The sequence below is a fragment of the Coregonus clupeaformis genome, chromosome 11, assembly GCF_020615455.1.
Source record: "Coregonus clupeaformis isolate EN_2021a chromosome 11, ASM2061545v1, whole genome shotgun sequence".
Classification (NCBI taxonomy): Eukaryota; Metazoa; Chordata; class Actinopteri; order Salmoniformes; family Salmonidae; genus Coregonus; species Coregonus clupeaformis.
The window spans coordinates 20,294,863-20,411,274 of record NC_059202.1 but is presented as its reverse complement, the minus strand read 5'-3'; the positions used below and the strand labels follow the sequence as shown (position 1 = coordinate 20,411,274).

The following is a 116,412-nucleotide window of genomic DNA, read 5'->3' as shown; positions in this document are numbered from 1 at the left end:
TTACTTTTGTCCTTAAGAATATTTTAGCAATTACATTTACTTTTGATATTTAAGTATATTTTAAACCAAATACTTTTAGACTTTTACTCAAGTAGTATTTTACTGGGTGACTTCCACTTTTACTTGAGTCATTTTCTATTAAGGTATCTTTACTTTTACTCAAGTGTGACAATTGGGTACTTTTTCCACCACTGCATGTATATACATTGTCTGGTGTTGCTGTTTGTCTGAGATAAAACTGTTATCACAGCATGTGTATAGATCTAGATACTGTATGACTGTGTCTACACTTCAGAGCAGGTGACTACATTGGCTATGAAACACATCATTTAGATTATTCACATGATTCACATGATTCACTCACACACACCTCGAGGAAGGTCCATAACAAAGTCACACCCATTAGATATCTCCATTCGTACAAACCAGATCACACCACACACCACAGTGCAACATAGATACACCACCCTTGTGGGACTGCTTAAAGTCCAGTTGCGTGCTATAGATGGGATAGCTGACAACGTCACGAAAACAATGTGCACGCTGAAATGGGGCAGATGTCCATGAGTTGTTGTGCTTTGTGGAAATTCATTCGTTTTTTGGGGGGAACAATTCGCTACTTTGGAGGTGACTGTAACTATTTGAATACAGATCCCCCCCCAAAAAAGTACTACTTTTTAAAACTATTTGAATACAGATCTCAGAAAGTACCTACTTTTTAAAAACTATTCCAATACAGATCTGAGAAAGCAATTACTTAAAAATAATATTTGAATACAGATCTCAGGAAGTGACAACTTTTCACAAACTATTGGATTGGCTGCCTTCAACTAATGGTAGGGCTGTATCTGGAACTGCATATTGCAGATATAAATAGAATGAATAAATAAAGCACACATAATGTCCTATACGAATCAATCTAACTGACAGTTGATCATATTTGATCTATACAACAGATTTCTTTTTGAACATTCTGTAAATGTCTATTCTCCTGAACAGGCCCCCCCCAGGTGCAGATCATCAAGTCAAAACAACCAACCAATGATATTTTGTACAGATAAGTAGAAATAAGTTGTGACACTCAACTACTGTAGGATTCCAACATGCCATTGAAAAGGTTAAAAGCTGCAATTCATTTATTCAGAATACAAATTAATGTGATTTTCCACCTACCTTGCCTGTCGTTGACTTAAGAAGGCAGTTGTTCCCTTAGAACCTTAATAGTCATATTTTGTTACTGTTAGCATTCTCAGTAACTTAACATTGAACTGTAATTGTGCTTGTGTAATGGAACCACATTTTATTATCATGTTGTTAAATAATACTTTGGTAATTACATTGCAATTAGAGCTTTTGTAACTACTGTCCACGAGGGTTATGGACTGTTCCTTATTCCACTTGTGTAATAACTCCAATATAATGCAATTATAAAGCCATTTCTGAAGTCCTATGTAACAACAATGTTGCTATTGTAGTAATCACAAAGTTACTACATGTAAAAAAATATAATAAATACAGATGTTTTATTGTCACATACACCGGATAGGTTCAGTGAAATGTGTTATTTTACAGGGTCAGCCATAGCAGCACGGTGCCCCTGGAGCAAATTAGGGTTAAGTGCCTTGCTCAAGAGCAAATCGACAGATTTTTCACCCTGTCGGCTCGCGTATTCGAACCAGTGTCCTTTCAGTTACTGGCCCAACGCTCTAACCGCTAGGCTCCCTGCCGCCCATATGTATTCAAAACTTGATGTCAAGTGTTACTGTATTACCTTACGTCTCACTCAGTATGAAAATGTATTTCTTAGTCATTTTGAAACTACAAAAGGGTTCTATCTACTCTAATGTTGAGATGAGTCCATGTCCCTAACAAACTGTAGCTTATATCTAGCTAAATGCCTGAAAGTGACAGTTTATTTGTCAGATGTTTTCAGGTCTAAAAATGTGTCCTATCATTTGGTGGTAATCGTCATCTAAAGTGATTATCCACCGTTTAAAATTATGAATCACCATTTAATGTGATTATCCACCATTAAGAAATTATGAATCACTATCATCTAAAATGATTGTAAAGAAATTCTGAGAAATACATTTACAACAATAAAACAAATCAGTTTGGTTTACATTTGTATTACTCTTTTAAAAAATCTTCAATCATTAAGTATTTAATTCTACACTACATAATTAAGATTCATATCTGAAAGCCCTCAAAACCATGTGCTAATTATCATATATTTAGACTATAACTGTTTTGTCTATAAATATTTGGCAGCCATCAAATAAATCTGTTTCTGTTTTCAAATAATGTGCATATATTCAAATAGCCTACCTTCAAACATTATTTGTTTTTCTGAGAGGTATTCAAAATAGTTAAAATATTATCTGTTTTTTTTAGACCTGTATTTGAATATCAAAGGAAATAATTGCCTTTAGTTGATTGGCTATATTCGACTACCACTAGTATTTGAAAAGTTGGTATTTTCAAATAAACTATAAATACAACTATTTTCTGCCCAGGTCTGCTTTATTTCTGTGCACATTGTATTATCAAATGAGCTTCTTGTAAGCATTTAGTTAGACGCAGCATCCTCTTATTCAGGTAAACTCTCTTTCTTGAAGTAGCAATGAGTTAAAGAAGCCAAATGAGGATTTTTATGGTGGTGGGAGAAACTGTGGTGCTCTATTTAGAGGTCATCTGGATGAGTTGTGTTTGGTTCCTATGGCAACATACAGCAAATAGAACAATGATTAGAGATGAGTTTTTTTTCAGTTCACAAGATTCGATAGTGAACATGGGGAGAAAAGTTGGGTACACAAAATAATGAATGGTCTGTCTACAACTGGGCTCCAGTCTAGGTTGGCTTTCATGATAGAACAGTGTGTCTGTTTCACTAAAGCGAAGTAAAACCCCTAGACAAATAACTGTAAAGAGACTTACAGAAAACATTTACATCATTCAATGGTAGAACAACCCAAAGCCACTTTTCATGTAATAAAAGTAATAACGATCATTAGTTAACAAACAATAACTGTTATTTTGGGGGACTCCAATAAGTCATTTTGTTAAGGCCAATGAAGATAATAAGTACACCAACACTGATCATCTCCATGACATTCAGAAAATTTGCAATACAGTATGCTGCCTAACTGAGAGATGTGTTGCTGCCTAACTGAGAGATGTGTTGCTGCCTAACTCAGAGATGTGTTGCTGCCTAACTGAGAGATGTGTTGCTGCCTAACTGAGAGATGTGTTGCTGCCTAACTGAAAGATACTGTATGTTGCTGCCTAACTGAGAGATGTTTTGCTGCGTAACTGAAAGATACTGTATGTTGCAGCCTAACTGAAAGATGTGTTGCTGCCTAACTGAAAGATGTGTTGCTGCCTAACTGAAAGATGTGTTGCTGCCTAACTGAAAGATACTGTATGTTGCTGCCAACTGAAAGATGTGTTGCTGCCTAACTGAAAGATACTGTATGTTGCTGCCAACTGAAAGATGTGTTGCTGCCTAACTGAAAGATACTGTATGTTGCTGCCTAACTGAAAGATACTGTATGTTGCTGCCTAACTGAAAGATGTGTTGCTGCCTAACTGAAAGATGTGTTGCTGCCTAACTGAAAGATGTGTTGCTGCCTAACTGAAAGATGTGTTGCTGCCTAACTGAAAGATGTGTTGCTGCCTAACTGAAAGATGTGTTGCTGCCTAACTGAAAGATACTGTATGTTGCTGCCTAACTGAAAGATACTGTATGTTGCTGCCTAACTGAAAGATGTGTTGCTGCCTAACTGAAAGATGTGTTGCTGCCTAACTGAAAGATGTGTTGCTGCCTAACTGAAAGATACTGTATGTTGCTGCCTAACTGAAAGATGTGTTGTTGCCTAACTGAAAGATGTGTTGCTGCCTAACTGAAAGATACTGTATGTTGCTGCCTAACTGAGAGATGTGTTGCTTGCCAAAGGAATTTCCGTTACCGTCACCATGATTGTTTGGTAGACTTTTACAATTGTGTTATAAACTTTTACAGAGGACTCAACTAATTTACATGTGACCTTTTTAAATAGCCATCTGTCCATGAGCCCTGAGAGCTGTGCTGGATTCTATCACAAAAAGGCAAAACAGTTGTCACTGTTTGTGGGGGGTATACAGAAGACCGCAACACAGGAAAGGAAGTCCCAGAGTTATCTCTGCTGCAGAGGATAACTTCATTAGAGTTACCAGCCTCAGAAATTGCAGCCCAAATAAATGCTTCACAGAGTTCAAGTAACAGACACATCTCAACATCAACTGTTCAGAGGAGACTGTGTGAATCAGGCTTTCATGGTCGAATTGCTGCAAAAAAACACTACTAAAGGACACCAATAATAAGAAGAGACTTGCTTGGGCCAAGAAACATGAGCAATGGACATTAGACCGGTGGAAATGTGTCCTTTGATCTGGAGTCCAAATTGGAGATTTTTGGTTCCAACCACCGTATCTTTGTGAGACGCGGTGTGGGTGAACGGATGATCGCTGCATGTGTATTTCCCACCCTAAAGCATGGAGGAGGAGGTGTTATGGTGTGGGGGTGTCGGGGTGCTTTGCTGGTGACACTGTCTGGGATTTATTTAGAATTCAAGGCACACTTAACCAGCATGGCTACCACAGCATTCTGCAGCGATAAGCCATCCCATCTGGTTTAGGCTTAGTGGGACTATCATTTGTTTTTCAACAGGACAATAACACAACACACCTCCAGGCTGTGTAAGAGCTATTTTACCAAGAAGGAGAGTGATGGAGTGCTGCATCAGATGACCTGGCCTCCACAATCCCCCGACCTCAACCAAATTGAGATGGTTTGGGATGAGTCGGACCGCAGAGTGAAGGAAAAGCAGCCAACAAGTGCTCAGCATATGTGGGAACTCCATCAAGACTGTTGGAAAAGCATTCCAGATTAAGCTGGTTCAATCAATCAATCAATTTTATTTTATATAGCCCTTCTTACATCAGTTAATATCTCGAAGTGCTGTACAGAAACCCAGCCTAAAACCCCAAACAGCTAGTAATGCAGGTGTAGAAGCACGGTGGCTAGGAAAAACTCCCTAGAAAGGCCAAAACCTAGGAAGAAACCTAGAGAGGAACCAGGCTATGAGGGGTGGCCAGTCCTCTTCTGGCTGTGCCGGGTGGAGATTATAACAGAACCATGCCAAGATGTTCAAAAATGTTCATAAGTGACAAGCATGGTCAAATAATAATCAGGAATAAATCTCAGTTGGCTTTTCATAGCCGATCATTAAGAGTTGAAAACAGCAGGTCTGGGACAGGTAGGGGTTCCATAACCGCAGGCAGAACAGTTGAAACTGGAATAGCAGCAAGGCCAGGCGGACTGGGGACAGCAAGGAGTCACCACGGCCGGTAGTCCCGACGTATGGTCCTAGGGCTCAGGTCTCTCAGTTGGCTTTTCATAGCCGATCATTAAGAGTTGAAAACAGCAGGTCTGGGACAGGTAGGGGTTTCGTAACCGCAGGCAGAACAGTTGAAACTGGAATAGCAGCAAGGCCAGGCGGACTGGGGACAGCAAGGTGTCAGCATGCCCGGTAGTCCTGACGTATGGTCCTAGGGCTCAGGTTCTCAGAGAGAAAGAGAGAACGAGAGAATTAGAGAGAGCATACTTAAATTCACACAGGACACTGGATAAGACAGGAGAAGTACTCCAGGTATAACCAACTAACCCCAGCCCCCCGACACATAAACTACTGCAGCATAAATACTGGAGGCTGAGACAGGAGCGGTCCGGAGACACTGTGGCCCCATCCGAAGAAACCCCCGGACAGGGCCAAACAGGAAGGATATAACCCCACCCACTCTGCCAAAGCACAGCCCCCGCACCACTAGAGGGATATCCTCAACCACCAACTTACAATCCTGAGACAAGGCCGAGTATATGGTTGAGAGAATGCCAAGAGTGTGCAAAGCTGTCATCAAGGCAAAGGGTGGCTATTTTAAGAATCTCAAATATAAAATATATTTTGATTTTTTTAACCTTTTAAGGATCAGACCCTTTTTTTTTTTTAAATTTTCACCTAAAACGACATACCCAAATCTAACTGCCAGTAGCTCAGGACCTGAATGTCACGCCCTGGCTCTGGGGACTATTAAATGTTGAGCCAGGGTGTGGATTTTCTATGTTATAGTTGTCTATGTTTTGTTCTAGATCGTTTAGATCTATGTTGGCCAGGGTGGTTCCCAATCAGAGGCAGCTGTAGCTCGTTGTCTCTGATTGGGGACCATACTTAGGCAGCCTGTTGGCACCAGTTAATTTGTGGGTTCTTGATCCGTAAAGGTTTGTGTTGTGTTAACCTCAGGACTTCACGTATCGTTTGTTTGTTGTTTTGGTTCGTGTTAAGTACTAAATAAATAATGTACGCTTACCACGCTGCGCCTTGGTCCGTATCTTCAGTCAACGATCGTGACACTGAAGCAAGGATATGCATATTATTGATACCTTTTGAAAGGAAACACTTCGAGGTTTGTGGAAAGTTGAAATTAATGTAGGAGAATATAACACATTAGATCTGGTCAAAGATAATACAAACAAAAAAACATGTTTTTAATTTTTTTTTAATCATATTTGAAATGCAAGAGAAAGGCCACAATATAATATTGCAGTTTAGGCGCAATTTTGGCCACTACATGGCAGCATTGTGTATGCAAAGTTTCAGATTGATTCAGTGAAGCGTTACAATACTGGACTATTTTGTATTAAGTCTGCCCAAATGTGCCGAATTGGTCAATTGATACATTTTCAAGTACATAACTATAGAGAACATACAAAAATGATATGCTAATACAAAATGTAAGTTTACACACTCCCAGGAATGTCATACATGATAGATCATTAGCTTATACACTAACTTTCACACATCTAGATGGCCGGGCGGGGTGGGTGGGAGCCAGAAACAGCAGGGGTTCAAACGGTAGAACCCAGTTCCTACATTTGAATATAAAAATGGATTTTATCAAACAAAACTATGCCACATTTTATCTCTGGGACCCTCAGGATGACAAATCAGAGCAAGATTACTGAATATAAGTACATTATTTACCTTCAGAGGTGAATGTATCAAACCAGTTGCCGTGATACGTTTTTTGTTGTTGTGCACTCTCCTCAAACAATAGCATGGTCTTTTTTTAACTGTAATAGCTACTGTAATTTGGACAGTGCAGTTAGATTAACAAGAATTTAAGCTTTCTGCCCATATAAGACATGTCGTTGTCCTGGAAAGTTTGCTGTTATTTACAACAGTCATGCTAATCACATTAGCGCATGTTAGCTCAACCGTCCCGTATATGGGACACCGATCCCGTAGAGGTTAACACTTTTTTGGTTACTACATGATTACATATGTGTTATTTCATAGTTTTGATGTCTTCATTATTATTCTACAATGAAGAAAATATTAAAAATGAAGAAAAACCCTTGAATGAGTAGGTGTTCTAAAACTTTTGACCGGTAGTGTACATCGTTACAGTTGTTGGTTAATCTACTTCTACCTGATGCCTTTCGTGTAGCCTAGGCAACCGATAGTGGGTGCTAGATCCAGTAGGGGTGCGTGGGTAAAATCACTGGGGAATCCACACCTTTGTTTTATCACAAAACCGCATAGCAACCTCTGTCCAGTGAAGTCCATAAAGCATATTGCATGTACAGTAACAGATAGTTACATCACCTACAGCATTGTCTAGCAAGTTAATGTTCCCGACAATTTCGGACCACTAAACAACTATTGATTTAGAACCACAGAGAGTTAGAGCAAGTCGCAAAGAAAACAGGAGCTGCCTCCACTATTCCAGCACCATTTCAACATAATCAAATCTCCTCTGCTTAGTCTAATACAGTGACAACTAAAAGATACCAAAAACGATTTAGTTGTCCTTGGGTCTGATTTCTGTCTGCGTGTGTGTGCGTGCGTGTTCGTGCAAGTAGAAAAACATGTTGACTCACTCTACTTGTAGAGAAACGCCAATGCCATCCTCCTCTTTTTCATGTTGACGAAACGCTCTATCACTCTGTCATACAGTACACTCTTTTCTTTTTTGTTGTCCTAGGCTACCTGGCTAAAATGCTTGCTCGCTAGCCTAACTTCCATTCATGGGCAATGTTAGTTCGTTAACATTAGCCTTCTACATGTAGCTACATTTTGAACTCCCAGGCACTACAGAGGGTAGTGCGTACGGCCCAGTACATCACTGGGGCAAAGCTCCCTGCCATCCAGGACCTCTATACCAGGCGGTGTCAGAGGAAGGCCCTCAAAATTGTCAAAGACTCCAGCCACCCTAGTCATAGACTGTTCTCTCTGCTACTGCACGGCAAGCGGTACCGGAGTGCCAAGTCTAGGTCCAAAAGACTTCTCAACAGCTTCTACCCCCAAGCCATAAGACTCCTAAACAGCTAATCATGGCTACCCGGAATATTTGCACTGCCCCCCACCCCATCCTTTTTACGCTGCTGCTACTCTGTTAAGTATTTATGCATAGTCACTTTAACTCTACCCACATGTACATATTACCTCAACTACCTCAACTAGCCGGGTGCCCCCGCACATTGACTCTGCTACGGTACCCCCCTGTATATATAGCCTCCCTACTGTCACTTTATTTTACTGTATATATAGCCTCCCCTACTGTCACTTTATTTTACTTCTGCTCTTTTTTTTCTCAACACTTTTTTGTTGTTGTTTTATTCTTACTTTTTTTGTTTAAAATAAATGCACTGTTGGTTAAGGGCTGTAAGTAAGCATTTCACTGTAATGTCTGCACCTGTTGTATTCGGCGCATGTGACCAATAAAATTTGATTTGATTTGATTTGATCTCAGGCCAGCGGCACAACAATGTATGAATGAATGGTTGGATCAGAATCGCCGTTATACTCATTGGCCAGTACAGAGAATTATGTAAAACCACAAGTTCAAATCCCTATCTCCATCCATGGCTAATTTAGGAAAGGGCCAATTTGAGTTAGCTAGTTAGCCACCGGAGGACAACACAACGAGATGCAACAATTAATGTTTTTCTGTCAATTTATGCTCTCAATGGGATTTGATAGGAGTGACGCCAAAATTCAAGCTGGCTTCCTTTGACACTTTCTTTTGGTGCGCCAGGACCGTTTACAGTTGAGCTGTGTCATGTAGGCGTACCCTGGCGTAACGTTTTGATAACCATGTAAATCTCTCTTGGACAAGGTGACTTTTATCAATATATTCAGCTCTATTTACTCTCAGGTTCGAAAATGCGAATTAGCGTCAAAGTAGACATTATGCAAAACTACAAATCCCTGCAAGCTCCTGCACGTCATCTCTAGCTGACACCTTTGCTAACAGGTATTGTGTCAATTTAAAACTTGAACAAGAGTTCACAGAATTGTCCATTTAAAGAAATGTAGCCAATTTATTCATTACCACATTTAGCTAAAATTAGATAGTTAATCCAGAGATTCTTACCTTTGCCTCGATTCGGCAGTCTCGTCCAGATCATCATGGCATTTGTAGTTCTTTATGATAGCCACATTAGCAGCTAAGTAGTATTTATTTTTTTATTTTTTTATTTTTTTGGGGGGGGGTTAAATACAGGCGAATATATTGATAAAAGTCACCTTGTCATAGAGAGATTTACACGGTTATCAAAACGTCACGGCAGGGTAAGCCTACACGAAACACAGACCTTATTTTAAGTGTTTCTAATATTGCCTATGGGAAAAATGAATGGTGGAAAAATGATTGGAACCATTTCCCTGTTTGACAGCCAGGTTTTATGGGTATTATGACTCATACTGTGGTACTCTTATTGTTACACAAAACACCAGTGTACATACAGGAAGTATACAACCCTTCCGTCTTCAAGAGAGCGAGAGTTGCACCCCTTCTCAAAAAACCAACACTCGATCCCTCTGATGTCAACAACTACAGACCAGTATCCCTTCTTTCTTTTCTCTCCAAAACTATTGAGCGTGCCGTCTTTAGCCAACTCTCTTGCTATCTCTCTCAGAATGACCTTCTTGATCCAAACCAGTCAGGTTTCAAGACTGGTCATTCAACTGAGACTGCTCTTCTCTGTGTCACGGAGGCTCTCCGCACTGCTAAAGCTAACTCTCTCTCCTCTGCTCTTGTCCTTCTAGACCTGTCTGCTGCCTTTGATACTGTGAACCATCAGATCCTCCTCTCCACCCTCTCCGAGCTGGGCATCTCCGGCGCGGCTCACTCTTGGATTGCGTCCTACCTGACCGGTCGCTCCTACCAAGTGGCGTGGCGAGAAGCTGTCTCCGCACCACGTGCTCTCACCACTGGTGTCCCCCAGGGCTCAGTTCTAGGCCCTCTCCTATTCTCGCTATACACCAAGTCACTTGGCTCTGTCATATCCTCACATGGCCTCTCCTATCATTGCTACGCTGACGACACACAACTAATCTTCTCCTTTCCCCCTTCTGATAACCAGGTGGCGAATCGCATCTCTGCATGTCTGGCAGACATATCAGTATGGATGACGGATCACCACCTCAAGCTGAACCTTGGCAAGACGGAGCTGCTCTTCCTCCCGGGGAAGGACTGCCTGTTCCATGATCTCGCCATCACGGTTGACAACTCCGTTGTGTCCTCCTCCCAGAGTGCGAAGAGCCTTGGCGTGACCCTGGACAACACCCTGTCGTTCTCCGCTAACATCAAGGCGGTGACCCGATCCTGTAGGTTCATGCTCTACAACATTCGGAGAGTACGACCCTGCCTTACACAGGAAGCGGCACAGGTCCTAATCCAGGCACTTGTCATCTCCCGTCTGGATTACTGCAACTCGCTGTTGGCTGGGCTCCCTGCCTGTGCCATTAAACCCCTACAACTCATCCAGAATGCCGCAGCCCGTCTGGTGTTCAACCTTCCCAAGTTCTCTCACGTCACCCCCCTCCTCCGCACGCTCCACTGGCTTCCAGTTGAAGCTCGCATCTGTTACAAGACCATGGTGCTTGCCTATGGAGCTGTGAGGGGAACGGCACCTCCGTACCTTCAGGCTCTGATCAGCCCCTACACCCAAACGAGGGCATTGCGTTCATCCACCTCTGGCCTGCTGGCTCCCCTTCCTCTGCGGAAGCATAGTTCCCGCTCAATCCAGTCAAAACTGTTCGCTGCTCTGGCACCCCAATGGTGGAACAAGCTCCCTCACGACGCCAGGACAGCGGAGTCACTCGCCACCTTCCGGAGACATTTGAAACCCCACCTCTTTAAGGAATACCTGGGATAGGATAAAGTAATCCTTCTACCCCTCCCTTACCCCAACCCCCCCAAAAAAAAGATAAACATATTGTAAAGTGGTTATCCCACTGGCTATAAGGTGAATGCACCAATTTGTAAGTCGCTCTGGATAAGAGCGTCTGCTAAATGACGTAAATGTAAATGTAAAAACAAACAACCAATTACAGATTATTCACAGGCCTTTAAAAGACACCGGTATTGACTGCTTTTACAGCTTTCTTATTCGAAGAATGTAGAATGATCTAGAACTCCTTATAGAAAACAAGGAAGAGTGGGTCTTTATTAGTGAATTTACATTTATGAATGCCATTTTTCCATTTAGCACAATTACATTGAAGAGTTGTATTTATTTATTGTTATTATAGTTAAGGAAACCAACCAGCATATTACCCAATAATAAACAAAAGTTATCAAGACTATTATCAATTAAAAATCTATAAATATATTGCAATAATTTCTTGTAGACAATGCGAAAATAAATGCAGAACTGTTTCTGGATGCTTATCCCAAAAAGTACAGTTAATGTTAATTTATTTTCTGAGTTTCTTCAGGTAATGATTCGCAGGGTAATACTTATGGATAATTCTGAAAGAGACCTCTTTGACCTTGTTAACAAGCAGGTATTTGTGTGGTAATAACACAACCTTTTTCCAAAATATATTATTAACAATGTATTCCAGGCAAGCAACACGTGTTCCTTTCCCTGCCCCGCCATTCGCTTCGCTATTATTCTCCCACATCTTCCGCTCGAATTCATAGTCAAACTGTCAGCCACCCAATTTAAACCTTTGCATACATGGTCACACACCCCACACATACAACGCCCACATATTTCAGATAATTGTTCTACTGTAAATACATGATGCATCACGTGGACATGTTTACCTCAGGAAACTGTTTCGGAAAGGGAATGATTGATTGTCATTCTGTCCAATCAGCAGCAATGATTTGCTCGGGGGTGTGTTCAGATAGAGGAAGCTCTGCACAGCACTCACTTGAAGGAGCTGGCTAGCTAGGGATTACTGTTGATGTTCTGTTGTACTGACATGTTTAAGTAAAGGAATAAAGTTATTGCGATCATACGTATAGATAGCAATTTATTGTAATGTCCATATTATTCGCATCAGAAACTTCGGTCTGATTCAAAGGTAAGGATCCACGATCTAACGTTAGTTATCTAGCTAGCTAACTTCCATTTGTAGCTAGCGCTGATATAGCTAGCTAGCTGTTAGCAACGTCAACTACGCTGGTGGCTAGACTCGAGTCATGTCATGATGTTGCTATCAAGCTTGGAAGTTGCAAAGCTGGCCTAATAATGGTGTTTAGCTTGCTCCGTCGGGTATATTTAGAAGACTTGCAATAGCTTGCTAAACAGGTTTGGCACCTCGTCAACAGTCCTATATTGTGGGTATAATAAAACCCGATTTTCCACTTTTGCAGTTGTGGTCATGACGCTCAGTTCCATAACATTACACATAAGAGTCATTGGGCGAAGGCGTATTCTGTAGGGGGGAGGTTATCCGCGACGCTAGGTCTGAACGTTAACACGCATCGCTTGCGGTACGGTTTTAAAAAACAAAAGGTTATATTGATACACACCTTTTTATAGGATTATGGTTCCCACATGGCCATAGTTCCATGTTACAGCGCTTGTTAACAGGAAAACAGACGGGAGACAGAGTGGACTACCTGTGCTAATTAGCTATCTGCGTTTCCAAACACCTACTGTATGTGGAAACGGAAGACGGATGCCAACAAACGTGTTGTTTTGTCGCTGAAAAATACTGTCGGCTGCTGTGTTAAAACCGGTTAAAACAGTGTACAGTAAGTGTGTGTATTTTGCATTTGTGAAATTATTGATGTGATGTGAAAGTAGAGGAATTGATGTTTCTAGAACTGTACCGCAATTGAGGATCGATTCATGTTTAGATGGAGTATTTGGCTGTTTTGGCTTCCAGAGCCAATTGGACCTTTTAACAGAACATGTAAGGTCCTTGGACTAAGGAGTAACGTTAGGCTCCTTTAGTCCAATATTGGGCTATGTTTAAGTTAGCTAGCTAGCTAGCTAGATAGAAGATTTGTGACAAGGATAATATTAGTGAGCAAGTTCTCACTTTGCCAAATGAAGATCGCCAAAGGCAAATGTATAGATAGCTTGGCTAACTGAATAGGTTGTCATCCAAGTAGGCCATGTGGTGAAAGTAGCTATCTGTCATACTGCTGGGAAGCCACATTACATGGGACTACATGCCATATGACTTTGACATCATCCTTCTTTTGCAACAAATCGAATGACTGTTTTACTTTTAGGCCTTACTTTCCAGAGATCATGACACCTGTAGAAAATATCTCACAGCAAACGTCCCCCGTGCTTTTGAAAGGACCTAGCTTCTTGAAATTGTTTATTTGTGGCTTCACACACCTGTGCCACCTTGAAACATGCAACAGATCATGTTTAAATGCGTATTCCGTATTTGGGGAGATATTTAGTGTTATTATTAGCTCTTGGTGATGCTGTAGGGCTATCTGATGTAGGCTAATGCATGTTATTTCCTCTCTGTCTGCAATCTGTCATCACACAGGGACGTAGTAATAGGTCTACTCTTGACAAGCATTTTATATATTTTCCTGATGACTCGCTCAGAATTTCAATTCCACTGCTCTATCGATCGTAGCATACGTTGTCTGAATCTGGAATCCTTGAAGTCGTTTGTCTGACTTCAAAATTAGGGGCGTTGTACAAAACAAATTCATCTGCGATAGGATCATCTCTAAGAAATCTAACCAATCAGAATATCAAAGTTGATAACGTCATCATGTAAACTGGCTCTGGCCCAACCATCGCTTTCTGGGACCAATCAGAACAGTCAGAATGTGTTCGGCCAGAGTGATGTGGCTGGTTAGCCAGGGGCACAACTTTCACTGGGGGGGTGGGGGGGTCATGTCCGTTCCTGACATTCTCATTATCATTGGAATGTGATACAAAAAGCAGCAACGGTGTGCTTTAGGACCATGCGGACGCCTCCAAGCGGTCGGGTAGGCTGTTCTTTAGTTGACTGATGTAGCTGGCAAGGTAACTGCTGTTTAATTTAACAGAAAAAATTTACTAAACTAGAGTTTATTCGCAGTGCTGAGCTAGTATTGTAACATACATGTAACGTTAGCTAATGTCTCTTCCCCTCTCAACTGAGGTGAATGAATTAGCTACGCTATCTAGTAGCTAACATAGCCAGGTCAGCACTTCGCCAGTTGATGTACCGTTAGAGAGAGAGAGCTGGCCAAAAGTTGGCTAACGTTAGATATTGTTTTTCCCTCGATCACATTTAACCTGAATCAAACGATTAAACCATCAGCCAAACGATTGAAGATTTAGTTTTTCAGTGCAATGTGAGTTTTTATTAGTCAGTGTGGCAATGTAACGTTATTGATCTGTCAGTTTCCCAAGCTAAATTCCCTACTTTTCACACTGACACAGTAATAAACAGCTCTAACGTTACAGGCTTCACCGTCATACTGCACTGTAGAGGCCTGCACTGATTTCTTCATCCCGCTCCTGCACCCGCTGGCTTTCTGTCCGACTCCCACCCGCTACCGCAAGAACTGGTCCCAAACCCACCCGCAGTCCCGCAATGTTATTTTAGGCGTATGTCATGCAGCTCACGTGCCAGCCATGGTCCCAGCAATTTAGCGCCCTAAAGGCAATATCAAATGCACAAAAATAACTTCAGAAATAGTTTAAATTACCAGAGATTCTCACATGGCCCTTACATTGTATTACTGGGCTATATCAGCCAATATGCTAGATGAAGTTTGAAGAGAGCAGAGTTGGAGAGACTTGCACTTTTTCTAGAGCTATTTTTATAGCCTACCTTTTAGGAGTGGGAAGATTTTCAGACTGAGAAATATGGGTGATCAATATTTAGGCCTATTTCTAGGCAATGTAGTAAACTATTTAGGAAGTATATTTCCTTGGAAAGATAACTGCCCCGTGCTTATCCGCATAGGCTATGGCCTACTCTATTTAATGGAGACCACACACGCACTTGATCTCGCAAGTATGGCTACTGAACTGGAGGCAGAAAGAATGACGACAGCGATACTTGCTACGTTTTGCATAGTCCTATAGGATATAGCCTACCTTTTTTAGGAGGAGGATTTGCAGGCAGAGACAAATAAATGGGCAATCAATACTTATTGAAAATGAAAAAGCGCACCGCTGGCTCACCATAGTAGCCTGACCTATGTGCGCGTTGTGCCTTTTCCTTTTCAATGATCACATTTTTTGATTGCACTTCGACTCACGTTGGATGAGCGCCCTCGACTTCTTTACATTATCATTAGCCTATTTATTTACAGACACTGTAGTAAACTACAGTCTAATCATATTTAAGTTAATTTCATATTTAAGTTAACTGCCACGTGATTCTCCGCCCACTCTATTTCGATGAGACCACACATACTAGGCGCACTTGAACTCTCACTCCCAGCTAGGAGAGGTAGGCTACTGAAGTTGAAGCAGCGAATTCTGAGTGTGTGAATAATGCAAAAAATATGTGCTTTTAATACAATAGGTCGACTAACGCATGCAAACCAGAAAGACGACCGTTTCCAAATAATCTGTGGGACAACACAAATATTTTAATCCCAAAGTCGTCTGTCTGACCGCCCGCAGCATGAAAAATGCTGACAGCGCCGCAATGACCTCTGTCTGGACCCACAGGCATCCCTAGGGAATGCAGCCCTCCAGTGCACAGTCAGTACACAACACTATGCTCATCTTGTCTTAGCAGGATCAGATGGTGACAGGGGTCCCAGCAGGGTCAGACAGACAGGGAAGACCAGTCTACAGAGGTGAATTTTGCAGCATATTAACAATATCAGTGAATGATACAAAGTTCCATCTTGAGTTGATGGGTAGACCTACAGTAGCCACAGGACAGCAGTTTAAGCTTAAAGCTATAGTCTGGGATCTGGGAATAATGGTCATTTCAATTATTGAACCATTGATTCTATTCTTGGATAATATAATATATATATAAACCAAGTAATTCTTTGTCATGCCTCATCTTAGGAGGATCAGATGGTGACAGGAGTCTCGGCAGGGTCAGGCAGCCAGGGAAGACCAGTCTGTGACAGAGCAGAGGTTTTATTTTTGCAGATACAACACTTTATTCTCTCTGTGCAGAAAACACTGGACAAGCCAGATGCTATTTTTAAGGCAGTCTGACAAACCTCCAAAGTTGATTTCCAAACCGTATCAAGGGTTGATAGAGGCTTTTCCCGATGACGTAAAACAAAAATATGAGGAAGACCTGGTAGAAGCTATTGATGATGATGATGATGATGATGATGAATGGATGCAGATATGTTGGAATGCCCAGTCATGGTCATATAATTTCAGACATAAATTACTGCAGTTTAAGACCATCCATAGAACATACTATATGCCAGTTAAACTGAATTACATGCACTCAGAAATGTCATTCCTCTGCTGGAGGTGTAAAACACAAAAAGGGGACATATTTGCAAATGTTATGGTCTTGTGAAGGCTGGCTGAATTCTGGCATAGAGTATGTTCTTTTATCTCAGCATGTCTACAGATTCTCCCTTCTCCCTGTTTTTGTTTGCTCGGAAATGTTGATACTGAAGACTGTTATCTGAAGAAACTGTGTAACCAAGCATTTATAGTGGCTAAGAAAGGCATTGCCATTATTTGGAAGGTTGGTTATCCTCCCATAATGTCAAGTTATGTATCGCTAGATTTGATTTATTACAAGATTAAGGGTATACTGGGAAACTTTCATAAGGTCTGGATGCCTTATATGGAATACAGTATGACTAAAGGAGTCTGGCCTTGGCCTAACACACCCGAAACCAATAATGAATGTTTCACTAAGATCCTAAAGCTGAGTGTGGTGTGTTGGGTTGGCGTGCTGCAGGGTGGTGGACCCCTAAGGGCAGGACGGGGCGACCCAGTTATATTGTGTGCAAGTAGAAAGAGCTCTACAGTACTATTAGGCCTGTGAGATTAATTATATGGAGGAATTGCTGTTTCTGTGTGTTAACCTCTACGGCATCGGTGTCCCGTATACGGGACGGTTGAGCTAACGTACGCTAATGTGATTAGCATGACTGTTGTATGTAACAGCAAACTTTCCAGGACAACGACATGTCTTATATGGGCAGAAAGCTTAAATTCTTGTTAATCTAACTGTGCTGTCCAATTTACAGTAGCTATTACAGTGAAAAAATACCATGCTATTGTTTGAGGAGAGTGCACAACAACAAAAAACGTATCACGGCAACTGGTTTGATACATTCACCTCTGAAGGTAAATAATGTACTTACATTCAGTAATCTTGCTCTGATTTGTCATCCTGAGGGTCCCAGAGATAAAATGTAGCATAGTTTTGTTTGATAAAATTCATTTTTATATTCAAATGTAGGAACTGGGTTCTACTGTTTGAACCGTTGCTGTCTCTGGCTCCACACCCACCACGCCCGGCCATCTAGATGTGTGAAAGTTAGTGTATAAGCTAATGATCCATCATGTATGACATTCCTGGGAGTGTGTAAACTTACATTTTGTATTACCATATCATTTTTGTATGTTCTCTATAGTTATGTACTTGAAAATGTATCAATTGACCAATTCGGCACATTTGGGCAGACTTGATACAAAATAGTCCAGTATTACAATGTTTCACTGAATCAATCTGAAAAGTTGCGCTCACTGCTGCCATCTAGTGGCCAAAATCTAAATTGCACCTAAACGGTAATATTATAAAACTGCAATAAAGAGGTTAATGTACAGTCGTGGTCAAACGTTTTAAGACTGACACAAGTATTGGTCTTCACAAAGTTTGCTGCTTCAGTGTTTTTAGATATTTTTGTCAGATGTTACTATGGTATACTGAAATATAATTACAAGCAAGTGTCAAAGGCTTTTATTGACAATTACATTAAGTTTATGCAAAGAGTCAATATTTGCAGTGTTGACCCTTCTTTTTCAAGACCTCTGCAATCCGCCCTGGCATGCTGTCAATTAACTTCTGGGCCACATCCTGACTGATGGCAGCCCATTCTTGCATAATCAATGCTTGGAGTTTGTCAGAATTTGTGGGTTTTTGTTTGTCCACCCGCCTCTTGAGGATTGACCACAAGTTCTCAATGGGATTAAGGTCTGGGGAGTTTCCTGGCCATGGACCCAAAATTTCGATGTTTTGTTCCCAGAGCCACTTTTGCTTTATGGCAAGGTGCTCCATCATGCTGGAAAAGGCATTGTTCGTCACCAAACTGTTCTTGGATGGTTGGGAGAAGTTGCTCTTGGAGGATGTGTTGGTACCATTCTTTATTCATGGCTGTGTTCTTAGGCAAAATTGTGAGTGAGCCCGCTCCCTTGGCTGAGAAGCAACCCCACACATTAATGGTCTCAGGATGCTTTACTGTTGGCGTGACACAGGACTGATGGTAGCGCTCACCTTGTCTTCTCCGGACAAGCTTTTTTCCAGATTCCCCAAACAATCGGAAACGGGATTCATCAGAGAAAATGACTTTACCCCAGTCCTCAGCATTCCAATCCCTGTATCTTTTGCAGAATATCAGTCTGTGTCTGATGTTTTTCCTGGAGAGAAGTGGCTTCCTCGCTGCCCTTCTTGACACCAGGCCATCCTCCAAAATATTTTTTTCACTGTGCGTGCAGATGCAATCACACCTGCCTGCTGCCATTCCTGAGCAAGCTCTGCACTGGTGGTGCCCCGATCTTGCAGCTGAATCAACTTTAGGAGACGGTCCTGGCGCTTGCTGGACTTTCTTCGGCGCCCTGAAGCTGCCTTCACAACAATTGAACCTCTCTCCTTGAAGTTCTTGATGATCCGATAAATGGTTGATTTAGGTGCAATCTTACTAGCAGCAATGTCCTTGCCTGTGAAGCCCTTTTTGTGCAAAGCAATGATGACAGGTAACCATGGTTAAATCAAATCAAATCAAATCAAATTGTATTGGTCACATGCGCCGAATACAACAGGTGCAGACATTACAGTGAAATGCTTACTTACAGCCCTTAACCAACAGTGCATTTATTTTAAACAAAAAAAGTAAGAGTAAAACAACAACAAAAAAAGTGTTGAGAAAAAAAGAGCAGAAGTAAAATAAAGTGACAGTAGGGAGGCTATATATACAGGGGGGTACCGTTGCAGAGTCAATGTGCGGGGGCACCGGCTAGTTGAGGTAGTTGAGGTAATATGTACATGTGGGTAGAGTTAAAGTGACTATGCATAAATACTTAACAGAGTAGCAGCAGCGTAAAAAGGATGGGGTGGGGGGGCAGTGCAAATAGTCCGGGTAGCCATGATTAGCTGTTCAGGAGTCTTATGGCTTGGGGGTAGAAGCTGTTGAGAAGTCTTTTGGACCTAGACTTGGCACTCCGGTACCGCTTGCCGTGCGGTAGCAGAGAGAACAGTCTATGACTAGGGTGGCTGGAGTCTTTGACAATTTTGAGGGCCTTCCTCTGACACCGCCTGGTATAGAGGTCCTGGATGGCAGGAAGCTTTGCCCCAGTGATGTACTGGGCCGTACGCACTACCCTCTGTAGTGCCTTGCGGTCAGAGGCCAAGCAGTTGCCATACCAGGCGGTGATGCAACCAGTCAGGATGCTCTCGATGGTGCAGCTGTAGAATTTTTTTGAGGATCTGAGGACCCATGCCAAATCTTTTTAGTCTCCTGAGGGGGAATAGGCTTTGTCGTGCCCTCTTCACGACTGTCTTGGTGTGTTTGGACCATGATAGTTCGTTGGTGATGTGGACACCAAGGAACTTGAAGCTCTCAACCTGTTCCACTACAGCCCCGTCGATGAGAATGGGGGCATGCTCAGTCCTCTTTTTTTTCCTGTAGTCCACAATCATCTCCTTTGTCTTGGTCACGTTGAGGGAGAGGTTGTTGTCCTGGCACCACACGGCCAGATCTCTGACCTCCTCCCTATAGGCTGTCTCATCGTTGTCGGTGATCAGGCCTACCACTGTTGTGTCGTCGGCAAACTTAATGATGGTGTTGGAGTCGTGCCTGGCCATGCAGTCATGGGTGAACAGAGAGTACAGGAGGGGACTGAGCACGCACCCCTGAGGGGCCCCCCATGTTGAGGATCAGTGTGGCAGATGTGTTGTTACCTACCCTTACCACCTGGGGGCGGCCCGTCAGGAAGTCCAGGATCCAGTTGCAGAGGGAGGTGTTTAGTCCCAGGATCCTTAGCTTAGTGATGAGCTTAGAGGGCACTATGGTGTTGAATGCTGAGCTGTAGTCAATGAATAGCATTCTCACGTAGGTGTTCCTCTTGTCCAGGTGGGAAAGGGCAGTGTGGAGTGCGATAGAGATTGCATCATCTGTGGATCTGTTGGGGCGGTATGCAAATTGGAGTGGGTCTAGGGTTTCTGGGATTATGCTGTTGATGTGAGCCATGACCAGTCTTTCAAAGCACTTCATGGCTACAGACGTCAGTGCTACGGGTCGGTAGTCATTTAGGCAGGTTATCTTAGAGTTCTTGGGCACGGGGACTATGGTGGTCTGCTTGAAACATGTTGGTATTACAGACTCAGTCAGGGACATGTTGAAAATGTCAGTGAAGACACTTGCCAGTTGGTCAGCACATGCTCGGAGTACACGTCCTGGTAATCCGTCTGGCCCTGCGGCCTTGTGAATGTTGACCTGCTTAAAAGTCTTACTCACATCGGCTACGGAGAGCGTGATCACATAGTCATCCGGAACAGCTGGTGCTCTCATGCATGCTTCAGTGTTGCTTGCCTCGAGCGAGCATAGAAGTGGTTTAGCTCGTCTGGTAGGCTTGTGTCACTGGGCAGCTCGCGGCTGTGCTTCCCTTTGTAGTCTGTAATAGTTTTCAAGCCCTGCCACATCTGACGAGCGTCAGAGCCAGTGTAGTATGATTCAATCTTAGACCTGTATTGACTCTTTGCCTGTTTGATGGTTCGTCGGAGGTCATAGCGGGATTTCTTATAAGCGTCCGGGTTAGAGTCCCGTTCCTTGAAAGCGGCAGCTCTACCCTTTAGCTCAGTGCGGATGTTTCCTGTAATCCATGGCTTCTGGTTGGGGTATGTACGTACGGTCACTGTGGGGACGACATCATCGATGCACTTATTGATGAAGCCAGTGACTGATGTGGTGTACTCCTCAATGCTGTCTGAAGAATCCCGGAACATGTTCCAGTCTGTGCTAGCAAAACAGTCCTGTAGCTTAGCATCTGCGTCATCTGACCACTTTTTTATTAACCGAATCACTGGTGCTTCCTGCTTCAGTTTTTGCTTATAAGCAGGAATCAGGAGGATAGAGTTATGGTAAGATTTGCCAAATGGAGGGCGAGGGAGAGCTTTGTATGCGTCTCTGTGTGTGGAGTAAAGGTGGTCTAGAGTTTTTTTCCCTCTGGTTGCACATTTAACATGCTGGTAGAAGTTAGGTAGAACGGATTTAAGTTTCCCTGCATTAAAGTCCCCGGCCACTAGGAGTGCTGCATCTGGATGAGCGTTTTCCTGTTGATTAATGGCCTTGTACAACTCATTCAGTGCAATCTTAATGCCAGCATTGGTTTGTGGTGGTAAATAGACAGCTATGAAAAATATAGATGAAAACTCTCTTGGTAAATAGTGTGGTCTACAGCTTATCATTTTTATATTTAATATTTATGTCATTCTCAACTTTTGACCACGACTGTATATTTGAGGTGTATGTGTTTACATTTTTTTGTATTTAATTTTTGTTTCCAAACCGTTCCCTTGGGAATTAACAGAGGAAGAACAATGATTTCAAGCACCACCCTCCTTTTAAAGCTTCCAGTCTGTTATTCTAACTCAATCAGCATGACAGAGTGATCTCCAGCCTTGTCCTCGTCAACACTCTCACCTGTGTTAACGAGAGAATCACTGACATGATGTCAGCTGGTCCTTTTGTGGCAGGGCTGAAATGCAGTGGAAATGTTTTTTGGGGATTAAGTTCATTTTCATGGCAAAGAGGGACTCTGATCACTCTTCATAACATTCTGGAGTATATGCAAATTGCCATCATAAAAACTGAGGCAGCAGACTTTGTGAAAATTAATATTTATGTCATTCTCAAAACTTTTGACCACGACTGTATATTTGAGGTGTATGTGTTTACATTTTTTTGTATTTAATTTTTGTTTCCAAACCGTTCCCTTGGGAATTAAATAAAATTAAAGGTGGGAACTGGGAAGGAAATTGTGTTGGGAGAGAGTTGAGTTATTGACTAGACTGGTGGGGGTCAGGCGTGCAGGCGGCTTGGGCTGGCTGGTCTGGCTGGATGAAATTTGACATAGAGGATGTCTTAATAAAGACAATCAAAAGTCTTTGTATTTTTTCAAGTATTGTTCATTTGTTATTGAATTACCTTTGATCTAGTTAAGTCTTATTAATCACTTAAACATATTTAATAATGAATTCTTACCTAGCTAGATGACTGTGGCCATTTTTTCTTACTTTTTGTTCTAAATAGAGAGCGCTTATTGGATTGTGTAAAAATGCAGGAAGATGCCCAAAAAAAATCTGGGAGAGGACCCCCAAATCCCCACCAGGTAATGTCCCTCCCCACTTCTAAAACCAAAGTGGCGCCCCTTGGGGTAGCCAGGCAATTTATAAATGGGGCATGGCCCCAGTACTGTTCAATTAAAGTCAATTCAGAAATAAACCAAATTCCAAATGTCCTCATTGAAAAGCATTGCATGGAATTGGAATTTCAGTGTACTTCCAGAAATGGAATTGACCCCAACCCTGCTATCTAGCTAGTAGGCTTAGCTCCTTCAATCTTGAGTGTGCTAGGCACGAATCAATTACGAATTCACTACTGTCTTATTTCAGAACAGAGCAGGGTCACATCAGGTTTCATGTAATGACATATAATTACAGTTTTCCAGTGGAACTTGTGTGGTGTTTATGTTCTGTTCTGTGGGACGCTGGGAGCAGACGTAGGCCTACAGACAGTGACAACCCTGTGTGTGTGTGTGTGTGTGTACACTGCAGGTGTGAGAGCTGCCAGGTCTGGGACAGTCCGTCCGTGTGTGTGTCTGCGCAGGTGTGTGTCAGTTGACTGGCACAGCGCGGAATGCAAGATGCTGCTCTCCCTTGGGATGCTGATGCTGTCCGCCACACAGATCTACACCATCTTCACCGTGCAGCTCTTCGCCTTCCTCAACCTGCTGCCCGTCGAGGCCGACATCTCTGCCGTGAGTCCCGCAGACAGAGACGGGCGGGTGGACAGACATGCGTACAGACGTGGAGACAGACGTGGAGACAGACGTGGAGACAGACAGAATGACTGAACGACTGACTGACTGACTGACTGACTGACTAAGAACTATTAGTTATTAACACCATATGATGTGATTGTATTCTTCTTTCTCTTTTCAGTACTCATTTGACAACAAAACAGGGAGTTTTGATGACCTGCCTGCACGGTTTGGGTACCGGCTGCCCAGCGATGGACTCAAGGTGGGTACAACAAGGGTCATTTTTTTTGTCTGTCAAATGCAAAGGTTTAATGATAGGCTTACAATATGACTCAATATGACTCAATATGATTCAATATGACTCTATGTCGACTGTTACATATACCCTGTCATTTTCACTGCTATTGACACAAGTTAAAGTATAACCAATGATATACAGTATCTCTCTCTCTATAATTTCAATTTAAGGCCTTTATTGGCATGGGAAACATATGTTTACATTGCCAAAGCAAGTGAAATAGATAATAAACAAAAGTGAAATAAACAATACAAAAATGAACAGTAAACATTACAGTTCCAAAAGAATAAAGACGTTTCAAATGTCATATTATGTGCAAATAGTTAAAGTACAAAAGGGAAAATAAATAAACATAAATATAAGTTGTATTTACTGGTTGCCCTTTTATTGTGGCAACAGGTCACAAATCTTGCTGCTGTGATGGCACACTGGTATTTCACCCAGTTGAAATGGGAGTTTATCAAAATTGCGTTTGTTTTTCGAATTCTTTGTGGGCCTGTGTAATCTGAGGGAAATATGTGTCTCTAATATGGTCATACATTTGGCAGGAGGTTAGGAAGTGCTCAGTTTCCACCTCATTTTGTGGGCAGTGGGCACATAGCCTGTCTCTCTCTCTCGCTCTCTGAATTCAATTCAAGGGCTTTATTAGCATGGGGAAAAATGTGTTTACATTGTCAAAGCAAATGGAATAGACAAACAAAAAGTGAACAGTAAATATTACATTACATTTCAAATGTCATATTATGTCTATATACAGTGTTGTAATGACGTGCAAATAGTTCAATAGTCTGTCTTTCTCGCTCCCTCTCTCTCTCGCTCTGGTCCAAATGAATGCACTGAATAGGGAACATTTTGGGACGCAGACTAGTATTTGGCCCAGTTGTGGCCAAACTGGATCTACAGTAAAGAGCACTGTGTTGTGAATATGCAGCAGCAAGATCACCATGGCTTTCTAATGAGAATGAGGTCACGAGTTGTGAGGTGCCCGCTCATTGTTGAGCCACGAGTTGTGAGGTGCCCGCTCATTGTTGAGCCACGAGTTGTGAGGTGCCCGCTCATTGTTGAGCCACGAGTTGTGAGGTGCCCGCTCATTGTTGAGCCACGAGTTGTGAGGTGCCCGCTCATTGTTGAGCCACGAGTTGTGAGGTGCCCGCTCATTGTTGAGCCACGAGTTGTGAGGTGCCCGCTCATTGTTGAGCCACGAGTTGTGAGGTGCCCGCTCATTGTTGAGCCACGAGTTGTGAGGTGCCCGCTCATTGTTGAGCCACGAGTTGTGAGGTGCCCGCTCATTGTTGAGCCACGCACAGCTGGCAACGGGATGATTCATGTCTGTGCTTCTAAGCCAGGCCGTTGTGTTTCCCCCGAAGTGAAGAGCTTGTTGTCGTCCGTCACTGGGCTTGCCTTGCTCTCTTGCTAACCGCTCTGGTTGAAACGTCCATGATGAATCATTCATTTCAGTCTGGTTGAAACGTCCATGATGAATCATTCATTTCAGTCTGGTTGAAACGTCCATGATGAATCATTCATTTCAGTCTGGTTGAAACGTCCATGATGAATCATTCATTTCAGTCTGGTTGAAACGTCCATGATGAATCATTCATTTCAGTCTGGTTGAAACGTCCATGATGAATCATTCATTTCAGTCTGGTTGAAACGTCCATGATGAATCATTCATTTCAGTCTGGTTGAAACGTCCACGATGAATCATTCATTTCAGTCTGGTTGAAACGTCCATGATGAATCATTCATTTCAGTCTGGTTGAAACGTCCATGATGAATCATTCATTTCAGTCTGGTTGAAACGTTCATGATGTACACTGCCCTGAACTTAGTCACTGTCACTAGCCTGCTACCACCCAGTTACTCATCCCCGCACCTTAGAGGCTGCTGCCCTATGTACATAGACATGGAATCACTGGTCACTTTAATAATGTTTACATACTGTTTTACCCACTTCATATGTATATACAGTATTCTAGTAAAGGCTCATCCTATTCAACTATTGCTGTATATATACTATTCTATCCACGTATTCTTCAGATATACTACATATTCTATCCACATACTGTCCATAATGTCTCTACATACCATCACATACAGTGCCTTCGGAAAGTATTCAGACCCTTTGACTTTTTCCACATTTTGTTACGTTACAGCCTTATTCTAAAATTTATAAAATAAAAAATGTTCCTCAGCAATCTACACACAATACCCCATAATGACAAAGTGAAAATAGGTTTTTAGACATTTTTGATACCTTATTTACATAACTGAGCAATCGGGGGAGAAGGGCCTTGGTCAGGGAGGAGACCAAGAACCCGATGGTCACTCTGACAGCGCTCCAGAGTTCCTCTGTGTAGATGGGAGAACCTTCCAGAAGCTCAACCATCTCTGCAGCACTCCACCAATCAGGCCTTTATGGTAGAGTGGCCAGACGGAAGCCACTCCTCAGTAAAAGGCACATGACAGCCCGCTTGGATACTAATCTAAATGTAATTTTTCAGTTTTTTATTTTTAATACATTTGCAAAAATGTCTAAAAACCTGTTTTTGCTTTGTCATTATAGGGTGTTGTGTGTGTGTGTGGATTGATGAGGAAGATTTAAAAAAAAATCCATGTTAGAATAAGGCTGTAATGTAACAAAATGAGGAAAAAGTCAACGGGTCTGAATACTTTCTGAATGCACTGTATATACTGTGTGTGTATATATATTTATACTCTGGACTCCGACATTGCTCCTCCTAATATGTCTATTTTTCTTAATTCCATTATTTTACTTTTAGATTTGTGTGTATTGTTAGATATTACTGCACTGTTGGAGCAAGGAACACAATCATTTCGCTACACCCGCAATATCATCTGCTAAACATGTGTATGCGACCAATAAAATGCGATTTGATTTGATTTAGGAAGTCCAGGGTGGAGGCTTGTCTTTGTAGGAAGGGTCCAGTGATGAGTTGTGTTGAGGTGGTGCAGAGTTCTTCTGATCTGTTGTCTCTCTGCACCCCTGTGTCCAACTAAAGAACAGGCAGGAATAGGGGTCTGTTACCCCACCTGATAGGGCCTGTAATTGGCTGACCAGGTCAGCTGACTGCGTTCCCTGGCAAACTGGTCCCTAACACAGAGGTGTGAGTTGGCCTCTGCCACTGGACAAAGGAGTCTGCCGCCTTAGCTACCCCTTGAATGCCGGTGGTTGTAGGGCACCGGGTAGTGAGGAATGTCCCGCAGCCCCATGTAGTCACCCCTTCGGTGGAATGGATGGAGTGGGCAGTGAGGGACAAGGCGATCATGATGTCCATGAGGCAGGGTCGTCCAGCAGGAGTAGGGACAGTCCGTGTCCATGCTGCTGGAGGTCTCCAGGCCTGTGGAGGAGGCCATCCCAATGAGGCGGGCCAGGGATCCTCGGCCGGAACGGGGACAGAGCGCTGGTTAGGTGGTGGCTCTCCTACAGGGGCTGGATAGTCATCCAGGTCAGGGGCCAGAGGCAGGCCCAGATCTGGTCCGGGCGGTGGATCCAAGGCTGGTGCTATATCTGGCAGCGTCCTGAGGGCAGGACAGGACAGGACAGGCAGCGTCCTGAGGGCAGGACAGGACAGGACAGGACAGGTGCTTGGCTGGAACTGAAGGTGGGCTGACGAAGTGCAGGGGTCGCGTCTGACAAAGAGCAGGGGTCATGTCTGTGTGCGCAAACTGAAATCCGTCTTGCCTCCTTTTTAACAAGCATGTCACCTGTGCAACTAGAAGCGGAAAAAACTCTCGATCAACTTCACTCCACACACAGAAACGCATACAAAGCTCTCCCTCGCCCTCCATTTGGCAAATCTGACCATAACTCTATCCTCCTGATTTCGCCTTACAAGCAAAAACTTAAACAGGAAGTACCAGTATAGCGCTCAATACGGAAGTGGTCCGATGAAGTGGATGCTAAGCTACAGGACTGTTTCGCTAGCACAGACTGGAATATGTTCTGGAATTCATCCGATAACATTGAGGAGTTTACCATATCTGTCACCGGCATCATTAATAAGTGCATCGACGACAACGTTGTCCCCACAGTGACCGTACGTACATATCCTAACCGGAAGCCATGCATTACAGACAACATCCGCACTGAGCTAAAGGCTAGAGCTGCTGCTTTCAAGGAGTGGGACACTAATCTGGACGGTTATAATAAATCCTGTTACGACCTCCGTCGAGCCATCAAACAGTCAAAAGGTCAATACAGGACTATACCGGCTCTGACGCTCATCGGATGTGGCAGGGCTTGCAAACTATCACAGATTACAAAGAGAAATCCAGCCGCGAGCTGGCCAGTGATGCCAGCCTACCAGATGAGCTAAATTCCTTCTATACTCGCTTCGAGGCAAGCAACACTGAACCATGCATGAGAGCACCAGTTGTTCCGGACGACTGTGTGATCTCGCTCTCTGTAGCCGATGTGAGTAAAACCTTTAAACAGGTTAACATTCACAAGGCCGCGTGGCCAGACAGATTACAAGGACTCGTACTCGGATTACCATGATCAGCTGGCAAGCTTCTTCACTGACATTTTCAACATTTTCCCTGACTGAGTCTGTAATACCAACAAGTTTCAAGCAGACCACCATAGTCCCTGTGCCCAAGAATACTAAGATAACCTGCCTAAATGACTACCGACCCGTAGCACTCATGTCTGTAGCCATGAAGTGCTTTGAAAGGCTGGTCATGGCTCACATCAACACCATCATCCCAGACACCCTGGACCCACTCCAATTAGCATACTGCCCCAACAGATCCACAGATGATGCAATCTCTATTGCACTCCACACTGCCCTTTCCCACCTGGACAAGAGGAACACCTACGTGAGAATGTGGTTCATTGACTATAGTTCAGCATTCAACACCATAGTCCCTTCCAAGCTCATCACTCATCAGGACCCTGGGACTGAACACCTCCCTCTGCAACTGGATCCTGCATTTCCTGACCCTCAACACGGGGCCCCTCGGGTCCGTGCTTAGTCCCCTCCTGTACTCCCTGTTCATTCATGACTGCGTGGCCATTCCAACAGCATCATTAAGTTAGCTGACGACACGAAGATGGGGGGGATATGCAGACCTGCGAGCAACTGCGGCCCCTCATGAGTTCAGAGCAACTGTGGCCCCCACCCCCTTCAAAGTTGCCCATCTCTGGCCTAGAGACTTCTCCCTCAACATCAACAAGACAAAGGAGCTGATCGTGTACTACAGGAAATGGAGAGGCAAGCACGCCCCCATCCACATCGACTAGTGAAGCGGGTTGAGAGTTTCAAGTTCCTCGGTGTCCACATCACTAAGGACCTATAATGGTCCACACACACCAACACAGTCGTGAAGAAGGCACGACAACGCCTTATCCCCCTCAGGAGGCTGTAAAGATTCGGCATGGGCCCTCAGATCACCTTGTATAATACAATAAAAATATGCACAAAATGCATATATACTGAACAAAAATATAAACGCAACATGTAAAGTGTTGGTCCCATGTTTCATGAGCTGAAATAAAAGATGCCCGAAATGTTCCATACATACAGTTGAAGTCGGAAGTTTACATACACTTAGGTTGGAGTCATTAAAATTCGTTTTTCAACCACTCCACAAATTTCTTGTTAACAAACTATAGTTTTGGCAAGTCGGTTAGGACATCTACTTTGTGCATGACACAAGTAATTTTTCCAACAATTGTTTACAGACAGATTATTTCACTTATAATTCACTGTATCACAATTCCAGTGGGTCAGAAGCTTACATACACTAAGTTGACTGCCTTTTAAACAGCTTGGAAAATTCCAGAAAATGGCTTTAGAAGCTTCTAATAGGCTAATTGACATCATGTGAGTCAATTGGAGGTGTACCTGTGGATGTATTTCAAGGCCTACCTTCAAACTCAGTGCCTCTTTGCTTGACATCATGGGAAAATCAAAAGAAATCAGCCAAGACCTCAGAAAAGAATTGTAGACCTCCACAAGTCTGGTTCATCCTTGGGAGCAATTTCCAAACACCTGAAGGTATCACGTTCATCTGTACAAACAATAGTACGCAAATATAAACACCATGGGACCACGCAGCCGTCATATCGCTCAGGAAGCAGACGCGTTCTGTCTCCTAGAGATCAACGTACTTTGGTGCGAAAAGTCCCAGAACAACAGCAATGGACCTTATGAAGATGCTGGAGGAAACAGGTACAAAAGTATCTATAGCCACAGTAAAACGAGTCCTATATCAACATAACCTGAAAGGCCGCTCAGCAAGGAAGAAGCCACTGCTCCAAAACCGCCATAAAAAAGCCAGACTACCGTTTGCAACTGCACATGGGGACAAAGATCGTACTTTTTGGAGAAATGTCCTCTGGTCTGATGAAACAAAAATAGAACTGTTTGGCCATAATGACCATTGTTATGTTTGGAGGAAAAAGGGGGTTCTTGCAAGCCGAAGAACACCATCCCAACCGTGAAGCACAGGGGGTGGCAGCATCATGCTGTGGGAGTGCTTTGCTGCAGGAGGGACTGGTGCACTTCACAAAATAGATGGCATCATGAGGAAGGAAAATTATGTGGATATATTGAAGCAACATCTCAAGACATCAGTCAGGAAGTTAAAGCTTGGTCGCAAATGGGTCTTCCAAATGGACAACGACCCCAAGCATGCTTCCAAAGTTGTGGCAAAATGGCTTAAGGACAACAAAGTCAAGGTATTGGAGTGGCCATCACAAAGCCCTGACCTCAATCCTATAGAAAATGTGTGGCAGAACTGAAAAAGCGTGTGCGAACAAGGAGGCCTACAAACCTGACTCAGTTACACCAGCTCTGTCAGGAGGAATGGGCCAAAATTCACCCAACTTATTGTGGGAAGCTTGTGGAAGGCTACCTGAAACGTTTGACCCAAGTTAAACAATTTAAAGACAATGCTACCAAATACTAATTGAGTGTACAGTGAGGGAAAACAGTATTTGATCCCCTGCTGATTTTGTACGTTTGCCCACTGACAAAGAAATGATCAGTCTATAATTTTAATGGTAGGTTTATTTGAACAGTGAGAGACAGAATAACAACAAAAAAATCCAGAAAAACGCATGTCAAAAATGTTATAAATTGATTTGCATTTTAATGAGGGAAATAAGTATTTGACCCCTCTGCAAAACATGACTTAGTGCTTGGTGGCAATACCCTTGTTGGCAATCACAGAGGTCAGACGTTTCTTGTAGTTGGCCACCAGGTTTGCACACATCTCAGGAGGGATTGTGTCCCACACCTCTTTGCAGATCTTCTCCAAGTCATTAAGGTTTCGAGGCTGACGTTTGGCAACTCGAACATTCAGCTCCCTCCACAGATTTTCTATGGGATTAAGGTCTGGAGACTGGCTAGGCCACTCCAGGACCTTAATGTGCTTCTTCTTGAGCCATTCCTTTGTTGCCTTGGCCGTGTGTTTTGGGTCATTGTCATGCTGGAATACCCATCCACGACCCATGTTCAATGCCCTGGCTGAGGGAAGGTTCTTACCCAAGATTTGACAGTACATGGCCTCGTCCATCGTCCCTTTGATGCGGGGAAGTTGTCCTGTCCCTTTAGCAGAAAAACACCCCCAAAGCATAATGTTTCCACCTCCATGTTTGACGGTGGGGATTGTGTTCTTGGGGTCATAGGCAGTATTCCTCCTTGAGTTGATGCCAAAGAGCTCAATTTTGGTCTCATCTGACCACAACACTTTCACCCAGTTCTCCTCTGAATCATTCAGATGTTCATTGGCAAACTTCAGACGGGCTTGTATATGTGCTTTCTTGAGCAGGGGGACCTTGCGGGCGCTGCAGGATTTCAGTCCTTCACGGCGTAGTGTGTTACCAATTGTTTTCTTGGTGACTATGGTCCCAGCTGCCTTGAGATCATTGACAAGATCCTCCCATGTAGTTCTGGGCTGATTCCTCACCGTTCTCATGATCATTGCAACTGAGTTTGGAATCTGATTGATTGATTTGCTTCTGTGGACAGGTGTCTTTTTATACAGGTAACAAGCTGAGATTAGGAGCACTCCCTTTAAGACTGTGCGCCTAATATCAGCTCGTTACCTGTATAAAAGACACCTGGGAGCCAGAAATCTTTCTGATTGAGAGGGGGTCAAATACTTATTTCCCCCATTTTAAAATGCAAATCAATTCAATGCGTTTTTCTGGATTTTTTTGTTGTTATTCTGTCTCTCACTGTTCAAATAAACCTACCATTAAAATTATAGACTGATCATTTCTTTGTCAGTGGGCAAATGTACAAAATCAGCAAGGGATCAAATACTTTTTTCCCTCACTGTATGTAAACTTCTGACCCACTGGGAATGTGATGAAAGAAATAAAAGCTGAAATAAATCATTCTCTCTACTATTATTCTGACATTTCACATTCTTAAAATAAAGTGGTGATCCTAACTGACCTAAGACAGGGAATTTGTACTAGGATTAAATGTCAGGAATTGTGAAAAACTAGGTTTAAATGTATTTGGCTAAGGTGTATGTAAACCTCCGACTTCAACTGTATTTCTCTCAAATTGTGTGCACATATTTGTTTACATCCCTGTTAGTGAGCATTTGTCCTTTGCCAAGATAATCCATCCACCTGACAGGTGTGGCATATCAAGAAGTTGATTAAACAGCATGATCATTAAACAGGTGCACCTTGTGCTGGGCCAGTAAAAGGCCACTCTAAAATGTAACGTTTTTTCACACAACACAATGCCACAGAGGTCTCAAGTTTTGAGGGAGTGTGCAATTGGCATGCTGACTGCAGGATTGTCCACCAGAGCTGTTTCCAGATAATTGAATGTTCATTTCTCTAAGCCGCCTCCAACAACGTTTTAGAGAATTTGGCAGTACGTCCAACCGGCCTCACAACCACAGACCCCGTGTAACCACGCCAGCCCAGGACCTCCACATCCGGCTTCTTCACCTGCGGGATCGTCTGAGACCAGCCACCCGGACAGCTTATAAGACTGAAGAGTATTTCTGCCTGTAATAAAGCCCTTTTGTGGGGAAAAACTCATTCTGAGTGGCTGGGCCTGGCTCCCCAGTGTGTAGGCCTATGCCCTCCCAGGGCCACCCATGGCTGCACTCCTGCCCAGTCATGTGTAATCCATAGATTAGGGCCTAATGAATTTATTTCAATTGACTGATTTCCTTATATGAACTGTGACTCAGTAAATTTGTTGAAATTGTTGCGTTTATATATTTGTTCAGTGTGTGTGTATATATTATACACACACACACACACACACACACACACACACACACACACACACACACACACAAACATTAAAATACAAAAACACAGTCATGGTAAGCACAAATAAAACATCAAAAAATCACCCAGAAAAACAGTTACATTCGTCCACAAATAAATCCCCAATCAATACTTTAAATTGCCAGAATGTCACCAGAACATCAACATACATTGTGTTCCAGCAATACGTCAGAAACCCTTGAAACCTCCAGTTAACCAATCCGGTGAACGGCTTCGACAACTCAGTTGTTGATCATTTCTCTTTTTTTCTCTGTGTTGTTGGGAAGAAGCATTTCACTGTTAGTCTACACCTGTTGTTTACCAAGCATGTGACAAATACAATTTTGATTTGGAAAATCAATAGTTAAATGTGCCAAAACTCCAGTATTTTTTTTCATCCTATATCTTGTTCTCCATCTTCTTTTTAAATAGTGAGCACTTTTATTTCCATGACTGATTTTTAAAAAAAACTCATTTTCTCATGGCTCTCTTTAGTCCCTCTGCATCAGACAGAGGTATGGTGATATCGTATGGTGAGGTCCCTGGCAATTCACAACCCTACTTCTACCTTTCTCCCCCCTCTGGCTGGAGCTAAGCCCCTTCACCCACTCGTTTGAACTCTCTGCCAGCGTCTGTGTGGATGCACTGCGGCGCTTTGAGCAATGCAGGCGCGGTGGCCCACAGCCTAGGGCTCATCGTCTCGCTTTGACATCTTGTTCCATCTTGTAAAAACAATATGGTTTCTACATGTTCGGTCGGCTGCCATTTGGCTTCAGCAGGTGGCCCTGCGACGGTGGCATGGTTTCAGTGTTTGGACAGTAGCTTGTCCTGCTGTGTTAACAGACTGGTTGGTCAGTGTGGCGTGTCGACCATGTCTCGGTCTACTGTCCAGTGATTATCTGTGCAGTCAGGTGCACTGACCCAGAACCCATTTCTTCTGTTTGGTGCTTGAAGGGGCAATCTGCAGTTGCTACATCCATTTGGACTTTTAAATTAAGGATATGTACCCATTGATTCTTGAAGAATATAACTTATAAATGCCTCTTGCGCTTAGTTCAACTGTTGTCTGCCATCGTAACCTAAAATACAGCTTGTTTTACTCCAATGTTTGTAAACAAACACTTCGTATAGCCTCAAACTATAATGGTTAAAACTATAATTTTGATATAATGGATGGCCAGTCCTTGCATCCATAGCTTGGTTATGAATTTGAGTGGTTACATTTCTCCAGCCCCATCCCTCAGCTTTTTTACTAAAACAGGGGCGGGGAGTTCACTTTGTTATTGTTTCAACTGCTGATTGTTGCTTTATGCGACACCACCACCATTCCCTTATCGTGAACCATGGAAGAACTGAGCGAAGAATGTTTATTAATGAACCGCAGCAGCTTCCATGTCCAAGGGATTGCAGTCCTGATGGAACAAACCTTCCATCCTACAATGGAGCCTGCAGCTTGTACCAGAATAACAAGAGACTTACCAGCTTATTTATCTTCCATGATTTCCCCGTGGGACTCAGTCTGGGCTTTCTTTCAGTGGAATCACACCCCTCCCATGCCCCGAAATTGCATAGTGTACGACTAGTGGTGCGTCCCAAATCGCACTCTGTACGACTAGCCGTGCATCCCAAATGGCACAACTGGGAACATTCATCTCTCACACACAAGCACACGTGTGCCAGCCATTCCCTCAAGGGTGAAATAGTACTGAAGGCAATGATCGTACTGAAGGCAAGTACTGACAGGAAAATATAGCTGAGGCCCAATGTTCTCTTATAGAACACGGTGTGTCATCAACAGGTTTTCCCGCAAAATCTCATGTCTGTTGAACAGGATGCAACAGAACTTTTATCCTTGAAATGTATCGTGTTGAAAATGAATGATTGTCTGTCAGCTTTATTCATTCTATTTCTATCTGCAACGTTCGGAATTTCCCTGAATATACCCCTTCCTCTTTTTTTGGTCAACTGGTAGGCAATGGTTTTCACGTTATGTTCCTCATGCGAAGCACGGGACTCTCACTTCCACATTCGGAAAGTATTCAGACCCCTTGACTTCTTCCACATTTTGCTACATTACACCATTATTCTAAAATTGATTAAACTGTTTTTTCCCCTCATCAATCTACACGCAATACCCCATAATGACAAAGCAAAAACAGTGTTATTATTATTATTAATTAATTAATTAAATATATATATATTTTTTTTACGGCAATATAACATTTACATAAGTATTCAGGCCCTTTACTCAGTACTTTGTTGAAGCACCTTTGGCAGCGATTACAGTCTCAAGTCTTCTTGGGTATGACGCTACAAGTTTGGCACACCTGTATTTGGGGAGTTTCTCCCGTTTTTCTTTGCAGATCCTCTCAAGCTCTATCAGGTTGGATGGGGAGCGTCGCTACACAGATATTTTCAGATCTCTCCAGTGATGTTCGATCGGGTTTAAGTCCGGGCTCTGGCTTGGCCACTCAAGGACATTCAGAGACTTGTCCCGAAGCCACTCCTGCATTGTCTTGGCTGTGTGCTTAGGGTCGTTGTCCTGTTGGAAGGTGAACCTTTGCCCCAGTCTGAGGTCCTGAGCGCTCTGGTGCAGGTTTTCATCAAGGACCTCTCTGTACTTTGCTCTGTTCATCTTTCCCTTGATCCTGACTAGTCTCCCAGTCCCTGTCACTGAAAAACATCCCCACAGCATGATGCTGCCACCACCATGCTTCACCGTAGGGATGGTGCCAGGTTTCCTCCAGACATGATGCTTTGCATTCAGGCCAAAGAGTTCAATCTTGGTTTCATCAGACCAGAGAATCTTGTTTCTCATGATCTGAGAGTCCTTTAGGTGCCTTTTTGGCAAACTCCAAGCAGGCTGTCATGTGCCTTTTACTGAGGTGTAGCTTCCGTCTGGCCACTCTACCATAAAGGCCTGATTGGTGGAGTGCTGCAGAGATGGTTGTCCTTCTGGAAGGTTCTCCTATCTCCACAGAGGAACTCTGGAGCTCTGTCAGAGTGACCATCAGGTTCTTGATCACCTCCCTGACCAAGGCCCTTCTCCCATGATTGCTCAGTTTGGCCGGGTGGCCAGCTCTAGGAAGAGTCTAAGTGGTTCCAAACTTCTTCCATTTAAGAATGATGGAGGCCACTGTGTTCTTGGGGACCTTCAATGCTGCAGACATTTTTTGGTACCCTTCCCCAGATCTGTGCCTCGACACAATCCTGTTTCGGCGCTTTACGGACAATTCCTTCAACCTCATTGGTAGGTTTTTGCTCTGACATGCACTGTCAACTGTGGGACCTTATATAAACAGGTGTGTGCCTTTCCAAATCATGTCCAATCAATTAAAATGACCACAGGTGGACTCCAATCAAGTTGTAGAAACATCTCAAGGATGATCAATGGAAACAGGATGCACCTGAGCTCAATTTCGAGTCTCATAGCAAAGGGTCTGAATACTTAGGTGTGTGTGTGTATGTATGTATGTGTGTATATATATATATATATATATATATATATATATATATATATATATATATTATTTTTTATTTATTTTATTATTAATTTGCAAACATTTCTAAACCTGTTTTCGGATTGTCATTATGGGGTATTGTGTGTGGATTGATGAGGAAAAATATGATTTCATCCATTAAGGATGTAACGTAGCAATGTGGAAAAAGTCAAGGGGTCTGAATACTTTACGAATGCACTGGGGATGGTTTATGCCCTGGGGATGGTTTATGCTGCGGATGGTCAAGCCAACCAAACCCAAGCCAAGCAAATGACGCAAAACTGGTGTTAGATTAGGCCCTGTTGACTTTGAAATATGTTATTCCTCCCTACTTTGGGGTAGTCTAATCGCTAATCTAACATGACTAGATTGCTGTAGGCTATGTGTTGGAAGCCCTTTTCCCCCTATCAAGTCATGTCAGATCTGTGATTAGTTAAGGACGGAAGGATGCATTTCAAAATAATTCAAATAGGCTCCGAGCCTCTACCCTGTTTATTTGGGGTAAATATATGCAGAGAGATTCTTAGGGCCTTGTTCAATTAGTGATAAAGCAGCAGATAGTTGCCCAGGGGGAACTTAATGGTACAGTGGCTGGCTTTTAGCAGGGACAGGAAGCACTGTGTCATATCCTGTCACATGTCTGGCTCGGGATGCAGGAGGGGGAGTGGCCTGGGAAGCTGAAGGGCAGTAGCTGGATTCGGCCTGTGGCTTTGGAGTTGGGATGCGGCTATGTACACCTTTCCTGGGCAAAATGTGGAAGGAACTGAGGGCGAGGTCTTGAAGAAGACTGGGAGCTAGGCCCGACCTAGATTGACTGACAGACTAGCACTGTGTGTTCCCTTGGCAACAGTTGTCTGTAGCAGCTGTCAAAACTGACTGGACATACACACACATATAGACACAGGTCTTTATAGGAATGGTGTGTGTGTTCCTTCTCTGCTGTCGTTCTGTTAGCGGTGTGGTGTTAGTATGGTAAAGCATGTTAGTCTTGTACAGTATGTTAGTCAGCGATGGTCTCAAGATGTATAAACACAATTTTATGGAGACCTCTTTTCTCCCAGTCATAAAGACAGATGCCTTTAATGGTGAAGTAATTGCCATTGATTCTGACTATTTTAGGTGGTCAAATAACTTATAGGCCTACATGAAGTAGGTCTGGTTTACATGTTCTGTGCTGGTTTGAGCAAAATCATGCTGACCCATTTCCAGTCCACACATCTACAGTGCCTTCAGAAAGTATTCACATCCCTTGACTTTTTCCACATTTAGTTGTGTTACAAAGCGGGATTAAAATGGATTTAATTGTCATTTTTTTGTCAACAATCTACACAAAATACTCTGTCGAAGTGGAAGGAAATTTCTAACATTTGTAAAAAAAAAAAATATGAAAAGGTAAACGCTGACATACACTATATATACAAAAGTATGTGGACATCCCTTCAAATTAGTGGATTCGGCTATTTCAGCCACACCCGTTGCTGACAGGTGTATAATATCGAGCACACAGCCATGCAATCTCCATAGACAAACATTGGCAGTAGAATGTCCTCAGTGACTTTCAACGTGGCACTGTCATAGGATGTCACCTTTCCACCAAGTCAGTTCGTCACATTTCTACCCTGCTAGAGCTGCCCCGGTCAACTGTAAGTGCTGTTATTGTGAAGTGGAAACGTCTAGGAGCAACAACGGCTGAGCCGTGAAGTGGTAGGCCACACAAGCTCACAGAACGGGACCGCCGAGTGCTGAAGCGCGTAGCGAGTAGAAATCGTCTGTCCTTGGTTGCAACACTCACTACCGAGTTCCAAACTGCCTCTGGAAGCAACAGCACAATAACTGTTAGTCGGGAGCTTCATGAAATGGGTTTCCATGGCGGAGCAGCTGCACACAAGCCTAAGATCACCATGCGCAATGCCAAGCGTCGGCTGGAGTGGTGTAATGCTCGCCGCCATTGGACTCTGGAGCAGTGGAAACCATCTGGATGAATCACGCTTCACCATCTGGCAGTCCGACGGAAGAATCTGGGTTTGGTGGATGCCAGGAGAACGCTACCTACCCCAATGCATAGTGCCAACTGTAAAGTTTGGTGGAGGAGGAATAATGGTCTCGGGCTGTTTTTCATGGTTCAGGGTAGGCCCCTTAGTTCCAGTGAAAGGAAATCTCAACGCTACAGCATACAATGACATTCTAGACGATTCTGTACTTCCAACTTCATGGCAATAGTTTGGGGAAGGCCCTTTCCTGTTTCAGCATGACAATGCCCCCGTGCACAAAGCCAGGTCCATACAGAAAATGTTTACTCCTCAACTTATTTAGGCTTGCCATAACAAATGGGTTGAAAACTTACTGACTCAAGACATTTCAGCTTTGTTATGGGGGATTTATTGCGTGTAGGCCAGTGACACAAAATCTCAATTTAATGAATTTTAAATTCAGGCTGTAAAGTCAAGGGGTGTGAATACTTTTTGATGGCACTGTATGCAACAATTCTGTAACATTACCTGTGCTTTGGTCAGTTTTAATCCCTGCAAAGGGAAATGTTTTTCTACCCTTAGCCTACCTAGAGACTGAACCCCATGCAGTCAGATCCTGGCCTGGAGCCTGACTTTCAGCTGAGCGCGGCCCAGTCCGCTATCTCTGCCACTGTGTTACAGCCCTGGACTGGCACACCTAGGATGCGCATAAAATGACACGGGGCCTTGGTCAAAAGTAGTGCACTACATAGGGAATAGGGTGCCATTTGGGATGCAGGCCCAGTCCAGAAAATACCACTTTATTGTTCTGTATCAAATATTACAACCCGGTTTTGGGCTGTAAAAATGATCCACTTGGTTTCTTGCGACAGATTAACATTAAAATCGAGACGTTGATCTGGTTCTGGGTGCCGATATTACTTGATTTTCCTAGATAAAATATGTTTGGCTCTACTTGTTTAGTTCCTATTTTTGTGCTGTCTAAAATGAACCGTTACGTGAGATCCTTATGTCATCTGCTCAGTGTGCATGTGCTTAGTAGTTTCATTGTGACATATGACATCATGGGCTTGAGGGGCGTGGCCATTTTTTCAGTGCATCTATGAGACCTAGTCCACTAATCTGACTTTAGATTCATTCTTTTTAATCTGTTTAAAACCGCACAAGCTGGAGGCTATTTAATAATTCCTCTGTTTTCCTCTGTCATTACTGGGGCAAATCCATAAACGTGGTCCGCGTTAGTGACATCTCCAGACTGGGATAAGGTACAGACCTGGATTCAAATACTATCTGAAATCCTTTTATGTCTTAATCTGTACTTGATTGAGTTAGTGTGGTTTATTGGAACGATCAAATAGTCCCAACATTGTAATATTCGCAATCTGGCACTCCTTGCAGGCTAAAGAAAAACACTCAAAGTATTTGAAAGATTTAAAATAGTATTTGAATCAGTCTGATTAGGTTTCACGACCACCAGGCGATCCCGCGGTGCAAGAGGAAGATGACTTTATTGTCCAATGTACATGAATGCCCAACAGATAGAAATGTGTAGCTATTCCCCATCCAACTGGGTTAGGGTAAGCATGATCCAGTCAGAGGAAACCCACCTCCGGAACAAAAATGGTTCCTCTTTTTATATGGTGAGGAAATGATTTGCCAACATTTGGGCCCGGATTCAAAGCCTGAAACTAACAATTGGTTGTTAAACTTGAAAAAGAACGTTAGAATAAAACACCTGTCATTTGTTTATTTCCTCTCAAGTATCCTGGGCTCTGTACGGAGGAGGGTTTAGGGATTTCCTTGTGGGTCTCTTTGTGGGTCCATTGCCAACAGGGGGAGCTATTGTTTTGAGCCAGGTGAAAATGTGAGGCAGTGGCAGAGTGACGTCATTGCAGGCTTTTCAGAAGGTATCCAGTGAGATTTCAAGTCTTAATTTCCTTTTTGAAACAGGATTCCATATAAAGTAGACAATGTATCAGTTTCCATTGCCAGTTCTTCACTATCTCTTTGTATCAAATAAAGAATGTAACAAGCTTTTTGGAGTGCCCTACCCACATACTGGTAACTGCCAAAATTAAAGGAAACACTTAAGTAAATGAGGGATACAAAGTATATTGAAAGCAGGTGCTTCCACACTGGAATGGTTCCTGAGTTAATTAAGCAATTAACATCCCAGTTGCCCATTATTTTAGCTACCATGGCTAGAAGACGAGATCTCGGTGACTTTGAAAGAGGGGTCTCAGAGCAACAAAGAGAGTTTTTAAAGGGGTGTGTGTGAGTGTCTCAGTCAGCAGATCTCAACCCAACTGAACCCTTATGGGAGATTCTGGAGCGGCACATGAGACGGCATCTTCACACCACCATCAACAAAACACCAACTTATGGAATTTCTTGTGGAAGAATGGTGTCGCATTCCTACAATGGAGTTCCCAACGCCCTATTAAAGACTCTATGTTGGCGTTACCTTTTTATTTTGGCAGTGACCTGTACATACTTAGGAGTTTCTATCCATCCTGTTGGAAAGGTGATGGTATGTTTTACACTTCACTCTTTCATTTTCCATCTTTTATATAAAGAGAATGACCTCGATGTGGCAGCTTGCAAGAGGTGTGTAGCTGCCGCACACTCTGGTCTTTTCTAGTGTCCCTTCTCTTGACGGACACCCACCAAGTCTTAGCCAGTGTAAGGTGTACACACACACACACACACACACACACAGAGAAAAGTACTGACCCAGGAAGTTTGGGTCCTTTTTTGAAGCGCTCAGCACTGGCGCATTTCCTGAGAGCGAACTCTAGCCCCTCCACTAAAATGATCTCCTCACTTTCACCGCTGGCTGTAGCTGCTGCTGCTGAGTCAACCCAATCCCGCAGCAATTTACAGCTCATCTGGCACCCTATTCCCTACATAGTGCACTACTTTTGACCAGGCCCTATAGGCCTATATGTATATGAGGAATAGGATACCATTTGGGACAGAACACTGTCTCTGTCTCTGCCTGTCGCCCCGGGCGACTATCTGCACTCACACCTGATAGGATGTGCAAACAAGTTACAGTGCATTCAAGATGCACTATGCAGAAATCGCTTCGCCTAATTACAGTTTGTGACAAAAACAAGCAAGGATAGTGTACAGAATCATTGTACCATTTAAACCGCTGTGAAATGCTTAACCCAAAATATTGTATTTTCAGCTGTTTGAAGCTGGTGTACAAAACCGAAAGGAAAAGACTCAAAAACTAAATTTAAGAACGGGAAGCATAGAAATAGCGCACATAGAACAGATCTACCGCTTCTTAGACTTGCTTTCAATGATAATGACAGATCTATAACACACATTTCTATGTGAATTTGGTCGGGTCGCCCAAAAAGTTACATATTGCAGCTTTTAATAGTGCAAGGAAACGGGACAGATATTATCAAATCAATAAACCTCAACATAATAGCGTGATTATGGTTAAATGTGAAGCTAATGATGTGAGGTTATTGTGAAGCTAATGGTGTGAGGTTATTGTGAAGCTAATGGTGTGAGGTTATTGTGAAGCTAATGGTGTGAGGTTATTGTGAAGCTAATGGTGTGAGGTTATTGTGAAGCTAATGGTGTGAGGTTATTGTGAAGCTAATGGTGTGAGGTTATTGTGAAGCTAATGGTGTGAGGTTATTGTGAAGCTAATGGTGTGAGGTTATTGTGAAGCTAATGGTGTGAGGTTATTGTGAAGCTAATGGTGTGAGGTTATTGTGAAGCCAGTGGGTCAAACGCTGGAGAGCAGCGGTTTGTTCAGGAGGGCACAACATTACAGAATGTTCAGATAGAAGTAGAATGTGCAGAACAGAGATGATTATCTGTCTTGTAGAAGAGAATCGTGTCAGTCAGCTCTATTTATTACGTTTCTGTCTGCAATGTAATGAACGTTTCACTCACTGAAGAAACCCCAGGACACCTCTCTCTGAACAGTACCTCAATGTAATTGGACAGCATCAGGCCCTGAAATTCAGGAAGCATGCTTGTGATTGGATAGTATCTGTCATTCAATCTCAGCTAGCCTGCGGGTGATTGGCTGGGGCCTTAGGCCTGCCTCTCTGGCTGTGTTCTGACAGGCTGAGTCATGCCCGAGGCGGGTCCTAGACCAGCGCTGCAGGACCTGCTGGGTTTCATTCGCACAGTGCTCCGTGTGGATCCCACCCTGTGGAGTCTGACTCACTGGGGCTATAGATGTTACCATTTTGGCCAATGTTGGCATAGATATTCCCTTGAAAATAGCATTATAACTCAAAGACTTTAGATGCCAATATGGCTACCCACCTCAAACCATGTTTGCCAGCCAGCCATACTCACTTTCACTATTTTTCTCTCTTTCTCTCCCTCCCTCTCTCTCTTTCTCTCCCTCCCTTCCCCCTCTCTCTTTCTCTCTCTCCCTCCCCCCTCTCTCTTTCTTTCTCTCCCTCCCCCCTCTCTCTTTCTTTCTCTCTCGCTGTCTACCTCTCTTCCTCCCTCCCTATGGAAGACTGTCACCCCAACAGCCTCTTTCATCTAGCACTACAAACAACCTCTCCCTCTGAAACCCAATAAAAAAAGGAAAATAAATGTAAAATACGGTTTTGAGAAAGTCATTCTAGACCAGGGGTAGGCAACCCTGTTCCTGGAGTGCCGCAGCTACTGCAGGATTTATTTTCTCCCCAACTACAAACCATACCTGACTAACTGAGCTAATAGACCAGTTCAATGATTGCCTAAATTCAACACGCCTGGTCTTCCAGGTGGGTTCAATCAGAAGCATGCTCCAGGACCGGGGTTGCTTACCCCTGTTCCAGACAGACAGCATCGTTTTTCTTCCTTTATTTCTTCTTTCCTTCCTCACTCTCACCTCACTTCCCGTAGTTACTACGGTACTCCATGGCAACGGCATTTCTTTCCTCACTTTCACCTCACTTCCCGTCGTTACTACTCCATGGCAACGGCATTTCTTTCCTCACTTTCACCTCACTTCCCGTAGTTACTACTCCATGGCAACGGCATTTCTTCCTCACTTTCACCTCACTTCCTGTAGTACTACTCCATGAAGGCATTTCTTTCCTCACTTTCACCTCACTTCCTGTAGTCTCCATGGCAACGGCATTTCTTTCCTCACTTTCACCTCACTTCCCGTCGTTACTACTCCATGGCAACGGCATTTCTTTCCTCACTTTCACCTCACTTCCCGTAGTTACTACTCCATGGCAACGGCATTTCTTTCCTCACTTTCACCTCACTTCCTGTAGGTACTACTCCATGGCAACGGCATTTCTTTCCTCACTTTCACCTCACTTCCCGTAGTTACTACTCTATGGCAACGGCATTTTTGTCTCTCTGGAGATTATTTGTTATTCATGTTTTTATTAATATTTTTTTATGCAGAATTTTATTTTAATTATTTGACATCTGTGGCAACCAGAATAATTCCCTGCTAAGATTTTAATCTGGTCTGTGTGTTTCATCAGTGGTGTCATTGTACGTACTAATCGACAAGAAATGGAAGGGTTTGAATACAGCGTTCTGTCTCTTAAAAGTGCAGTATGCAAAAATCAAATAGTTTGCCTAATTTCAGTTCGTGACAAAACAAGCAAATATAATGTAGAGAATCATTGTACCATTTAAACAGCTGTGAAATTACCAAAAATATGATATTTTCAGCTGTTTCAAGCTGGTGTTCAAAACCGAAAGTAAAAGACACAAAAACTCTACTTAAGAATGGGAAGCATAGAAATAGAACTGATCTACCGCTTCTTAGACTTGCGTTCAATGATGATGACAGATCTATACAGTGGGGAAAAAATGTATTTAGTCAGCCATCAATTGTGCAAGTTCTCCCACTTAATAAGATGAGAGAGGCCTGTAATTTTCATCATAGGTACACGTCAACTATGACAGACAAAATGAGAAGAAAAAATCCAGAAAATCACATTGTAGGATTTTTTATGAATTTATTTGCAAATTATGGTGGAAAATAAGTATTTGGTCACTTACAAACAAGCAAGATTTCTGGCTCTCACAGACCTGTAACTTCTTCTTTAAGAGGCTCCTCTGTCCTCCACTCGTTACCTGTATTAATGGCACCTGTTTGAACTTGTTATCAGTATAAAAGACACCTGTCCACAACCTCAAACAGTCACACTCCAAACTCCACTATGGCCAAGACCAAAGAGCTGTCAAAGGACACCAGAAACAAAATTGTAGACCTGCACCAGGCTGGGAAGACTGAATCTGCAATAGGTAAGCAGCTTGGTTTGAAGAAATCAACTGTGGGAGCAATTATTAGGAAATGGAAGACATACAAGACCACTGATAATCTCCCTCGATCTGGGGCTCCACGCAAGATCTCACCCGTGGGGTCAAAATGATCACAAGAACGGTGAGCAAAAATCCCAGAACCACACGGGGGGACCTAGTGAATGACCTGCAGAGAGCTGGGACCAAATTAACAAAGCCTACCATCAGTAACACACTACGCCGCCAGGGACTCAAATCCTGCAGTGCCAGACGTGTCCCCCTGCTTAAGCCAGTACATGTCCAGGCCCGTCTGAAGTTTGCTAGAGTGCATTTGAATGATCCAGAAGAGGATTGGGAGAATGTCATATGGTCAGATGAAACCAAAATATAACTTTTTGGTAAAAACTCAACTTGTCGTGTTTGGAGGACAAAGAATGCTGAGTTGCATCCAAAGAACACCATACCTACTGTGAAGCATGGGGTGGAAACATCATGCTTTGGGGCTGTTTTTCTGCAAAGGGACCAGGACGACTGATCCGTGTAAAGGAAAGAATGAATGGGGCCATGTATCGTGAGATTTTGAGTGAAAACCTCCTTCCATCAGCAAGGGCATTGAAGATGAAATGTGGCTGGGTCTTTCAGCATGACAATGATCCCAAACACACCGCCCGGGCAACGAAGGAGTGGCTTCGTAAGAAGCATTTCAAGGTCCTGTACTGGCCTAGCCAGTCTCCAGATCTCAACCCCATAGAAAATCTTTGGAGGGAGTTGAAAGTCCGTGTTGCCCAGCGACAGCCCCAAAACATCACTGCTCTAGAGGAGATCTGCATGGAGGAATGGGCCAAAATACCAGCAACAGTGTGTGAAAACCTTGTGAAGACTTACAGAAAACGTTTGACCTGTGTCATTGCCAACAAAGGGTATATAACAAAGTATTGAGAATCTTTTGTTATTGACCAAATACTTATTTTCCACCATAATTTGCAAATGAATTCATTAAAAATCCTACAATGTGATTTTCAGGATTTTTTTTCCTCATTTTGTCTGTCATAGTTGACGTGTACCTATGATGAAAATTACAGGCCTCTCTCATCTTTTTAAGTGGGAGAACTTGCACAATTGGTGGCTGACTAAATACTTTTTTCCCCACTGTAACTCCCATTTCTATGTGAATTTGGTCAGGTCGCCCAAAAAGTTCAATATTGCAGCTTTAATTAAAACAAAATTCAGGCTCCATATTGAATGTTACTTTAGCCATTACATTTATTTTATTTTATTAAATTGTTATTTTTGTCATTTCTGTTCTCTTTGTTCAGTAGGTGGCTCACCATTTCTCTCTAGTCTAATTGATGTAATTTTAGATGTTTGATCTTCCACTGAATATTTATTTAGATTCCACTGAATATTTATTTAGATTCCACTGAATATTTATTTAGATTCCAGTGAATGTTTATTTCCAGTGAATGTTTATTTCCAGTGAATGTTTCTGTTGAGGAGAGCAAAGATGAAAATGCACACCACCGCAATTTCCTGTTTTTGGTATCGGAAAGTAAATTTACTTAGTCGACAGAATTCATCCCACACACACACTGTTTTGTTGACTTTTCGGTCATGTTGACCATGTTCCTTGAGCGATAGTCACATAACTGATGCTCTAACTGTACTGTGATGTCACACCCACAGGGCTTTCTGATTGGTGCACGGCCCGAAAATGCCTGCGAGCCCATCGACCCACCCCCTATCCGGGACAACCTCACTGGCGCCTTCATCGTGCTCATCAAGCGCTTCGACTGTAACTTTGACATCAAGGTAGGGCGCACTGCACTCACAAAAACCTCCCCATGTGATGTATTATTGGTTGCCCCTAAGTTGCCCCTAGCCAATTATACAAGATCAGATATTTTAGCATCCCCCTAATGGTTAATGTTACGATTGGGGGTAGGATAATCTGATCCTAGATATGCGCTTAAGAGGCAGATTCTACCTCAAGACCCCCTTAATGTCTATGATGAAGTTGCCCTTTAGCACTGATCCAAAGTCAGTTTCCTCTTTTACCTCTTGATGGATATAGTTAGGGATGGGATTGGGAAAGCTGATCCTTAGGCACAACTTCTGCCTCGAGCCCCTCTTACATGCTGCACAGTACACAGGAAATGGCTGTTGCCCAGTCAGGACTTCCTGTTCTGGCACTGAACCATCTCTCCCTCCCTTCCTCCACTCATCCCCTGCTTCTCTCGTGATCCATTAACTTGGTGCCCTTAGCGGCCCTCTGCAGAAATGCAAAGCTGTAAACAAAGGCATTGTCGTAGTTTTAACATGGTAGGGAAAAGACACCTTTAACCTTACGCCAATGTCACAACACAATTGAGCTCCAACCAAAGAGAGACCGAGACTTGGTTCTTTAAGGACAGGGAAAGCATCATTTGTTATACAGAGTTAAAACCTTTTTTATACATGGAAATCCACTACTTCAGTGTAGCGGGATAGTAGGCCTATTTTCTTCTCAGCAACAAAGGAGCCGTTTTTAACGTTTGCGCGGCACGGCACTCTGAACCGTCTCTACTCGAGTTTACAGAAAGTGTGTGTGGCGCCCAGAATGTTGAGTTTTCCTAATAAGTCCCAGGAGCTGTGGAGAGCACCACTCGATCCGCCCCATTACTCAACCTTGGAGAGAGAGAGAGAGGAGTCTAATGATAGAATTAGAGGGCGAGCGAGGGGGAGGGATGTAAGGAGTGAAAGGGTCTGTTGATAGAAGTTGAGAGAGTGGGAGTGGGGCAGAATGAAAGCTAGAGAGGGAGAGAGGGGCAGAATGAAAGCTTGAGGGAGAGAGAGTGGGGCAGAATGAAAGCTAGAGGGAGAGAGAGTGGGGCAGAATGAAAGCTAGAGAGAGAGAGTGGGGCAGAATGAAAGCTGAGAGAGAGAGTGGGGCAGAATGAAAGCTAGAGAGAGTGGTGTAGAATGAAAGCTAGAGAGAGAGAGAGTGGGGCAGAATGAAAGGTGGAGAGAGAGAGTGTGGGGCAGAATGAAAGCTGGAGGGAGATTAATTGATTTGATCATTTGAGCCGTAGCATCATAGACTGTCTGCCTCTCAGATGACACGATATAATACATGCTTCTAATGAAAAATACTGAGGATAAAGATGAAACACACAGTCATGCACAAGGAAGCACTGTTTCTCACAACCGAATAAAGTAAAGAGAGGGAGAGAGAACAGATACGTACAGTATTATTGTGTCTGTGTGAAGAGCAGAAGTTAAGAGAGGAAGAGGGGAGACAGAATCACACAGAGATGGTAGGAAGTGAGTGGAGTGAGAGGAGACCGAATGACAAACAGATTAAGGAAAGAGGGAGAGAGTAGAGCTCTGGAGCTGGCTGTGGTCCCTGGTCTCTGGAGCTGGCTGTGGTCTCTGGAGCTGGCTGTGGTCCCTGGTCTCTGGAGCTGGCTGTGGTCTCTGGAGCTGGCTGTGGTCCCTGGTCTCTGGAGCTGGCTGTGGTCTCTGGAGCTGGCTGTGGTCCCTGGTCTCTGGAGCTGGCTGTGGTCTCTGGAGCTGGCTGTGGTCCCTGGTCTCTGGAGCTGGCTGTGGTCTCTGGAGCTGGCTGTGGTCCCTGGAGCTGGCTGTGGTCTCTGGAGCTGGCTGTGGTTTCTGGAGCTGGCTGTGGTCTCTGGAGCTGGCTGTGGTCCCTGGTCTCTGGAGCTGGCTGTGGTCTCTGGAGCTGGCTGTGGTCTCTGGAGCTGGCTGTGGTCTCTGGAGCTGGCTGTGGTCTCTGGAGCTGGCTGTGGTCCCTGGTCTCTGGAGCTGGCTGTGGTCCCTGGAGCTGGCTGTGGTCCCTGGTCTCTGGAGCTGGCTGTAGAGTGTAGGGCTTTCTCTCCCTGGTCCCTCACCCGCTCCATGCCTAATAAGGCCATTCTACATCACACACACACAGTGAGGTGTTCCCTGGGACTGAAACCGGATGCCCTCCCCCCTCGACCCTCTCCAGCTTGCTGTGCGTCAACCAGAGACATACACACTAGCACACACACTAGACCTGACCTCACATCAGCGCCACAAACAAACAGACACAGGAAACTGATCCAAGAACAGTCGATACCACACTCTGACCAGTTAAAAGGACAGTTCAGTCCAAAATCCAAGTAATTTACTCTCTCACTCTTCCGCCGGACCACGAAACAGGATGTTGAAGGTTTACGAAGCAGTAGCAGAGAGTCTGCCCCCCCTAGGTCTGATGTAGGATCAGTCCTTGTGGCTCCAAAAACAGCACAGAGCTACCGAGCCTGACTCAGGATCAGCCAGACAGATGTTAGTCTTCTCTATAGCAGTTGAGTTAGGAGCTGGGGAGAGACTGGCCTTGAGGAAACAGGGCGGAGGCATACTATAGGGGACATTCCTTGAAATGGGACCTTGGGTTTGAGAAGGGGCGTGTCAGTGTGTGTGTGTGTTGTGTGTGTGTTTGTTGTGTGTGTGTGTGTGAGAGAGGGAGGGTGGGTTAATGTCTTACCTTGGCCTCCAGGCTTATGATTAGAGGTCATACAATACGTTTTGTAGTGATTCCTATGTTGTTGATGTAAATAATATTTGTTAGTCTGTGGTGTGTAATGAGGAGCAACCAGACGCTTGACACATTTATGAAATTGCTTATTCCAGTTACTAATAAGCATGCACCCATTTAAAAAAATGACTGTAAAAACTGTTAAATCCCCCTGGATTGATGAGGAATTAAAAAATGGTATGGTTGAGAGGGATGAGGCAAAAGGAATGGCAAATAAGTCTGGATGCACAACCGATTGGCAAATGTACTGCAAATGGAGAAATCGTGACGAAACTGAATAAAAAGAAAAAGAAACTACACTATGAAACAAAGATAAATTACATAAAGAATGATAGTAAAAAGCTTTGGAGCACCTTAAGGAAATTTTGGGCAAAAAGGCCAACTCAGCTCCATCATTCATTGAATCACATGGCTCATTCATCACAAAACCCACTGATATTGCCAATTACTTTAATGATGTTTTCATTGGCAAGATTAGCAAACTTAGGCATTACATGCCAGCAACAAATACTGACACTACACATCCAAGTATAACTGATACAATTATGAAAGACAAGCGTTCTAATTTTGAATTCTGTAAAATGAGTGATTGTGGAAGAAGTGAAACAGTTATTGCTGTCTATCAACAATGACGAGCCACTGGGGTCTGACAACTTGGATGGAAAATTACTGAGGATAATAGCGGACGATATTTCCACTCCTATTTGCCATATCTTCAATTTAAGCCTACTAGAAAGTGTGTGCCCTCAGGCCTGGAGGGAAGCAAAAGTAATTCCGCTACCCAAGAATAGTAAAGCCCCCTTTACTGGCTCAAATAGCCGACCAATCAGCCTATTACCAAACCTTTGTAAACTTTAAGAAAAATATGGTGTTTGACCAGATACAATGAATGCTATTTTACTGTAAACAAATTGACAACAGACTTTCAGCATGCTTATAGGGAAGGACATTCAACAAGCACTGCACTTACACAAATGACTGATGATTGGCTGAGAGAAATTGATGATAAAAAGATTGTGGGAGCTTCAGTGCGGCTTTTGACATTATCGATCATCTGCTGATGGAAAAACGTATGTGTTATGGCTTTACAGCCCCTGCTATATTGTGGATAAAGAGTTACCTGTCTAACAGAACACAGAGGGCGTTCTTTCATGGAAGCCTCCAACATAATCCAGGTAGAATCAGGAATTCCCCAGGGCAGCTGTCTAGGTCCCTTACTTTTTTCAATCTTTACTACATTTACATTTTAGTCATTTAGCAGACGCTCTTATCCAGAGCAACTTACAGTTAGTGAATAATTTTATTTTTTTTATACTGGCCCCCCGTGAGAAACGAACCCACAACCCTGGCGTTGCAAACGCCATGCTCTATCAACTGAGCTACATCCCTGCCGGCCATTCCCTCCCCTACCCTGGACGACACTGGGCCAATTGTGCGCCGCCCATGAGTCTCCCGGTCGCGGCCGGCTGCGACAGAGCCTGGATTCGAACCAAGATCTCTAGTGGCACAGTTAGCACTGCGATGCAGTGCCTTAGACCACTGCGCCACTCAGGAGTCCAATAATAAATAATAATAATAAATACTAATGACATGGCACTGGCCACAAGCTAGTGTGGCTATGTATGCAGATGACTCAACACTATACACGTCAGCTACTACAGCGAGTGAAATTACTGCAACACTTAACAAAGAGCTGCAGTTAGTTTCAGAATGGGTGGCAAGGAATAAGTTAGTCCTAAATATTAAAAAAACTAAGAGCATTGTATTTGGGAAAAATCATTCACTAAACCCTAAACCTCAACTGAATCTTATAATCAATAATGTGGAAATAGTAAAGAAGAACTTGTGCTTAACTGACTTGCCTAGTTAAATAAAGGTAAAATAAATAAAAAGGTTATTATAGGCTAGCTTGGTCAGCCCGATAATTAAAGATAAAATCACCTGATATTGAAATGATGCACACATCCACTATCCTGTGAGATCTTGGCCCGGGCCAGTAGGGTTGAGCAGTATGCCACTGACACATTTACCTGAATGTCAAGCCTTGTTTTAGAACAGCAGCCTCCCGAGGTAGATTAGACTTAGAGGGCTCACAGCTAAAGGAGAAGTGGGGAAGAAGAGAGGGGGGGTGTAAGGTTAGCACTTCCTGCATGCTGGGCCTCTGAAATGAGGGGGGGTGGGGGGACTGGTTGGGTGACCCATCTGACCCCAGCTGTGGGGGAAGGAGACTGGGAAGGGAAACCTGACACTACACCACCCCCACACACACACCGCCCCACTTTCTCTGTCCCCCCTCACCCCTGTCCGACTGTGTGAAAAGAGGCACCCCTCCTCTCCTGAACGAGTGTGTTCGGCTGGCACCTAGTGTGTTCACATAGTCCCTTTAAAAGACCTTCGCTTGGAAAAAACGAGAAATAAGCGGCAATAGTACGGTTTGTCCATTTTTTGAGCCGCAGAATTAATCTAAAATAACTCAAATCTGTCAATAATTTTGACACATTTTTGGTGCAGTATTTCTCAATTAAAACCTTTGCATGAAAGAGAGTCGTCCCTCGTTGAATGACAACAAAGACTTTATTGAAGAATCCCTACTGTTGACCAATCACCGACGAAGGGGCGTACACTTCTGCTTAGAACTTCAGCTTGCCTCCAGAAAGATGTTTGTGTGCCCGAACAACCTAAAAAAAAAACGAACCAAGTCCAAAACCAACAAAACATATTTTTACATTGCCAAAGAAAATGGAATAGACAAACAACTTATATTTTGTTTTAATGTTTTAATAAAAGTGACACGTTCTGTTTATAATTCCTGACTGACTTACAGTATGGTTTAGTAGTCATTGACCTTAGCTTTCAGCACCTTTGTGTTCCCAGGTCATATCCCATCCAAGCACTAACCAAGCCCGACCCTGCTTCGCTTCTGTCACTGACCTGATGACTATGACTGCTTTCACGTAGGATTTACAGGATTTTTGTCTGTAAAAAATGGTTTGGTAATATTATACAGTTGAATTCGGAAGTTTATATATATTTAGGTTGGAGTCATTAAAACTCGTTTTTCAACCACTCCACAAATTTCTTGTTAACAAACTATAGTTTTGGCAAGTCGGTTAGGACATCTACTTTGTGCATGACACAAGTAATTTTTCCAACAATTGTTTATAGACAGATTATTTCACTTCTAATTCACTGTATCACAATTATTCACTGTACACTAAGTTGACTGTGCCTTTAAACAGCTTGGAAAATTCCAGAAAATGATGTATTGGCTTTAGAAGCTTCTGATAGGCTAATTGACATAATTTGAGTCAATTGGAGGTGTACCTGTGGATGTATTTCAAGGCCTACCTTCAAACTCAGGGCCTCTTTGCTTGACATCATGGGAAAATCAAAAGAAATCAGCCAAGACCTCAGAAAAACAATTGTAGACCTCCACAAATCTGGTTCATCCTTGGGAGCAATTTCCAAACGCCTGAAGGTACCACGTTCATCTGTAGTTATATTTTTTTTTTCACCTTTATTTAACCAGGTAAGCCAGTTGAGAACAGGTTCTCATTTACAACTGCGACCTGGCCAAGATAAAGCAAAGCAGTGCAATAAAAACAACACAGAGTTACATATAGGGTAAAAAACATAGTCAAAAATACAACAGAAAATATATATACAGTGTGTGCAAATGTAGCAAGTTATGGAGGTAAGGCAATAAATAGGCTATAGTGCAAAATAATTACAATAGTATTAACACTGGAATGCTAGATGTGCAAGAGATTATGTACAAATAGAGATACTGGGGTGCAAAAGAGCAAAATAAATAACAATATAGGGATGAGGTAGTTGGGTGGGCTAATTTCAGATGGGCTGTTTACAGGTGTAGTGATCGGTAAGGTGCTCTGACAACTGATGCTTAAAGTTATTGAGGGAGATAAGAGTCTCCAGCTTCAGAGATTTTTGCAATTCGTTCCAGTCATTGGCAGCAGAGAACTGGAAGGAATGGCGGCCAAAGGAGGTGTTGGCTTTGGGAATGACCAGTGAGATATACCTGCTGGAGCGCAGACTATGGGTGGGTGCTGCTATGGTGACCAATGAGCTAAGATAAGGCGGGGATTTGCCTAGCAGTGATTTATAGATGGCCTGGAGCCAGTGGGTTTGACGACGAACATGTAGTGAGGACCAGCCAACAAGAGCGTACAGGTCACAGTGGTGGGTAGTGTATGGGGCTTTGGAGACAAAACGGATGGCACTGTGATAGACTACATCCAATTTGCTGAGTAGAGTGTTGGAGGCTATTTTGTAAATGACATCGCCGAAGTCAAGGATCGGTAGGATAGTCAGTTTTACGAGGGCATGTTTGGCAGCATGAGTGAAGGAGGCTTTGTTGCGAAATAGGAAGCCGATTCTAGATTTAACTTTTGATTGGAGATTCTTAATGTGAGTCTGGAAGGAGAGTTTACAGTCTAACCAGACACCTAGGTATTTGTAGTTGTCCACATACTCTAGGTCAGACCCGTCGAGAGTGGTGATTCTAGTCGGGTGGGCGGGTGCCAGCAGCGTTCGATTGAAAAGCATGCATTTAGTTTTACTAGTGTTTAAGAGCAGTTGGAGGCTACTGAAGGAGTGTTGTATGGCATTGAAGCTCGTTTGGAGGTTTGTTAACACAGTGTCCAATGAAGGGCCAGATGTATACAAAATGGTGTCGTCTGCGTAGAGGTGGATCTGAGAGTCACCAGCAGCAAGAGCGACATCATTGATATACACGGAGAAAAGTGTCGGCCCAAGAATTGAACCCTGTGGCACCCCCATAGAGACTGCCATAGGTCCAGACAACAGGCCCTCCGATTTGACACACTGAACTCTATCTGAGAAGTAGTTGGTGAACCAGGCGAGGCAGTCATTTGAGAAACCAAGGCTATTTAGTCTGCCAATAAGAATGCGGTGAGTCGAAAGCCTTGGCCAGGTCGATGAAGACGGCTGCACAGTACTGTCTATTATCAATCGCGGTTATAATATCGTTTAGGACCTTGAGCGTGGCTGAAGTGCACCCATGACCAGCTCGGAAACCGGATTGCATAGCGGAGAAGGTACGGTGGTATTCGAAATGGTCGGTGATCTGTTTGTTAACTTGGCTTTCAAATACTTTCGAAAGGCAGGGCAGGATGGATATAGGTCTGTAGCAGTTTGGATCTAGAGTGTCACCCCCTTTGAAGAGGGGGATGACCGCGGCAGCTTTCCAATCTCTGGGGATCTCAGACGTTATGAAAGAGAGGTTGAACAGACTAGTAATAGGGGTTGCGACAATTTCGGCGGCTAGTTTTAGAAAGAAAGGGTCCAGATTGTCTAGCCCAGCTAATTTGTAGGGGTCCAGATTTTGCAGCGCATTCAAAACATCAGCTGTCTGAATTTGTGTGAAGGAGAAGCGGGGGGGGCATGGGCAAGTTGCAGCGGAGGGTGCAGAGTTGGTGGCCGGGGTAGTGGTAGCCAGATGGAAAGCATGGCCAGCTGTAGCAAAATGCTTGTAACAAATGTAGTAACAATAGTATGCAAGTATGAACACCATGAGACCACGCAGCTGTCATACCGCTCAGGAAAGAGACGCGTTCTGTCTCCTAGAGATGAACGTACTTTGGTGCGAAAAGTGCAAATCAATCCCAGAACAACAGCAAAGGACCTTGTGAAGATGCTGGAGGAAACGGGTACAAAAGTATCTATATCCACAGTAAAACGAGTTCTATATCGACATAACCTGAACGGCCACTCAGCAAGGAAGAAGCCACTGCTCCAAAACCGCCATAAAAAAAGACAGACTACAGTTTGCAACTGCACATGGGGACAAAGATTGTACTTTTTGGAGAAATGTTCTCTGGTCTGATGAAACAAAAATAGAACTGTTTGGCCATAATGACCATCGTTATGTTTGGAGGAAAAAGGGGGAAGGCTTGCAAGCCGAAGAACACCATCCCAACCGTGAGGCACGGGGGTGGCAGCATCATGCTGTGGGGGTGCTTTGCTGCAGGAGGGATGGTGCACTTCACAAAATAGATGGCATCATGAGGAAGGAAAATTATGTGGATACATTGAAGCAACATCTCAAGACATCAGTCAGGAAGTTAAAGCTTGGTCGCAAATGGGTCTTCCAAATGGACAATGACCCCAAGAATACTTCCAAAGTTGTGGTAAAATGGCTTAAGGACAACAAAGTCAAGGTATTGGAGTGGCCATCACAAAGCCCTGACTTCAATCCTATAGAAAATGTGTGGGCAGAACTGAAAAAGCGTGTGCGAGCAAGGAGGCCTACAAACCTGACTCAGTTACACCAGTTCTGTCAGGAGGAATGGGCCAAAATTCACCCAACTTATTGTGGGAAGCTTGTGGAAGACTACCCGAAACGTTTGACCCAAATTAAACAATTTAAAGACAATGCTACCAAATACTAATTGAGTGTATGTAAACTTCTGACCCACTGGGGACGTGATGAAAGAAATAAAAGCTGAAATAAATCATTCTCTTTACTATTATTCTGACATTTCACATTCTTAAAATAAAGTGGTGATCCTAACTAACCTAAGACAGGGAATGTTTACTAGGATTAAATGTCAGGAATTGTGAAAAACTGAGTTTAAATGTATTTGGCTAAGGTGTATGTAAACTTCCGACTTCAACTGTATGACCCCCTTACAAACAGGCCCATTTTTACCACATTCTTGCCTGCATACACCTTTCATACCTCCCATGCTGGGGACGAGTGGTAGTAGTGGTGTACCGATGTGGATGGGCATCTATTTTAATAAATCCATTCAATATACACCATTAAAAGAAATCCATAATTGATTCGTTTAGGCAGGTCCTAAGAAACAATAGAATGGCATTTTTTGAGTTTATGTTACATCCAAATGATTGAAATCAATAGTTCATTATTTTGTAAATTAAACAGACAAGACACACCTACCCAGATCACAGTCAACACACACACACATATTTTGTAGTAAGAATATTATTAAATATAACAGAATAAAATACAAATAATATTTTTCACACACAACTTGCATCATGGCAACCTGTGGAACCGCTGTGATATAAAAGAAAGATGTATTTTGAAACATGGGCCCCGTGTAGCTCAGTTGGTAGAGCATTGGGCTTGCAACGCCAGGGTTGTGGGTTCGATTCCAACGGGGGGCCAGTATAAAAAATAAAATGTATGCACTAACTGTAAGTCACTCTGGATAAGAGCATCTGCTAAATGACTAAAATGTAAATGTAAATGAAACAGAGCCCAAGACAAGCCCATGCTTTTTTGACCAACGTATCATCTCTTTCCTACCCTCACTCCGCTTTGTTAGGGAGCAGGCGTAGGGTCTTACATTGAAAGTATCTTCATCGTGATAGAAAATAACAGCAAGCTATATTTTCAAAACCATGTGAGTCTCATGTTTCATAGTTCACAACATCCGCTGGCTTTTGGAGTTGCCTATACACGATCAAGCAAAAATAATAGGCCTATACTTGATTTAGGCTACATTATCGCACGCTAAATGTTTCTGATCAGTGATAGATGAGCAAACAAATAGATTAGCTAACATTACCACAACTTAGCTAACATTACCACAACTTAGCTAACATTACCACAACTTAGCTAACATTACCACAACTTAGCTAACATTACCACAGACTAATTGTAGCCTAACCAATATCCAAACGGAGATTTAGTGAATTTTGTTGTTGTTGACATTGATTGTTTTATCAAGACGAGTCCCCGCGCTAGTCTCAAAGCAGCGTGAAACTGTGCTGAAGAAGTTGAACACGCGGTTAGGCAATTGCCTCAAATGTATTATAACAATTTGGATGACTTTTGGAGTTTCAGTAAGCAACAATTTGACGCCTTCAATTGCATTAGCCTAATTTATTCCAATATTTCTGTCATTCAGTGACAGTAATGTTTTATGGATACCATCCAGTTGTGGTTCAGAAAACAGTGCATGTGGTGGGGCTATGTGAAGAGATGGGGGAAGTGACTTGCCTCGCAAAGTTTAGAACTGACAGGAGGATAGTAGTACGCAAAGTTTAGAACTGACAGGAGGATAGTAGTAACCAGCGCTGCCTAGCAACCATCAGAAGCTTAAGAGCGTAGTGCGTGCCAATGCCACCTCTGCGTTACGGCTACGTTTCATACTAAGCCGTAGGCAGAACTTTAATGCAATCATGACTAGGTCGGTTGGCAGAAATAAAAGTAGAGGCTTTGTCGCCAGCAATACCTTTTTTATATCAACAAAAAAAAATTGAAAGTTGGCGGAATGCTAAAGTTGGCGGAAAAACGTATTGGTTTGAAAGGTGTATCTGTGTATGTCTGCATCCAAGATGGCCTCCTAATTCTTACATAGTGCAGGGCTCTGGTCCAAAGTAGTACACCTATATGGAATAGGGCGCCATTTGGGATGTAGCCTATGTGTATGACTCGTCTAGATCAGGATGTGGCTTATCTGCCTGTTGTTATGTCTCCGTGTTGTTGTGGTATCAACACAGTCCGTGCTGCTCTCCTACCCTGACCTTAATGACATGTGGCCTGGTGATCTCATCTCCAGGGAGTGGCGGACACATACACACAATTGTTTCAGTGCTACAGTGCAGCTGTGCAGTATTATCAGTTGCAAAGCCCATCCCTGCAGTTTCAATAGCTCTTATCTAATCAGAAGTCTGAACCTTGAAACTAAGCCCCACTTTGCACCAGTTTTTTTTCTTCTCCAAAAGCGAGGGAGGGAGAGAGGGAGGGGTGAAGAAAAGGAGGTAATGCAGAGAGAGAGTGGGAGGGAGAACAAGAGGAGAGAGAGAAAGTGAGAGACTGCAGACTTAGCAAGACAGAGAGAGCGAGAGAGAGATCAAGGAGTGTGAATCCAGCCTAGTGAAGAAAGGGGAGGGGGTGGACTGATGTGCAGCTACTGTATAAACAGTAGAGGGAGGGAGAACAGTAGAGGGAGGGAGGGAGGGTGAACAGTAGAGGGAGGGAGGGAGGGTGAACAGTAGAGGGAGGGAGGGAGAGTGAACAGTAGAGGGAGGGAGGGTGAACAGTAGAGGGAGGGAGGGTGAACAGTAGAGGGAGGGAGGGAGGGAGGGAGAAGAGTAGAGGGAGGGAGGGTGAACAGTAGAGGGAGGGAGGGAGGGAGAACAGTAGAGGGAGGGAGGGAGGGAGAACAGTAGAGGGAGGGAGGGAGGGAGAGTGAACAGTAGAGGGAGGGAGGGTGAACAGTAGAGGGAGGGTGAACAGTAGAGGGAGGGAGGGTGAACAGTAGAGGGAGGGAGAGTAAACAGTAGAGGGAGGGAGGGAGGGAGAGTGAACAGTAGAGGGAGGGAGGAGTAAACAGTAGAGGGAGGGAGGGTGAACAGTAGAGGGAGGGTGAACAGTAGAGGGAGGGAGGGAGGGAGAACAGTAGAGGGAGGGAGAGTGAACAGTAGAGGGAGGGAGGGAGGGTGAACAGTAGAGGGAGGGAGGGAGGGAGAGTAAACAGTAGAGGGAGGGAGGGAGGGAGAGTGAACAGTAGAGGGAGGGAGGGAGGGAGAACAGTAGAGGGAGGGAGAGTGAACAGTAGAGGGAGGGAGGGAGGGAGAGTGAACAGTAGAGGGAGGGAGGGTGAACAGTAGAGGGAGGGAGGGAGGGTGAACAGTAGAGGGAGGGAGGGAGGGAGAGTAAACAGTAGAGGGAGGGAGGGAGGGAGAGTGAACAGTAGAGGGAGGGAGGGAGGGAGAACAGTAGAGGGAGGGAGAGTGAACAGTAGAGGGAGGGAGGGAGGGAGAGTAAACAGTAGAGGGAGGGAGGGAGGGAGAGTGAACAGTAGAGGGAGGGAGGGTGAACAGTAGAGGGAGGGAGGGAGGGTGAACAGTAGAGGGAGGGAGGGTGAACAGTAGAGGGAGGGAGGGTGAACAGTAGAGGGAGGGAGAGTGAACAGTAGAGGGAGGGAGGGAGGGAGGGAGGGTGAACAGTAGAGGGAGGGGTGAACAGTAGAGGGAGGGAGGGTGAACAGTAGAGGGAGGGAGGGTGAACAGTAGAGGGAGGGAGGGAGGGTGAACAGTAGAGGGAGGGAGGGAGGGTGAACAGTAGAGGGAGGGAGGGAGGGTGAACAGTAGAGGGAGGGAGGGTGAACAGTAGAGGGAGGGAGGGTGAACAGTAGAGGGAGGGAGGGTGAACAGTAGAGGGAGGGAGAGTGAACAGTAGAGGGAGGGAGGGAGAGTGAACAGTAGAGGGAGGGAGGGAGGGAGAGTGAACAGTAGAGGGAGGGAGGGTGAACAGTAGAGGGAGGGAGGGAGGGAGAGTGAACAGTAGAGGGAGGGAGGGTGAACAGTAGAGGGAGGGAGGGAGGGAGAACAGTAGAGGAGGGAGAGTGAACAGTAGAGGGAGGGAGAGTAAACAGTAGAGGGAGGGAGGGAGGGAGGGAGAACAGTAGAGGGAGGGAGAGTGAACAGTAGAGGGAGGGAGAGTAAACAGTAGAGGGAGGGAGGGAGGGAGAGTGAACAGTAGAGGGAGGGAGGGTGAACAGTAGAGGGAGGGAGAGTGAACAGTAGAGGGAGGGAGGGTGAACAGTAGAGGGAGGGAGAGTGAACAGTAGAGGGAGGGAGGGGGAACAGTAGAGGGAGGGAGGGTGAACAGTAGAGGGAGGGAGGGAGGTGAACAGTAGAGGGAGGGAGGGAGGGTGAACAGTAGAGGGAGGGAGGGAGGGTGAACAGTAGAGGGAGGGAGGGTGAATAGTAGAGGGAGGGAGAGTGAACAGTAGAGGGAGGGAGGGTGAACAGTAGAGGGAGGGAGGGTGAACAGTAGAGGGAGGGAGGGTGAACAGTAGAGGGAGGGAGGGAGAGTGAACAGTAGAGGGAGGGAGGGAGAGTGAACAGTAGAGGGAGGGAGGGAGAGTGAACAGTAGAGGGAGGGAGGGAGAGTGAACAGTAGAGGGAGGGAGGGTGAACAGTAGAGGGAGGGAGGGTGAACAGTAGAGGGAGGGAGAGTGAACAGTAGAGGGAGGGAGGGAGAGTGAACAGTAGAGGGAGGGAGGGAGAGTGAACAGTAGAGGGAGGGAGAGTGAACAGTAGAGGGAGGGTGAACAGTAGAGGGAGGGAGGGAGAGTGAACAGTAGAGGGAGGGAGAGTGAACAGTAGAGGGAGGGAGAGTGAACAGTAGAGGGAGGGAGGGAGAGTGAACAGTAGAGGGAGGGAGGGAGAGTGAACAGTAGAGGGAGGGAGGGAGAGTGAACAGTAGAGGGAGGGAGGGTGAACAGTAGAGGGAGGGAGAGTGAACAGTAGAGGGAGGGAGGGAGAGTGAACAGTAGAGGGAGGGAGGGTGAACAGTAGAGGGAGGGAGGGTGAACAGTAGAGGGAGGGAGGGTGAACAGTAGAGGGAGGGAGGGTGAACAGTAGAGGGAGGGAGGGTGAACAGTAGAGGGAGGGAGGGTGAACAGTAGAGGGAGGGAGGGAGAGTGAACAGTAGAGGGAGGGAGGGTGAACAGTAGAGGGAGGGAGGGTGAACAGTAGAGGGAGGGAGGGTGAACAGTAGAGGGAGGGAGGGAGGGTGAACAGTAGAGGGAGGGAGGGAGGGTGAACAGTAGAGGGAGGGAGGGAGGGAGGGTGAACAGTAGAGGGAGGGAGGGAGGGTGAACAGTAGAGGGAGGGAGGGAGGGTGAACAGTAGAGGGAGGGAGGGAGGGAGGGTGAACAGTAGAGGGAGGGAGAGTAAACAGTAGAGGGAGGGAGGGTGAACAGTAGAGGGAGGGTGAACAGTAGAGGGAGGGAGGGAGGGAGAACAGTAGAGGGAGGGAGGGTGAACAGTAGAGGGAGGGAGGGAGGAGAGTGAACAGTAGAGGGAGGGAGGGGTGAACAGTAGAGGGAGGGAGAGTGAACAGTAGAGGGAGGGAGGGTGAACAGTAGAGGGAGGGAGGGTGAACAGTAGAGGGAGGGAGGGAGGGAGGGAGAACAGTAGAGGGAGGGAGAGTGAACAGTAGAGGGAGGGAGGGTGAACAGTAGAGGGAGGGTGAACAGTAGAGGGAGGGAGGGAGGGAGAACAGTAGAGGGAGGGAGGGAGAACAGTAGAGGGAGGGAGGGAGGGAGAGTGAACAGTAGAGGGAGGGAGGGTGAACAGTAGAGGGAGGGAGAGTGAACAGTAGAGGGAGGGAGGGTGAACAGTAGAGGGAGGGAGGGGGAACAGTAGAGGGAGGGAGAGTGAACAGTAGAGGGAGGGAGGGTGAACAGTAGAGGGAGGGAGGGTGAGTGAACAGTAGAGGGAGGGAGGGTGAACAGTAGAGGGAGGTAGGGAGAGTGAACAGTAGAGGGAGGGAGGGTGAACAGTAGAGGGAGGGAGAGTGAACAGTAGAGGGAGGGAGGGTGAACAGTAGAGGGAGGGAGGGGGTGAACAGTAGAGGGAGGGAGGGTGAACAGTAGAGGGAGGGAGGGTGAACAGTAGAGGGAGGGAGGGTGAACAGTAGAGGGAGGGAGGGTGAACAGTAGAGGGAGGGAGGGAGAGTGAACAGTAGAGGGAGGGAGGGAGGGTGAACAGTAGAGGGAGGGAGGGTGAACAGTAGAGGGAGGGAGGGAGAGTGAACAGTAGAGGGAGGGAGGGTGAACAGTAGAGGGAGGGAGAGTGAACAGTAGAGGGAGGTAGGGAGAGTGAACAGTAGAGGGAGGGAGGGTGAACAGTAGAGGGAGGGAGAGTGAACAGTAGAGGGAGGGAGGGTGAACAGTAGAGGGAGGGTGAACAGTAGAGGGAGGGAGAGTGAACAGTAGAGGGAGGGAGAGTGAACAGTAGAGGGAGGGGGGTGAACAGTAGAGGGAGGGAGGGTGAACAGTAGAGGGAGGGAGGGTGAACAGTAGAGGGAGGGAGAGTGAACAGTAGAGGGAGGGAGAGTGAACAGTAGAGGGAGGGAGGGTGAACAGTAGAGGGAGGGAGGGTGAACAGTAGAGGGAGGGAGAGTGAACAGTAGAGGGAGGGTGAACAGTAGAGGGAGGGAGAGTGAACAGTAGAGGGAGGGAGAGGAACAGTAGAGGGAGGGAGGGTGAACAGTAGAGGGAGGGAGAGTGAACAGTAGAGGGAGGGAGAGTGAACAGTAGAGGGAGGGAGGGTGAACAGTAGAGGGAGGGAGGGTGAACAGTAGAGGGAGGGAGGGTGAACAGTAGAGGGAGGGAGAGTGAACAGTAGAGGGAGGGAGGGAGAACAGTAGAGGGAGGGAGGGTGAACAGTAGAGGGAGGGAGAGTGAACAGTAGAGGGAGGGAGAGTGAACAGTAGAGGGAGGGAGAACAGTAGAGGGAGAGTGAACAGTAGAGGGAGGGAGAACGGAGAGAGCCTCAGTTGGCCAGGAGAGGAGAAGCTGTGCAGGAGACGTTGGTTGTTGGCTGCACCACCTTTTGAGGAGCCCTGATTCTGCAGTGCTGGCTGACAACGCAGCAACACACACATTGATGCGGCAGTAATTACTGATGCTATCAGCTGTCTCTGTCATCACCGCCAAGGCTGTAGATCCCACTGTTGTGAAATGGTTTAATCATTAGAGGAATACAGTACTGAAAACATTTTCATATTCTTATTCTTTATTTACATCACATCACAGCTTTCTCCACTCCCTGTCCTGCCCATGCACTTTGTGGCACTCCAAGTGTTAACAGTTGCAGTACAGTTTGTCCACCTCTCTGCTCTCTATGCTTCTGCCCATACACGATCTATCTGCCACTCCAGTTAACAGTACTGTACCAGTTAGTCACGCATCTCCAGGTGGCACCGTTTAAACCGCTCCGTCCGTGACCAATGAGCTGCCTCCATGCCTCCCACATTACCCAGCTGTCCCGTACTGAACATGTTGTGTAGTCTCACGCACCCACTACCACCACTGCAAATTCAAAACTGATACGAGATCACCTCTCCCTCCCCTAAGTTCACCTTTCATGTTATGTTTGGTTACAATTCCTGGTTAGTGTTTATTTTTTTTATTTTTTTTTACTATGATATATATATATATACTGTTTTGTAGCCACATGATTAATTAAGTCATAAGAGTCTACATTTGGGAATTTAATTGCTAGTGTTCCCTCTTTTTAAATATTCCCATTCTGACATTGACTTTTCATATGAGGGAGAACGAAGAGCACTGAGGCAGAAAAAGCAAGACCCAGGCAATGAAATTAGTGCTAAATGCAAAGTTTTGTTAATTAGGCTATCTAGTAAACCATATCTCAATCAAATTGGCATTAAAGGTAGACTCAGCGATATGATGTAGGTACACAAAGTAAACAGCATAGTGGGTCAATTACCACAACTAAGAGCGTTGAAGCGCGAGGCTCAACTTCTCAGCTGTTTTGGTCCTGAACCGATCATGCTCTAACAGCGTGAAGAGAACCCGTGCACATGTGCAGATACTGTGTGTGACTGTGTGGGAGCTGTGATGTGCTTCCCTGAGACGGCTTTTGACAGTTTGCGCAGAAATTATTCGGTTGTGCAAACCCAGAGTTTCAACAGCTGTCCGGGTTGGCTGGTCTCAGACGATCCCGCAGGTGAAGAAGCCGAATGTGGAGGTCCTGGGCTGGCGTGGTTACACGGGGTCTGGGGTCGTGAGGCCGGTTGGACATACTGCCAAATTCTCACAAACGACGTTGGAGGCGGTTTATGGTAGCGAAATTAACATTTAATTATCTGGCAACAGCTCTGGTGGACATTCCTGCAGTCAGCATGCCAACTGCACACTCACTCAAAAGCCGAGACATCTGTGGCATTGTGTTGTGTGACAAAACTGCACATTTTAGAGTGACCTTTTATCGTCCCCAGCACAAGGTGCACCTGTCTAATGATCATGCTGTTTAATCAGCTTCTTGATATGCCACACCTGTCAGGTGGATGGATTATCTTGGCAAAGGAGAAATGCTCACTAACAGGGATGTAAACAGATTTGTGCGCACAATTTCAGAGAAATAAGCATTTTGTACTTATGGAACATTTATGGGAACTTTTATTTCAGTTCATGAAACATGGGACCAACACTTTACATGTTGCGTTTTGTTCCCCCCTCTGTGGTCCTCTGTAGCTCAGCTGGTAGAGCACGGCGCTTGTAAAGCCAAGGTAGTGGGTTCGATCCCCGGGACCACCCATACACAAAAATGTATGCACGCATGACTGTAAGTCGCTTTGGATAAAAGCGTCTGCTAAATGGCATATTATTATTATTATTATTATTATTATTATTATTATTATTATTTATATTTTTGTTCAGTATAAATGAACTAGCCTACGGCCTCTGGCATGGCACATAGCCAGATAACATACAGATGGACGAGTCATTCTGTTCTTTTTTTTTGTTTTTTGGGGAATGGATCAGCTTAATATTGCAGATAGATTGTATCTTCTATCAATGTAATTGTCTGCATCACTTCCAATCCCCCCATGTTTTTTTTTTTTTTTTTTTTTTATTTATATATATATTTTTTTATATATATACTCCCCTTTATTACTTTTCAACCCCACCATCCTTTCCCTACTTGGAGTAAATTAGTGAACAACAATTCCCAGGCCTCTACTTCCGGTCTATACTTACTATCTACACCTTATGGACACAGTTAATTTTACAATAATTCTATTATATATATACATATATATATACATATACATACATACATACATACATACATACATATCATTATTATTATTATTTATTTATTTTTTGCTCCTGAACTACTTCTACTCTCAACCTCTCCGATCGTTTTCATGATGTCCATCCGGTTTGCTTCTATATGCCATATCTTTCTAACTGTGCTCTTTCCCAAAAGCTCCCAACATACAGCCTATATACTTATTATGGACACAGTATGCTTTACATTATTAGCTATCTTTGTTATTATTTGTTGTTATTTGTTATTAGTCCCATCCTTCAACTCTATTCAATACCTCCCATCTATCTCTTAACACCATCCATATCGGATTTCTATTTGCCATATATATTTCAACCGTACTGTGATGTTTTACAAAAGTTCTGAACCTTTCTATTCTCATTGCTTCTACAGATTGAGAGTTAAAAATAAACAGCTTTGCTAAAAGTATTATTATATTATTGATTGATTGACTATGGCTTTTCAGATCACCCAGTAATGCTATCTGCAAGGTTAGTTCCAGGTAAATATTGCAATCCTTTAGCCATTCCTGGACCAGTGTCCAAAAACAAGCTACAAATGGACAGAACCAAAACAAATGGTCCAATGATTCCGTCTCTTCACAGCAAAATCTGCAGAGCTGGGAAGATTGTATCCCCCATATAAATAACATTCTATTGGTAGCAAGGATTTTATATAATAATTTAAATTGAAAGATTCTAATTTTTTGAATCCGGTGTCGCTTTTGCGTGTCAGTTCATAAACACTATGCCATGGGATCGGTACATCAAAGATCTCTTCCCAACTATTTTGCAATCTATGTGGGACGGCTGTCAATCCTTTGGTCCTTAAGTGAAACTGATATATTTTTTTATTTATCACAGTTTTCCTTAACCAATTATGTTCTTTAATGCAAGGCCGACAGACAAGTTCCTTACTTTCTCCCCCTTCCACTTTCCTCTTCCATTTTTGCGGTAAAGCTGCCATTATTTGGTTGTAATTTTGGGTAGAGCAGACATTTCCATATGTTTTTGTTAGCTGCATGTGCGTCATAACTCCACCAGTCCTACCGATGATATCATTTACAAAGATTATACCTTTTTTAAACATTCTGTCAAAAAATAAAGGTTTTTTGTCAATTAGTATATTTGAATTTAACCACAATATTTGTTGCATTATTTGTTCTGTCGTTTCTGGAGGATTAAATTGAAATTGCAACCAACTTTCTATGGCTTGTTTTAGAAATAGTGACATTTGGGAGATTATTTCCTTTTCAAATAACTGAAAGTGTGAGGTTGTAATCTGAATAAAGGGAAAAAGGCCTTTCTTGAACATTGGGTGAGACAATCTTACTAATTTGCTTGAGAACCAGTTCGGATTTAAGTATAACTTTTGTAAGACTGAAGCTTTTAGTGATAGGTCTAATGCTTTAATATTTAATAATTTCTGTCCTCCGAATTCATATTCATTATATAAATATGCTCTTTTAATTTTGTCTGGCTTGCCGTTCCAAATAAAATTGAATATTTTTTTCTCATATAATTTAAAAAACTGTTCGCTAGGCGTAGGCAAGACCATAAGCAAATAGGTAAACTGTGATAATACTAATGAGTTAATCAGGGTGATTTTTCCACAAATTGACAGGTATTTTCCTTTCCATGGTAGTAAGATCTTATCTATTTTTGCTAATTTTCTATTAAAATTTATTGAAGTGAGATCATTTATTTCCTTTGGGATATGTATTCGAGTATATCCACATCACCATCAGACCATTTTATTGGTAAACTACATGGTAATGTAAAAATTGTATTTTTTAGTGATCCAATACGTAATATAGTACATTTGTCATAATTTGGTTGTAATCCAGAGAGGTTAGAAAATGTATCTAGATCCTCTATGAGGCTGTGGAGGGATTCTAGTTGTGGATTTAAAAAAAACATGAATCATCAGCGTACAATGACACCTTTGTTTTTAAGGTCTTTATTTCTAATCCTCTGATATTATTATTAAATCTGATTTTAATCGCTAACATCTCGATGGCCACAATAAATAGATATGCCGATAGTGGACAACCTTGTTTCACTCCTCTTGACAGTTTAAAACTTTCAGAGAAATAGCCATTATTTACTATTTTACACCTAGGGTTACTATACATGATTTTGACCCATTTTATAAGAGATTCTCCAAAATTGAAATGCTCCAGGCATTTATATATAAACCCCAGTCGAACTTTATCAAATGCCTTTTCAAAGTCTGCTATGAATAGCAGGCCTGGTTTCCCATATTTTCCATAGTGTTCTAATGTTTCCAATACTTGCCTTATATTATCTCCAATGTATCTTCCATGTAAAAAACCTGTCTGATTAGAATGAATAATATCCGGCAATACCTTTTTAATTCTATGCGCTATACATTTTGTTCTTATGAAATGCATTTTCTTCATATCATGTTTTTCTTTTGACCTGCCTAAAATAAATAATGGATTTATTGTGATGGTTAATATTAAATGGACTCATTCGATTTTTAAATGTAGATGTTCCAAAGTAAACACATCATTAAAGGTGCTTTTGATTTGTTGTCGATGGAATTACAGTAATTAACAAGCACAGTAATGGCTGTTAAATTGCGATCGAGGATGTTGTTACTCTGGCACTTGTTTGCAGACATTTTGTTCCTTCAGGCTGGGATTAAGAAAAGAGCGGTCTGCTGTGTGTGTGTGTGTGTGTGTGTGTGTGTGTGTGTGTGTGTGTGTGTGTGTGTGTGTGTGTGTGTGTCTATCCATGTGTGTGTATGTGTGCTATCGATTTCTCATTGTGAGGGTTCATGTCTCGGTAGGCTCTGATTTGCACCCCACCTTTTCTTTTCATTTTCTCTCTCTCACGCTCTCTCTCACGCTCTCTCTCACGCGCTCTCTCACGCGCTCTCTCTCTCTCTCTTGCGCTCTCTCTCTCTCTCTCATCCCGCAGTGAGGAATGCACTGAATGTCCTTATCTCTGCCCATGCAAACATTCTGTGAGACAGTAGAGGTTGAATTCCTCTCAGATTCCATGTGGAATTACACGCTGGCATTAGAGGAGAGTGGCAGCCTGAGTGGCTTCGCACGAGTACACGAGGACCCTTCAAAACCCTTAAATAACATGAAGAAAAACGAAACGCTTATAGAGTACTTACGAAATCCCCAAAGGATGCTTAAAATAATGTTTTTAAGTCTTTGTAAAGGTAGACTCAGCGATTATGACGTAGATGCAGAAAGTAAACCGCATAGTGGGTCAATGTACGCAACCGCTAAGAGCGTTGAAGCGCGTGTCCCAACTTCTCCGCTGTTTTGGTCCCGTGGCTACCACGCTGTGAACAGCGTGACGCGAACCTGTACGCTTTCGCTGATATTGTGTAAGAGCGTAGCCTTGCATCTCGCTCATCTCAATATCTGGGGTGTTGCTCGTGGCAACGTCATTTAGCTGAGTCTACCTTAAAGAACACTGAACAACCTTTCGAAGTGCCAATTTAAAAGATGGCTAGTCATTATTAGTCTGGTTCTGGATGGAATGCAGGTACATTGTGGGCTCGGTTTCCCAAAAGCATCTTAAGGCTTAAGTTAATTTTTAGAACCTTGGTAGGAGCATCGCTAAATCTCTGAGCTGTTTCCCAAAAACGTTGTTGTTAACGTTGCACTTGAAAATGCTTGGAATCTAACGCCTGCCTCAGACCACTCGTAGAACAGCTAAGTGCGTCGTCAGATGCTTTTTTCCCCCTCCCGCGTCACTTTATACAAAGAAGGTCTCTGCTAAACATAATCATACTGTTTTCTTCTCTCTGTGACCTCCGATAACTGCAGAAGTAGTTGACTACAAATACAATGTTGCCAATGTCTTTGCAATTGATACAAGCCATGTAGAAAATGCTTCAAATGAAAACCGAGATGACTGCATTAAAATATCAACCGTAGGCTATAGGCTTATTTCAATCATATTGAAATATATTTCATGTTCAATACATTTTTCTATTTTGATACTTGTAGGCTACTGTCTGTAATTTGTCTCAATATATTTCATGATGTGTAGTCTAACATGTGTGCAATGATGTGCCAAATCTGGGATTTGGTGCATTTTTATTGAATAAGCATTAGAATAAGCCCCCTCAAAATGTGCAGTCGTAGGCGCTAATATCTCTCTAGGAGCTGATCCGTCATCAGTATTGTGAAATAATTATTATTGTTAAGGTAACATTTGAATGGAGAAAGCTGACCCGAGAGCAGCGCTCACTTTCTTTTGATCCTGTCAGTATCGATCGGGAAACCTGGGCTCAGGTCATTATCGCCGTGCAGCTGCAAAACATTGGTGCGACCAAATCATGTGCTGGTGCCATCAACTGAAAAAGTAGGTAGCACCAGTGGGAGAGCCCTGGCCTCATTGGGTTGCATTTGTCTCCTCTGTTCCCGTGTTGTATGTTCTGGGGGGATGAGACTTTCTTTCTCATAGGAGCCTTTTATGCAGTGGGAATGAAGGGGGTGGAGTGAGACAGCAACAGGGCCCGTTAGGCTTAACAAGAATCATCTGCTGGCTCTCTCCGTCTCTCCTCAAAGGCCGCCTCATACGGAGACACGTTCACACACATACACACACAGTACGGACACACTGAGGCCTGCGTTAGCTCTGAGAAGACACAAAAATAAGTGGTATTTATTCACACAATACACCCTCACAGGCAAACACAGGGCCTTACACAGCTTTGCCCTCAACACACACACACACACACACACACACACACACACACACACACAGGCAAACACAGGGCCTTACACAGCTTTGCCCTCACACACACACACACACACACACACACACAGGCAAAACACAGGGCCTTACACAGCTTTGCCCTCAACACACACACACACACACACACACACACACACACACACACACACACACACAAAGGCAAACACAGGGCCTTACACAGCTTTGCCCTCAACACACACACACACACACACACACACACACACAGGGCCTTACACAGCTTTGCCCTCAACACACACACACACACACACACACACACACACACACACACACACAGGGCCTTACACAGCTTTGCCCTCAACACACACACACACACACACACACAGGGCCTTACACAGCTTTGCCCTCAACACACACACACACACGCGCACACCCACGCGCAAACACACACCCATAAACACACACGAACAGAGCGCAGAAAATTACAGTGACAAACAAAAGGCTGCCCTGCGCTAATATCTGCTAGCATCTTGATTCCCTCAAACAACCCCCTCTTCTCTCGTCCTCTTTGTCTGAATGAACAATCATTTTGTTAGCTTAGCATAGCTACAGAAAATGACACCAGCATATTATATTGGGTACAGTGTAGGTGAGTGAAGACCTAGCCTAGCATAACCTATAGCCTCAGAGCTTAAACGAGCTATTGGAAAGCTATCGCTAGGCTACTTTGGTACAGTCAGTGGATGGGGGGGTTCTGAATGCCACACAACACAGCACATCTGAGAACCCACACATCCATTATTTATCTCAACAGATGAGGTTCGCTGCTCCGGCTATCTGGGCTCACAGCAAGTTGGAGTGTGACTGAGAGAGAACCGGATTTTTCACCTCTCTTCTTTACCTGCTTTATTTGACATTATTTCCCTTTTTATGTTTTGGTTTTGTAAGTGAAGTTGAATTGATATGGTTATAACATCTACAGTGATTCAAGCATCTAATATGACGTACATTTTTCCCTGTTTTGCAAGTGTAGCATCCTTACACTCTACATTTACATCCTTTCATTTAGTCTAATTGTACATTTAAGTATTTGATTTGGTTTTGGTTGAATTTAAAGCCTAGGATTGTAGTTAGGTGAGGGTGTGTGGTATTGGCTTCTCTATTAACTGGACTTTACTCACCGTAAGACCTTGGTGTGTTTAGGCAATAATTTGGCTGCAACTAAAGGTGTGTGTGTGTGTGTGTGTGTGTGCGAGAGCGAGAAACTGGTACACACCACAGCAGGGTGGAAGGGGGAAAAAAACCCTCTGTAGTTTTCCACACTTACTGTGACATGTCTACTCTGTGAGAGTAAAGGAAGTGACAATATCACAGGCTTCCTTAACCATTTCAACCATGACTTCAACTGGAATTCTGCACCAACCATAACAGGTTGCCTTGCCAACCCAGCCTGCATGTGTGTTGGCCATGATGATCCACACAGGAAAAAGGCCATGCGAGTCTGAACAAAATGGCTGCCAAACAGGAAATAACTAAACTAAGCATAAAAGTATGCATATACAGTGCATTCGGAAAGTAATCAGACCCCTTGACTTTTTCCACATTTTGTTACGTTACAGCCTTATTCTAAAATTGATTAAATAGTTTCCCTCCCCATCAATCTACACACAACACTCCATAATGACAAAGCAAAAACAGGTTTTTAGAAATTTTTGAAAATGTATTAAACATAATAAATATGACATTTCCATAAGTATTCAGACCGTTTACTCAGTACTTTGTTGAAGCACCTTTGGCAGTGATTACAGTTTTGAGTCTTCTTGGGTATGACGCTACAAGTTTGGCACACCTGTATTTGGCGTGTTTTTCCCATTCTTCTCTGCAGATCCTCTCAAGCTCTGTCAGGTTGGATGGGGAGCGTCGCTGCACAGCTATTTTCAGGTCTCTCCAGAGATGTTTGATCGGGTTCAAGTCCGCGCTCTGGCTGGGCCACTCAAGGACATTCCGAGACTTGTCCCGAAGCCACTACTGCGTTGTCTTGGCTGTGTGCTTAGGGTCGTTGTCCTGTTGAAAGGTGAACTCCAAGCAGGCTGTCATGTGCCTTTTACTGAGGTGTGGCTTCCGTCTGGCCACTCTACCATAAAGGCCTGATTGGTGGAGTGTTGCAGAGATGGTTGTCCTTCTGGAAGGTTTTCCCATCTCCACAGAGGAACTGTGGAGCTCCTGTCAGAGTGACCATCGGGTTCTTGATCACCTCCCTGACCAAGGCCCTTCTCCCCCGATTGCTCAGTTTGGCGGGCCGGCCAGCTCTAGGAAGAGTCTGTGGTTCCAAACTTCTCCCATTTAAGAATGATGGCCACTGTGTTCTTGGGGACCTTCAATGCTTCATAAATGTTTTGGTACCCTTCCCCAGAACTGTGCCTCGATACAATCCTGTCACGGAGCTCTAGGGACAATTCCTTCAACCTGACATGCACTGTCAACTGTGGGACCTTATATAGACAGGTGTGTGTGCCTTTCCAAATTATGTTCAGTCAATTGAATTTACCACAGGTGGACTCCAATCAAGTTGTAGAAACATCTCAAGGATGATCAATGGAAACAGGATGAACCTGAGCTCAATTTCGAGTCTCATAGCAAAGGGTTTGAATACTTATGTAAATAAGGTATTTCTGTATTTTTTGTTTAATACATTTGCAAACATTTCTAAAAACCTGTTTTCGCTTTGTCATTATGGGGTATTGTGTGTAGATTGAGAATTATTATTTTTAAAATCCATTTCAGAATAAGGTTGTAACCTAACAAAATGTGGGAAAAGTAAAGGGGTCTGAATACTTTCCGAATCCACTGTATATGGTATCCTTTTTTCATCCCCAGCCAAATGGCAGTTTATGAATATAAATGAAGGCTGTAAAGCGTTATTACTTAATTCATGGGGTTATTACTTAATTCATGGGGTTATTACTTAATTCATGGGGTTATTACTTAATTCATGGGGTTATTACTTAATTCATGGGGTTATTACTTAATTCATGGAGTTATTACTTAATTCATGGGGTTATTACTTAATTCATGGGGTTGTTACTTAATTCATGGGGTTATTACTTAATTCATGGGGTTATTACTTAATTCATGGGGTTATTACTTAATTCATGGGGTTGTTACTTAATTCATGGGGTTATTACTTAATTCATGGGGTTATTACTTAATTCATGGGGTTATTACTTAATTCATGGGGTTGTTACTTAATTCATGGGGTTATTACTTAATTCATGGGGTTATTACTTAATTCATGGGGTTGTTACTTAATTCATGGGGTTATTACTTAATTCATGGGGTTATTACTTTATTCATGGGGTTATTACTTTATTCATGGGGTTATTACTTTATTCATGGGGTTATTACTTAATTCATGGGGTTTATTATTATCCTTTTCCCCTTCTCTTGTTTCGGAGCCTCCATTGTAGCAGGGACACCGTTATGTGAGGGAGAGGGACCCATGTTTACCACTGCAGGGGAAGCTGTTGTATTTTAAACTGAGAGCACTTTCTGGGAAAAAGGTCCTAAACAGATGAGTTGTTAGTGGTGAAATGTCAAACAGTTTTGGACATGGCGCCGTAGAACACTCCCAGTTTCCATGGCTACATGTCAACAGTGTTAACCTGTAGGGTACACTGTTATTACTGGAGTCTGCCAGTACATGTCATAACATTACATACCCTCTATGAGTTAATGTCAATGCATACCATCGACTCTATGAAAGGAAGTTATTTTAGCCATTGATTTCTTTCAGAATACGATGTGTTTAGCTACATTACATGCTATGCTAATTCTATGCCTCGTTGTCCTTCATGTTTTGGTGTGGCCATATAGCATGTCATTGTCATTATACACACCTAGTGCACCTACAGACCAGACATATGCGCGGCCATTGACACGTACACTACCAGTAAAAAGTTTGGACACACCTACTTATTCAAGGGTTTTTCTTTATATAAGACATCAAAACTATGAAATAACACATATGGAATCATATAGTAACCAAAAAAGTGTTAAATAAATCAAAATATATTTTATATTTGAGATTCTTCAAATAGCCACCCTTTGCCTTGATGACAGCTTTGCACAATCTTGGCATTCTCTTAACCAGCTTCATGAGGTAGTCACCTGGAATGCATTTCAATTAACAGGTGTGCCTTCTTAAAATATAATTTGTGGAATTTCTTTCCTTCTAAATTCGTTTGAGCCAATCAGTTGTGTTGTGACAAGGTAGGGGTGTATACAGAAGATAGCCCTATTTGGTAAAAGACCAAGTCCATATTATGGCAAGAACAGCTCAAATAAGCAAAGAGAAATAACAGTCCATCATTACTTTAAGACATGAAGGTCAGTCAATCCGGAAAATTTCAAGAACTGTGAAAGTGCAGTAGCAAAAACCATCAAACGCTATGATGAAACTGGCTCTCATGAGGACCGCCACAGGAAAGGAAGACCCAGAGTTACCTCTGCTGCAGAGGATAAGTTCATTAGTTACCAGCCTCAGAAATTGCAGCCCAAATAAATGCTTCACAGAGTTCAAGTCACACACACATCTCAACATCAACTGTTCAGAGGGTACTGTGGTAATCAAGCCTTCATGGTCGAATTGCTGCAAAGAAACCACTAGTAAAGGACACCAATAAGAAGAAGAGACTTGCTTGGGCCAATAAACACGAGCAATGGACATTAGACCGGTGGAAATGTGTCCTTTGGTCTGGAGTCCAAATTGGAGATTTTTGGTTCCAACCGCTGTGTCTTTGTGAGACGCGGTGTGGGTGAACGGATGATCTCCACATGTGTATTTCCCACCGTAAAGCATGGAGGAGGAGGTGTTATGGTGTGGGGGTGCTTTGCTGGTGACACTGTCTGCAATTCATTTAGAATTCATGACACACTTAACCAGCATGCCTACCACAGCATTCTGCAGCGATACGCCATCCCATCTGGTTTGGACTTAGTGGGACTATCATTTGTTTTTCAACAGGACAATGACCCAACACACCTCCGGGCTGTGTAAGGGCTATTTGACCAAGAAGGAGAGTGATGGAGTGCTGCATCAGATGACCTGGCCTCCACAATCCCCCGACCTCAACCCAATTGAGATGGTTTTGGATGAGTCGGACGGCAGAGTGAAGGAAAAGCAGCCAATAAGGGCGGCAGGTAGCTTAGTGGTTTAGAGTGTTGTGCCAGTAACCGAAAGGTCGCTGGTTCTAATCCCCGAGCCGACTAGTTGAAAAATCTGTCTGTGCCCTTGAGCAAGGCACGTAACCCTAATTGCTCCTGTAAGTCTCTCTGGATAAGAGTGTCTGCTAAATGACAACAACAAAAAAGAAAGTGCTCAGCATATGTGGGAACTCCTTCAAGACTGTTGGAAAAGGGTGGCTACTCTGAAGAATCTCAAATATAAAATATATTTTGATTTGTTTAACACTTTTTTGGTTACTACATGATTCCATATGTGTTATTTCATAGTTTTGATGTCTTCACTATTATTCTACAATGTAAAAATATAGAAAAACCTTTGAATGAGTAGGTGTGTCCAAACTTTTGACTGGTAGTGTATATAACAACACACTTACTCCCTGCCCCGAAGTGATGTCGGCTACAGTAGAGTTTAATCCCTCCCATTATCCCAGTAGGCCTATCCCAGGTGATGGAGTTGGATTGAGGGCAGAGGCGTTGGGGACCGTACGGAGATAGCTACTACAGCATGGATACAGTATGGAGATAGCTACTATAGTATGGATACAGTATGGAGATAGCTACTATAGTATGGAGATAGCTACTATAGTATGGAGATAGCTACTGTAGTATGGAGATGGCTACTATAGTATGGAGATGGCTACTATAGTATGGAGATAACTACTATAGTATGGAGATGGCTACTATAGTATGGAGATGGCTACTGTAGTATGGAGATGGCTACTATAGTATGGAGATGGCTACTATCGTATGGAGATGGCTACTATAGTATGGAGATGGCTACTATAGTATGGAGATGGCTACTATAGTATGGAGATGGCTACTATAGTATGGCGATGGCTACTATAGTATGGCGATGGCTACTATAGTATGGAGATGGCTACTATAGTATGGAGATGGCTACTATAGTATGGAGATGGCTACTATAGTATGGAGATGGCTACTATAGTATGGAGATGGCTACTATAGCATGGAGATGGCTACTATAGCATGGAGATGGCTACTATAGTATGGAGATGGCTACTATAGCATGGAGATGGCTACTATAGTATGGAGATGGCTACTATAGTATGGAGATGGCTACTATAGTATGGAGATGGCTACTATAGTATGGAGATGGCTACTATAGTATGGAGATGGCTACTATAGTATGGAGATGGCTACTATAGTATGGAGATGGCTACTATAGTATGGAGATGGCTACTATAGTATGGAGATGGCTACTATAGTATGGAGATAGCTACTATAGTATGGAGATAACTACTATAGTATGGAGATGGCTACTATAGTATGGAGATGGCTACTATAGCATGGAGATGGCTACTATAGTATGGAGATGGCTACTATAGTATGGAGATGGCTACTATAGTATGGAGATGGCTACTATAGTATGGATACAGTATGGAGATGGCTACTATAGTATGGATACAGTATGGAGATGGCTACTATAGTATGGAGATGGCTACTATAGTATGGAGATGGCTACTATAGTATGGAGATGGCTACTATAGTATGGAGATGGCTACTATAGTATGGAGATAGCTACTATAGTATGGAGATGGCTACTATAGTATGGAGATGGCTACTATAGTATGGAGATGGCTACTATAGCATGGAGATGGCTACTATAGTATGGAGATGGCTACTATAGTATGGAGATGGCTACTATAGTATGGGAGATGGCTACTATAGTATGGAGATGGCTACTATAGTATGGAGATGGCTACTATAGTATGGAGATGGCTACTATAGTATGGAGATGGCTACTATAGTATGGAGATGGCTACTATAGTATGGAGATGGCTACTATAGTATGGAGATGGCTACTATAGTATGGAGATAGCTACTGTCTGAGCCTGTGGCGTCAGAGGGCTGCACATTTAATAAAGCACCGCTGTTCTGTGGTGGTCCAAGTGTTTTATGTGGGCCGGCTGAACACACACTGATCCATAGGAACCACACACACACACTGATCCATAGGAACCACACACACACTGATCCATAGGAACCACACAAACTGAACACAAATATTTTGTCTCCCGCAGGTCCTTAATGCCCAGAAGGCCGGGTACAAGTCGGCCATTGTTCACAACGTGGACTCTGATGACCTAATCAGCATGGGATCCAATGATCGTAAGTTTCCCCCCTCTGACAATCCTCCTCCACTGCACCAACACACACACACAAACGTGCAGCTCAACTACACACAGTTGTCTGCTCCTTTTGGGGAGTAGTAGAGTAGATGAAGCTTTGATTCCCAAACCTCGGACCTAGAGGAGAATTAGGACTGGCTGGGAGCTGGAGCTGCAGCATCCATAGCACCGCGTCCGACTCGTAATGTCGTTGTGGAGGAATGTAGTGCCATGGTTTGCAGTACGTCTCCAAACGGTTCAACCCCGTCCAAGTGGATCGCTTGGCCCTAGCTACCATCACATGAAGGAGTTGTTGGGAGAAGGGATGGAGGGAGGGGATATCTGTTTCTCTTTTCTCAACTGCTTTTTCTTCACATCATCTGCTGCTTGTGTGTCCCCCCCCCCGTCCCCCCCCCGTCTCCTCCGTCTCTCACTCCGGGGCGTATGACAACGTATCATGAATAATGGTGACAGCTCCTCATGCTGGTAACCGTCTAGAACGGATCATCCAGTCGGATGGCTTCTTTTCAAACGTTGGGCAGTGAGCCATTTCTGACACCGGGGTTCGGTGGGCCCTGACAACTAGTAATATGCCCACAATATGCCCACAGTCGCGCATGAGCAGAATACTAAATGACAGTGGCACAAGTGGGTATCAGCCTGGATCCCATAGACAAGGAAAACTATCCCATCTGAAAACTATCCCATCTGAAAACTATCCCATCTGAAAACTATCCCATCTGAAAACTATCCCATCTGAAAACTATCCCATCTGAAAACTATCCCATCTGAAAACTATCCCATCTGAAAACCACCCCATCTGAAAACTATCCCATCTGAAAACTATCCCATCTGAAAACTATCCCATCTGAAAACTATCCCATCTGAAAACCACCCCATCTGAAAACCACCCCATCTGAAAACCACCCCATCTGAAAACCACCCCATCTGAAAACCACCCCATCTGAAAACCACCCCATCTGAAAACCACCCCATCTGAAAACCACCCCATCTGAAAACCACCCCATCTGACAACCTTAAAGATCTGGGGTTCCTCATGGTTATGGTCTGTCTAAGTAAATGTTTTCAGGAAACGCATAGACGTTGAACTGTAGTGCTTTGGCTTGATGTACAGCAAACACAGCCTTCTTTCTGTCTCAGTGTCTTTCCCCAATAGCTGACTCGTATCTTCGTGTTTCCTTCAAACGTAATGTTATTTAATGATGGTCTAGTGTTATTTCATTATGGTCTAGTGTTATTTTATGCTGGACATCAATATGTGGCCACTTCATGTGTATAAATAGCTTTCTCCCTTCCTTTCCCATTTAGTGGCTATTTTGAAGCAGATCGACATTCCATCGGTGTTTGTGAGCGAAGAGACTGCCAACTCCCTGAAAGAGGACTACACATATGACAAGGGGTGAGTCGGGGACCAAAATTGAATTTCCATGTCTATCAACATCAAGGCTAATTCAAGCCTTAGACATTTAGAGGCACTTTAACTGGCTCTCTTAAGAATGATTATCCACATAAATCTGTCAGTGTCATGTCGTTAAATAATATATTTATTTATTCAATGAATTCAGTGGAAAGACAACATAAACCCGGATTGTGTTGAAGTATATTTCTATCTTTGTGTTATATTGTTATGTCATAATGTATTGACTTGCTGGCTTCATAAAGCAGAGGATCTGCCTCACGACGTGTCATCACTTTCCCAGCGCTCTGCCGAGAACCGTGAATTATCTGGGAATTAAAACGTCTCGTGTTCCTCAGAAATAGCTGACTATATAGGCAGACTACCATGCTGTCACTAATTAACCTCATTCTCCTCCTTGATATCAATCCTGCATTCTGGTTAGTATCACTTTTAACCAGGTATACTATAATAGTACATAGGGGCCAATCCCCAGTCATTTGCCTGGAAATATTGCATTGTTGTCTAGCAACGTTAACTGAATTAGCCTACATGTATTTGGGCAATGAGGATGACATTGAGTGACGATAATGGGTCTTATAGCCCCATAACCCATTATTTCAGTGTGAAACCACATTAGACAGATGGAGGGATTTTTATTTTGTTTTGTGACGGGTCGTCATGCTGTGTAAAATGTAAATGAGTCGCCTTGTGTGACACACTAGAGATGATGGGGCTGTACCGAAACGCTCCAATTTACATTTTACATTTTAGTCATTTAGCAGACGCTCTTATCCAGAGCGACTTACAGTTAGTGAGTGCATACATTTTTCATACAATCATAACGACTCCTTTTTAGGTCAATATGACTGTGTCCCAAATGGAACCATATTCCTTATATAGTGCACTACGTAGGGAAGTGTACTTTATAAGGAATAGGGTGCCATTTGGAACTCAAAGCTATTATTCGGAGTGTCTTATTGTCAGTTATAAACACTCTTGACTATATCTCCATAATGGCTCTTGTTGTTGTTGTTGTTGTTCTGCAGGGGTCATGTGGTGCTCATTCCAGACTTCAGCCTGCCCCTGGAATACTACCTGATCCCCTTCCTCATCACCGTGGGAATCTGCCTCGTCCTCGTGGTCGTTTTCATGGTAGGCTTCAAATACACTGGAGAGTATATTCATTAGTGTGATGGAGTCAATGGTGGCATCGCAGATCTGGCAACGTCAGTAGTAGGGAGTCTTCTAGAAAGTTCTGGTCTGAGGGCACTAGGCATAGGGCTGGCGACGATATCATCAAGTTAGGACAAATAACAGAGCGCGTGCTCATTCGATTTTTTTTTTTTCTTGATAACTCAAAACGTTATTACGAGAAGAAGAACCAGTTACCCAAGTCATCCCATTTCCTACAGAATTGACCCAAGAACATTGATTCATGTAATTCTGCTAAATGCCTATACAAATTTTGCTTTAGTACTGGTTGGGGAATTATTCAACTGCAGAGAATTCGTATAATTTGGAAATAACTGTCAATCAAATGGTGACATTAGACTTTTGGCAAGAGGATGCATGGTTCAAGTACAAGGGCGTTGTTTGGTTCAGAAATACTTTTGGAGATTTCAACAGGATTTCCAGTGAGGTTAAGGGGCTTATAACTCCCTAACTGACTGTTTTACTTTTCCCTCCTCGCTCAGATCACCAAGTTTGTCCAGGACAGACACAGGGCTCGGAGAAGCCGTCTACGCAAGGACCAGCTGAAGAAACTCCTCATTCACAAGTACAAGAAAGGTATGAAGGCAGAAATAGCTATCAACATAGAAATATTTTTTATTTTATTTTATTTTTTGGGGGGGGGGGTAGATCAGCTTAATATTGACATGAACATTGACATTGACATTAACATTGAGAAGTGAGATGGGCCGATAGTTTTGTGTTTGGTTCATAAGCGTTGATGGCCACTCCCCTCCTGTGGTGTAATGCCCTGATCTTTTTAAATCTGTGAATTGTTGTAGTAATGTCTGTTAGGGAAGTATTGGACCCCCTTATGTTTTTCTCACTTTGTGTTAATGTATGAATTACTGTTAAAGCTGCTTCAACACAGTTGCCACCGCTGAGGGAGTATCTGTTTACATGGGGATTTGACATGGGAGAACAAAGAGTCTTCAAATAGTTTTGTGTCAGTTTGTTTGCCTGCCTATGTATGCGTCAACAACACAAAGATTGAAACCTGGCTTTATGATCGGAAAGCACACTTACCCTTGTATGAGGTCATTAATCTATTGACCTTCGTCCTCAATGAACAGTTGACCCTAAACGCAGGTGTAGCATCAGCTCATCCTAACCTTCGACCCAGATGAGAGAACTCCAAACTGACCTTAGATCTCCACCGGCTCTAGCCACACTATGCCTTGTGTCATGTGACTGGAACACGATGAGGGTGACGTTATGAACGACTTATGAAATAATGAGATTAGCCAGGCCGTCATTGTAAATAAGAATTGGTTCTTAATTGACCTTTTCTGGTCAAATGAAGGTAAAGAATATATATATAAAACATACAGCTTGATTTTCCACAAAGCCAGCTCCCCAGATTAAGGCTCTTTACTCTTGAGACTAAACAAAGGGCTGAAGGTGTGTAATGCCACTATCTCAGACTGAGACGTCTCAATATAAATACATATTCTGTTTACCTCGGGAGGTATTTTAAACTCCTGAATTGAAACTCCTGGACTTCAGACACTTTCTCCATTTTGTGCTCGTCTCTCTCAGCGCAGGATGCGTTTATAGTCATGCTTTTGCATTGCAAATACTGTTTGTCCGAGATAGTCTGCAAATGTCAGTCCTGAGTAGCATGTTTGCTGCATTCAGTCCTCTTTTCACACTGGGAAGGAGTTTAGAGGCCCCTGCCGGTTTGGGGTGGGAAGCCATTCAAAATCTGCTGTGCAGGGAAAACTGAGGAGATTTAGGCTGAGTCTGGGTGGCGCATACTAAATAGCCCTCTATAATGGGGGTATGGCAAGACTCCTCCCTCTAGCTGGCAGTAGCAGATGCATGTGCTCTGTGGAGAGGCAAACAGACGACACACACAAACGGAAAACAGTGTGTTGGATGGGCTGTGTGTGGCTGTGCGACAGCCCTTGTCTGACTGACTGTTTCCGCGGGCGTTCCAGGGAGTTCAGACGTCCAGGGAATGGTTCCATCTGCGGCAGTTAGCTGGGTCCCTGCTCGCTCTGACAGTGTTTGGCGATACAAAGCGGGGACACCAAATCTCTACCTAATCACCCTTTAATGCACTCCGGATCCCGCAAGCATCGCACAGAAAGGGCCCGCAGGAAGGAAGGCCTATAGCTCGCCGTTTTTCTGGAGTGTTTAAGTAGTGGCAGGTAAGGGGAGAGAAGGGAGTGTCGTCAACGACAGAGATTGGACTGTTTTGTATTTAAAGCTGTGATCCTGAGGGTTTTTCTCGCTGCTGATTGGCCAGTTAGGCCTGAGGGAGAGTATGCCAATATTGTTAGTTGTTCCTGATAGGCCGGCGTGGGTTTGCCAGCTTGGTGCCATTTCAACATGGAAGGTGAGTAGCTGGATAGCTAGGCTAGCAGTGCTGTGTTCCGGGATGGAATGGCATCCTAGATTCACACTCGTCCGTGGCCGAGCCTTGCAGCCGCCCCGTACATCTCTCTATATGGGGCGACTGATTTAATCACAGAGCCTTACCAGCTGCCCCATACATCTCTCTATATGGGGCGACTGATGAATCACGGAGACTTACCAGCCGCCCCATACATCTCTCTATATGGGGCGACTGATGAATCACGGAGACTTACCAGCCGCCCCATACATCTCTCTATATGGGGCGACTGATGAATCACGGAGCCTTACCAGACGCCCCATACATCTCTCTATATGGGGCGACTGATGAATCACGGAGCCTTACCAGCCGCCCCATACATCTCTCTATATGGGGCGACTGATGAATCACGGAGCCTTACCAGCCGCCCCATACATCTCTCTATATGGGGCGACTGATGAATCACGGAGACTACCAGGCCACCCCATACATCTCTCTATATGGGGCGACTGATGAATCACGGAGACTTACCAGCCGCCCCCTACATCTCTCTCTATATGGGGGCGACTGATGAATCACGGAGCCTTACCAGCCGCCCCATACATCTCTCTATATGGGGCGACTGATGAATCACGGAGACTTACCAGCCGCCCCATACATCTCTCTATATGGGGCGACTGATGAATCACGGAGACTTACCAGCCGCCCCATACATCTCTCTCTATATGGGGCGACTGATGAATCACGGAGACTTACCAGCCGCCCCATACATCTCTCTCTATATGGGGCGACTGATGAATCACGGAGACTTACCAGCCGCCCCATACATCTCTCTCTATATGGGGCGACTGATGAATCACGGAGACTTACCAGCCGCCCCATACATCTCTCTCTATATGGGGCGACTGATGAATCACGGAGACTTACCAGCCGCCCCATACATCTCTCTCTATATGGGGCGACGGATGAATCACGGAGACTTACCAGCCGCCCCATACATCTCTCTATATGGGGCGACTGATGAATCACGGAGACTTACCAGCCGCCCCATACATCTCTCTCTATATGGGGCGACTGATGAATCACGGAGACTTACCAGCCGCCCCCATACATCTCTCTCTATATGGGGCGACTGATGAATCACGGAGCCTTACCAGCCGCCCCATACATCTCTCTCTATATGGGGCGACTGATGAATCACGGAGACTTACCAGCCGCCCCATACATCTCTCTATATGGGGCGACTGATGAATCACGGAGACTTACCAGCCGCCCCATACATCTCTCTCTATATGGGGCGACTGATGAATCACGGAGACTTACCAGCCGCCCCATACATCTCTCTATATGGGGCGACTGGTGAATCACGGAGACTTACCAGCCGCCCCATACATCTCTCTATATGGGGCGACTGATGAATCACGGAGACTTACATCTTAGTGCTTATTGTTTACATGAATATAGCTGATCTTTATACCTTTTTATACGCAACTCAGCTCTCACGTTCTCCAGCCCGGGGTATTTTTAGCCGTCCCTAACACCACTCTGTGACAGCAGAGTTCTTCGGGTCTTGGCTGGCTTTCTGGCCGTCTGCTGCGATGTGGTAATGATGCCTAATGGTGCCCTCTGCCACCCACCTCCTTCCCCCTCAGCTAAACCTGATGCCTGCTGAGTCCGGTCTCTAGGATTTTAACCTGCAGTAAGTGGATGGGGATTTGTTTTAGCAGGCTGTGTGATACTGTGATGCCGTCTGTCTGTTTTGAATGTTTTTTTGGGGCCTGGTCCTCATTGGAACTGTGTGTGTGTGTGTGTGTGTGTGTGTGTGTTCGTGCGTGCGTGGACAACTGAAAGAGAAGGCCTGTCACTAAGGGCTTTGGATTGGAACCAGTCTGTGCACACTGCAATATAAAAATGTTAATTGAAGATGGGAACCACGCGCCACAATGATTTAATCACATCTCCCACAACTATGGAGGACTAAAAGTGCCACAATTAAATAAATAAATACACCATTAAATAATTACTTAAATGTGTCATTAATTAATTAAATGTGTCATTAATTAATTAAAATTAGAATTAAATACATAAATGTGTAATTAAATGTATCATTAATTAATTCAAATACCGATTCATTTTATGTAAAATACATATATAATTATTTCACTATTTACATTTACATTTCATGATCCTGCATTGCAGTGATTCATGAATTACTTAAAACTGTCAAACTGACCCATCAAAGTCAGTGGGCGGGGCTAACGCGAATCTAGTCTGATCCATTGCTTTGGTCTGAAGTAGAGTAGGCCAACCTGGATAGAGACAATGGAGGATCTCCGTGAACTTTCCAGGGAGTTGGTTAGAGACATTTTAAACTTAGCAGAGGATGTAGAAGCAGGACCTGCTGACCCAGAGCATGTAGCTAGTAAAGCAGAGGAACTTATTGAAGTTGTTGGAGTCATTTCCGCACTTTCCGACGAAGATATCGACCACAGAGTGATTGCAAATCAAGAAGAAGTTGTCCACCGCTTCTCTGGTACCAGGGCACTTCAGGCCCAACACACACAGGGACCGGGGCGTTTGGCGTTTGACATACCGAGTGCAGTTCTGGAGCATCAACTTCTTTGTGGAGTTCCCGCAGTTCAAATTGCAGCGATGTTCGGTGTGTCAAAGAGGACCATCAGGAGGCGCATGCAACAATACAGTTTAAGGTATTTACACTAAATTCATGAGTTTTCTGTTTATGAATTGCAGCTCTCATACACTCGGAAAGAATATGACGTTTAAGGTAACATTACTTGATGTTGTGTTTTTCTTGTTTGTACAGAAAGACAGATCTCTATTCAGCTGTGAATGATGAGGAGTTAGACCGTATTGTAAGTGAAATTCACAGAAGTCATCCAAACACCGGCTACAAGCTAATGCGTGGTCACCTGAATGCAAGAGGTGTGCATGTTCCAAGTGAGTAGATAATAATATGGGCATTATTTAAATGTATTTTTAATTTGGAGCTCTGCCCCTTTGAAAGGTGAAGGAAGCCCGCTTATGGAAAGACATCGCCTCTGAGATGTAGAATGTGATGGTGCTAAATGTGATACTTTAAATGAAACATTTACTATAGATTATTGTCTCTTTAAAATCTCCCGAGCTTTTAAAGATCAACCTGTGAGCTGTAGTTTCTACAGTGCATACTATGCAAAGCTGTATTATTTAAAAAAAACTGAATAAGTAACATTTCATTTCTCACTGCCTTGGTGACCAAAAATAACAATCTTGTGTAAGGACATGTCAAACTAGTTTTAAGTACAAGACTGATTATGCTTGTCATCCATTCAGGTTCCTGAAGAATATGGGATCGATTGGAACGGACCTCACTGCCTTCATCGAGGCACTGTGTCAGTCCCCGAGGTTCAGCTGGCCCGTGAGCTCTCAGATGAAGAGGTTGCAATTTTGCCAGCTCCAGGAGTTTCTGTTACTGATGCACTTAGACTATATGTAGAGACTGTGGAAGTGTTATCAAGAATCTTAGACTGATGTCCAACCCATGTTTTTATTTGTTGTGTTAGAACAAGCAAGGAAAAACTGAAAGTTTACTTTCCTTTTAAAAGAAAGGAAAAAAAGCTGTTTCTTTGAAGCTTCCTGTCTCATTATGGTCCACAGAATGACTAACATGAATGCTGTACTGTTAGCACTGAAGGTGCAGAACAGTTTGATTTTAGTAAATGGAAGAAAAAAGTCAACTACTGCACAGTGTGTTAATGTTTTCAAAGACACTGAACTTGTGTCAATTCATCTGAACTGTGTATGCATTGACATTAGGGCTGGGCAATATGGAGAAAATCAAATATCACATTTTTGACCTAACACCTTGATGTCGATATTGCAACGATATTGTAAGGTTGACAATTGGTGCATTCACAAAATATCTTCCACATTTAGATTTCGGATAAATAACTATCATATTGTGGATATAATGACTAAGTGGTAAAAGGCAAATAATAGAACAGCTAGAACAGTCTGGTAAGTTCAGAAAATGACATCACTTTACTGTAATGCAGCCTTTGAAACCAGGAAAAGACTAAACTTACCATGTAACGATATTACACTTCTTCAAAATCTAATGGTGCTTTTCCATTACATGGTACCTACTCGCCTCGCCTCGCCTTTTTTGGTTTTCCATTACGAAAAAAGTACCTGGTACCTGCTAACATATACTTTTTTAGCATCTGCTCAGTCGAGGTTCCGTTGCAATGAAAGTTCTGTTTAACCGTGTAACTAAACCAACGTAGAGGTGAATAGCGCCACCCTGTGTATTGGAATGTGTTCAGTAGCTCTGCATCAATCCATTATCCGGAATTGATTTGTCTTGGCTTGATGCAGAGGGTAACCAATCAGGCGTTAGGTTCCGCCTACCAACTTTTGATGGGTCAGTTTGACAGTTTTAAGTAATTCAGGAAGCACTCCAACGCAGGACCATGAAATGTAAATGTAAATAGTGAAATTATTATATATGTATTTTACATAAAATGAATCGGTATTTGAATTAATTAATGACACATTTAATAACACATTTATGTATTTAATTCTAATTTGAATTAATTAATGACACATTTAAGTAATTATTTAATGGTGTATTTATTTATTTAATTGTGGCACTTTTAGTCCTCCATACACAACTGCCTACAAGTCAGGGACAATTAGAATCAACTTCTCTCTACACTGGCCTCTATGTCCTGTGGCTGTAGGTTAGATGTGTTATCGCCGGTGTTAACAATGCTAATCTAACGGTATCACAACAGATAAAAGGGGAAACCCAGATAGATAGATAGTTCACAGGGGGTATAATTCTGAAGCGTCCGTTTAGAACTTCCAGTCAGCACCAACTATGATGAGAGGAAGTCCGGTGGCAGGAAGAAGGAGCTAGATGAAACTGGGCCGACCTTTTAGCACATTTTCTCCTGGATGAAACATTCTGTTCCCCAAACTAATATCTGTCACGAACAGAGTGTATACGTTCTGTAGACTACCCTTTGCCAAAGTTTCCCAAAATTGCATTGTTAAGGGTGAATTGAGTTATTGCACACACGCTCTTCAGAGAAGGCGTTCCCTAACAGAAATATGCAAATTCATGCTAAAACACAGCAATAGGATCTCGCTAGCTCGTGCTTGGCTCTGCCCACTTCCTTGCTTGTTCTGCCCACTGTTCCTGTTGGAAACTACGCAGATGAACTATCTTTGGTTGGTTACCAGTATCTCTGATATCACATTGGAGTGTTAGCATGCTTAAGCCTTTGTTGTTTTCACTGTCATTCCACGAGACTCATCCCAGAGCAGCGCAGTGTAGCTGATGCAATTACAGTGAGGGGAAAAAAGTATTTGATCCCCTGCTGATTTTGTACGTTTGCCCACTGACAAAGACATGATCAGTCTATAATTTTAATTGTAGGTTTATTTGAACAGTGAGAGACAGAATAACAACAACAAAATCCAGAAAAACGCATGTCAAAAAATGTTATAAATTGATTTGCATTTTAATGAGGGAAATAAGTATTTGACCCCTCTGCAAAACATGACTTAGTACTTGGTGGCAAAACCCTTGTTGGCAATCACAGAGGTCAGATGTTTCTTGTAGTTGGCCACCAGGTTTGCACACATCTCAGGAGGGATTTTGTCCCACACCTCTTTGCAGATCTTCTCCAAGTCATTAAGGTTTCGAGGCTGACGTTTGGCACCTCAAACCTGAGCAGGGGGACCTTGCGGGCGCTGCAGGATTTCAGTCTTTCACGGCGTAGTGTGTTACCAATTGTTTTCTCGGTGACTATGGTCCCAGCTGCCTTGAGATCATTGACAAGATCCTCCCGTGTAGTTCTGGGCTGATTCCTCACCGTTCTCATGATCATTGCAACTCCACGAGGTGAGATCTTGCATGGAGCCCCAGGCCGAGGGAGACTGACAGTTATTTTGTGTTTCTTCCATTTGCGAATAATCGCACCAACTGTTGTCACCTTCTCACCAAGCTGCTTGGCAATGGTCTTGTAGCCCATTCCAGCCTTGTGTAGGTCTGTCTACAATCTTGTCCCTGACATCCTTGGAGAGCTCTTTGGTCTTGGCCATGGTGGCGTGTTTGGAATCTGATTGATTGATTGCTTCTGTGGACAGGTTTATTTTATACAGGTAACAAGCTGAGATTAGGAGCACTCCCTTTAAGAGTGTGCTCGTAATCTCAGCTCGTTACCTGTATAAAAGACACCTGATTGAGAGGGGGTCAAATACTTATTTCCCTCATTAAAATGCAAATCAATTCATAACATTTTTGACATGCGTTTTTCTGGATTGTTTTGTTGTTATTCTGTCTCTCACTGTTCAAATAAACCTACCATTAAAATTATAGACTGATCATTTCTTTGTCAGGGGGCAAACGTACAAAATCATTAGGGGATCAAATACTTTTTCCCCCTCACTGTATACCCCCCGGTGGTGTGAATAAAGCGAGTGTTAATTCCCTTAACTGAGCGATGCATGCTTCTCTGGGCAGCAGGATGACGTGGGGGAGATGCTAGCTGATTAGCCGGCCTAGAGTATTGTATCAGAGGGGTGAGTCTACCCTGCAGTGCTAATGAGGAATTTGGCATGAGAGAGAGAGAGTGGAGGCAGGCGTGGGATGATGTCAGACTTGCATGTCTGGAGATCAGACTCCACAGGCAGAATATACTGTACACGGAGCACAATGAGAGGGGGTCTGAATAGCCTTAGGCGGTACCTGTGTCAATGCAATGTACAATAGCAGCGTAATTGGCACACAATACTAGTATTATGTGAAGCATACAATAATACTAGGCTGATAGTATTACATGTCTAACGTTAGCTAATTCTGGAGTATAGGGCCTAGTACTAGCACTGGTACTGTGCTGTTTTGTACCATGTGTTGATGATAACTATGTTTGCTAGCCTTGTTGTTGTTAGCCCTTGATTAGCTTTTGCATTAGCTTTGATGCTATCCCTAGTTTTAGTTCCTGTGGTCTTCCAAGGAGGCTAATGCAGTTTTATAGCTCTTCAAGTAGTGACTTTGGTGTAGCCTTATTGCTAGCCCGTGCATCATCCATATAAGCTTACCACGTGACTGTGCTTTTTGGCTGGCTTTCCGGCTCTGGTTAAGGCGGAGGGGCCCAGCTGTGTGTGGTTTCGCCACCAGACAAAGAGCAGACACAGAAACCTCAAGACCTGAGACAGCGAAAGACAGGGAAAGCCAGGGAGATTCATTTCCCCTCGCTCCAGTTCACCTTCTAAAACCACTCAACCCAAGATGGTACCTCGTCGCTCCGTGTCTGAGAGGGACCGGGCTCTCCCTCTGACCCCTGCCCTTCGCATCTCTCCCCGGGGCTCTCCGACTGATGAGTCACTGTGTGTGCTCCTCCCCTCCCCCTGCTCTGAGAAAAGACAGTCCGAGACTTTGTGAACAGTGAGGCAGGAGCCTCAAGCCTCTAGAACCTTCTAGCTGTAGGTGGCTGTGCAGATCTGTGCGCGTCACAAGTGTACACACACACACATTGTCGTCTCCTCGCTCTGATTAGTTCAGTAGGGCAGCGTGATTCTTCCTGATATCCAGGAATGCTGGCTGGCTGGCTGGCTGGCTGGAGCAAAATGGAGGACTTGCATTGACATTCTGGCTCTTTTTAAACTACTGGCCCCCCCAAAACCCCTTAAGGGGGCCTCTTCAACACGATGTCAGGTGAGGGTAGTGTTGAAAAGAGCCTGTCGCAATCAGCGATAATGGGATGATAACGTGTTAATCAAACCGTATACAGAGTCTGATTATCATTATCGGCTGAACAGAGAGTCTTCCAAACGTGGTTGAAGGTTTAATGCTGCTGTGTAAGAACGTTATTTTCCTTCTCCGACGACGCGGTCATGCAAGTGAATCCTCCGGTTCCCGCACATGTTGACGTGTGATGTATCTGATGTAAAAAGTGATGTCATCACTACTAATAGTACCCAGTACATTGAGTGGAAAGTTCCAGGAAATGTGAGGAATGTACCCACACCAGCTCATTTGATCAGCCTGAGTAGTTTAATCCCTTGCTTTTGTGAGAAGGGATGACCAGACTGTGAATTCTAGTGGCCTTGAAAAAGACACTGGAAATCAGACCGATCAGATAAGGCCCTCGTAGTAATGTAGATCATGTAGAAATCATCAAATGAAGACTGGAAAATGAACTTGAAGTGAGGCAAGTTAACAAGCTCAATGGAGTACTGAAGACCACAAGTCACACGTGTTTTTGCTTACTTTGCTGTATCAGGTTGTTAAACTGAGCTATAACTCCGAGGAACAGGTCTTAGATGTCACTGTGTTTGTGAATGTGCCTTTTGTGTTATTCAGTATTACATTTACATTTATGTCTTACTTAATACAACTAATAACACACCCTGAGTTTGTGGTGTTGAAGTATTTTTCTGCTTAGTGCTAAACTTCACTCAGAATAGCCCAGCGCCACAGTTTAGCATTTCCTGAGTGTGCTGGACCCATGCCTTTATAAACGCTCCCCTTCTCTCACCCCTCTGTCCAGCACTGGGTTAGAGAGAGCGACGAAGGAAGAGAGACTGGTGGAATTAGAAAAAGAGAGGAAGTGTGACAGAAACAGAGAGAAGAAAGAGAGAGGGGGGTAAAGGAAAGGAAAAAAAAAAGAGGGAGAGATTGAGAGAGAGAGAGAGAGAGAGGGAGAGAGAGAGAGAGAGTGTGACGTTACTGAAGGGGGGAGTTGCCGTGAATCCTCATCCTTATACGGTCACATGCAGTCCTGGCACGGATACTGGGGAGCAGCCAAAACAGGCTCATTTAAAGCTCACATAAACACCGGCCCACATAAACGGCCCCTCCACAGCACTGCACATCCTCCTCCCCACAAGCCAAGTGGAAGGGAAGAATGCTGTGGAATTTGAAAGGGAGTGCATTTAGAATTTCTGGGCTTTTAGAGGGGGCCCAGCGTTTTTTCTGACTTTACCCTAGCCAAGAAGGCCTGAAAAAGGAAATGCGCCTCAGCCCTATTTGGCAGCCACCTACCTGGCAGCCATTTTGGAAAGAGTGAGAACTTAGTATGAAACAAATGTAGGGGAATGACCTGTGTGAGAATGTAGGGGAATGACCTGTGTGAGAATGTAGGGGAATGACCTGTGTGAGAATGTAGGGGAATGACCTGTGTGAGAATGTAGGGGAATGACCTGTGTGAGAATGTAGGGGAATGACCTGCGTGAGAATGTAGGGGAATGACCTGTGTGAGAATGTAGGGGAATGACCTGTGTGAGAATGTAGGGGAATGACCTGTGTGAGAATGTATGGGAATTACCTCCGTGAGAATGTAGGGGAATGACCTGTGTGAGAATGTAGGGGAATTACCTCCGTGAGAATGTAGGGGAATGACCTGCGTGAGAATGTAGGAGAATGACCTGTGTGAGAATGTAGGGGAATGACCTGTGTGAGAATGTAGGGGAATGACCTGTGTGAGAATGTAGGGGAATGACCTGTGTGAGAATGTAGGGGAATGACCTGTGTGAGAATGTAGAGGAATGACCTGTGTTGTGAGAATGTAGGGGAATGACCTGTGTGAGAATGTAGGGGAATGACCTGTGTGAGAATGTAGGGGAATGACCTGTGTGAGAATGTAGGGGAATGACCTGTGTGAGAATGTAGGGGAATGACCTGTGTGAGAATGTAGAGGAATGACCTGTGTGAGAATGTAGGGGAATGACCTGTGTGAGAATGTAGGGGAATGACCTGTGTGAGAATGTAGGGGAATGACCTGTGTGAGAATGTAGGGGAATGACCTGTGTGAGAATGTAGGGGAATGACCTGTGAGTGAAGGTATGAGTCAGTAGTCCAACTCAGCTCGTCATTTAAATAAATGCAGGCAACACAATGTCTTTATAAGGAGGATGTTTCTGTGTTTTGTCCTGCCACTGAGCTGTGTCTTTTTGACCCAGGGGACGTCTACGATGTGTGCGCCATCTGCCTGGATGAGTATGAGGAGGGAGACAAGCTCCGGGTCCTTCCCTGCTCTCACGGTGAGCCTGGCCTGCCATGCACTGTACTCCCTCACACACGCACAACAACCTACTGCCCTCTACCCCCACACACACACAACAACCTACTGCCCTCTACCCCCCACACACACACCCCCAACAACCTACTGCCCTCTACCCCCCCACACACCCAACAACCTACTGCCCTCTACCCCCACACACCCAACAACCTACTGCCCTCTACCCCCACACACACACAACAACCTACTGCCCTCTACCCCCACACACACACAACAACCTACTGCCCTCTACCCCCACACACCCAACAACCTACTGCCCTCTACCCCCACACACACCCAACAACCTACTGCCCTCTACCCCCCACACACGCAACAACCTACTGCCCTCTACCCCCCCCCCACACCCAACAACCTACTGCCCTCTACCCCCCCACACACCCAACAACCTACTGCCCTCTACCCCCCACACACCCAACAACCTACTGCCCTCTACCCCCCCACACACACACAACAACCTACTGCCCTCTGCCCCCACACACACACCCAACAACCTACTGCCCTCTACCCCCACACACGCAACAACCTACTGCCCTCTACCCCCCCCACACCCAACAACCTACTGCCCTCTACCCCCACACACACACCCAACAACCTACTGCCCTCTACCCCCCACACACCCAACAACCTACTGCCCTCTACCCCCCCACACACGCAACAACCTACTGCCCTCTACCCCCCCCACACCCAACAACCTACTGCCCTCTACCCCCCACACACCCAACAACCTACTGCCCTCTACCCCCACACACCCAACAACCTACTGCCCTCTACCCCCCCACACACACAACAACCTACTGCCCTCTACCCCCACACACCCAATAACCTACTGCCCTCTACCCCCCACACACACACAACAACCTACTGCCCTCTACCCCCCACACCCAACAACCTACTGCCCTCTGCCCCCACACACACACCCAACAACCTACTGCCCTCTACCCCCCCACACACACCCAACAACCTACTGCCCTCTGCCCCCACACACACACCCAACAACCTACTGCCCTCTACCCCCCCACACCCAACAACCTACTGCCCTCTACCCCACACACACACACAAACAACCTACTGCCCTCTACCCCCACACACACCCAACAACCTACTGCCCTCTACCCCCACACACCCAACAACCTACTGCCCTCTACCCCCACACACACCCAACAACCTACTGCCCTCTACCCCCACACACACACAACAACCTACTGCCCTCTACCCCCACACACACACAACAACCTACTGCCCTCTACCCCCACACACACACACAACAACCTACTGCCCTCTACCCCCCCACACACACACAACAACCTACCCCCCCCCCACACACACACAACAACCTACTGCCCTCTACCCCCCCCACACACAACAACCTACTGCCCTCTACCCCCCACACACCCAACAACCTACTGCCCTCTACCCCCTCACACACCCAACAACCTACTGCCCTCTACCCCCTCACACACCCAACAACCTACTGCCCTCTACCCCCCCACACACACAACAACCTACTGCCCTCTACCCCCACACACACACACAACAACCTACTGCCCTCTACCCCCCCACACACACACAACAACCTACTGCCCTCTACCCCCACACACACACACAACAACCTACTGCCCTCTACCCCCCCACACACCCAACAACCTACTGCCCTCTACCCCCTCACACACCCAACAACCTACTGCCCTCTACCCCCTCACACACACAACAACCTACTGCCCTCTACCCCCACACACACAACAACCTACTGCCCTCTACCCCCCCACACACACAACAACCTACTGCCCTCTACCCCCACACACACACACACAACCTACTGCCCTCTACCCCCACACACACACAACAACCTACTGCCCTCTACCCCCACACACACCCAACAACATACTGCCCTCTACCCCCCACACACACAACAACCTACTGCCCTCTACCCCCCACACACACACAACAACCTACTGCCCTCTACCCCCACACACACACACAACAACCTACTGCCCTCTACCCCCCACACACCCAACAACCTACTGCCCTCTACTCCCCCACACACCCAACAACCTACTGCCCTCTACTCCCTCACACACCCAACAACCTACTGCCCTCTACTCCCTCACACACCCAACAACCTACTGCCCTCTACCCCCCCACACACACAACAACCTACTGCCCTCTACCCCCACACACACCCAACAACCTACTGCCCTCTACTCCCTCACACACCCAACAACCTACTGCCCTCTACCCCCCACACACACAACAACCTACTGCCCTCTACCCCCCCACACACCCAACAACCTACTGCCCTCTACTCCCTCACACACCCAACAACCTACTGCCCTCTACTCCCTCACACACCCAACAACCTACTGCCCTCTACCCCCCCCACACACACAACAACCTACTGCCCTCTACCCCCCCACACACACACAACAACCTACTGCCCTCTACCCCCCACACACACACAACAACCTACTGCCCTCTACCCCCACACACACACACAACAACCTACTGCCCTCTACCCCCCCACACACACAACAACCTACTGCCCTCTACTCCGCACATACACACAACAACCTACTGCCCTCTACCCCCACACACACACACACAACAACCTACTGCCCTCTACCCCCCACACACCCAACAACCTAATGCCCTCTACCCCCACACACAACAACCTACTGCCCTCTACCCCCACACACACACACAACAACCTACTGCCCTCTACCCCCACACACACACACAACAACCTACTGCCCTCTACCCCCCACACACCCAACAACCTACTGCCCTCTACCCCCTCACACACCCAACAACCTACTGCCCTCTACCCCCTCACACACCCAACAACCTACTGCCCTCTACCCCCCCCACACAACAACCTACTGCCTTCTACCCCCACACATAACAACCTACTGCCCTCTACCCCCCCACACAACAACCTACTGCCCTCTACCCCCCCACACACACAACAACCTACTGCCCTCTACCCCCCCACACACACACAACAACCTACTGCCCTCTACCCCCCCCACACACCCAACAACCTACTGCCCTCTCCCCCCCACACACACACAACAACCTACTGCCCTCTCCCCCCACACACACACAACAACCTACTGCCCTCTACCCCCCCACACACACCCAACAACCTACTGCCCTCTACCCCCCCACACAACAACCTACTGCCTTCTACCCCCACACATAACAACCTACTGCCCTCTACCCCCCACACACCCAACAACCTACTGCCCTCTACCCCCACACACCCAACAACCTACTGCCCTCTACCCCCACCACAACAACCTACTGCCTTCTACCCCCCACACATAACAACCTACTGCCCTCTACCCCCCACAACAACCTACTGCCTTCTACCCCCACACACAACAACCTACTGCCCTCTACCCCCCACACACCCAACAACCTACTGCCCTCTACCCCCCCACACCCAACAACCTACTGCCCTCTACCCCCCCACACACCCAACAACCTACTGCCCTCTACCCCCCCACACAACAACCTACTGCCTTCTACCCCCACACATAACAACCTACTGCCCTCTACCCCCCACACACCCAACAACCTACTGCCCTCTACCCCCCACACACACAACAACCTACTGCCCTCTACCCCCCACACAACAACCTACTGCCCTCTACCCCCCCACCCAACAACCTACTGCCCTCTACCCCCCACACACACAACAACCTACTGCCCTCTACCCCCCACACAACAACCTACTGCCTTCTACCCCCACACATAACAACCTACTGCCCTATACCCCCCCCACACCCAACAACCTACTGCCCTCTACCCCCCCACACACACAACAACCTACTGCCCTCTACCCCCACACAACAACCTACTGCCTTCTACCCCCCACACAACAACCTACTGCCTTCTACCCCCACACATAACAACCTACTGCCCTATACCCCCCACACACCCAACAACTTACTGCCCTCTACCCCCCACACACAACAACCTACTGCCCTCTACCCCCCACACACAACAACCTACTGCCCTCTACCCCCACACCCAACAACCTACTGCCCTCTGCCCCCCCACACACACCCAACAACCTACTGCCCTCTACCCCCCACACACAACAACCTACTGCCCTCTACCCCCACACACACACCCAACAACCTACTGCCCTCTACCCCCACACACACACACAACAACCTACTGCCCTCTACCCCCACACACACACAACAACCTACTGCCCTCTACCCCACACACACACAACAACCTACTGCCCTCTACCCCCACACACACAACAACCTACTGCCCTCTACCCCCACACACCCAACAACCTACTGCCCTCTACCCCACACACACACAACAACCTACTGCCCTCTACCCCCCCACACCCAACAACCTACTGCCCTCTGCCCCCCCACACAACAACCTACTGCCCTCTACCCCCCACACACCCAACAACCTACTGCCCTCTACCCCCCACACACCCAACAACCTACTGCCCTCTACCCCCCCACACACACAACAACCTACTGCCCTCTACCCCCCCCCACACACACACACACACTCAACAACCTACTGCCCTCCAGCACCAACACACACACCCACTAGGTCATGTGAATGTGATATCTCAGTGGGAGCACCCCGTGCTGTTCCTGGAACCATGCCCGGCTTCTGCAACATCCCAGAAAATCATCCATTTGGCTCCAGCTCACTTTGCTGCTTCTAATATGAGGCTGGTCTGAGCTCTAAACTGCTTAGAAAACCACACTAGTTCCAGAACGTTGGACGCTGCTCAGCTTTTCGGAACATTTTGAGTAGTAAGAGACCTTTTGCGTTAAAGAGAAGCAAATAATTAATGACTTATTGGGGGGGGAAAGGAAATCAACAGATTTACATTTTAACTCAGGATTACCTTGTACTTTTACCTTTGATTTACAACCCTAGTGATCCGTATCCAGGGCAAAACACCTATATGATGCTGCCTGTGATTGATGACCTTGGGTCGTTTCCCCCTCTCCCTCTCTGTAGCTTACCACAGCAAGTGTGTGGACCCCTGGCTGACCAAGACCAAGAAGACGTGTCCTGTGTGCAAGCAGAAGGTGGTCCCCTCTGCAGGCGACTCCGACTCCGACTCGGAGGGCGACAGTGCGGGTGAGGAGAATGAGGTGTCGGAGAGCACCCCCCTGCTGCGCTCCCTGGCCTCCACCAGCGGCCACTCCTTCGGCACCATGTCGGGTGCCTCGCGCTCCGAGCCTGATCAGGAGTCCTCCGAGTACGAAGACACCAGCGACGACAGCGAGGAGGATGTCACTGTGGAGACGGTCACCGTGGAGACGGTCACCGTGGAGACGGTGGTGGTGCAGCTGCAGGAGCCCCGTCCCGACGACCATGACACGCCTGATTGGTTGGCCTGAGTTGACGGACAGGTCGCCGGTTCCCCCGCCTCTCCCACCCCACTCGCCCTTCTGGCTTGCAGCAGCAGAGACTCACGCTGGAGGCGTGACCGAGACTGTGTGTGTTTAATTTTGACATCCCTGTTTAATAAAAAAAATCATTTTATCTCCCTGTACGTTTCGAATGCAAATCACCATAATAATCCTTTTGTTGTATTTTTAACCTGATTTACTGAGCAGTGTCTGGATGACAAGGAGAGTCATGGCGTGTTTTGGGCTAACCGACGTGGATTTCACAGGAACGTTTCCCTACAGTGGACTGTACTGTCCTCTGGTTAGTCAGTATGGCGTGGTAGTACACTGCAGACATCACCTGACAGCGGTTATACTATTCACTGTGAGAAGGCGCTCAACACCAACTGTGAAGGAATGCGTTGTGTGTGTGTGTGTATATAATGTATAGATCACCATACCTAACATCTTAAAACATGATTTTGTAGCCTGCATATCGGTACGCCTCTGTATCAGAAGGTGAGGAAGCTAAAAAAAATAAGTTCTAATATTGTATATATTCTTGCTGCTTGTATCGAAATATCTTCAAGTACTACGCAGCAGCCTTTTATAAATTGATTGAACTGACCTTTTCCATGTGACTGTATAGAAACGAGGCCATGGGAACAGGGTTTTGCCAATCGGGCTCTAGCCGGAGATAATGGAGCCAGTCGCTCATCTCAGAGTACGATTTGGATGCGACTGATCTGGTACGTTGATATGCAAAGACAAAATGATACCAAACCGTTTGTGGCGCTGCGTTCAGCCAAAGGAAGTTGTTTGTTTGCCCAATGTAATGGGTTTCCCCTCCAGAAGTCATATGTAATACAAGCAGAATTGGTGGGGAGACTGTTCTGTTCAGATAATACCAACGTCTTCGCTGCTCTAGACGTACCAGAGAGATAATTTCCCTGAAATGCAAGACGTCATTGGTGGATAGGTCTTGCAACATGTATTTGGTGTCATATCATTTTAATACTGTAAGTAGGAAGTTCTACAAGTATACTGAACAAAAATATAAAACGCAACATGTAAAGTGTTGGTCCCATGTTTCATAAACTGAAATAAAAAAAATCCCAGATAGTTCATACGCACAAATTTGTTTACGTCCCTGTTAGTGAGCATTTCTCCTTTGCCAAGATAATCCATCCACTTGACAGGTGTGGCATATCAAGAAGCTGATTAAACATAATACTAATTACACATGTACCTTGTGCTGAGGACAATAAAAGGCAATTTCCTAATGTGCAGTTTTGTCATACAACACAATGCCACAGATGTCTCAAGTTTGAGGGAGCATGCAATTGGCATGCTGACTGCAGGAATGTCCACCAGAGTGGTTGACAGAGAATTTGTTAATTTATTTACCATAAGCTGCCTCCAATGTCGTTTTAGAGAATTTGGCAGTACGTCCAACCGACCTCACAACAGCAGACCACGTTGGCAGGTAGCTTAGTGGTTAAGAGCGTTGTGCCAGTAACCGAAAGGTTGCTGGTTCTAATCCCCGAGCGGACTAGGTGAAAAATCTGCCCTTCAGCAAGGCACTTAACCCTAATTGCTCATGTAAGTCGCTCTGGATAAGAGCGTCTGCTAAATGACTAAAAATGTGTAACCACGCCAGCCCAGGACCTCCACATCCGGCTTCTTCACCTGTGGGATTGTCTGAGTATTTCTGTCTGTAACAAAGCCCTTTTGTGGGGAAAAACTCATTCTGATTGGCTGGCCCCGGCTGCCAAGTGGATGGGCCTATGCCCTCTAAGGCTGCACCCTTGCCCAGTCATGTGAAATCCGTAGATTAGGGCCTAATGAATGTATTTCAATTGACTGATATGAACTATCTCAGTAAAATCTTTTAAATTGTTGCATGTTGCGTTTATATTTTTGTTCAGTATAAAGTGTTCGATGTTGATAAGTCATGTCGCCTTTCCTTTTTATTTGATGTCTTGTAAATGTCTCACCCTTATCTGCATTCAATCTAATTTCACTTCAATAAAGTTTTATTTTGTTGGTCAACCGAATGTTGATGCCTTCCATCCATTTCAGGAGTTCTGATTATGACACACCACCTTAGTGATTTAATGTGTTCATTGTCATGAGCCCTGTTCATACCTGGTTCTAACTTGCATCCTTTGTCCCGATCTTGTCCACATTCTGATGGTGCCCACATTGACAATCAAAATACATTGCGATCAGATCCTGAACACCTCCAGAGGTAGTCCAACACACGTTGTCTGGACAGAGAAACCATTATCACTTCCACGTCGGCTTGAAAATCAGTTGTGTTGTGTCCAATTGATGCAGTTTCTTACATGAGAAATAGCCTGAACCGTTTTTTCCCCTGATACTCGCCATGTCTTGGTCTACACCCATTATGTTTCATTAAAATACAGCTTTAAGTCAAATCATGTGTCAAGGGTGGTCCTCTGTAGCACCAGGGTAGTGGGTTCGATCCCCAGGACCACCCATACGTAAAAATGTATGCACACATGACTAAGTCGCTTTGGATAAAAGCATCTGCGAAATAGCATATTATATTATGTTGTTGCAGTGACACTCTTAAATTCCCAGTTTGGTTACTTCTACAGAAACCAAGATGTAACCAGATGGCAAATTAATAAATCAAGTCTACGATAGGATACTACAAAGAAATCAAAGGTTGCAATATATTGGGACCTTTCTGTACGGTGAAGAGGCACGTATTGAGCTCCAGTTACAGCCTTCTGAAACTGCTGCTGTGGCTCAAAAACCCTTTGAGCAGAGGTCCCCCAGAGAAGGGGGTAGAGTTCAACTTGAAAAACAAAGCACATACAATCAATCCTGGTTGGAAATCATTTATTTGATCTGTCTGTAAACAAAGGTGATAAATTGATTTATGGCATTTCTTGGTTTATGCATATGAAGTGTTAGGAGACTGTATCCCAGATGTAAGAAAAGGGGTGTTGGGAAAGAAATGAACAGAAATCAGCAAATAAAGACTTTTAATTAGTACACATCCCACAAGGCCTGAACATTGGAGCTGTTGCGAAAACACTCCTAAAAAAAGTGCCAATGAAATGACTCCTTCCTGGGCAGCAGTTAAAATCCATCACACAATAGCAACCGATGTTTCTACATTATGGCACAGGATACACAGGAATTGTATTCAAGATTCCACAAGACAATCAAAGTGTTTATTCCAACCAATCCCATCAAATTGTGTAATTTCTCCTTATTTTTTTAAGTTATTTTCAAATTGGACATTACAGTAAGTACCAAGCTTGAAAAGACAGTTTGATACCATATCTTAGTTGAACACCAGAGTACAAGGCCATTTCTTCCACAGTCATTTATTCACACAGCATGGGTTTAGAAATGCAGTAAATCATTTAATTAAAAAAAAGAAAAATCTAAAAAGGTTGACAAATTATGAGACTGCGATTTCCTCCACCGCAAACACTCCCCTTTTGCCTTCAGCAGAAAGATGTGGTTTTACATTAGCGTCGTTTTGCCTGAAAGATGAGGCTAGAAGTCGTCCTTCACAATGACTTAAGAGCAATTGTATAAATACCCAAAAGATGCAACTAAAATTGGTCCTATGAAAAATGTCAAACTGGATGTTTTTGCTGGGATATCTACTGTCCAAAATGGCAGCCTTTCCCCCCCAAAAAAATAAAAATAAATATATTACAGGAGCTGGCAAACAGTTTAAGCGCCTGAACCATTGTAACGATGGAATGTCCATGATGGGGTTCACGTAGTCAAGGAGGTCATGAAGAGGACAAGGAAGAGATTCTACCTGCATCAACAATGCCGATTTTGCCTTTTGACTCGATCAATACCAAAACTGATAGCCTGCCAGGACTGCATTGAAGCGCAACCCCCCCCCCCCATCCGGTACAGAGTAGTGAGGCTGGGAGGGGGAGCTACAAGGGACTTTAGGGTGTAGTGGTTGGTTAATGGAGGAGTATTCCTTCCGTGTACTGATGTAGTGTCACCTACTATGGACAAACAGGAAGAGAAAGAGAGGGAAGGAAGGAGCTACAGACATTTGGCATGAGTTACGGGGGGGCAGAGGGAACAACAGTATTTCAGTAGGCTCTAAGATATGCATGCAGTTTCCCCACCCCAAAACATGCTCTAGAAAAGGAAGACCATGAGCTCGGTTACCGCTCAAGTGCTCCAAAAAGGCATCGGCTGCTCAAGGGTGTGAACGTTCGGGAACCATCATACGAAATCTCAGTTCATCAATTTAGGTTTCCTTCACTTTATTAGAGTTTTTTCACTGAGCATTGGCCAGAATGGTGCAGGTGTACATCTTATTTTTTTAAATATTTTTTTTTTTTTTTTTAAGTACAGATTTGTCACAATGTCCTGTTAACAACATGCTCATCTTTAACTACGGTGCAACAGTGCTAGAATGGGATTGAGTACACAGTGTGAATGCATCAAGATGACTGGGGCAGAACAAGAGAAAGGGTGAATAAAATAAAACAAAAAGGGGGGGACAATAGGAGGGGCTGGGGAGAAAAGTAGAACTGGAAGAGCGTGTTAAGGGTGAGCTGCTAGGTGGCTGGGCAGACGCTGCTTTAGTATCCAGACTTCCTCAGGTAGTCAGCCATTGTATACGCTTTCTTGTTGAGCTGTCCTCCATGGACACCTTCCTTTCCCATGACTAAAACCAACGCTGGAGTACAAGAAAAAAAAACAAGAACAGAAATGAACAGATGTGTTGGTGGGGGGGTGGGTGGATAAGAAACCCCTTTTCCCCGTTAACTGTGGGGCTACATTGTTGAAGCCAGGGTCTTAACCATGTGACCCTGTACTGCTATTAACGCTTCCAGGACTCATTTAAAAATAGGACTGCTTGAAAAGGAAAAACTTAACAGCAATGTATTTTTCTTTCCTCTACCTCAACTCCTACACTTAGGCTAAGACTAAAACTAGAACCCCTCAAGTATTTTTGCCATTGAGTAATTATTCAATCCACCTCCATGGACACCTTTGCCCATTACAAGAACCAAGACTGAAAGAAAAAGAGAGCAGGGAAATTTAGAGAAAATGTGAAGTTGGGATATCTTAAAAATAAAAAATAAAAGTTTAAGAAACGGTCCAATCAAAAAACAAGCAGGAAGACAGGAAGAGCACCAGAGGACCCCCACCCATAGCCAATATGCAAGCATTCATTTTATTAAGGCTTGGCCTTGGACTGGGAGAAGAAAACATGCAAAGCGGTCACTACAATGATGCAATAGTGCGGACGATTCCAGAAATTCCATTAGCATACAGTAAAATAACCTAACATTATCCATCCTACTCTTCCTGAACTAGTAAGTGGAACGTCTGAATCATCCCCTTATGTTAACTAAGTCCATAAATGGTGTATTTTACCCATTTGGAAGCCTTGACATTACTAACTGCCGTAAGCAACAGTTGAGCACAAATTGCTCAGTTTCTAAACTGGTGTAAAAAACGGCGGCAATGACAAATTCTGTAAATTAGAAATGAAAACCCCATGGTCTAAGCCTTTCTTCATCCTCTGCTTAGCTAACTGACAGCGTCTACATGGCATGCCAACACTAACACAATACACATGCAGTGTCAGCATGCTTGCAGTACCACTCCTCAATACATACGAACAGCAGCATAATCCTTGACTGCCACTCTCTGGACTAGTCTTAACATGTGACGGGGAATAACTTGAACTGGACACCGAAGAGTTGCCAAGGTGCATCAATTACAGAGGGATGGATAGGGGATATGCATGCAATTCAAGAGCGATTCTATGAGGAGGAAGACCGAAACCAGAAGAGAAACGATTGCCCAGCGACAGAAAACCCTCCCACCTGTGTACTTCAAGTAGGGGGCGTTATGGACTTAAACCTGCTAGGGCCATTGGAGAATAGGGATAATCAAGGCTAAATGAACATTGGCCCAACTCAACTCACAGGCATATTGTTTTTCAAATGACCATCTCGCCTTCAATTGGACAGACAAACATGGCATTGGTGGATAGTTTGACTGGCTAGCAGTTAAAATCAGTGTCCCCCGAATCAGATCTGATACAAAACTAACACTTCTTCCCAACATTTGTACTTGATTTGCTTTCTTAACTTGAAAGAAGACTTGAAATTGAACACTCCCTCTAAATGTATCCCTCCCTGAACAAGTTAAAAAACGTTATACTGCATAAACCCCAACTCTTTCCCCACACACATACAGTACCAGTCAAAAGTTTGGACACGCCTACTCATTCAAGGGTTTTTCTTTATTATTTTTTTTACTATTTTCTACATTGTATAATAATAGTGAAGACATCAAAACTATGAAAGAACACATATGGAATCATGTAGTAACCAAAAAAAGGTTAAACAAATCAAAATATATTTTATATTTGAGATTCTTCAAAAAGCCACCGTTTTCCTTGATGACAGTTTTGCACACTCTTGGCATTCTCTCAACCAGCTTCACCTGGAATGCTTTTCCAACAGTCTTGAAGGAGTTCCCACATATGCTGAGCACTTATTGGCTGCTTTTCCTTCACTCTGCAGTCCAACTCATCCCAAATTGGGTTGAGGTTGGGTGATTGTGTATCGCTGCAGAATACTGTGGTTAAGTGTGCCTTGAATTCTAAATAAATCACAGTGTCACCAGCAAAGCACCCCCACACCACCTCCTCCATGCTTCACGGTGGGAACCACACATGCGGAGATCATCCGTTCACCTGCTCTGCGTCTCAAAGACACGGCGGTTTGAACCAAAACTCAAATTTGGACTCATCAGACCAAAGGACAGACTTCCACTGGTCTAATGTCCATTGCTCGTGTTTCTTGGCCCAAGCAAGTCTCCTCTTATTATTGGTGTTCTTTAGTAGTGATTTCTTTGCAGCAATTCGACCATGAAGGCCTGATTCACACAGTCTCCTCTGAACAGTTGATGTTGAGATGTGTCTGTGACTTGAACTCTGAAGCATTTATTTGGGCTGCAATTTCTGAGGCTGGTAACTAATTAACTTATCCTCTGCAGCAGAGGTAACTCTAGCTCTTCCTTTCCTGTGGCGGTCCTCATGAGAGCCAGTTTCATCATAGTGCTTGATGGTGTTTGCGACTGCACTTTAAGAAACGTTCAAAGTTTGAGATTTTCCACATTGACTGACCTTCATGTCTTAAAGTAATGGACTGTCGTTTCTCTTTGCTTATTTGAGCTGTTCTTGCGTTTATATGGGCTTGGTCTTTGACCAAATAGGGCTATCTTCTGTATACCACCCATACCTTGTCACAACACTACTGACTGTCTCAAACGCATTAAGGAGGAAAGAAATTCCATAAAAACACCCGTTAATTGAAATGCATTCCAGGTGACTACCTCATGAGGCTGGTTGAGAGAATGCCAAGAGTGTGCAAAGCTGTCATCAAGGTAAAGGGTGGCTATTTGAAGATTCTCAAATATAAAATATATTTTGATTTGTTTAACCTTCTTTGGTTACTACATGATTCCATATTTCATAGTTTTGATGTCTTCACTAATATTCTACTATGTAGAAAATAGTAAAAAATAAACAAAAACCCTGGAATGAGTAGGTGTCCAAACTTTTGACTGGTACTGTAACAGTTGAGGTAATGCATTACACTTAGGTTCTGTGCTTAACATAATGGCGTCAATATATCAAGACTAAGTAAGCGTGCCCATTTCAATTGTATCATATACCCTTTTAATGCCCATCTAGGGACTGATGGAGCAAAATTGGCATAAGCATAATGGTGATGATTTAATGTGTCATGCTTTTAATTGAATATGTCTCTTAAATAAATACACTATTTATATATGAGAGAGAGAGAGAGGGGAAAGGTGAATACCAGTATATTGTACATGCACAGCAAACTACAATTACAACCAAACTAAATCAATGCACTAGCCTACATACAGCAGTGAAGAAATGGGATGGACACTACCTTTCCCAGCTTTGCCTATGGAAACGTTGTATGTGGGCTCTCCTCCTTGACTCTTTGTCCTGATGTCCATCGTCCAGTCCCCGTCGGCGTGGAGGCTGTCTCTGATGACGGAGCACTTCTTTTGGCCTAGGGTCAACCCACCGCAGAAGAACGCTTCTCGGTCCTTTCCTACAATGACGTCGATTTCGTCAACCTACGGATGACCATGTAAAAGTTTGAAAGCCATTAAATTTTCAAATGCAGAAAAATATTATTATTATTTTTTTTGTCATTTAGCAGACCTTATCCAGAGCGACTTACAGTTAGTGAGTGCATACATTCTTTTTTATTTTTCATACTGGCCCCCCGTTGGAATCGAACCCACAACCCTGGCGTTGCAAACACCATGCTCTACCAACTGAGCTACATCCCTGCTGGCCATTCCCTCCCCTACCCTGGACGACGCTGGGCCAATTGTGCGCCGCCCCATGGGTCTCCCGGTCGCGGCCGGCTACGACAGAGCCTGGGTAGGGCTCTTACCCGATAAGTTAAGAGCCAAATGTGACAGCCTCATTTTCTCCAATACACTGTCTAAAACAGCAGGACTCCAAGCTAAATAAAAATTCAAAGTTCCTGCGAGCATTATTTGGCAGTCAAATGCAGTTTGGCTTCTTTTGAAATAAAATTGGGAAATGTTTTGAGTTGCTGTTGTCCAGTCCATTTCATAAGTATCGCAGTTCACATTTGTCCTACCAGACAGAAAGAAACATGTTGAAAAGTTGTTCAGGGTACCTTGTGTTAAGAGATTGATACAGTATAACCATCTCACAGGACAGTGTGTCCATATTCCGCATGTGGCTTGTTGAATATTTATGGACTCTCAGTAGACTATACCTTGGCATAGCTAGTAGCTCTAGCTGGTCAAAAAACTAGATTTCACCGCTAATACTGCACTAACTGTTAGACTATGCTATCCCGTTCGTTTTGCATGCCTCTAAATTTGGGGAAAATCGAATTTTAGGAGATTAGACAAGCCCTGGCTAACGTTGTTAGCTAACTAGCTGGCCGCCTCGTTTAAGTCAGTCTCTAAAACACTAGTTTAGCAGAAGCCCGAGCAACGCTGTCCACCAAGGCAGTACAGTAGGACAACTGACCGCTTTACAGCTTGCCTACAACCTGTAACATTTGACCATAAGCCTAACAGAGCAAGTGCCAACTCATTCATTTCACATCTATGAGAATGAGCCCAGGGTATCAAACAGCTAATGATTAACTGTCTAGCCATAGCTTAGCAAAGCGGCTAGCTAGAATATTGACAAGGAAGCAGCTCAATGAAAAATAACCCCCAAGACACACGGATATCGATGATAGAGGAGCCGGTGTGGTCTAATGTATCTTGCCGCAGTCCCATCCTAGCTAGAAAGATGGCTAACGTTTGGTAGCTAAAACATGTTTGTTATCGAGCTAGCATGTAGCAAACTATGAGCATGATGAAGATGCAAACACAATGGAAGAATTGCTCTGCACGCGCGTGAATTTAAATGCTGCAATCTGGGACAAGCAACCCTTGTTAAATAGTTCATTTCCATGCTTGCTAGCTAACAAAATGGTGGGCTCATGAATGACCAGGAGTGATGCAATATGTTATCTTAATAAACGTGCAAGCTAAGGGTGTGGTATTTTATGTACAACGACCAATTTGCTTCGAACTGGTGCATATAAATTATGTTTCCATACGATTAATTGCGTAGACTGGAAGGGTAAAAAAATGAATGCAGGCAGTGGAGGCGCCATCTTGGGAAATTAGAAGGGGCGGCAGTATTGCTGCGAGGGCCCGATTCACAAATGCGTTTCCGAACTATGCGGAGTCTACAATTGTACATTTAACGTATGCATACAGCGCAATGATCCGCCAACTTTGCCTAATGATTTTCGAATCTGGATGACCGGACAGATTTTGTGCCATTTTTCGCTGCCACCGCCGTTCCTCCCAAAGCCCGCATTTCCGACTAGACATAACTGGAAACTGGTTTCAATTTAATATTTGTGGTAACAAGTTTCTGAACACACGCTTTAAATGCTTTATGTACGAGTTATCTAGCTGACGCTAAATAGCCTGGCTAATGTGTTGATAACTAGTTAAAATGTGTTAGTTAGCTGGTTAACGTTAACAGTAACTAGTTAGACCACAACTACTTGAATGTAGTTGTGTTCCTAAACCTATTCACTGATATTTCTAATAACCATGTGAAAAGTCCTCATAGCTGTACCGAAGAACACCGGATACCATGTGTTAGTTAGGTCGCTAGCGTAACTAGCTAACACACACTGCCTGCCTTATCAATCCGTCTGGGGCTTTCCCTTTAGGCAGGGCCCAATTCCCATATTAAACGAACAGCCTAAAATGCCGGCATTTCCCGGGTTGGTAGATTAGTATTTTAGTTATTATTAAAATGTCCTTACCGTTATGTTAACAAATGTACCACCGGGAAACGATGCCCAGACATATTTGGCGTCTGTGTACCCAACAATGGCGGAGTCCTGGCAGCTGCCATCGGCCATCAGGTTATCCACGTAGCCTTGCCAGGACATACTTGCGTATTAGTTGAAATGTGGAAATATATATTTTTTAAATACGTGACAGGTAATCTGGAGCAACAGTGAGGGTTCTGTAAGATGTATTTTCGGTGATTCTGGAGTCTCCAACAATTCCCCAGCTCCGTCACGTCCCCGCTTTCTTCTGGGTATGGGCAGAGAAGAGAAGCCACACAGCAATCGGGCAGCGCTTGGGTGTAGTCCTTAAATATATCACTCCGCGCAGTCGTTGTTAGGCTGAACTTTATAGCAAATCTTTGGTTGTCGCGGATGAATAAAATGAGCGTTCCAAATAATGATTTGTACGGGTGTGGTATCTATTTTACTTATTTGTCAATATGCTGCTAATTATTGTCGTTTGCAAGTCAATCTTATGTGGTATTTTACACAAGCAGTATGCCCCCTCTGACCAATGACAGACTTCATTTGTCATATGACATGCATGAATAGTCCTTCTTTTCCCGCCACGATGTCCTTTATGAATCAAAGCTTCAAAGTATCAGTCATTGGAATTTCTATTCAATTGTTGATATCATCATCAATGATCATTAGATTCTTGTGCGATAATTTGTCAGACATCTATGATTGAAAGCGTGCAATAGTCACATTTTATTTATTGTGTTACACTATATTCCTTCAGTTTACAATGTTACTTATTTTACAACAAACAAGTCTGAGATCCAAAACTAGCCTATTTAGCAACACTTTATAAGAAAATAGAGGTCGCCATATTTGGGGACATTTAATGCATGTGATTGAACTAGTATAAGTTCTTGTGGCAGGTCAGGCCAGTGTGACGCCTATCACAATAAACGTGGTGTACAGAATAAAGACACTTGTTGGTTACATATTAACTCACTCAGGGTGTAACATATTGGAGTAGATGTCTATTCAGCAATCTGCATGATACAATAGATTTTCTGCTTTTTCTCAGAAGCTGTATTTAGCATGTAACAAAAACAATCATATGAGAAAGTGGTAAACAGAGCAACCTCTTTCTAGCCTGGTCCCAGATCTTTGTTCTATCATGTCAACTCCTTGTCTCTCATTGTCATGACAAGTTGATGATAGCACAAACAGATCTGGGACCAGGCTAACCTCTTTCCACATGTTCTAATCAACTTGCTCTCACAAAAAGAACATCATCTGGGAGTAGGCATCATTTTATTTCCTCAGAGAGGCAGAATGTGACCATTGTCTCTGGGCTTTTTTTTTATACCTAGGATGATTCATTCATCCCTTGACCCTCTCTCTCTTTTGGCATTTCAGTAGTACTGTAACATAATTCCCACTGTAAGAATGGCTGAGTTATTACCCATGACTCTACCCCTGACCCGTTGTGGAATTAATCCAATCCAAACACTTTGCACCCTGATAATTTGCATGATATTGCCATGTTGGGACTATTTACTTCAGAGGTGTGGTTTGTTTTGCTGAGTTCAAAGTTCATACACTTTTCACAAAGGTTCTAAGTAATATGTTCAGGCAGGGAAGGTCAAAAAACAACTGGAGACGCTCCACTGAGTAAAGCGGGGATCTCCTGGCTAGAGGCAAAAGCCTTCTCACAGAAGAGAGTGAAGTGGAGACCCATGGTGGAAGCCCTATGCTCCCAAGGGGCTAAGAGGTTTAAGTAAGTATTCCTCATAAAAACCAGCATCTGTTATATAAATATACTTCCTTCTCTTACCTCCCAATTGAAATAACCATAGTTACTGTATGTGACTGTCTTTGTTTTTCCAGAAAGGTGCAGAGGAACATAGCAATATAGCATTAGTTTCTCTTAGTCCAGAATACCTGGAGTTTCACCTTGCCTTATCTGTGTGTTGTCAAATAGCTAACCCTAATCATAACCTTCTCCTAGCCTGCCAAGTTAATCATCCTAACCTTCTGCGTAAATTCTCCTAACCTGCTACGAAAAAGTAACTTTAGGTCGTAGCTGTACTCCCTCTAGTCAGAACCTCCAATCAGCTGACCACGTCCATATCCGTCCTATGTAGTTGATTTCCAGGCCAACCCTTGTTGTGTAGAGGTAGTTTGACCAACCAACTGAGTGAGTCAGTCAGCCAATGAGTCATAGACAGAAAGCTGATCCTTTTTTTTTTTTTTTACTGAGGAAATAACTCAGCAATAGTAAACTGCTGGCAAGGCAATCCTGATATGGTCACTCACTAATATGTCACAGCACCCTTACAATAGTCTTATTGTATAGTACAGGGATGGGCAACTGGTGGCCCGCCCCCCCTTAAAATAAAGAAGGAAAAAAAGGTGCAATTTTGAAAATTGGTTGTGCATCAGCAGTTTTCCTCTTGTTATGTCAGTCACTGACAGTCACTCAATTAGCGCATGTTAGGTAACATTTTTAAGATTGGTAAGTTAGTCTAGCCAGCTACAGTATCTAAACTTGTAATAATCATGGTGAAATTACAGACCGGGGGGGGGCTCCCATTGATTTTGTTAGTCACTCTCACTCAGATATCATATTCAAAACTGCAAACATTTCTCTCCACCCCATGGAAAAATTAGTGGAATTGCAGGAAATTAGTTATACAATTGCAAAATCTTCTCTCCGCTCCATGGCACACCTGTGTAGAATTGCAGCTAACTTGCTTTAAAACTGCAATATTTTCTCTACACCCCCATGGCAAAATGTGTAGAATCGCAGGAAATTAACTCTAAAGCTTAAATGTTTTCTCTGCACTGTCAAGAAAAGGGCCACTAAAGTGTTTTGCTTGCAAGGGGGGGAGGGGGGCAACAAAATGTCACTTAGGGCCCCTAAAAGGCTAGGGCCTTCTCTGACTTCATGTGTGGTTATGGATCCGCGAGCAACTGCGGTCCCTCATGATGAGCTCAGATTTTTTTTGTGGCCCCCACCCTCATCAAAGTTGCCCATCCCTGCTTCTGTTACTGTCACAGCTTCTCGGCTCGGGAAGCTCATTGACTCTGTCATTCACTGGTGTTCACTAATAACCTGAGCATCAACCCACTACTGATAACCTGAGCATCAACCCACTACTAATAACATGAGTATCAACCCACTACTCTGTCATGAATGGATGGACCCACCCTTACTCCACACCAAGACAGGACCAAATATAGAGGCTGATACTGTATATGAGACTAGAGGAACAACAGTGATATATGTGACTAGAGGAACAACAGTGATATATTGGACTAGGGGAACAACAGTGGTTAGTTCCCTAAAGATGACCCAGAGAGAGATAGAGATTACTAGAAATCTTAACCGTTCCAAGACCCCCTGCTGTCATTCAACAGTGTGGGGTCTGTCAAATCTTTGGCTGATTTGGGTAATCCCTATAATCTGGGAGGTCTTGTATTTCCCATTTGTGCGAATAGTGGGGAAGAGTATCTAAATTAAAAACAAATTAGGTTACCCCATAATTAGTTTGTTCACTCATTATTTTGAGTGGCATGTCCCCCTCCCCAAAAACAAATAAGGAGATTGCATTCATATTATTGGTGGTGGTAACATGTCATTTAATGAAACAAAATGAAACTGGTGAAACTAGATAATTCAGGTGGGATTTATTTAGCTGGATTCATACACTGAGTGTACAAAACATTAAGGACACCTGCTCTTTCCATGACATAGACTGACCTGGTGAATCCAGGTGAATGCTATAATCCCCTATTGATGTGACTTGTTAAATTCACTTCAATCAGTGTTGATGAAGGGGAGGAGACAGGATAAAGAAGGATTTTTAAGCCTTGAGACAATTGAGACATGGATGGATTGTGTATGTGTGCCATTCAGAGGGTGAATGTTGTGAAACCCAGTGAGCACGAAATATAAAAATAAATAAAAGCGTATTCAATCTTTTTAATGTCTTGTGCTCATAGGGCACACAGAGCACTAATGGGTTATGGGTAAGTGTGTACACTCTAAATATAGAGAGATGTGATTTTAATATATCACTAACACAGGACGTTGGTGGTACCTTAATTGGGGAGGACGGGCTCGTGGTAATGGCTGGAGTGGAATCAGTGGAATGGTATCAAATACATCAAACACATGGTTTCCATGGTTTCCATGTGTTTGATGCCATTCCATTTACTCCGTTCCAGCCATTATTATGGCCGCCCTCCACTCAGTGGCCTCCACTGATGTAAACAGTTTCACATTCTATTCTATTCTATTCTACAAGCCCCAAGAGATTAAAAGCTCAGAATTACTCAGTTTCCATGTTTTCTCCTTTCTGCCGGCATAAACACATCGCTGAACCCAGCTTTCCTTATCGACATTTCAAAGGCGACATTAATAAATGAAGGAATGTGTCTGTCCAACCCTTTTACACAGTAATCTCACGGCACTTTAACTGGGGAAGACAGGCTCATAGTAATGGCTGGATCGGCATAAATGGAATGGTCTCAAACACCTAGTTTCCATGTGTTTGAGACCATTCCATTAACTTCATTCCAATGCCGTCCTCCCCTCACTTACTTCCTCCGCACCCATTGTTTCACACCCATGAAATGGTGTTTTTTATTCAATTTATTTAGCTGACTTAATAGACGGCACATCGCCTATCGCAGAACAATGTGTTGACTTGGCCTTGAGACAAGGAGGTAACGGAGTGAATGACTGGAATAGACTGGAAGCTAGAGGAATTTCAAAAGGTATTTGTCTTCCCTGTGCTCCAGAGAGGTTTGAATGGTGTGCTGCATGATTTTAGACATCAAGTCTTTCCAGAGGGGCTATCATTCAAGAGGAATGGTGACGTTAGCCATAGTTGTTTTTCCTTGAGCTGTACCAGCGCAGCGCATAAAAAAATGGAGGAGCAGCAGGTAGAGAAGATGGAAGAATTGGTGCTGTTTTCATCCTCAACTCTCCTGACCCCCTGTCACACCCACTGAGTTGGTGCTGTTTTCATCCTCAACTCTCCTGACCCCCTGTCACACCCACTGAGAATCAATACAACAGCACACAGCTAATTGTTGATCAGTGCAACAAGTAAAACGTTAAATCCTCAGAGATCTTGCTTTTCAGGAAACCATATTCTCATAACAGGCATGTCATGTAGACTGTTTCTCCCTAGCTGGCCTGCTGAAAAATACAGCATAGACCAGTCTACATTTCAAGCTGGTCCATGCTGGTCTATGTTAGTCAAGCTGGTCTTACCAGCATGGTCTAGCTGGTGATGCTGGGGACCATTTCAATTCAAATCAAATCAAATGTTATTTGTCACATACACGTGTTTAGCAGATGTTATTGCGTGTGAAGCGAAATGCTTGTGCTTCTAGCTCCGACAGTGCAGTAATATCTAAAAAGTAATATCTAACAATTTCACAACATATACCCTATACACACAAATCTAGTAAGGAATGGAATTTAAGAATATATACAGATATGGACAAGCAATGACAGAGCGGCATGGACTAAGATACAGTAGAATATTATAGAATAGAATACAGTATATACATATGAGATGAGTAGTGCAAGATATGTAAACATTATTAAAGTGACTAGTGTTCCATTTCTTAAAGTGGCTAGTGATTTCAATAGGCAGCAGCAGCCTCTAATGTGCTAGTGATGGCTGTTTAACAGTCTGATGGCCTGGAGATAGAAGCTGTTTTTCATTCTCTCGGTCCCAGCTTTGATGCACCTGTACTGACCTCACCTTCTGGATGATAGCGGGGTGAACAGGCAGTGGCTCAGGTGGTTGATGTCCTTGATGATATTTTTGGCCTTCCTGTGACATCGGGTGATGTAGGTGTCTTGGGGAGCGGGTAGTTTGCCCCCGGTAATGTGTTCGGCAGACCGCACCACCCTCTGGAGAGCCCTGCGGTTGCGGGCGGTGCAGTTGCCGTACCAGGCGGTGATACAGCCCGACAGGATGCTCTCAATTGTGCATCTGTAAAAGTTTGTGAGGGTTTTAGGTGCCAAACCAAATTTCTTCAGCATCCTGAGTTTGAAGAGGCTCTGTTGTGCCTTCTTTACCACACTGTCTGCGTTGGTGGACCATTTCAGTTTGTCAGTGATGTGTACGCCAAGGAACTTGAAGTTTTCCACCTTCTCCACTGCAGTCCCATAGATGTGGATAGGGGGGTGCACCCTCTGCTGTTTCCTGAAGTCCACGATCATCTCCTTTGTTTTGTGACGTTGAGTGAGAGGTTATTTTCCTGGCACCATACTCCCAGAGCCCTCACCTCCTCCCTGTAGGCGGTCTCGTCATTGTTGGTAATCAAGCCTACTACTGTTGTGTCGTTTGCAAACTTGATGATTGAGTTGGAGGCGTGTTTGGCCACGCAGTCATGGGTGAACAGGGAGTACAGGAGGGGGCTGACCACGCACCCTTGTGGGGCCTCAGTGTTGAGGATCAGCCAAGTGGAGATGTTGTTTTCTACCTTCACCACCTGGGTGCGGCCCATCAGGATGTCCAGGACCCAGTTGCACAGGGCGGGGTTCAGACACAGGGCCTCGAGCTTAATGATGAGCTTGGAGGGTACTATGGTGTTGAATGCTGAGCTATAGTCAATTAACAGCATTCTTACATAGGTATTCCTCTTGTCCAGATGGGATAGGGCAGTGTGCAGTGTGATATCGATTGCATCGTCTGTGGATCTATTGGAGCGGTAAGAAATTGAATATGTCCATAAACACACCAGCCAGCTGGTCTGCGCATGCTCTGACTTAAATTTCTTACTCATGTCAGCCACTGAGAAGGAGAGGCCACAGTCCTTGGTAGCGGGCCTCGTCAGTGGCACTGTGTTATCCTCAAAGCGGGCGAAGAAAGTGTTTATCTTGTCTGGAAGCGAGACGTCGGTGTCGGCGACATGGCTGGTTTTCCTTTTGTAGTCTGTGATTGTCTGTAGACCCTGCCACATACGTCTCGTGTCTGAGCCGTTGAATTGCAACTCCACTTTGCCTCTATACTGATGTTTTGCCAGTTTACATCAGTATAGAGACAAAGTGGAGTCGCAATTCAACGGCTATGCTGTTATGCTGGTGATGCTGGGGCCTAGTTTATGCTGGTATGCTGGTGATGCTGGGGACCAGTTTATGCTGGTGATGCTGGGGACCAGTTTATGCTGGTATGCTGTTGATGCTGGGGACCAGTTTATGCTGGTGATGCTGGGGACCAGTTTATGCTGGTATGCTGTTGATGCTGGGGACCAGTTTATGCTGGTATGCTGTTGATGCTGGGGACCAGTTTATGCTGGTATGCTGGTGATGCTGGTCCAGAATGGTTTAGCTCCGGGGTTTTCAAACTGGGGTCCGCGCTGCTGGGGGTCCGCAAAAAAAATAAAATATATAATATATTTGTAGGGATTTTTTTATGTGAGAAATAATTATTTTATGAATACCGTTAGCTACATGGATATCATGGATATCATTTTTAGTATGAAGGAAGTTAGAGGTAGTTTCACGAGCCAATGCTAACTAACGTTAGCGCAACGACTGGAAGCATAATGTTACTTGCAGGCCTGATGTCGCCACTCTATTAGGGAAAAACTAGGCCCTCCAAGTAAGGCCTTATGATATACAGGAAACACAAGTAAATGAGGACTACAAAGTATATTCAAAGCAGGTGCTTGCACACAGGTGTGGTTCCTGAGTTAATTAAGCAATTAACATCCCATCATACTTAGAGTCATGTATACGAATGCCCAGTTGGCCATTAATTTGGCTACCATGGCTAGAAGAAGAGATCTCAGTGACTTTGTGTGTGTGTGTGTGTGTGTGTGTCTGTCTGTCTCAGTCACCAAATCTCAACACTTATGGGAGATTCTGGAAGCGGCGCCTGAGACAGCATTTTCCATTACCATCAACAAAACACCAACTGATGGAATTCCTGTTGGAAGAGTGATGTTGCAAGCTGTTCTGGCGGCTCATCATGGCCAAACACATGGCCACTATGTTGATGTTTACTTTATTCTGACAGTTACCTGTGTGTAATGTACCGTCTTAAATAATTAAGCACTTTGATGCTGGTTTTGCTGGTGACCAACATATACTGGTACACTGGTGACCAACTTATGCTGGTATGCTGGTCAACAGTGTCCAAAACACAGCGAAGGCTGGTGACCAGCAAAAAACACAGCCAAGGCTGGTGACCAGCAAAAAACACAGCCAAGGCTGGTGACCAGCAAAAAACACAGCCAAGGCTGGTGACCAGCATGACTAGCCTATGCTGGTCTATGCTGTTTTTTTCCAGCAGGGTGGACAAGGTATGTGTAATTTGCAGTAAAACATGAAGAAAATACCACCCTATGTAAACAGTGCTCTCTTTCTCTCTCTCTATCGCTCTCTCTTTTTCTCTCTCTCTCTCTCTTATACATACTCTCCCTCCCCCTCTTCCTTCCACACTATATGACAGAAAAGTTCACTCCCACCTTCTGC

At 44.2% G+C, this 116,412-nt stretch overlaps 2 protein-coding genes across 4 annotated transcripts; one reads left to right on the top strand and one right to left on the bottom strand.

The window, feature by feature from the left end:
• The first annotated feature begins 12,267 nt into the window (after positions 1–12,267).
• On the top strand, positions 12,268–97,666 carry LOC121576509 (E3 ubiquitin-protein ligase RNF13). 3 transcript variants are annotated; one of them, XM_041889697.2, is made up of 10 exons: positions 12,268–12,419; positions 23,310–23,512; positions 23,697–23,777; positions 46,487–46,612; positions 76,963–77,050; positions 78,379–78,469; positions 79,516–79,621; positions 80,164–80,257; positions 92,010–92,090; positions 97,136–97,666. In XM_041889697.2, exons 2-10 carry the CDS (start codon positions 23,399–23,401, stop codon positions 97,519–97,521), a joined length of 1,167 nt encoding a protein of 388 aa, XP_041745631.2. In that variant the 5' UTR covers positions 12,268–12,419; positions 23,310–23,398; the 3' UTR covers positions 97,522–97,666. The 3 variants fall into 3 exon arrangements, with proteins under 3 accessions (XP_041745631.2, XP_041745634.2, XP_041745633.2); XM_041889700.2 differs by lacking the exon at positions 12,268–12,419 and adding an exon at positions 12,672–13,095; XM_041889699.2 differs by lacking the exon at positions 12,268–12,419 and adding an exon at positions 22,786–22,864.
• Positions 97,667–100,368: 2,702 nt separating this feature from the next.
• On the bottom strand, positions 100,369–108,228 carry LOC121576508 (profilin-2). The gene is made up of 3 exons (XM_041889696.2): positions 107,922–108,228; positions 105,480–105,672; positions 100,369–102,214 (listed from the first exon to the last, which is right to left on the bottom strand). Exons 1-3 carry the CDS (start codon positions 108,048–108,050, stop codon positions 102,117–102,119), a joined length of 420 nt encoding a protein of 139 aa, XP_041745630.2. The 5' UTR covers positions 108,051–108,228; the 3' UTR covers positions 100,369–102,116.
• Between the last annotated feature and the right edge of the window lie 8,184 nt (positions 108,229–116,412).

Excerpts from the sequence above, each read along its gene's own strand:
- LOC121576508 (XM_041889696.2), bottom strand. The coding sequence starts at position 108,050 with ATGTCCTGGCAAGGCTACGTGGATAACCTGATGGCCGATGGCAGCTGC. Across the intron at positions 105,673-107,921 it reads GTACATTTGTTAACATAACG|GTTGACGAAATCGACGTCAT; the intron begins GTAAGGACATTT and ends GGTCATCCGTAG. Across the intron at positions 102,215-105,479 it reads CATAGGCAAAGCTGGGAAAG|CGTTGGTTTTAGTCATGGGA; the intron begins GTAGTGTCCATC and ends CTTGTACTCCAG.
- LOC121576509 (XM_041889697.2), top strand. The coding sequence starts at position 23,399 with ATGCTGCTCTCCCTTGGGATGCTGATGCTGTCCGCCACACAGATCTAC. Across the intron at positions 23,513-23,696 it reads TCGAGGCCGACATCTCTGCC|TACTCATTTGACAACAAAAC; the intron begins GTGAGTCCCGCA and ends TTCTCTTTTCAG. Across the intron at positions 79,622-80,163 it reads TCCTCGTGGTCGTTTTCATG|ATCACCAAGTTTGTCCAGGA; the intron begins GTAGGCTTCAAA and ends CTCCTCGCTCAG.